The sequence below is a fragment of the Mesoplodon mirus genome (genome assembly GCF_964341445.2).
Source record: "Mesoplodon mirus genome assembly, chromosome: 5".
NCBI classification, from domain to species: domain Eukaryota; kingdom Metazoa; phylum Chordata; class Mammalia; order Artiodactyla; family Ziphiidae; genus Mesoplodon; species Mesoplodon mirus.
Genome location: NC_138980.1, coordinates 148,707,578 through 148,829,473, shown reverse-complemented (window position 1 = coordinate 148,829,473; position 121,896 = coordinate 148,707,578). Strand labels below are relative to the sequence as shown.

The 121,896-nt window shown below is 40.0% G+C and overlaps 2 protein-coding genes across 2 annotated transcripts; one reads left to right on the top strand and one right to left on the bottom strand.

The window, feature by feature from the left end:
• The first annotated feature begins 7,164 nt into the window (after nucleotides 1–7,164).
• CCDC152 (coiled-coil domain containing 152) lies at nucleotides 7,165–42,726 on the top strand. Its single transcript, XM_082622375.1, has 9 exons — nucleotides 7,165–7,185; nucleotides 10,739–10,832; nucleotides 12,567–12,672; nucleotides 19,427–19,495; nucleotides 30,998–31,062; nucleotides 34,373–34,475; nucleotides 39,371–39,498; nucleotides 41,283–41,366; nucleotides 41,965–42,726. The coding sequence occupies exons 2-9, from the start codon at nucleotides 10,746–10,748 to the stop codon at nucleotides 42,052–42,054; spliced, it is 732 nt and encodes a 243-aa protein (XP_082478501.1). The 5' UTR covers nucleotides 7,165–7,185; nucleotides 10,739–10,745; the 3' UTR covers nucleotides 42,055–42,726.
• Nucleotides 42,232–81,609, bottom strand: SELENOP (selenoprotein P). The gene is given in 7 exon segments (XM_082622371.1): nucleotides 42,232–43,292; nucleotides 43,294–43,301; nucleotides 43,304–43,640; nucleotides 45,313–45,430; nucleotides 47,058–47,270; nucleotides 48,006–48,221; nucleotides 81,519–81,609. Coding segments are annotated over 7 exon segments (1,089 nt in total). The 5' UTR covers nucleotides 81,521–81,609; the 3' UTR covers nucleotides 42,232–43,097.
• Nucleotides 81,610–121,896: the final 40,287 nt, after the last annotated feature.

Here is a 121,896-nt window from a genome sequence, read left to right as displayed (position 1 = left end):
TTCATTGGTTTTAAAAGCAATATGCACAACCATCACAATACTGGAGCTAAACTTTTTATGTTGTTTTTGGATGGAATGTCCTATAAATATCAGTTATGTCTACCTTGTTTAATGTGTCATTTAAAGCTTGTGTTTTGTATTTATTTTCATTTTGGATGATCTGTCCATTGGTGAAAGTGGGGTGTTAAAGTCCCCTACTATGATTGTGTTACTGTCAATTTCCCCTTTTATGGCTGTTAGCATTTGCCTTATGTATTGAGTTGCTCCTAGGTTGGGTGCATAAATATTTACAATTGTTATATCTTCTTCTTGGATTGATCCCTTGATCATTATGTAGTGTCCTTCTTTGTCTCTTCTAATAGTCATTATTTTAAAGTCTATTTTGTCTGATATGAGAATTGCTGCTTCAGCTTTCTTTTGATTTCCCTTTGCATGGAATATCTTTTTCCATTCCCTCACTTTCAGTCTGTATGTGTCGCTAGGTCTGAAGTGGGTCTCCTGTAGACAGCATATATATGGGTCTTGTTTCTGTATGCATTCAGCCAGTCTACGTCTTTTGGTTGGAGCATTTAATCCATTTTTATTTAAGGTAATTATCGATATGTATGTTCCTATTACCATTTTCTTAATTGTTTTAGGTTTGTTTTTGTAGATCTTTTCCTTCTCTTGCACTTCCTGCTTAGAGAAGTTCCTTTAGCATTCGTTGTAAAGCTGGTTTGGTGGTGCTGAATTCTCTTAACTTTTGCTTATCTGTAAAGGTTTTAATTTCTCCATTAAATCTGAATGAGATCCTTGCTGGGTAGAGTAATCTTGGTTGTAGGTTTTTCCCTTTCATCACTTTAAATATGTCCTGCCACTCCCTTCTGGCTTGCAGAGTTTCTGCTGAAAAATCAGCTGTTAACTTTATGCGGATTCCCTTTTATGTTATTTGTTGCTTTTCCCTTGCTGCTTTTAACATTTTTTCTTTGTATTTAATTTTTGACAGTTTGATTAATATGTGTCTTGGCATGTTTCTCCTTGGATTTATCCTGTATGGGACTCTCTGCCCTTCCTGGACTTGATTGACTATTTCCTTTCCCATGTTAGGGAAGTTTTCAACTATAATCTCTTTGAATATTTTCTCAGACCCTTTCTTTTTCTCTTCTTCTGGGACCCGTATAATTTGAATGTTGGTGCATTTATTGTTGTCCCAGAAGTCTCTGAGACTGTCCTCAATTCTTTTCATTCTTTTCTTATTCTGCTCTGTGGTAGTTATTTCCACTATTTTATCTTCCAGGTCACTTAGCCCTTCTTCTGCCTCAGTTATTCTGCTATTGATTACTTCTAGAGAATTTTTAATTTCATTTATTGTGTTGTTCATCATTGTTTGTTTGCTCTTTAATTCTCCTAGGTCCTTGTTCAATGTTTCTTGTATTTTCTCCATTCTATTTCCAAGATTTTGGATCATCTTTACTATCATTACTCTGAATTCTTTTTCAGGTATACTCCATTTTTCCTCCTCATTTGTTTGGTCTGGTGTGTTTTTACCTTGCTCCTTTATTGGCTGCATATTTCTGTCTTCTCATTTTGTTTAACTTACTGTGTTTAGGGTCTCCTCTTTGCAGCCTGCAGGTTCATAGTTCACGTTGTTTTTGGTGTCTGCCCCTAGTGGGTGAGTTTGGTTCAGTGGCTTGTGTAGGCTTCCTGGTGGAGGGGACTGATGCCTGTGTTCTGGTGAGTGGGGCTGGAAATTATCTTTCTGATGGGTAGGGCCACATCCGGTAGTGTGTTTTGGGGTGTCTGTGGACTTAGCATGATTTTAGGCAGTCTCTCTGCTAATGGGTGTGGTTGTGTTCCTGTCTTGCTAGTTGTTTGGCATGGGGCATCCAGCACTGGAGTTTGTTGGCTGTTGGGTGGAGCTGGGTCTTAACACTGAGAGGGAGATCCCTGGGAAAGCTCTCACTGATTGATATTATGTGGGGCCGGGAGGTCTCTGGTGGTCCAATGACCTGAACTCGGCTCTCCCACCTGAGGCTCAGGCCTGACACCAGGCCGGAGCACAATGACCCTGTCAGCCACACGGGTGGATCCACATCAGAAGAGCAAGGAATAGAAAGGGATTCCTCAGAGCTAAAAGCCTCACTGTTGGCCTCCTGGCTGGGTCTCTGCAACCAGTCTCTGTAATCCCTTACATCATAAGCTGATGGCAAGTCCAAAGCATTGCTCTCCTCTGACTGGCTATGCCCCTTTACATGGATGATTTAAACTAGGAGTTGCCTCAAAAGACATTTCATTCTGCTATCTAACCACTCTTAGAACTAATGACCAAATTTCAATTTTTCTTACACAAAAATCATTTGGCAGATATCTTCCAAGTTTAGATTTAAACTTGGACTTAAACTTAACTACTATGTGCATCAGGCCATGTATCTCCTTTACTTAAGTATGCATTCTACAAATATTTTATTTTGACAGGTATACCTAAAGATAGTTATTGGTAAAATTTTTTTTTTTTTTTTGCAAAATGGCTGCAATTATTGCCTTTCCTGTATCCACCCTGTTTGCAACTCCTGCCATCAAGAGGTGGAGCCTGCCCCTTCACCACTTGAATCTGGGTGGTCTTGTAATGCACTTTTCCCAACAAAACAGTGAGGAAGTAGTTGGGGGCAGTGTTGAGCCTCTCCCGCTAGAGAGCCTTGCATGCCTCTGCCTCCTCTCTTGAAATCCTGACACTCCCTGAGAACAAGCCTGGTCAAGCCTGCTTGAGGATGAGAGACCAAGTGACAGAGTGAAAAGCCATCCCAACTCACATCCCAAGATGTGAGAGCTCAATCAAGACCAGCAAAGCCACTTTCACAACTTACTGGATCCACAGTTGAACACAGGTACATAAGGGAACCCAGGCAAGACTAGAAAAATTACTCACTGAGCCCAGTCTAAATTTCTGACCAGAAATAGCATTAGCTAAATAAATGGTTGTTTCAAACCACTAAGTTTTAGAGTAGTTTATTACACTACAATAACTTATTGATTCAGGAACTAACACTGTTCATTGGTTCATTCATCCATTCAAAAAATACTTCTGGCATACTCTAAGCCTGCCCTGATAAGATATAATATCTCATTTTAGCTCTTCCACAATCTTCAGAAGTTTGTTCCCATTTGAAAATTATGCAACTAAGGGGAAGAGAGATAAACTGAGTTGCCTAGAATCACACAGCTCATAGGTGTGGAGCCAGCTAGGTATGCCTAAAAGTCTATTTATTCCCTCTACCCCCAACTGAGTTATCGCTAAGAAGGTATGTTATGAACAAGTTGATTCCTCTGGGAGCAAAGGAATATTTTAGACCCAAATCATTAAACTCATGCTACATTATGACATCAGAGTAATCATGGATCTTTTGTTTATGTACTTGTACAGACTTAAGACTGTATTTTGAGAAAAAATCTGACTTCTCCTGAGAGTACCCCATAGTCACCTCCAAGTAACTATGGAAGACCAAGCCACTAAGAGGTGGCTAGATTCCTTAATTTTCACAAAAATATGTCACCCTTACCATAAGCTCACTGTCTAAAGTATATTGATTTCTTCTTAATAAATTAAATACAATACTTGTACTTTCTGTCCTCAACTAAAAATAGAAATTCTGCTCAGTTAGCTATATGATTCTACTTTTAACAGAAGCCTGTTTAGGATGGAATATTTACATATATAAGGCTGATTGTTTCAAGAAAAGTAGTCCAAGTATTCCATGGTTTAGGATTTATCCTGGGATTGTGTCCAAATTCCTCTCTCTACATGAGGATGGATGGAGGTGAGTCCAACCAACATAGTTTCATAGGGTCATAGACCTGGTGCCCAGGGTGTCTTTTACCCAATTACTGCAGGCAATTCTGAGAACCAGGAAGCCACAGAACTGGGACCTGAAGTTGCAACTGAAGCCAGGACAATGTGGTTCAATAGCAGATACTGAAATAAGGGAATCAGATAAACACAGAGATAAGAGCAGGGAGAAGTGTGCCAAGAGAGCAAGCAGGAGGTTTAAAAAAAAAGAAAAAAGAAAAAAAAAGAAACCCTAGTATTTATCTGTTGCCCACAGCTAACTTTTTTTGTGTGTGTGGTACGCGGGCCTCTCACTGTTGTGGCCTCTCCCGTTGCAGAGCACAGGCTCCAGACACGCTGGCTCAGTGGCCATGGCTCATGGGCCCAGCCTCTCCGTGGCATGTGGGATCTTCCCGTACCGGGGCACAAACCCGTGTCCTCTTCATCGGCAGGCGGTCTCTCAACCACTGTGCCACCAGGGAAGCCAAGCCCCTCACAGCTAACATTTTGATGTACCACTGAGGTCTCGCTTTCACCTTATCTGCTCTGAGACACTTCCTGACCACTATACCTAAAGCAACTCCTGTTCACTTTTATTTGCGGTACGCGGGCCTCTCACTGTTGTGGCCTCTCCCGTTGCAGAGCACAGGCTCCGGACATGCAGGCTCAGCGGCCATGGCTCACGGGCCCAGCCGCTCCGTGGCATGTGGGATCTTCCCGGACCAGGGCACGAACCCGTGTCCCCTGAATCGGCAGGTGGACTCTCAACCACTGCGCCACCAGGGAAGCCCCCTGTTCACTTTTTAAATCAACATCATGGATTTTTGTTTCTTTCCTTGCACTTATTATAATTTTTATTTATCCTTTATTTGTTGATTATCTATCTCCGTCTCTACACTGTAGGTCCTCTGGGGTCAGGGACCATGTCTGTTTTGTTCATTTCTAGTGTTCTCACAGATCCCCAAACATGGTTGGTGCTCAACATGTATTTTTTAAATAAATAGATGGGTAAGTGCTGATGGTCTTAAAAAAGCAGTCCTGTGAGACTATAAGCTCCAAATCAGAAGGAGAATGTCTTATTTGTCTTGCTCTCCTTAGCACCTAGACCCTCAGTAGCTGGTACCTTGCATGTACTTAAATATTTAGGAATGAATTAATAAATGCTGTTGTTTGTAACCTGGAAAAACATCAATGTATCATTCATCTTAAGATACTTACATACATAAATCAGTGGCTTCTAATTTTTTTCAGTTGTGTGGGTGCATATGCATCTACTTTTCCAAATCAAGGTACTTTTTAATGGATTCTAACATTACTTTCTTTACACTCCCTTTGTCAGTATGGCATAGTAACATAAGTTATTTCTCTCTTATGGTTTTCCAGGCAGTTTCTGAGCAAATGTTCAATGAGTCCATTCTGTTTCTCAATCAGATGGTATTTGATGAATAAAACTGTGAATACAACTGTGAACACATTCCCTTGTTAAAGACGAAATCATGGGAAGCTCATATAGTTTCTCATTGACAGATATATCTCGAATTCACTAGGATTCTTTCCAAAAAATGCTAACACCTATAAATTGGAAGAGACGCTTATGACTCATTTCAAACTAGAAAAATCAAGCTAAATTTTCATGATTTATTTCTGGTATGTTGATTCATTTATTTATTCTGACTATGCTGGCACTATGGAGAAATACACACACACACACACACACACACACACACACACACACATACATACATACACTAGATTTCTTTCTCCAAGAAGCAGATAATGCAACAGGAGAGAAGGGGAGATAAGATATCAATTCAAACAGTCCTAAGAAATGCCAAAGAAGTCCAGCATGGTCCAAAGTGTAATAAAAGCATAGAGCAAGGAAAAGTAGGTCATGTTGATGACCAGTGAATGCATCATGGAGAAGGCAGCATTTTAGGTGGATCTTAAAACGGGCTTGTTTAAGTAACCTATTATGATACAAGTGACATAGAACATGATATATAGATATAGATACACTAATTGGATAAAACCAGCAATTTGAAAGGCCATTTTCAATATCCCTATGTGTTGTTACTAATGTCAAGGAAAGCATCCTTGGGTAGCCAGGAGTTTCATCTCTTGAAAGATCTTTAAAAATTAAATTATGTGTGTGTGTATGTGTGAATTTTGTGAAATTAATGAGGAATAAACATGAGAAAATGACATTTTCAAAACGTTTTGATGAGCAATATCTTATCATAAGACTAGTTTAAAAATCTTAAAATTTTATCTCTGTTATTTAGTCTACCTCTCTTATTTTTAAATGAAAAACAAAAAAAGACTTGGGAAGTCCAACCTTCCCAAATTACTAATAGATTAGCAACATAAAGAGGATTTCCCCCCTTCCCCCTGCCACATTTCCCACTTTCATCTAGTTATCTTGCCACCATGCTATAATACCTTTGAAATAATAAAGTACAAATTATCCTATTACAGTTTACATTTTTCTGCATGCCAAACTTTGGGTTTCATAGAAAAACCAAATTAAGAAAAATAAATCTCCCATCTCCTACTCAAAAAAAAAAAAAAAAACAGAAGTAGATAAGGCAAAGTTGGCAGTGGATATACTTTCAAACAGTCTTTGAAAAATATTTTTAATTATAATAATTAATATTTTTAACACTTACCTTATGCCAGGAGGTACATTATGCACTTTTAAAATGCATCATTTCATTTAAACATTGCAACAGCCCTATGAGGTAGACATTAATAAATTAATGTCTATTTTACAGGCAAAGAAGCTGAAGCAGGTATAATTTACAACTTGCCCATGATCACCCAGTTGGTAAATAAAAGAGTCGCGGGTTGGATCCACGCAGAACCCATGCCCTTAACCACTAAGCTACCAAGACAAAACTCTGTAGAAGAGAGATCATATCCATTAACTGACTCTGGACTGCACAGAATGCGTTGTATCCACGTTTTCATCTCCATCACCTAGCATAGTGTCTGGTACTTTATAAGCCTACTTTATGTTGCTAGAATAAATATGGATTATTATTTATTCAATAGTGCTGACTCATAAATCAAAACTTAACCCAATGTGATTTATTCTTTGCTCAGGAAATAATTATTGATCTGACAGTCACTAAGTGTTGAATCATATTCTAGAAACTACATGAAAATACCTAAGAAGACCAAGGAATTAAGGCTGAAGGAGGTAAGGCTGGAGGAGGGGCCCTAGGGCAGAGCACAGGTGGGACCAGGAGAAGGGCGGGACCAGGAGAAGGGCGGGCCCATTGTTGGGGGAACCCGCTTCCCGGGGAAGGGACCGCAGTCAGGGGCGGACCAGCACCAGGAGGAAGCCGCGGGGTGGAGCCTGAGGGAACTGTGGGAGACAGCAGGTACGCTCCAGACCTTTCGTGGGCGGGTTCGGAATTCCCTTTTCCGTGAATATTCTTTATTTAACACCTCCTCACAGCCTCCTGGGTCAGAACAGAGTTCTGACCCAGCCATTTCTCCCACGCCTGAGGCTGCTGGTCCTGCTATAGAGTTGGACTCCTAAGCACAGCAGGATGCGAGTGGAGGAAACTGGAATCCCCGGGCCTCACGACTGAATTCATGCAGGGTGGCAAGGAGCGGGGGTGGGGAGATAACGCAAGCCTGTCGTTGGGCTGCCGCGGGCCGGCCTGAGCAGGGTAGGGGCGAGGGCAAGGCGGCGACACAGGAGAAGGGCACGGAAGGAAATGGGGCTGCCACCCACTGTGCGGATGGTTGAATCTGGGGCTGTGGAGGTCACAAGTCAGTCCCTTGCTTCTCACCAAGAATTTGACGATCCCTGAATCACCAGCTTGTCACCTAGTTCACAGGGCAAGAAGACCATACAGGCTGAAAAGATCTTGACCTTGTCCTTCGTACATCGGAGGAGGGGCAATGAAGACACTTAGAAACAATCAGATGGCTTGGCCAGTGTGACAAAAGGAATAGCATGTGATAACAGCCAGTGGAATGTTAGTGATGATTTTATAAGGATGGTTTTATAATATTAGTGATGGTTTAAAAACACCTCAAGGGTCTCATTAGCGGGGAGGAGTTGGGAGAAAATCAAGCTCAAATTAAAATGAGTTTAGTTCAAGAGCCGCGTTCTGAGACAAAACCCTAGTAAAACCTTTTTCATTTAAAATGTTAGGAACTACAGGACTTCCCTGGTGGCGCAGTGGTTAAGAATCCGCCTGCTAATGCAGGGGACACTGATTCGAGCCCTGTTCCGGGAAGATCCCACATGCAGCGGAGCAATTAAGCCCGTGCGTCACAACTACTGAAGCCTGTGTGCCTAGAGCCCCAGCTGCGCAAGGGAAGCCCCCGCTCGCCGCAAGTGTGCAACAAAGACCCAACACAGCCAAAAATAAATAATTTAAATAAATTTAAAAATAATAATAATAGTACAATGTTAGGAACTGCACAGAGAGCGGCTAGGCCCGTGAGCCATGGCCGCTGAGCCTGCGCATCCGGAGCCTATGCTCCGCAACGGGAGAGGCCACAGCAGTGAGAGGCCCACGTACCGCAAAAAAAAAAAAAAAAAAAAAAGTCTACAAGTAACAAATGCTGAAGAGGATGTGGAGAAAAGGGAACCCTCCTACACTGTTGGAGGGGATGTAAGTTGGTGCAGCCACTATGGAAAACAGTGTGGAGGTTCCTCAGAAAACTAAAAACAGAATTACCATATGATCCAGCAATCCCACTCCTGGGCATATACCCAGACAAAACTATAATTCAAAAAGACACAGGCACCCCTATGTTCATTGCAGCACTATTTACAATAGCCAAAACATGGAAACAACCTAAATGTCCATCAACAGATGAATGGATAAAGAAGATGTGGAACATATATGCAATGGAATACTACTCAGCCATACAAAAGAACCAAATAATGCCATTTGCAGCAACATGGATGCAACTAGAGATTATCATACTAAGTGAAGGAAGTCAGAAAGAGAAAGATAAATACCATATGATATCACTTGTATGTGGAATCTAAAATATAGCATAAATGAACCTATCTAGAAAACAAAAACAGACTCACAGACATAGAGAACAGATTTGTGGTTGCCAAGGGCAGTGTCGATGGGGGGTAAAATAAAATAAAATGTTAAGAACTAAAAAAAAAAAAGTTGAGAGAGAGGATTTTGCATCATTAACTACTTCAGATTATCCTATAGATCAAAACAGTATACAGTTCAAAAAGAGTATATCAAATCATAATGATTTCTAAACTTTACCCCAAAAGGAATTTTACTGCATTTATCATGGGTTGCTATTACAGTTAGTCTCCTGTCTTAAGGATCAAGTTTTAACTATTGAAGAGTTTTACTAGTATATGTGATACAGAGGATAATAATTCAATAAACTGAAAATACACGGCTAAAATTCAGATTGAAAACCACTAATAGTTGTTAATGCAATATAAAAAGAGGAAGGAAATTGGATTTCTTTATGAAGTAGCAAATTGTCAAGCAATATCTATGTTTTGGTGTACCTCATTTTAAACACTATATCCCCAAAATTACTTTGAGTAATTACTTCAGGAATTTTACTTACCTTTACTTTGGACTACTTGTCACTGCCACTTTCACACACCAGGCATTGGCACATGCCCTTTCCTCAGTCTAGATTACCTAAATTTCAAATTTGTATTTTCTCCTTCCTCTTTGCTAGAGAAAAGTCTAAAGACAAGTATTTCATACTTTTACATTATATTAATCCTGATTCTTCTAGACACTCTCCCACCCTCAAATGTAAATGCTTACTGTTTTTCAAAAGTCAATTTCTCCATCCTAACTAAATGAGTTTACCTCTGGAATTCTGCAGAATTTCTTGTGATTGGTTCCATAGAACTAAAACTGAAACTCATTCTTCACTTCAACAGTTAGTTGGCTATACCCCAAAGTATTCTTATACAAAATAAGAGAATAGAAATACTTAGCAATTGCTTTGAGCATATTAATTTCCTTATGTCCTTTATTTACCAAACAGGTTACCATACAAAATATGAAAAATATTCAATAATTGTATTGTCTACTCAGGCTGCTATAACAAAATACTATAGGCTGAGTGGCTTAAACAAGAGAAATTTATTTTCTCATAGTTCTGGAAGCCGGGAAGTCCAAAATTAAGGTGCCAGCAGGCTTGCTATCTCACGAGGGCTCTCTCCTTGGGTTTCAGACAACCACCATCTCACTGTGTGCTTACAAGACCTATCCTCAGTGTGAACATGTGGAGAAAGAACAAGAGCACTCTCTCTCTTCCTCTTCTTATAAGGCCACTGTCCTATTAGATTAGGGCCCCACCTTTATGACTTCATTCCTTAATTATCCTTAATTAATCTTAATTATCTCCTAAAGATTCTATCTCCAAATACAGTCACACTGGAGTTTAGAGCATCAACATAAGAATTTGGAGGCGACACAGTTCAATTCCTAGCAACAGGCAGACTACCAAGAAGTGCAGCAAAAAATGTTTGTGGCATGATAATTAAATATTATAAACATCTTAAATTGAGAATACCTATATTTAAAAGTCATGCATCAGATTTAGTAATGCATCAGATTTTAAGTACAGCCATACTGATGGCAAAGAGATGAGTGTTGAACAGTGGCATAATTTGATTTTTGTGTAATAGGGACAAATAATTTCTACATATGCACATATCATTGCACTAATTTTAGATTGGTTTAGAGAAAACTTGGCTGGTGTGGGTGTGGAGAGGAGTGAAGAAGCCTTAATTCATTTGACCATGGTTAATACTGGGGGTATAATAAAAATTCTCTGAGTGCAATGGAGCTCAAGTAGGTACTCCATGAGTGGAGTACAGAAACTTTAGTATTTGAGCTATTACCACTATTATATGCTTTGTATATTGTTTGTTTGTTTGTTTTAACACTATCTACTCTTCATTAGTTTAGATATGAATCAAAGCAGTGAAGGATGTATGAAAAAGATTAGCAATGTGAATATTGACAAACTTATAAATGACTTCTCACAGATAGAAAAGGTACGTAATGATATCAAACAGTTGTAGAATATAAGGAAAAGTGGAACAGATTTTGCCAATGGAGGGAGTTGGGAAGAAAAAAAAAAGTACAAAAAAATAAGCAAGGTAAAAATAATGGAAATGCATTTTGCTAAGCCCCTCTCTCTCATTTTTAAAATCTGTATTTAAAACATGTGGTTTTGGCTCGTTTATACTAATACATCAAAATGTTTTGGGGGCAAGGGAATGAATAATTGATACACTTTTGCTAAACTTAAAGGGGAAATACATGTGTAAGTACCCAGGATGTCCATAAATTCGAGAATGGTTTAGTAAGAATTGAAGTAGACTCAATCCTCAATCTCTTGCCATTATGACTAACTCTTAATTTTTTAGTCTTTCCTATTTTATTTGTTCCCTTTTTCTTCTCTTTTGCCTAAAAGCAGACTTGTTTAAAGTCTCCCTCCCCAACTCTGGACAAATTACATGGTAGACCACACCCACAAGTATATATTAGGGTTTTTCTCTCCTCCTCTGTCTGGGAGAAGAGTAGGAATAGCTGTTGAGAAATGTAGATGGATAAATTAAAGACTTGGGAGGTGGATTTGTGAAACAGGAATAGGAGCGGGAATAATACCTACTTCTATTTTCTCTCCTTTTCTTATCATCCTTCTCTATTCCTTCTTTTCCTCTGTACAATGTAGTATTGCCATAATGAAAGAATTTTCGTGACGATGGGTATTTTGAGATAACATGAGCTTTTTTTTTTCAACGATGAACTTTGGTTTTCTTAACCAAGTGATTCTGACCAAAGTAAAAGAGAAAGAGAAGGAAATAAGCACTTTGGTGGGAGAGGAATTTGTACAAAGTATTTGAAGATTAATTTGGAATTAGCTCTTATATTCTTAGACATTTTAAATAAGAAATATTGTTCATTTTTTGATGTTATAATGGTATTGTGATGGTATTTTTGAGTCATCTCTTAGAGATGCATATAAATGATAATATTTATGGATGGAATAATATAATGTCAAGGAGTTGCTTTGAGATAAATTCAAAAGTGGTGAGACTAGGGATTGGGTAGAGGTATAGATGATACAGGACAGGTCATGAATTGATGATTTTTGAAGGTGCTTGAAGGATACATGGCAGCTATTACACTATTCACAAAGATATCAAAGAGATATGTTCAAGAATATTTATTCATTGTCTATAATAGCAAAATAGTGGGAACAGCACAAGGTTTCCTCAATAGGGAACTATTTAAATAAATTATATTCATAAACGAAACAATGCAGCTGTTAAAAAGAATGAGGTAGACCTTTATGTGCTTATGTGACATCATCTCCAAGAAAATAGTACTAAGTGGAACATCCAAGGTACAGAACAGAGTAAATATGACCCTTTCCTATAGTTGTATAGTCATAAAACATTTTGGAAATATTTATAAGGAATTGTTAATCGAAGGACTGGAGGTTGAATAGTTGGAAAGAAGGAGGTTCAAATTAGATCATATTTTTACTTTTTATAACTTTTCATAAGTGTTCATCTGTTTTAACTTTTTACCATGTTACTCTTTAAACTAAAGATAAATTAGAAAGTTGGCTTATTTAAAAATATATGCCAGGCTTAATTATTAGACTCTCAGGTATTAAATGGTTTGTATTTTCATTAGTCTTCATATCCTTAGGTAAAAAAAAAAATCAAAATAGCAGCATTGATTTAGTGATAATATGTATTCTGTTTCTTCTATAGAGGATGATAGAAAACAGTGGAAAGAACAATATACTGGATATGCAGTTGGAAAAAGCTAACTCTTTATTGAAAGTAATGCAAACAAAGGAGGTTGCAATTAAAGAAGGTTAGTTTTTTGCTGCCTACAGAAATAGTAATTCTAATGAGTGTGCTTTTTGCTGTAACAGTGATTTTACATTTGTAAAATATTTTAAATTCACATAGAACTTTCCAGACTATCATTTCATTTTATCCTTAATATAAACCTGAAAGACAGATAGGACTGGTATTACTATTCCACCTCGGTAATGAAGAAATATGAACAAAAGAAGGTAATCTGTCTGAGTCCAGTTAGCTAAGAAATGTCGAATCCAGCGACTTCCCTGGATTTGGCGGTCCAGTGGTTAAGACTTCACCTTCCAACACAGGGGATGCAGGTTCAATCCCCGGTCGGGGAGCTAAGATCCCACATGCCTCGCAGCCAAAAAACCAAAAATATAAAACAGAAGCAATATTGTAACAAATTCAATAGACTTTTTAAAAAATGGTCTACATCAAAAAAATCTTAAAAAAAAAAAAGAAATGGCAAATCCAAGGCTCAGTCCAGGCCTTCAAACACATGGAAAAAGTACAGTTGAATCCCTGCCTTATAATTACACCAGAAGAAATGTCAGATGGGTCAAAAATTTTAGTGTTAAAAATGGGCTGTCCTAGTCTGAAGCTCTCCCCTCGCTTCTTGGACATCCACGCCATGCGCTCAGCTCAGCTCCCAGCAGCCGCCATCCCCACTGCCTCTCCTTGCTCTACACCTTCTCTGTGCACCTGTTAGCCCTCAGGGAGCCTGGGAGCCTGGGCACCCAGCCTGGCACGGTGCTACTCATTGAGAAAGCGACATTGCTCTGTGGCACAAAGGTCTGAGACTGCACTCAGATGAACCAGCTGCAGTGGCAACTTTGCCCCAGGCCTGGTAGTGCTGGGCTTTCCATGCAACCAGTTCCAGGCATCAGGAGAACACCAAGTACCAAGAGAGCCTGAATTCCCTCAAGCCCATCAGAGATGGTCACGCTTTTCCAGAAGTGTGTGATGAATGGCACGCAGATGCACCTGCTCTGCGCCTTCCTGTGGAAGGCCTTGCCCTAGCCCACGACAACCGCTATTTTCAACAGATTCCAAGCTCATCACCTGGGCTCTGTGTGCTGCAATGATGTTGCCTGGAAGTTAGAGAAGTTCCCCAAAGGTGCATCTGTGCCCAGCATGGAAGCCCTGCTGTCCCAGGCTGTCCCCTCCTACCTCTGCTGCTTGCCAGTCACAGTGCTGCCCTCTGTGGGGGTCTCATCCATAAGGTATTTCCTCTACACCTGAGTGCAGAAGCCACCTGATAACCAGCAAGATCCCCCTAGACAGATGCTAGTCCTGTCCATCCCAGCCTTCCCTTTGCCAGACCGAGGGTCCTTACTAATAAAGAGTTGGGCATCAGAAAAAGAAAAAAAGAAGAAGAAGCTGTATACATATAATTCCTCACTACGTCAACTGAGAGGGCATAAAATCAGTAGGAACAAACAAACCTAGCACCAAGATCTTGGTTTCTAATACCGTCTTATAATAAAAGGAACCAGGGCTCCTTGAAGAAATGGTTGATTCTAAGACTGGCACAAGAAATATATAAGATGAGCCCAAAGCATCTTGTAGTACCAGAAAATAAGAAAATGCTCAAAAAGAAAAAAAACTCCACAATGATAGGGGTATGTTAAAGGGATAAAGAACCCAAGCGAAAAAGTTCTCAATGACCAAAGCTGGAACAATTTGAGCAACAAAATAGATAAAGTAGTATTGGATTATAACCCAAAGTATATAATAAATATCCATGAGTACATACTGATAAAAATAAATGATTAAATAAATAAATAAATGGGGGTGAAGAGATAAATCTCTGCAGAATTCCAAATAACTTATGTAAGTGACTTGGCCTCAAGGAAGTATATCATAACACCCCACTCATCAGGTGTGGGCTGTGTATAGTGACTTTCTTCACTATAGGGAAACATACAGAATGGAAGAGGAGGCGGTGGAGAGTAACTATATAGTGGAAAAATCTGACATACACGACCTAAGGCAAGTAATCAAGGTCAACTTGGTGTAATGTTGATAGTATGTACCTTTGCTATGATGTGATGAAAATGGCACTTTACCTCTATGTTCTTCCCCCCAATAACCTCATCTAATCATGAGATAAGCATCAGACAGATTCACATAGAGGAACATGCTACAAAATACCTGGCCAGTGCTGTGCAAAACTGTTAAGGTCATCAAAAACAAGAAAACTCTGAGAAACTATCACAGCAAAGAGGACCCAAGGAAGACATGACATCTAAATGTAATGTAGTATTGTGGATGGAATCGTAGAACAGAAAAAGGACATTAGGTAAAAATTAAGAAAATCAGAATAAAGCATAGATTTTAGTTAATAATAGTATATCAACATTGGTTCATTAATTATAGCAAACATACTGTACTAAAGTAAGATGTTAATAATAGGGGAAACCAGGTATAGAATATTTGGCAACTCTCTGTAATATCTTCCCAATTTTTCTGTACATCTAAAACTGTTCTAAAAAATAAAGTTAGGGCTTCCCTGGTGGCGCAGTGGTTGCGAGTCCGCCTGCCGATGCAGGGGACGCGGGTTCGTGCCCCGGTCTGGGAAGATCCCACATGCCACGGAGCGGCTGGGCCCGTGAGCCATGGCCGCTGAGCCTGCGCGTCCGGAGCCTGTGCTCCGCAACGGGAGAGGCCACAACAGTGAGAGGCCCGTGTACCGCAAAAAGAAAAAAAAATAAAAAAATAAATAAAGTTAATTAAAGGTCAAAAAAGGAAGCCACACACACAAAAAAAAAACTGGAAGAGAATATAGGGGGGTTTGTTTTTAAGAACTGAGAAAGCCTTTCCAAGAGTGACATCTATCAGTGGATATCTGGTTAAATAAATTATGGTGTGTTTATTTAATGAAATACTATGTAACTGATAAAAAATGAAGTACATTTATATGATATAACATAAACTCCCACATATAGTAAATGAAAACAACAATGTACACAACAGTATATTATAATTTTTATAAAAATATATCTTAATGCACACACAAACACCCTCTCCCCTACATATTTGTATATCTCTGGAAAGATAAACAATGTCCCAGTAAGAGTGCTTGCTTTGAGGGGAGGGAAACTGGTTAGTTTTGGGGCAGAGATTGGCGAGATAGTCACTTTTCACTAAACTTGTGTTTCATGTGTATGTATTACTTGAAAAACATAATCAAATACTTCTTTAAAATCCAGTTATACTTATTCTAAATCTAATGGCCTTTTTGCTGAATAATATGCAGTAGAAGTGAAAGAACAAGTGAGAATGATATCTTAGAAAGCAAAATGTGTACTAATTCACTTAGAGAGGAAGAACAAACTACATATAATGATTGGACTTGTTCAACAATAAAGAATGATATCTTGATATTTTATTTTCTTCACTTGATACCAGATAAACAATGTCTTTGCCAGCTCAAGATGGTATAATATTGATATTGAGGATCATATACTATTAAAAAAAAAACTTTTCATACATAATTGTATTTAATATTTACAACTGCTTTATGAAATAGATATTAATGCCCAAATTGCTTGTTAATGATAGAGCCTAAATGTGACCTCAAAATAATTACTGATTTACTAAATTATACAGTATGAGCAGTAGCTTAATATTCTGAGCTCTAGTTTTTAAGAATTGGATAGGATAGTATACTTCAAATTACACTGTAAAGTCCAACAGAAATGATAATGCAGGTAAAGATTTGCAAAGAGAATTAAAAGCTATTATTCTAAAATAATGAATGGTATTCTATTGATACCTTTTGAAGAATTCCTTATTGAGCCAGTTTCCTTTGTTTTTTTTTTTTTTTAAAAAAAGTGTGTTGAGAGAGCCACCTTGTGTTCTAAATTTGAAAATACACATTTTGGGAACATTCAGTATACTTTCAGTTTCAGGGCTCTGTTTTCAATTTGCTGATTACTGAGGTACCATATTTCATAAATGCTGGATTCATGCTTTTAAAGGCACAAAGACAAGTGATGGCAGGATCTATGCCTCCATTTTTAATTGTAGCAGCTAATACAGTACGATACATGAAGCAGGTAATGTCAGTTGTCACTTAACCATCATTCTATTACTGGGAAACTGCAAGAGAAAAAAAATGGATGATGGTGGGAACTTTGTCTGAGTTGGTTGTGGGGAAAGTAGAGGGGGAATGGGGAGGAGTAGAACCTTATACTTGCATAAAGATTTTAACTTCTACAAAATACTTTCATTTCTATTAGTGTAGTTGAAAAAAGTACATGGAGACTGAGTGCAGGACCTCTAACTGAAAGGTGAAGTTTTGAATTCTCCCCTCACAGTACTGGTTCTTTCACTTAGTTAATAAATACAAAAACTATTGAACACCTATGAAATAGTTACCACTTTAGAAGCAAGGAATATCAAAATAAATATCCTTACCTGAAAGAGTTCACTATTTAGTGGGAGAAACCACAAATAACTAAAATGTAATGTGAACAATGGAGAAAAGCAATATATACAAATTGTTGTGGGACACAGAGGAGAGAAATAGTAACAACAACAACGTTGAATATTTGTGAGTGAATTTAGAAAGTATATTTTTTCATTTGTTTGTCGGAACAGTCTAATATATAAGAATAGTAGCTTACCAGAGTGTCATAGCTACAAAGTAAAGAAAACTCTAATCTGGTTCCTCTGATTCCAAATTTCATGGTTTCATCAGCATATCCTACAATTCCTGAGGAAGTACTGAATTAAGAGCACAGGATTTGAAATGCGAAAAACCTATGTTCAAAGCTAGACCTTCCATATACTGTGGAATCTTTGTTAAGTAACCAGACCTCTATGGGTGACTTCCTCCCTTTGCAAAATCACAATAATTATACCAACTTCTCAGTATCAGATGGAATACTGATTATGATGTTTATAATGTACTTAGTGTAATGCCTGGCAGGGTAAACTTTCAATAATAGTACTTTATTATACCTAGACAATTTTTATTGTTAGACACAAATGTGGTATTTAATATTTAACCATCAAAACAGATACCCAACTAAAATGGAAACTAGTCAGTGTATCACACTAATGCATAGTGCCTGAATATTGGCCGTGGGCCTCTAAAACAAAAAGAAAGGGCTTAAGGTTCAATATTTATTAGCTGTTAAGCCAAACACATAATAATGAAATTGCCCTAATCTTTCTCTTTAAAAATATTGTTATTCTTGGGCTTCCCTGGTGGCGCAGTGGTTGAGAGTCCGCCTGCCGATGCAGGGGACGCGGGTTCGTGCCCCAGTCCGGGAAGATCCCACATGCCACAGAGCGGCTGGGCCCGTGAGCCATGGCCGCTGAGCCTGCGCGTCCGGAGCCTGTGCTCGGCAACGGGAGAGGCCACAACGGTGAGAGGCCCGCGTACCGCAAAAAATAAATAAATAAATAAATAAATAAAATAAAAATATTGTTATTCTTTATGAAGTTTTCATCATTATATATTTAGCTAGTATAATTATAAACTTAAACTAGTACAACCTGGGTTTCTCAAATTTATAGTAAAAATGTGATAGCAATAACTATCACAGAGTCTGTCTCTGGCTCTGTCCTTGGCCTCTTTCCAGGGCCTCCCACCTACTCAAATTACTCTGAAGAAGTGGTCTTGCGCTGGTCTTCTTGGTGGTAGTAAAGTAGTTAGAATCATTGACTTTGGTGCTGGACTGCTGGAGTTCATGTTGTAGTTCTACCATCTACTATTTATAACTTTAGATAATTTGCTAAACTTCTGCATATCAATTTCCTCATATGTAAAATGAGGCAAATACTAGGACCAATGTCATAGGGTTAAGAGGGTTAAATGATTTAATATTTGCAAAGCACTTTGAATATCAATACAATATTATTTTCACACCACAGTTTCTCCACTTATTCCTTTCTTACTATGATATTGCCTGTCAATCAATCAATCACTTAACAAATATTTATGGAAAGACTATTATGGACCACAACTGTTCTAAGTACTAGGGAGAAATAGTAAACAAAAAAGAAAATAGTCCCTGCTATCCTGGAGCTTACAGCCAAGTGGACTGATTTAAGTTACAGAAGTTTCCACCACTGTTGCTATCATCAGCTGTTGCTGGTGATAACCAAGGGTATACTGAAAGCTTATATGCACATGTCAGGGCACTAATGCTTGCAAAGGAGGTTCCATCTCCCATTATGCAAGAAGACATTGGCACCAAAGTTGCTGATGCCTTATAACTCAGCACATTAAGTTTTTACTCCTTTTATTGCTACTCCGTTGCTCTAGGACTCAGGCAAAGAGGACAGGTTAGAGGACAGTGAGGAAGAAAAGCATTATCTTCTCCCAAATGACACCTTCTCATCAGCTCTATTTTTGAACAGAACTTAATGTTCCTTGACTCTCTTTCCTTAGAATGTTCTTTTATGGAAAATTCACTTGGATACACAGCTCATAGTTCTCCAGACATGTCCAAATGTGCCTTACTTCTAGGGTAGATGTTGCTAAGTCACATGGTGGGGAATCCCTACATACTGGGTTTATCGTGCCTTAGAAAACTCATTACTAAATCCTGGAGTGCATTTGACTTAAAGAGTTCTTAAAGAGTGATTAAAAAGTATTTATTATATAATTTATTTTGAGATATCTGGTTGCTTTATTAGGTCTTATAATTATCAATTAAATATTATTTTAAGTATCTCAACTTTGAGATAATAATTCCAAAATGAAAGCAAATAATATTCAAATAAATTTATCTTTTATGTTTTAGAATGTGCTACTCTTCATAATATGATAAAAGGGCTACAACAGACCATTGAATATCAACATAATTTGAAAGGTAAGTTAGAAAAAAAAGTAAAATCTAAAAAAATATGATATATTTAGGCATCTTTAAGAATAGAGAGTTTTCATAAACAAAATGAAAAGACAACCCTCAGAATGGGAGGAAATATTTGCAAATGAAGCAACTGACAAAGGATTAATCTCCAAAATTTACAAGCAGCTCGTGCAGCTCAATATCAAAAAAACAAACAAACCAATCCAAAAGTGGGCAGAAGACCTAAATAGACATTTCTCCAAAGAAGATATACAGATTGCCAACAAACACATAACAGAATGCTCAACATCGTTAATCATTAGAGAAATGCAAATCAAAACTACAATGAGATATCACCTCACACCAGTCAGAATGGCCATCATCAAAAAATCTAGAAACAATAAATGCTGGAGAGGGTGTGGAGAAAAGGGAACACTCTTGCACTGTTGGTGGGAATGTAAATTGATACAGCCACTATGGAGAACAGTATGGAGCTTCCTCAAAAAACTAAAAACAGAACTACCATATGACCCAGCAATCCCACTACTGGGCATATACCCTGAGAAAACCATAATTCAAAAAGAGTCATGTACCAAAATGTTCATTGCAGCTCTATTTACAATTGCCAGGACATGGAAGCAATCTAAGTGTCCATCATCGGATGAATGGATAAAGAAGATGTGGCACATATATACAATGGAATATTACTCAGCCATAAAAGGCAATGAAATTGAGCTATTTGTAATGAGGTGGATAGTCCTAGAGTCTGTCATACAGAGTGAAGTAAGTCAGAAAGAGAAAGACAAATATAGTATGCTAACACGTATATATGGAATTTAAGAAAAAAAATGTCATGAAGAACCTAGGGGTAAGACAGGAATAAAGACACAGACCTACTAGAGAATGGACTTGAGGATATGGGGAGGGGGAAAGGTAAGCTGTGACAAAGTGAGAGAGTGGCATGGACATATATACACTACCAAACGTAAAATAGATAGCTAGTGGGAAGCAGCCGCATGGCACAGGGAGATGAGCTTGGTGCTTTGTGACCACCTAGAGGGGTGGGATAGGGAGGGTGGAGGGAGACACAAGAGGGAGGAGATATGGGGATATATGTATATGTATAGCTGATTCACTTTGTTATGAAGCAGAAACTAACACACCATTGTGAAGCAATTATACTCCAATAAAGATGTTAAAAAAAAAAGAAAATAGAGAGTTATTACATCTCTGACCGTAAATTTCTCTTAATCTGGTCTAGTTAAGTTCGTCATCTAAGGGCAGCACTCCTTACTACGTGATAATACTTCCTAAATTATTGTGAAATAAGAAATATCATGCTGAACAGAACAATTCAGTCATATCGTGACAAGGACATCAGGGTTTTATAATTGATTATAATAATTCTATTACTTTTGAAAGGTTAGATGTATATTTATTCTCAGTAGTATTCTTGGTCTAATAACCCTGTGTTCAGTTTTGAAGGATGGGTATTACTAGTAATCACATGATGAGTATTCTATTCAAACTTCAGTGATAGTTTAGTTTACATTTTAATTTTTGTCATAAACTAAGGCTATGTTTGTGTAAATGAAGCCAACACATTCAGCTTATCTTATTTTTGTTAGTCATGCTAACCCAATCAATAGGCCTACCATTTACAAAATGAAGCAACCTAGTGTTTTGTCCTGTTCTGATTTAGCTACAATGCAGTGTTAGTGGGATTTTCCTCTTCTATATTGGAGTTTAGACTAAATTGCCTCCAACGTCCCTTCCAACATAAAACTCACATCAAACAGGCGTTTTTCATCTTAGTCCTCTGCTTTTATCACAAAGAAACAACTTTACATATGTAGGTGAGATACAGTGGTGATCTTATATGCTATTTATTTGATTTGACGTGTTATTCCTTATAGTCTTTATAATATTCTAATTGAGATGTATCTTTTCTTAAGAATTATTATTAGTTCTTACTTTTTCCCCATTGCTTTCCCTTAAAATATTTCCTCAAGTGTTGATGAAACAAATATAGAAATTGTATAAGAAGACTTCCCACTTACATTGTCAAACAGCATCTGCAGTACATAAAGGACTCATTTCCATATTAATACATCACTAAAGCTGTTCTGGAGATCAAGAAGGGTGATAGATAGGGGACCATACCATCTCCACTATCTTTTCTTTTGGTTAATTCCTGCAGACGTCTGATCGCCATTTGTCCATTAGATTTTCACTTCACTTGGTTCTAGCATTCGGCTCATTTTTTCCCAGCATTCGATCCCCATCCCACACCTGGTTTGGGCTTTCATTTGCCCATCTCAATGCTGATGGCTCAGAACAAGTTTTCCCTTCTCTGACTAAATACAACGCCCACCTGCACTTTTTAAAAACTGTGTATGTTCAAAATCCTTTACAGGATTCAAATGGTATTTAACGCTTTCCAGTATTTTGTTCAAATAAAACATCTACCAGAAATTAATGTTAAATACTTTGAAGTCCCAGAAAGTCAATTATAATTCAATAATGAATATGTTAAATGTTATTTCTTTGTAAGAGGAAATCAAATATCAACCAACGGTCAAGAGCACCATCTTTTCACAGATATGGTAGTACAAATTTTTTAATAACCCATTTCTGAAAATAGATATCCTATGGTGTCTCTCAGGAAGAAACAGCAATTCATTGATTTCATTTTTCCAGTGTTTCTACAGGCCTTGGTTTGGGCAAAGTGATAGATGTGAACTACCTGTCTTTCTTCTCTTTCATCCATTTGATTGTCAAGATGTATGGTTAATTTGCTTACCTAGGCTACAGTGGTTACAAACGTCTGCCTCCCCCGAAAGTATTTCCTCTTCTTAATAAAAACGTGATTTTTTTTTTCTGACATCCATTCTTCATCCACACAATCATATGCCTCAGTGGAAGCTAATTACACCCCAACTCCAACAGAGGGCTTCTGGAGTAATTTTCCTCTCTTCCAAAAAAATGTTTTCTTCTAGTTGTTGATAAGTCTGCATATAATGCCTGAAATTGTTGCAGACTCTTTGCTTTCAGCTTGAAAATTATGACAGCTTGAGGATAGCAGGAAGAAAAGACTAAAAAGACATGGTTTCTTGACAGCATTATTGAACTAGTGAATCAATTACCCTCTAGGCTTAAGAGTTTCTTCTACCACTGTAAGAGAAATGATACCTCCCTTTACTCTCATCCATCAATCTTTTCAGTAGGGGCTTATGGGCTGTGTAAAAGATGATCCATTGAGATGCAGAAAGAAAACAATGAAATTCCTATTTACATTTATTTTTATCTAAAAATCAAGGCAAATAATTTGATGAAAATTTAATAGTGGAATGTTATTCCTTACTCTTTCTGTATGTCAGTTATGCATCATTTATAATGCACAAGATTGCTCTTCTCCCAAGGAGAGTGGGAGTTCTAAAACTAAACAGTTGCATCTTTATTTTTTCTCCAGTCTCAGTGTATTGACATGTAGTACGGTTTACATGTACCTGGTTAAGAGGGTTTATATATTATATTAGCTACTTACGATCAAACTAATCCTTTCAAAATAGACAGTAGCTTTAAGAAATAAAACACATTTGACAATAATACTAATAACACAAACACAAGTCAAGAATAAGAAAGTATCAGAGCTGTTACTTGCTACCCTTGTACAAGTTCATCAGACATATTAAAAAGTTAAAAATTATGAAAATCTATCATACCTGATGAAATGTCAGCCAATGGTGGCCAAGTAACTGCCTTTGGGAGAAAATTAATCTATAGCAAGACTGTTTTCAAATGAATATTTGGAAATGGTTCTATCATTAAGTGATTTGGGAGCTGAAAGTGTGTCAACTTTAAGTATTCTCACCTGCATATTAAATTTGGCATAGAAATGCTAAATTCAATAAAAATTTTTCAATGATTCTCAGTGATTTTGAACCCTTTCGTTAAATGTTTGTTTGTTTGTTTTAAAAAATCTTTAGAGAGGCTTATAAAAACAACACCAAAGATGGATTTTGACAAAATTTCAAAAACAATCACTTTTGCATAATTGGTGTTTGGGATTGAAAAATGAATACAGTAGGTCCTCCGTATCTGCAGGCCCTGCATCCATACGTTCAACAAACCTAGGTAGAAAATACTTGAAAAAAAATTCAGAAAGTTCCAAAAAAGCAAAACTTGAATTTGCCAAGGGCTAGTAGCTATTTACATAGCATTTACATTGTATTTATAATTATTTACATAGCATTTACATTGTATTAGGCATTATAAGTAATCTAGAGATAAAAAATATACAGAAGGATATGCATAGGTTATATGCAAATATTATGCCATTTTATATAAGAGATTTGAATATCCATGAATTTTGGTACCCACAGGGAGTCCTGGAACCAATCCCCCAAGGATACTCAGGGATGACTGTATTGTGATTTAGTAAGTGCAGCCAGTGATGAGTTTGTTCCATTAAAACCAAGTATCAAAACAATCTGCATATGGCTTCCCTGTTGGCGCAGTGGTTGAGAGTCCGCCTGCCGATGCAGGGGACACGGGTTCGTGCCCCGGTCCGGGAAGATCCCACATGCCGCAGAGCGGCTAGGCCTGTGAGCCATGGCCGCTGAGCCTGCACATCCGGAGCCTGTGCTCCGCAACGGGGAGAGGCCACAACAGTGAGAGGCCTGCTTACCGCAAAAAAAAAAAAAAAAAAAATCTGAATAAGAAAACCAGACTTTGAAGAGTTAAATCAACATTGTAAAAACTATTGATGCATTTTCATTTCCATTGTTTCACTAAAATGTAAACAATAATAATGATTCAATAATTTTAAAGTTTTATAACAGTACTTTAAATAATATTAGAACAAATTAACATTTCCTCTTTAGCTCACCTTTTTTACTATTTTATCTGTTTTAAGAATTATATACAATTAGAAAATAGTATATATATATATATATATATATATATATGTACACATATATATAAGTTATAAATAACTAAACATGAATTGGGATGTACACGCTCATCTTTTTTTTTATAAATTTATTTATTTGTTTTTGGCTGCATTGGGTCTTTGTTGCTGCATGTGGGCTTTCTCTAGTTGTGGCAAGCGGGGCTACTCTTTGTTGCAGTGCACGAGCTTTTCATTGTGGTGGCTTCTCTTGCTGCAGAGCACAGGCTCTAGGTGAGTGGGCTTCGGTAGTTGTGGCACACGGGCTCAGTAGTTGTGGCTTGCGGGCTCTAGAGCACAGGCTCAGTAGTTGTGGTGCACGGGCTTAGTTGCTCCATGGTATGTGGGATCTTCCTGGACCAGGGCTCGAACCTGTGTCCCCTGCATTGGCAGGCGGATTCTTAACCACTGCACCACCAAGGAAGCCCATGCTCGTTATTTTTATTAAAAGGGCATACAATTATAAGAGTTTGGAGACTATTAGTTTAGAACATTTCATCTGTTTGTCACTACTTTTTAGATTTTGTTATTTATGTTGGCCGGTCTATTCCCTCCTAACATCCTACCAGTTATATATGACATAGTGGCTGGTCCCTCTTATCAAGGTATTAAACCTTTATGGCAATACCATTGGAATTTCATAGCTTAAGGGAAAACGTGAGCCTCTCATTCTCATGAGTGATTGGATGATCATGTTAAATATATTGTCTGAGATGTTCTCATTGTCAAGGACCAAAGAAGCTCTTCCTTTTATTACTGCTAACCTGACACCAAGAAGGAAAGTCATGAAACAATATTTAGTGAAGTGCATCTGATATGCTGTCTATCAGAGTGGAGAGAGGCAAGAGCCCATCATGCAGGTTATGCACGCGTGTTGGCAGCCCTTTATACTATGGACTTTTTTTTCTTGTTACTTGATTACCCTATCCTCTACTCTTCAACTTTAGTCTTTATACCTCAAAGAATAAATTCATCCTATCTTTGAAGTAATACGTGTTTGGAGTTCAGGATATTAACATAGAAATAGAGTATGATTCATCACAATATATCAAATGATAGGAATATTTCTTGTATTATTGTATATTATTCTATATACTGGTTTAGGAAAGAAACTTCAGTAACTCATTATATGAAAGATGGTGACATTATGCCTTTTTTTTTTTTTTTTTTTTTTTTTTCTTTTTGCGGTATGCGGGCCTCTCACTGTTGTGGCCTCTCCCGTTGCGGAGCACAGGCTCCGGATGCGCAGGCCCAGCGGCCATGGCTCACGGGCCCAGCCGCTCCGCGGCATATGGGATCCTCCCAGACCGGGGCACGAACCCGTATCCCCTGCATCGGCAGGCGGACTCTCAACCACTGCGCCACCAGGGAGGCCCTGACATTATGCCTTTTGATTTATGACCAGTGACTACTAATACCAGGGCAAAAAAAAAAAAAAAGACTTGGAGTTTTTTCTCCATTAGAGGAGAATTATCACCATATAACTAGTCCCAGATCAATTGAATTTCAAGAATTTAAACACATAGGCAGTAAAAAAAAAAAGAGAAAAGAGAGAGACACATGAAATCAACTGCAAATATGGAGCACCTCCAAATTCAGTAGAATTTAAACTTATTTTTGCCAGTTATCTCTAGATAATTTCTTATAACTTAATATTGCTTTTTTCCTATCTAAACTGAGTCTGAATAACTTGAATTTATTTAGGACCTTATACTCTAACAGGGTAAGTTTTAAGGAACACATTGTTATGTACAGTGCAACTTTACCATACAAAATTGTACTAAACAAAATGATTTAGTCAAAACTGATCATTGATCAGAATGTTTAAAAAGGGGCAGTAGCACATATTTAGTGCTATTCTATAAGAGAATTATCTGAGAAAGTAGGCTAATCCATGATCAGCTACTTCTTAAGAAAAAAGTATTGCTTAAATTAAAAGTAGTTTGAAAAGTGTAGAAATACTTCTTTCAACATAATTGTGAAAGAATGAAATAGATTCTAGAAATAGACTCCAATATTTGCTAGTGTAATGTATGACACAAGGAATATTTCAATTTATTGGAAAAAGAATGGCATTTTAAAGTACAGTACGGGCCTAACTAGCTTACCATCTGGAAAGCTTTCCCACCACATCAAAAATAAATTCCAGATGGATTAAAAAAAAACTTTAGTGTAAAAACAACAATAAAAACTTAAAAGAAAATCCAGGAAAAATGTACAACCTGGAGCTGAGGGATATCATCTTAACCAATCTGGGAACCTCAGATACTATATAAAGAAAAAAAAGACCTAACAGACTTTCTTAACATCAATGCAACAAAAGCACAGACAACAATGTAAAAAGAACTTTGCATGTTATTTGTCACACAAAAGCCAAAAAGCCAATAATTTATTTGAAAAAGTGTTTTCAAATACCAATGTAGTTTATATCTGCAATACAGAGAGCTCTACAAATTGATCAGCAGAGATAAAGAGAATTTTTAAATGGGCAAAAGATATGAATAAAAATATGGAAATGTGTATGTGTGTGCATATGTATGATCCAGAAGTTAAGAACATGGAGAAAAACACAGAAGGTTACACAATTACAGCAAGGGTGTGGAGGCAATGGGAAAAAAAGAGGGAGAAGAAGAAGGCAGAAAGAAAGAGAATGGAAGAGTTCCCTAAAAGTATCTCAGCATGTATGATACGACCCTATTTACATAAAATTATTAAAATGTATGTACAAAAATGCAAAGAAAAATTATAGACGACGGAATGTCCATTTTTAAGAAATAAGGTTTTTTTGCAAAGTAATATATATGGTACAATTTTATACTGTTAAAAACAAATAAAACCAGTACAAATGTGTGGTATGTTTATATATAATTGTATAAACTGGGAGAAAAATAGAGAAGGAATACAGACCAGGCTGTTAACATTGATAGCTTCAGTGAGGTGAGTGGATAGGGGAGGTATATAGAGATGATTAGCTTCCCTTTACAGTTGCTTCACTTACTAAAAGAAGCAAGTATGCTTTTATAAATTGGAAAACATCGAATACCTTTTCTTTCATTTTTCAGTGATGGATACTTCAGCAATTCCAATAGATACAAGAGATATTTGTTGCCTAGTTAGCACAATCTCTTTATACTGAATGGTGAGGCACTAGAGGCTTTCCCACTAAGATTAGGAACAAGGCAAGGAAATCCTCTCTTACCACTCCTTTTCACCATTGTGTTGGAAGTTCTAGCTAATACACTAAGACAAGAAAAGGAAATAAAAGACATACAGATTGGGAAGGAAGAAATAAAACTTTTTTTCAAAAATGACATCATTATCTACATGGAAAATCTAAAATATTCAACAAAACAGAACTAAGTGATTATAGCAAGGTTGAGCTATACAAGATTAATATACAAAAGTCAATTGTTTTCCTGTATACTAACAATGAACAAGTGGAATTTGAAATTTAAAACAATATTTGGAGCTTCTCTGGTGGTGCAGTGGTTAAGAATCCGCCTGTCAGTGAAGGGGACATGGGTTCAAGCCCTGGTCTGGAAAGATCCCACATACCATGGAGCAACTAAGCCCGTGCACTGCAACTACTGAGCCTGCGCTCTAGAGGCTCTGAGCCACAACTACTGAAGCCTGAGCTCCTAGAGCCCATGCTCTGCAACAAGAGAAGCCACCACAATGAGAAGCCCGCACACCACAACGAAGAGCAGCCCCCACTTGCCACAACTAGAGAAAGCCCATGCACAGCAACGAAGACCCAACACAGCCAAAAATAAATAAAATAAAGAAATTTTTTTAAAAATTAAAAAATAAAAATAAAACATGATACTATTTACATTAGCACCTCCCAAAATGAAATACTTAGGTATAAATCTAACAAAATATGTATAAGATATATATAAGAAAAACTACAAAACTTTGATACAGTAAGTCAAAGAAGAACTAAATAAATAAAGAGATAGTCCATGTTCATGGATAGGAAGATTCAATATTGTCAAGAGGTCAGTTCTTTCCAACTTGTTCTATAGATTCAAAGTGATCCCAATCAATATCCCAGCAAGTTACTTTGTGAATATGACAAACAGAGTATGGATAATATAGAACTTGGAATTGTTGTTATCCAGGTCTAATGTCTCATTCAGTCCTGTCACTGATCCCAGTTGGGCACTGAACTCAAGTCCTGACCTCTATCTCACACTGATTCCCAGTTCCAGTCCTGGCTCCAATCCTACTTCTGGCCTAATTTTAGCTCTGAACACCTTTAATGTCTGGCTCAGGTAGAGATCCTGACTCTATTTTGAACTCTCACCACGCACTATACCAGGATTGGCTCTTTCCTGATCTATCTGATTTTCCTAAAAACACCTAGAGGTTAACAAGAGTGAATACAGAAAACTGTGAAGCACCACTCCTTCTCTATCATCCTTCATCAAGAGAAACATTTTGGTTATATACAAAAAATGTCAGTTATGATAGGTGTGAAACAGTAGGACAAATTAAAGATGCAAAACTACATTTTAATTAATTTCATTTTTCTTATTTAAGTTTTACATGGAAAGGCATTATATAAATACAACTGTGGTTCTTAATAATGTTGTTGAAAACTAAAACCTCCCTTTCTTTCTAGCTTAGGATATCACTCATCTTCTCTTTTGACAGTAGTTTTGTTTCCCTCACCCATTCTGCAATACAAACTATACTAATCCTCAAATACAGATCAATCCAACCATACACTGTTTTACTTGCATTGCTACAGCTACTGAAGGCTACTGGTGAAAAATCATACACTGCAGACTCCTTTTAATTTTTGAGTCCCAGTATCACTTATACCCTTAATTTATCTTAGCTTTTTAAATTTTCATCCTTTAAGCCCCCAACTTTAAATGTTTCTTTCTCTTTCAACCTACTTTACTTTCTATATCACAGAAAAAATGAAAGCTGTCAGGTATAAACTACCTCATTTCCTGTCATCTACCACCCCTTCTTCCCACTGCACTTCCTCCAATGTATTCATACACAGGCATATCCTTACTTCCTTCCTCATTGGCTTAGAAAAAAGAAAATCCTTCTTCTTATCCAAAGTTTAATTCTCCACATGGGTTTAACTCTCATCTCTCTTCACCTCTCTCTTCTGGGATGTTGTATCTTCAGTTGTCTCTTCTTTTCTCTCTTTCACTTCCCTCTTTCTATTGGCCATTCTTCTCAGCACTTAAACAACTCAGATCTCTCCCATCTTTTCAACAAACAAGACAAAGTTTTCTTGACTTTGGGTTTATTCCCTCAAATTACCCTCACTCTTTCCTTTTACAATCGAATCTCAAGGGAATAGTCTGCACTCACTATCTCCATTTCCTTGCCTTCACCTAGTCTTCAACTTAGAACAATTGAACATCTCCCAAAGTTTTCAGAATCAAAATTCGTTCATTTTATCTTTTTACTGCATTTATCGCCATTGATTATAACCCCCTTAAACTCTCTTTTCTTAGTAACACCCTCACGTGCATCTCTGGACACTTCTTCTTAGTCTTCTTTATAGGATAGTCTTCCTTTGGCCACCTCTAAATGTTTCTCAGCCTATGAGAAATATTCTCCTGGATACCTCAAGCATTTCAAATTTGGTGTGGTAAAGATCTAGATTCATCATTTCACTCCTAAAAATCTTCCACTTTTAATTTTTCCCAAACCAATGAACAGTTTTCAACCACTCAAATCAGAAACCTAGAAGGCAAACGTTCCCTTTTCTCTTTTGCCTCTGCTATCCAATCAGTCACTAAGTCTCCTGTTAATTCTATCATCTAAATAGTTATCTTTATTTTCCTTTTGTCTCCTACTGCCAGTGACCTAATTTAGGCTCCTGTTGTTTCTTACTTGATCTATTGTTACTGATATCCATTCCTCTGGGGTCAACCCCCACCTCCATTCACCCTCTGCACTGCCAGATAATCTTTTTAACATGTAACTAATCATTTCATTTCACTGTTCAAAATTCTTTGATGATTCTTTAACTTATAAAATAAAATTCAAAGCTATTCATATAGAATATGTCTACCTCCTATTAGGCTACATCTCCAACCTATTTAACACATTCTCCTTACAATTTACACTCCAACAATACTGTATTTGAACTGTAATTTTCCCAAATGTGCTATATTCACTCAAGCCCAAAGTCTTCTGTGCAGTTTTCTGTATCTGGAACACATTCCTCCAACTTATCATTTAAGTCTCAGCTCAAGTGGTTCCTCTTCTACAAATCCTTTCCTGACTTCAAGCTGACATAAGCTTTTCTTCCACAGCTCCCCACCATATTTCAGACACACTGCCATTACAGAGCAATTATCATAGCATATCATAACTATTTACACATCTGTCTCACCACTAGGCTGTAAGTTCTTTGAGGAGAAATAATTTTTTTTGGTTTCAACATTCCCAGCGTCATGCACAGAGCCTAGTGTGTAGTTGATGCTGTATGCATGTGTTGAATACATACATGAATGGAAACTTGAAATGTTAAACATATTCCCATATTAATTTAAAAGTTCTATATATTAGGATATTCATTGATGTTTTTTACACAGGTGAAAATGAACAGCTAAAAAGAAATGCTGATCTTATGAAAGAAAAGTTAAAAACTCATGAACAGGTGAGTTTGTGTGTCTTCATATTCAATCAGATCCCTGTGGAGAATTGTCTTCCCAAATTAGAAAAAAAAAAGTAGTTTTTTTCATTAATAAAGACAGCCAAAATTTTTGAGTAAATATATATGGGAGTGCCAGAATTTTTAATAAATAAAATTTTTTTTAGAAAATACAAGTTTTGAGGACTCGGCTTTTTACAGACTATAATGCACTAACATATCACTTGCATTACTTTTTCTTTCTAACAAAAAGGGATGCAATAATTTTGCCATATATTTTAAAATTATTTTAATAGACTTTTTACTATAGAATATACTCAATTAGCACTTTAAAACTTTTTTATAATAAAGTGAATGAGTCTTCAATATTTATGATTTGAGTAATTTATTGCAATTTTATTGTACCATCTAAATGAAAACAGAGTTTTATGTGGATCACCAATTAATTTTCTCCCAAAGGCCAACATACCCTCTGCTACGTTTTCTTCTCTCCTATAAGAACAGTGCCATGATGGCAATTATAGAACATAAAACACAGTACCTAGAACATAAAATGTCCTCAGTAAATGTAAGTTCCCCCCCCTGCCCTTTGGGAAGTTTATTATGCTAATTTTTTCTCATCTCCTGAGAGCCAATATGTCAAACTCTGGCAGACCTAAGATTTCCAAAACTCAACTTGGATCTGTATCCAGCTTAGAACTTCAACTTGAAGGATCATCTCTATTTCAATCTGGTTCTTCACTTGAGGAGCCTTTGAAGAAATACAGGCTAATTCTGTAACCCTTCCAGGGCTTCTGGGTAATACTCAGGAGTAATGAATAGCATCTGACTGTGCTCTGGAAAATTTAGCTTCTCATCACCAATTTTGAAATAATTTAAATATCTCTGGATTATATCCCATCCTTTATTTTTCCTTTCCTCTGTTTCCTTTATTTTTCCATCATTTTCATATCTTGCCTCTAGAATTCAACAATAAATGTGAAGTCAGGGTGTAACAGGGTGTAAGAGCGAAAGGGGGAAAATTTTTGCCTCTTTTCTCTTTTAAAATGTCAAGTCATAGAATACTGCTTTATCTAGAATACTATGAATTTTCAGAGGGATGGGAATTACAGAGAAAAGGCCGTGATCCAAGATTCTGAACTTACTAATTGCTGTCCAAAGCAAACTAAAGATTACCTCAGGGCTTCCCTGGTGGCACAGTGGTTGAGAGTCCGCCTGCCGATGCAGGGGACGCGGGTTCGTGCCCTGGTCCGGGAGGATCCCACATGCCGTGGAGTGGCTGGGCCCGTGGGCCATGGCCGCTGGGCCTGCGCGTCCGGAGCCTGTGCTCCGCAACGGGAGAGGCCACAGCAGTGAGAGGCCCGCGTACCGCAAAAAAAAAAAAAAAAAAAAAAAAAAAGATTACCTCAATCCAATAAAAGTTCTCTAGTACAAAACCTCCAGGCACATCCAAAACGTATGGAGAACCACTCCCTAAAAACAAACTTAGGAGTTACTTAACGGCCATATTTATGGAATATGTTAAGAATTATTAAGTTTTATAAGAACAAAAATATAATCAGAAGCTGTCCCTTGGAATTTAAAGTTCCCAGAAAGCAAATGAAAAGAAGGCAACCAAGAATAACTTGTTGGAACTTTGTCCTCTTAAAAAGAAGAAAGGACTAGACTCCTTGGGGCTGGCACAGGCTAAACTAGGGGAGAAGAACCTAATGAGATACAGCCTGGCCCCAGCCCAGACATTTAGGATAGCCTTATGCCTCGAGGCTGCAGTGAAAATCCTGGGTCTTACCAAATTAATGGCAACATTTCAGGTGACAAAGTCAATGGGGAAAAGATACATAGATTTGTCTCTTGTGGTTTCCCAGGGCAGCAACTGTTTAATGCAACCATCTGAGTCAGGAGTAGTTTATGAAAGGCACTCTATAGTTGTCCATCTAGAAATCTAGATACAAACATAGGAAAGATAGCAGTTTATGAGATTCACCCCTTTAGTCACCTGCCCAGCTTTAATCAAAGGCAATGGTTGGATATGTTCAGCCATTCATGCAAGTTGCCTGGCAAAAAAAGTAGCCCAAGTAGGACTCCTGACTATATCCTCTTGAATTTTTGATAATCTAGAGGAGCTATTCACTGGGTCTAGGCTAAGAACCTCTGACTTAATTCTTATTTGCACTCTCATTCATTCAAAATATATGTATCAAGGGATATACACTAGGAGTTAGGAATACAACAGTGAGTAAAAACAAAGTCCCTGCTTTTATGGTATTTAGAGATTTTTCTGGGCCTCTTGCCTTGATCGTTGTCTCTTTCTTACTATCCCACCTCACTTTTATTCTCCCTGCTTTCCTTTTCTCCTGCCTGTGAGTGGTTTCTCTATGTGGAAACATACCTCTGGAAAAATTGTAAATTTTGTCTTTGGAGGATTTCTCTCTCAACACCTCTCTTAATGCCACTCCCCGTATTAGCATAATAAATCACTTCTGTGCTTCAACAACCTAAGACACTAACCTCAGGAGGCTGTTGAGCACTTCTCAAACCCCAAATTCGTCCTTCTTTAGTCTCCCCATAAAACTAACCCTTACCATAGGTAATGCTTAACCTCCTTCTGGGAATTAGGAATGTTTATATAATTTTCAGAAACAGAAATTCAGCCCACATTCAAAGGGATTCATCCTACATTAGGGTAAGCTCACAGGCCATTAAACAGTGCCTAAAGTTGGCTTTAAAATATAGCTTTGGGGCTTCCCTGGTGGCGCAGTGGTTGAGAGTCCGCCTGCCAATGCAGGGGACGTGGGTTCATGCCCTGGTCCGGGAGGATCCCACATGCCGCGGAGCGGCTGGGCCCGTGAGCCATGGCCACTGAGCCTGCGCGTCCGGAGCCTGTGCTCCGCAACGGGAGAGGCCACAACAGTGAGAGGCCCGCGTACCGCAAAAAAAAAAAATATATAGATATAGATATATAGATATATAGATATATAGCTTTGGCGCTTTTTTGACATATTTTAATGCTGTCACAGCATTTATTCATACAATTAAACAAAGTATTTTGAGCATCTATGATATGCTGTGAATATAGTGATGAGAATTCAGAGACAAAGATAAAAAATCATTGTCTCTAGATGGTCTCTATCTACTTGGACCAGAAATTGGTCCTTCTCAAAGCTGATCATTCAAACAATGAACAATATCTTTCCCCTCTAGATATGATTATATACCAAAAAATTAATATAAACTTTGAAAATTTCATCTTTCTAATTAATCAAAAGTTGTCTACACATACTCAAATTGAAGGATGAATGTATATTTTAATCTTTAGGAATATAAGAATAGTATTGCCAAACTTATGAGTGAAATGAAAATCAAGGAGGAGGGACATAAGGCAGAAATAACAAAACTTTATCAAGATATGCAGAAAAAAGGTAAGTTATTTATTTTTAATTTACTGAATTCTAAGATACCATAAAACAATTTACACAGATATATAAACTTTTTTTCAGTAATTGCCAGTATTCTGAATAAACATTGCCTTGACACATTTGAATTTAGTTTTTGTTCCTTTCTATATATTTATGTGATATAAATTATAACATTTAGAAATTGGACTCATGGAGTTTGCACTTAACATTATTTAATGTGAAATAGTTAATATCATTGTAAAATTAATATAAAATGTATAGTTAACTTTGATATTTATATACTCAGCATATTGAATATAATTTCACTAATGAAATATTCTTCCTTCAGCAAAGTCTCATGAAATTATGTTGAGAGTTAACTGGTTTCATAAAGGTATTAAAAACTTTCTTAATGAGCCTAGATGCACACCATATGCAAAAATTAACTTGAAAAAGGGCTTCCCTGGTGGCGCAGTGGTTGAGAGTCCACCTGCCGATGCAGGGGACACGAGTTCGTGCCCCTGTCAGGGAAGATCCCATATGCCACAGAGCAGCTAGGCCCGTGAGCCATGGCCACTGAGCCTGCACATCTGGAGCCTGTGCTCCGAACGGGAGAGGCCACAACAGTGAGAGGCCCGCGTATCGCAAAAAAAAAAAAAAAAAATTAACTTGAAATGGATTATAAGTCTGAATGTAAACCTACATCTATAAGACAAGTAGAAGAAAGCATAGAAGATAACCTTTGTGACCCTGAGTTAGTCACAATTTCTTAGAAAGAAACAAAAAGTACAAAAAATAAAGGGAAAAAGTTCTAAATTGAACTTCTTCAAAACTATTAACTTCTGTCCTTCAACACTGTTAAGAAAATGAAAAGACAGGCCACAGACAGGGAGATAATACTTACAAATGCATAGCTGATAAAGGACTTATGTCCAAAATCTATGAAGAACTCTTATAACTCAATAAGAAGTCAAACAACCCAGTAAGGAAATGGGCAAAATATTTGGACACTTCCCCAGAGAAATACGGATGGAAAGTAAGCACATGAAAACACGTTCAACATAATTGGTTAGTAGGGAAATGCAAATTAACACCACAATGAGATACCACATTGCACCTTTTAGAACTGCTAAAATATTCTATAAAACTATCAATACCAAGTGTTGGTGAGGATGTGGAGCTATTGGAACCCTCATACATTACTAGTGGGACTACAAAATTATACAGTCATTTTAGAAAAGAGTTTTGCAGTTTCTTTGGGTTCTCTGAGAAGCAGATGCCTAGACAGAATTAGACATTCAAGAGGTTTGTTAAGGCAAACATTTGTGAGGGTAGATAGGGAGGGAACTGGGGGAGACGGGGTTAGCCGTGGGTTTATGATATAGGTTTAACCTCTGTGAAGAAGAGAAGAAAGGAAGGTGTGTTGGGCAGGAGAAGTCTTAGACTGTGACACACTTATAAGAAAGTTTCAGCAAAGTTGGGCCAAATTTGCCCATCAACCAAGTTCTACAACTCTCAGGAACAAGTCTGCCTTAGTGTCCCTGCCAAGTTCAGTCACTGGCTAGGAGCAGCTCTTGGGAATCATGACCTCAGCATAAACATGGTCATGAAGACAACGAGCCAATTACGTTCCCTGAAGTTGAAGATCTGAAAGATGCATTTTCATGGCCACAACTGTCCCCTTCTTATACTACACATACCTACTTCTCCACAGGAGTTCAGGTAGCAGGTTCTCCATGGTTCTTGTGGATGTTTCTTCCTCAGGAGCAACCTAGAAGAGGGATTGTTGAAATGTTCTTCCTCCTAGGGACCTAACCGTGTCTTTTCAGCCAGCAGGTTCTAGACCAAAAACGTGGTTCAGACTGGGGAACCGAGCAAAGGATAATAATTTTTAACTGGGGCATGTACCCTCAGCCTCCTGTTCCTCCATTTGGATTCTTTTGTACTAGGTGTTCAGCAGCTTGGCTGCTCATCTATTAACTAACTCTTCAACTCTCGAAAATCAAGCCCCTTTGGCCGCTCTCTGACCTTCCTGCTCATTATGATAATTGTGGCCTCCTGGTTTTTGGCAGTTAAGCACCATCATCTGGCTTCTACAACTTGGTGGGGGAGGGGGGACACCATCCCCATAGATATTAATGAGCTCAACTTTATACCCACCTCTTCTGTCAGCCCGAGCTTGCAGATGAGAGCGACCATTGATCTTGGTGGTGCTGGTTTTTCTCTCACCAGCACATTCCTTGTGGTCTTGGTTAATAGTGTGTCTTCTGGGCCCTCCTAAGGAACATGATCTTTTGCTGAGTTATCTTGCCTCACATAACATATCCACTCAAGCACGCCAACTTTCGAGAGCCTCCTTATGCCTTTCTCTACTATCTGCCAAGGCATGTCAGGTGTTCCCACTTCACTCAGCTTTAGCCAGTGCTTTCTCTAGAGGTCTAAGGCTGCTCTAACAGAGTTTGTCCCATATCCTAGGTCCTTGCTAGGGTATTATGTCCCCTGTTCCTAAAAAGTATCTTCAAGTCAATGAATTCTTGCTTACCTAGTCTTACTTTTAGTCTTCTTCTATCCAGCACCCTCAAAGTGCATTCTCAAGGGTATTCACATGGCTCTTTCCAATACAACCTAGCTAATTCTTGCCGCTCTCTGGGGTATAATCACTTTCTCCCCTTATCAGCCCCAGCACTCCCCCAACCAGGTTATACTGCACTTTAACCCTAGTTATTGGCCTAGCAGCCAAAAGAGGAGGGAAGGGCATCTTCTGAGAGGAGCTTCTGCAGCATCTTTCATCAGCTAGGTTAGTGCTAGTTCTTAATAGGAAAAAGTAGGTCTGCAATTTCCAAGGATTTAGGGGAGTTGTCATAGCCAGCATCCTCACAGGTGTTTATCCAGATGTTCCTGTCCTATTTTTCAGGATCTTAGGTGTTCCCAACTAGGACCCTAATTTAGCATAGCAGACCTGTTTTGGCTGAACATTTCAACATCTCTGGAGTTCTGCAACTTTAATGATTAGATTTTCTGTTGCTCAGCTCTACCTGCTCTTCCACTAGAGTTGGTGAGAGCCTGTTTGTAAGCTACCAAAGAGTCCCTCTGGCTCTCACACCTATTCTTTTTGTTTTGTTTTGTTTTCCTTTTCTTTTTTTTTCTTTTTTGAATTTAATTTTTTTTATACAGCAGGTTCTTATTAGTTACCTATTTTATACATATTAGTGTATATATGTCAATCCCAATCTCCCAATTCATCCCACCACCACCATCCCCCCCACCCTTGGTGTCCATACGTTTGTTCTCTACATATGTGTCTCTATTTCTGCCTTACAAACCCATTCATTTGTACCATTTTTCTAGATTCCACATATATGCATTAGTATACGACATTTGTTTTTCTCTTTCTGACTTACTTCACTCTGTATGACAGACTCTAGGTCCATCCACATCTCTGCAAATGCCCCAATTTCATTCCTTTTTATGGCTGAGTAATATACCATTGTATATATGTACCACATCTTCTTTATCCATTCGTCTGTCAGTGGGCATTTAGGTTGTTTCCATGACCTGGCTGTTGTAAGTAGTGCTGCAATGAACACTGGGGTGCATGTGTCTTTTTGAATTATGGTTTTCTCAGGGTATATGCCCAGTAGTGGGATTGCTGGGTCACATGAGAATTCTATTTTTAGTTTTTTAAGGAACCTCCATACTGTTCTCCATAGTGGCTGTATCAGTTTACATTCCCACCAACAGTGCAAGAGGGTTCCCTTTTCTCCACACCCTCTCCAGCATTTGTTGTTTGTAGATTTTCTGATGATGCTCATTCTAACCAGTGTGAGGTGATACCTCATTGTAGTTATGATTTGCATTTCTCTAATAATTAGCCACACCTATTCTTTAAATCTTTAAATTCTTGTTAACAGCTGTTTCTCATTATCCCTCAGTAGAATGTCAATTTAATTTAGCAGTAACTCTCCAACTCTACTGTCTTTGTGGGCATCGTTTCCCTCTATCTTTCAAATGCCTGAACAATTACACCTGCAAGGCATTCACCTCCACCAGGACATTTCCCCCAGATTACTTCTGGTAAAATCTTCAGCAATCAGACCCCCGTTGTGTACTAGGAACTACCAGTACTCCATATACCACTAATGATGGCTTCCTCATTTCTTACAAAGCAGTAAGTGCCCCATCGCACCTGTTTTCTTGTGCTAACTCAGGTCCTCCAAGGAGCCGACAAGATGGGAGTAGAAAGTCAAAGAAATTTATTGGACAAAATGCTTATGAAGGGAAATGGTAAGGGAGCCAGAAAAAGCTGATGTAGTTCTAGAGTCATCCTGTAATTTGAGGCCTTCTATAACTAGGAACCCAGGATTTTTGTCCCTCTTTAACCATTAAATCTCCTATTTATTCTCTAGGCATTTACAGAATATTATTCTCTAGATATTTGAGTACAAATTAGTTTATTCATTCAAAAGCATTCAATGAGCAACCTTTGCGTTGCAAGCATTTTTCAGGAGCTTGTTAAAAATATATAAAAGCGGGCTTCCCTGGTGGCGCAGTGGTTGAGTCCACCTGCTGATGCAGCGGACACGGGTTCATGCCCTGATCCACCCCGATCCGGGAGGATCCCACATGCTGCGGAGTGGCTGGGCCCGTGAGCCATGGCCGCTGGGCCTGCGCGTCCGGAGCCTGTGCTCCGCAACGGGAGAGGCCACAGCAGTGGGAGGCCCGCATACCGCAAAAAAAAAAAAAAAAAAAAAAAAAAAATATATATATATATATATATATATATATAAGCTACCCTGCATGTAGTTTCTAAAATACATGTTTTTATTAATAAATTCCACTTTCCTGTAGATTGTTTAAAATTCAAAAAAAAATCTTTTAAGATTTTTGAAATGTTAAGATGAATTTATGTTTTTATGCAGTTGAATTAAGTGAAGAAAAGAATAAAGAACTGATAGAGAAAAAGGAGGTGGAAATTTCAGAGTTAAATGCAAAGTTAAGAACTCAAGAAAAGGAAAAACAAAGTGAAATAATCAAACTACAGCTAGAGGTAAGTATTTAATGCTCTGCTATATTTGAGGATGCAACCCTTAGTCTAGGCCATACTTTGGTTATTTGTCATCAGAGTGAGATAAATTTCAGGATTAGAAACAACCCTGTGAGAGGGCTTCACACATGTTCATTCTTCATCTATCACATGCAATGCTTAAACCTTGTACAGTACAACTGTTAGCTACACTGCCTTTCAGCACTTGGCCTCAAGGTGGGACTCTTCAGTCATTCAAAAGGTCCTGGTTTCCAGAGGGTATTTTCCTCTGACAGCAGAGACAGATAACTCCTATCACCTGCATTTTACAGCTGAGTCTATGCAGCCTTTTTAGGACTACCATTCCAGCTGTGGGAAGAGTGTTTCTAATCCTTAACATTACTCTCTCCTCAGCAGAAATTGTGGAACCCTGGTGAACTAACTGGAAATTTCTTCTTCTTTATTTAAAATAAAAAGAGACTAATTTGTTCCCAATAAATATGTAGAAATATAGAGGCAGACAAACCAGATTTTTTAAAAGGGACTTTAAATAGGGCATCTCAAAGGCTGAGGTTCCGGTTCTTGGGTCAAAAGCCTTCTCAGTTGGTTGTTTAATCAGATGTCAGAATCTCAAAGACATTGATATTTTGACAATATATTTGCCCTTTACATTTTTGTCTAGATCCTTCTAATCTCCCTTTCCATCATTCTTCCCTCAGCTTGACTCCCACTTTACCTTACATTGTTAGAATTCACCTACTTATAGTTAAGATAACCTAATTTTCATGTTCTTTAAAGTTTGGTATCCTGAGGTGCTTGGTGAGATACAGTGTTGAAGATTCTATAATTATTGAGCAAAATGGGACTGATGTTGACTTTCGAGGCTCTTTGATGCTGTTCCTGCCTTCTGGTCAAGTGTACCCACAAACCACAGTGAGGGATGGATGGCCAACTGAGATACAATAGACTGTGTTTCAAGATTGGCCATCAACTTCTAATCCACTGATTGGGAATGTGCATTTTGTTTGCCATCCTGGCCCTGTCACTGGCCTAGCCCAAGTTTGTTGTTTGATATACAGAACTCTTTGCTATTTATCTTCATTATAACTATCCATTTCTCTCCCCAAACCAGAACACAATCTCACAGAGTTTATTCTTAGTTCACAGTGAGGCTACATTAAATTCAACCTGAAGGAAAAATTATAATGGAAGATTTTGCAAAAAATATGACTGTAACAACGGCCCATGAGAATTTTTTTAACCCAATTCACTTTAATGCCAAACCAGCAAGAGTTCAAACTAAATCAATAAAATCATATCCAAATTCTACTATTTAGCTTAAAAGTTTCTGCAGAAGGGTATATGTTTTTCTCCCATGACTGTTGATTATACTACATACTCTTTACAAAGAACACTCATAGTAACATGAAAATATTTTTACCTATCTTTAAGTTAACTAGATTCTCAACCCTAATTAACTAGATTCTTAATCCTCCATGATAGAATCAACTGATGTCTTGAGAAAAAAATATTGCTGACCCCACCCCAGAATTTCTAAGGTAGTGTCCAGGTATTTGGTTCTTTAAAAAATCTCCCCAGGTAATTTTAAAATGCAGCCAGAGTTAATCTTCTTTGGGTATTCCTTGTTCTTTCTTAAAGACTTTTCTATCTTCTGTTATACAGTGAATACACTTGAATTACAGATTATATGTCTAAGGATACAATGGATTATACTTATATTTATAGAAACATTTGTTTCTAATTGTTTAACTAGAATGTTCTCAACTTTCTTTTTAAACTTGATTCAGTTTGATGCCAAACTAGCAAGAGTTCAAACTAAATCAAAATCATATCCAGATTCTACTGTTTCGCCACACAGTATCTACAGAAGGGTATGTGAGTTTTTCTCCCACAGCTGTTGCTTAAAAAAATTAATTCTCTTAGTGTGTTTCCATAAAGGTTATGTTTACTAACAACATACTTAACAGTTTTCCTTAAAATATATCACACAATCAGAAAGATATTAGATTTTTAATAATCTTTATAAGTCTCTTTCAATTTAAACTAGTAAATCTTAGTAGTAAATTAAAACATTAGAGAAGTCCTCTGACTCTTTGGACCATCTAAGGAATTCTATAATGTACTTTGAACTAAGACTGACTTACTATTCTGAAGTTATTTAGGTATACTCAGATAGCAGATTACTTCTTGTTCAACTCCTTTATTTATGGTTTATAATTTCAAGCTATATAGGGAGAAGGGAACAAACTAAAACAAATGGTGCTAATGTGTGTTTTTGTATCCTTGTACCAGTTTTACCCCATTAAATCCCACAAAAGCAAAATTATAGACCTTTCAAAATATGGTATCTTTTTAAATACCTACTTCTACTTAAACCAGAAGCATAGTTTTTGCTGTTGTTTTGTTGTTCCTTGTACTTAATCTTATTATTTATGAACTGCAATAACAAAATTTTTCTGCTCTATTTAGAAGCTTCAGCATCTTCAAGAAGAAAAAAACAAGGAGATTGCAGTTCTTCGTAATACCATTCACGATTTAGAGCAACGCCTCTCTTGTTAGCAAAGATTCTCAATTTAAACTTGCTGGCAAAGATTCTTATTTTAAGCGTAGACGGTTTTGAGTATGGAAGTAAATTCATTAGTTGCTATTTAATTTCTTTAAAAGCAATTGAAAATTCACTTCTATTGTCAATATAACATACTACCTAAGTAATTACAATGAAAACAAAAAGACAGCTTTAAACTTCATTGAGTTTATTTAAACATATGCACACTTTTGCCAATCGTGTTCTGCATTTTTGCTTAATAGTATTAACCATAAAAAAGTTCAGGTTTATAGGACTTAGTTTACCTATTGAACCATCATTGACTATGGAAATACTTTCTAAGCAATCAAGACATAGACAACATTCTTTTATCGTTTCCCATCTATCTTTCAAGACTGGCAATCTTAAATTTTAAAGAGTATGATACAATGCTAGACAAAGAAAGCAAGATATAAAGACTTCATTCATATGTGATAGTAAAAATCAAGATATGAGTCTAAATGGATATCTAAAATGTAATCATAGCAAAATATTCATGTATGAGTATTTCTGGATCTGAAAAGACAGAAATCACTTCTTTCTTTAAAGGTTTAATTTGTTAAAAACGTAAGATTAAAAAGACAAAGATAATATTGTTTGAGAAATAAGTAAAGAAAAAAATGGAAAACATGTCTTTGTTGTTCTTCCTCCATTCTAAGTTGCCGACTATCAAACAGAAACCCCTAGGTCATAGTTTATGTTTCTGTTCTCATTAATGCAAGTAGAATGCTGGAGAAAGAAAAAGAAAAACATATTAACCAAATGCTGCAACCACCTTTCAGTTGCCCTGTAATAAAAATATGGTTGGGGGTAAAAAATTTTTGACTTAAATTTTAAAATGTGGAAGCCAATTTCTCCATGTTTACACAAATCCAATTCCTATTTTTGGATCACTATTAATTAGGTAGCTTATAAAAATGCTGGAAATGTAATTGTCTAGACTGACTTAGGCAGTATATCCGATTTTAAATATTTAATTTGAAGGTCATTTTCACATTTCTGCCTTCTTTTTTCAGCTTCATTTGGTGCTGGCTTCTGTAGGGTTGAGCTGCTGACTTGCCCAGCAGGCAGCTGGAGGCAAACGTCACTGTCAAGATTCAGTGACGTGCTCCTCTGCCAGAAGGCCCTGTCAGCTACATAAAGAGGGGAGGTTTTCTTTACACTGTCAGGTGACTGCAGACCCTGTTTTTTCAAATATCAGATGTCGGCAGTGTCATCATCAGCTACTCAGAGCTGATTCTGAATCTTTGGGAAATTTTCAGAGTAACTGATTTATGCATCCACTTCGTCAGAGCTTCTTTTGTGGAACAGAAAGTTGTAATGTATCTCAGTTCTCTGAGTGACCCTGTCTTTGGTGACCCCTGTGCCTATGGTGGTGATGAAGACCTGAAGGAGGGGGATGCTCAGGGTTATCTGGTGCTTCCGGTTTTGGATACTCTGAAAGATGACCGTTCTCAAGATGGTGATGATGATGGTGATGGTGATGAGGCTGTGGAGCCTCGGTTGTTTTTTCCTCAGTAGCCGAAGATACATTCTTACAGAAGCCTTCATCTTCCAGTGTCTGGAATAAATTTATAAATCACTTACCAACAAATTTATAGATTTAGCAGGAATGCATGAAAAAATGATTTGTAAAGGTAACATATATGAAATTCAAACACTCACTAAGTGATATGATTTGGTATTTTGAAGGTTTTGAAAACTTATAAATTCCACTGGATTTTAGCATACAACTAATAAATGGTACATTGTTTGGTTGTTTCTGAATTACTTTTGAGAACTTAATAGTGTTTAATTAAAAACATAAACAATTTGATATACGTATTGGTTCCAAAAAACCAATTACTATATTTCATTGATTGTACAATGTATTTTTTTCACATTTTAATATCTTTAAATTGGAATGCATCCTACTACTGATAGTGTTATAGTATTGTATCCTACTCTGACAGCAGTTTTTAATAACACATAAATAATGTGTCATATAATTGGTGGCATCTAGGATGCAATGAAATAGAAAAACTCCAATTTGATTTGACATATCAGGTAATACGATATATTATTTCTATTTACAGATGTTTGTAAACTTTACACATGTTATGAGAATTGTTTCTACCTTTGTTTCAAAATACCTAGGTATATTTACAACTATTAGGCATTTGTGAAAATGCAAAATACTGAAAAAAAGTCCCAAAATATGAGGAATCAATATTGCTAACATTCATTAAGCACTTAGTATAAGTTAGACATTGAGTTAATACTTTATTTGCATTACTTCAGTCTCCTCATCTGTAAAAGCAGTAAAATAACCCTCACGGTATTATTATGAAGATTAAAATGTGAAAAATGACATAACTAGAGTAATTAAACTGTTGAGCTTCTTAACAACTTAAGTGATTCATTAAAATCTGAATGGCTTTCTTTAGAGTTGGGAAAAATATAAAGGAAGCAGAGCTTCCTTTATTTTAGAAATAAAAATTCAAAATTATTTTTAAACCTGAGTTCGAATTTTGCCCACTTGCTCTGTCAAGGAAACACTGTTTGGAATGATTTTCCTTCTCAATTTGAGAGGAAAAGAAGTTTAGTTAATATAAGTTAAAACCAATTCCTTGAGTATCTTTTTTATAAACCACTTGTAAATATAGTGTCTCTCATGACAAGGAATAAATATTCTCATGGTTGTTAACAGAGAAATATCAGTAATGAGTAAAAAAGTTATTCCATTGTGAAATAAATGCAGTAATTCCAAGTGCACTGTGTAAGGGCTTCACAGAAAAGCTGACAGTTTTACATTCTTGGTAAATTAAGTAGTTATCTGGGCCCCAATTCCACTTCAGGTAATGCCATGGATAATCTTTGCTATCACTATGCTCTTATATGAGCACATTCAGAATATTGCAATAATGTATTTTATGTTGACTGAATTCTTTAAGCACTTATATTCATGCAATATCATTCAGTGGTAATAGAAATATGTAATCTATGTTGATTTTTTGTTTTCTAAACTTCTTCTAGATAAAAGCAGCAATACGGATCTTGAAAAGATGTTTTAAAGTATATGTTATATAAAAGGAAGCATATGTAATTATATTAATAAAAATTACTGTTGTAGTTTATTTTTAGTACACCAACAGAAACATTGACTAGCTAATTAGTCATGAAACACTAACTTATTTAAATAGTTCTTGAAAGATTTCCTCTTTTCTCCAAGTAAAAATAATTGAGAAAAATACCTTGAGAGAGCAGTTTCCACATTTACTTTCACAGTAAACAGTCTTAATGGAGTCTTCTACATATGAGAAAGTTAGGAAGGAATAAGGCAAACCAAGATGATATACAAGGCGGCCACATCTGAAAAAAATAACAAAGTCATTACAATATTTTCTGTATCATGATCCTACTCATGCACCATCTGGGATAGGTATTGTAGGTTCAATGATCTTATAACTAAGACCTTTTCATAACTTCAGTAAATTTCCTTGAATGGGGTCTCAAACGACCTCCCTGGCACTGCATACCAGGTCAGGTCATGACAAGACTATAGTGAGTCTGATTTTGAAATGTGAAATCGATATGTCACAACAAATAATGTCAAAACTATGCAGTCTAGTTATTGTGACTTGGTCAAATACAATTTTGTAATTGACTTGTAAATTCTATCAATGCTCAAACCACTGACATCATAAACTGGGCTCTGCAAATCACACGAGCCTTTCATAACTGCTAAAGCAGCACAAATTCCACACAATAAGAATTCACAGCATAACAAAAAGATCCTCAAGTCTTGGCCAGTAGCCCACTGATTTAAAAAAATATCTGATGCAACAAAAATTTCAGTAGAGTGAAAGAAATGGAAATACAACACTTGGCATTTTCAGAAATAGTGGAGTTGAAATGTCCTTCTTACCCCTATTTTACCCTGTATATACAATTTTATATGACTATCAAAGGGTTACACTTTGCAACAGAATAAGAAGTTTGCAATCCTAAAAGAATGACATGTAATATTAAAAATATTTAGAGTAAGACCATGTAGGTCTTAGGCCTTGGCAGAGTCTGGCTTACCATTCCTGAAGAGCCAAAAAAAAAAAAAAAAATCCAGCACCAACTAGAAATGTTGGTGATGTCAAATTTATTTATTTATTTATGTATTTTTGGGCTGTATTGGGTCTTTGTTGCTGAGCACGGGCTTTCTCTAGTTGCGACCAGTGGGGGCTACTCTTCCTTATGGTGCTCAGGCTTCTCATTGCAGTGGCTTCTCTTGTTGCAGAGCACAGGCTCAAGGCACGCAGGCTCAGTAGTTGTGGGTTGTGGGCTCTAGAGCGCAGGCTCAGTAGTTGTGGCACGCGGGCTTAGTTGCTCCACGGCATGTGGGATCTTCCCGGACCAGGGCTCGAACCCATGTCCCCTGCACTGGCAGGCGGATTCTTAACCACTGCACCACCAAGGAAGTCCCAGTGATATCAAATAATGTATGCGTTGAGGTTCCTTGAAAATACAAACGTTTTACTCATTCATGGAATCAAAAGCAGATTCATGCCGATTATACCTAAATAATTAACATATTTTATAGTTCAGAAATGCAGGCATGTAAACTTAAAATTTAGTAATTAGATTAGAGATAAGCAAGTGGCCTGCAAAGTATGGTTATTCATCTGCAAAATTTTTAAGTTAGAATTGTATGTGAGGTACGAATTGATCCTTCTTTTTATTTAATCAGAATGCTAGTTTACAGGGGAAAAAAGTATAGTCAATTTTCTTTATTTCCCTACTGGAGTGGTGAATTCCCTTGTGTGAAAAGAAGTCATTTCAAAAATACTAAAACCAAACATTTGAATGGGCTCACTTTGAAACTGAGTATTTGGTAATAAAAGCAGACGTGTTATTTTAAATTACTTATTAAATTAAATACAAAGCAGATATCTTTTAATTTGGGGGGTGGGTGTGTATGCATATATGTATACATGTGCGTACACACCTGTCATATATGAGGAAGTCATCTTTCGTTCCATTTAAGAGAGTCCAGACATCTGTTTGGTTTTCTTCTTGTTGGTAAACAGGAATATGCTCTGAAACCTTATTTTTAAGATGCACATATTTTAATCGAGAAGAGATTCCTTGATGATTAACAACAACATAAGAGATGTTCGAATATCCTTCTTCCTCCAGTTTTACTCGCAGGTTTTCCAATCTAAAATATTTGGAAAAAATACAAAAAAAGGAATAATTTCATTTAATTTTATTTTAGTGACTTCTCCCTTTTTCCTCACTCTGTTTTCCTAAATGAAACTCTTCTGTTATTTTTTACTTAACTCATACCTCTTTTTTGCATTGTTTTAAAAGACTAAAACTTTTGTTTTTCTAATTATCTATTGAGCACTTATGCTCAGTTAAAACAATATGCCAAGTGCTTGCACAAACATCAGCTCATTTAGTCCTCAAATTAATCTTATGAAGTGTATATTTTTAATCCATCTCGCAGTTACAGAGAATTGTACCCAATAAATATTTGGCAAATAACCCAACAAATATATATTTATAAATTTGTTAAATGACTCAAGACCTTTGGTGGCAAGTCTAGTGTTCATTCTACTCTAGCAAAGCTCTCGTCTCTGCTTCCTATATTGAAACAACTAATCCTTTTCCAACAGTACAATTTAGAACATTTTCATTACACAAGTAATACATATTTAGTAGGGTACTATAAAATACAGGTACACAAAAAGAAGAAAAAGCTTCCATAGCCCCAGGAAAACAACTGTAAACACCCTCCTAGTTGTCTTTCCTCTAACATGTTCTAGGCAAACTTTTATAGTTTTTCAAAAATGCAATTTAATAAAAATATCTTTTTTATTTTATTTTATGTATGTATGTATTTAATAGCTATCCCCTTAAGAAATGCTAGACCACAGAAAGACTACCTTACCTAGATGCCTGCAGTATGCACAGGTATCAGCTGGCTTGAAGAAGAGCAACCACCGTCACTGAACCATAGGAGTTCAGCATGGGGTCTTGATCCTTTATGCTCCAGGCTGGAGGTTGCTTACAAAAGGAGCTTTGCCCCTGGCCCTCTGTTCCTCCTGTGGGGAGGAGACAAAGAGCCAGGGCCAGCCCCAGGCCTTTCCACATTGCTGGGGCTGTCCTGTAAAAGAGAAAACCTTTCTGTCATCTTCACAGTCATAACAAGGAATTTCTATAAACCCAGCAGGTACAATTCTACTTTGTACAAATATCTAGCCAGTGGATTCTGTCACCATGTTGTTGGACTCACTGTGTTGGGCCTCTTAGCCCCAAATCTCCCTGTAAAGGGGAAAAGATCAGCCAGAGTCAGGGAAGCTGTCAAAGGACCTCTTAACTATCTGGCTTAGCAAGATACTTTAGTAAGCATGCAATGGAGATCTGCCTGAACAGGCAGCCAAGTACTTCTCTAGTAGAAGATATATGTCTAGGAGAAAATACATGTCTAGGGAAATTTTGAGAATGTGGCCTCTACAACCAAGTAACATTCTGCAAACATGATTTGATTTTTATTTGAGACACACCAAGTTCTGCCTGCTTCTCTCTATCCTCTACCAATCTAAGAAAGGAAAGGGTAAGTAGGGGATTCTCCACAGAAATGAAAAGACAGCATGGAAGGAGAACCCAGGAAGAAAGAAGGTGGCAGTGAGGGCAGTCTACCAACGTGAAGAGATTCAGATGTTACTGCCTGCCAAAATGTTGCTATCACATCCAAGACAAACACCAACCAATGAAAAAGCACCAGACCAGGAAGAAATACTACAAGTCACTGGCCCCTGTACCATTTAAGATTCACTGGAATCTACACTCCATTAGTCTACTTATTGGCTACCACTGCATTCAGGAAGTTCCTGTGACTAGATGGCACATTCTTGGGTAAAAAAGATGACCCCTCTGAGTAGGAAATACTCAGACAAGAAATGTACAAGTATTAAATACATGACAAGAAATATTCCCAAAACAAGGGCTAGCGCTCTCTGCAGAGAGGTACAAATAAAACACATGATTTGTAGACAGGTGGTGGAAAAAAGAGCAGAGATGAGCAGAGAAAGAAAAATCCACACATTTATGCAAACATGATTTAATTTTTATTTAAGACACACTAAGTGAATCAGATAAAGTAATCAGGCTCATTTTGATATAAGAGTCTGAGGAAGAGAGATTAGGACAAAATTCCAGAACTAGGAAGCTGGCACATTTTCAGGTACTGATCTGGGATTAAAAAAGTAAAAGTACTTGGGCAGTGGGGAGGGTGGGCAGCTAACGGTAAGTTACCTAGAGTGAGCCCAGGGTTAAGAGGGGAGTAGAAAGGCTAAAATCAGATTGGTTTGGGCTCTAATGCACTGGTAGCTATAGATAGAACTTTAAAAAACCTGCTTATCTTTCACGTTATTTGACACCAAAAATTCCTAGCTATAGAGAATATCTTGATAAGAGCCTAACTAAAGGAAGAGAAATAAAGGGGGGGGGGTGTTAAGACAGGATAAATTAAATAATTTATTAAGGCCATCCCAACTATTCTAATATCTTTAAAATTCCAATACTTAAAAAAAGGAGAGGATATATCTGGACTAAATCTAGGGAATTTCTTTAGGATAGTATTTATACTGATGATACAATTATCCTTCTTATAGCTACCATCTATCGAGCATTTATACAACTATTTGTAGGTGGCATAAAGCACTTTTTTAATATCATGTCAGTTAATCCTTACAACTATGTGACCATTATCTCCTTTTGCAGTTGAGAAAACTATGGCTAAGTGACAGTTTAGGCATCTTGCCCAAGTCCACACAGGTACTAAGTCACAGGGAAACTGGATTCAAACTGGTTCTCCTAATTCCAACACATGACCTCTTAGCTACTGCAATATATTGACCGTTTTTAGCTGGGTCACCTTTAGTGACTATAGTAGCCAGGATCTGGGTTTTTTTAATGCCCTAAGATGACAAAGAAAGCATCAAAATTATTCGAGCTATTTTGTTTCTTACTAGAATGGCTAGATCTTCCCTACTTTCTAGAATATAAATTCAGTAGTTATAGACCCCAGCATAAACTCAGCGCTTGGCGCCCTTACTTTGCATACCATTCCAATTGGCTGAAGAGTGAATACAAATGAAAAGGTTATCTCACCCATTGCTCTCATTTAGTTTTTTGATGAAAAAATAACAGAAGCCATTGGCAGAGTGGATTACAGAGTTCACACTTTCAGATTTTCCTCTGTTACTATAATCAATAGCCTGTTCAACTTTGTTTCCTTAAAATCACTTTTTACATAATAAACTTTTGATTAATTACAGCTGTCGGACAACTATATAAAATAATGTAGATAAATAACAAAACTAGATTTACTGGAAGTTGATGCAATAACCGTTAAAATGTAGTTATGAATTTCACTAATCTCACCACTTTCAATCACAAACCTAGAGTCATTGGCCACATACAGAGCTACATTTGTTTAAAATTTCCCATCAAAAGGCAAAACATGCAGAAACTTTTCCCACCCTCTTCCCCTGACCTTCAGACCTGCATCTGAGCGTCCCCCCTCATTCTCCTGAAAGCACCCATCACCACGTAAACTGTAAAGCATTGCGTTTAATCGCAGACCACCCGATTCTGACATGGGTTTTAACTCTTTCAAGGATGATCATTTCCGCACAGTGGACCAAACCTGCTCTTTCTTCTTTTTTTTTTTTTTTTTAACCTTGAAACTGCTCACAATATCCCTGGCCATTTCTACAGCACTGTAGAAAGGCCATATCTCAGTCTCTGCTCTTCAAACCCACAGGCTGTTTTGCCCCTAGAGCTCTCACTCTGCATTTCGGTAGGAAATATTTAAGCTTGAACATATAATATTGCCTATGTAACATCACAACTTTTTGCAGAGGAAAAGAATTCAATTTCTCCAGCCTCCTCTGCCCCCATCTTCATCCTCAGCTGTGCAGAAAGCAGGGCAAAAATCAGCAAGAATTGTTAGTGTCCCCACTGCACCCGGCGTTTAGACTCTTTTGTTCTTTCTTTTGTATTACTTTTCTTTACCCATCTCTTTTCTTCAAGTCTATTCTAAGGACAGAAACATTTTATCAAGACTCGAAAATCAAATCATTTACCAAACTGTCAAGGAATCAAGTTTGGAAAACACGAAGTTTCTACTTACACAACCCCTTCCGACTAGCTTGCTTCCTTTCTCTTGCTCAGCTGGGGCAGCTCCACAAAGCCACAGCCAGAAACTCGGATATTTATAGTCCCTGTTGTCTACCTCACCCCTCAGCTATAGTCCAAAGTTCAATGCCCACTCAGGCTGTGACCTGGCTAGCAGAGACAACCTCTGATTATTACAACCAACTTTTAAAAAGTAGCAAGTGCTGGCATGCACAAAATGGGGGCGGGGGGAGTTTTTGCAATTACTGATTTATTCCCTATCCTTTTTAGTCACCCCAGTAGCTAGGATTTAATGGTACAGTCGGGGGCGGGAGGAAGGGCTAAGGGTAAAGAAGGCCTCCAAGTTATGCTCTTTTCCAAACTATAATAGGGAAAAACATTTGCTGAGCCAGCGAGGTAAGCTGTCTTTTTAAAAAGAGAAAAAAAAATTTTTTTCTTTTACTTTGTAGCGGTCAGGTGCTAGCCTAACCCAAATTGCGTGAACTTTGTTAGAAAAGTCACCTGGTGTTCAAATCTTTCCCGTCTCCTGCTGTTACAGACCTGCTTAGATTATTTTGCAGTGGTTAAAACTTGAAACTCTGTGGGATCTCACAGGACTTCTGCTCTTTTCTTTTTCATTTAAGGAAAGGAATAAGGAAAGAGACCGCCTATCTGAGAGATGCCAGGCCTCATTTTTCTCATCACAGAAGTCCCACTCCCTGGAAGACCTAGGTATCCCACAGAAACTTTTAACAATCTATTGTAAATTCTTTACAAATTTAAGTACCATACAAATAAGTTAGCTGTGAAAGTAGCTGAACATGGAAAAGGATATGGAAATTTCAAAATGTACAAATAAAATGGAAAATTCCTACCCTTTCAGAAAGGGATACATTCTCTCCACTAACTGCTACAAATGAGCACACGCATGATGGGTAAGGCAAGCAGCAATTTCAAGTGACATCAGCCCTGGATGGTGATGGTTTTCAAGTAAGCCTCGCTTTCACTACCGATGCATTTTGTCCAAACAAACCCCTATTGATTGCTGTGGGCTGAGTACTGCTGTACAAGGTGCAGAAAGTACAAAGAGGCTCGGATGTTATCTTTCCTGTAAAGAAATTATCAAAGTAGAAACTTAGACTTCCCTGGTGGTCCAGTGGTTAAGATTCCACGCTCCCAATGCAGGGGATACGGGTTCATCCCTGGTTGGGGAACTAAGATTCCACATGCCGTGTGGCGCTGACAAAAAAAAAAAAAAAAGAATCCTTCCACACTTGCCTCCATAAAGTGGGTTGGTTCTAAATTCCTCTGCCACTTAAAGCACTATTGAATAAAGCAGCGACTTTCTTTAAAAAAACAAAAAAGGAAAAGCTTGACATTTGAAAGCCAAATTCTATTTACTCACACCAAGCAGTAGGTATTAACATTTTGGGGTCCCAGATCTCTTTGAGAATCTAGTAAAATGCTTAGTTTTTCTGCAGGAAAAGAAAAATGCATATATACATACTTGTTTTTAAAAGAACCGTGTGAAAAAATTTTGTATGAAGCAGATAATCCCCCTATAGTTCATTTTCTTCACAAATGTAAATAGTCATGTTGGGTCTGTCTGCAGCAGGAAACTGAGTATTTCACCGTCACCACCTTCCTTTACATGTGGCTTAGCAGCTGCCTCCTGTGCCAGAGAATTCCCTCCAAGTGTGCAGCTAGCTCCAAAGCAAAGTGCCTGGGAGTGTTTGTGTCTGGGCCAGTGTATATCTAAAACCCTCAGCTGGCAAAAAGAGACGATGGGGAGCTTGCAATATTTGAAGGGAATCCATGGGTTTCTTTTAATTGAAGCATAGTGGATTTACAACATTGTGTTAGTTTCAGATGTACAGCAAAATGATTCAGATATATATTTTTTAGATTATTTTCCATTATAGGTTATTACAAGGTATTGAATACAGTTCCCAATTTTTTTTTAATTTTACCTATTTATTTTGTGTCTGCATTGGGTCTTTGTTGCTGCACACGAGCTTTCTCTAGCTGCGGTGAGCGGGGGCTACTCTTCGTTGCGGTACACGGGCTCTAGGCACATGGCCTTCGGTAGTTGCAGCATATGGGGTCAATAGTTGTAGCGAGTAGGCTCAGTAGTTGTGGCGCATTGGCTTAGTTGCTCCCCGGCATGTGGGATCTTCCCGGACAAGGGATCAAACTGGTGTCTCCTGCACTGGCAGGCAGATTCTTAACCACTGCGTCACCAGGGAGTCCTACAGTTCCCAGTGTTACACAGTAAATCCTTGTTGCTTATCTACTTATGTACAGTTGTTTGTATCTGTTAATCCCATACTCCTAATTTATCCCTCCCCTTCTTTACCCTTTGGTAAACATGTTTGTTTTCTATGTCTGTGAGTCTGTTTCTGTTTTGTATGTAGATTTATTTGTATTATTTTTTATATTCCACATATAAGTGATATCCTATAATATTTGTCTTTCTCTGTCTGACTTACTTCACTTAGTATGACAAATGGCAGTATTTCATTCTTTTTTATAGTCAAGTAATATTCCATTGTAAATATACACCACATCTTCTTAAACCAATCATCTGCTGATGGACACTTAGGTTGCTTCCATGTCTTGGCTATTATAAATAGTGCTGCTATGAACATTGGGGTGCGTGTATATTTTCAAATTAGTTATATTTTCAATATTTGCAAATTTGCCTTTTCTGGATATATGCCCAGTAGTGGGATTGCTGGATCATATGGTAACTCTATTTTTAGTTTTTTAAGAAACCTCCATACTGTTTTGCATAGTGGCTGCACCAATCTACATTCCCACCAACAGTGGAGGAGGGTTTGAAGGGAATCCATTCTTAACAGCCTCTTCTGTGCTGGACAATCTGGGTCTAGCCAGCCTACTTAAGAAAGCAGAGTTTTCAAACAAACCTGTATTGACTATTAAATCAAATTACATTAAATTGAACAAAATCAAATATTTATTAGGTGCTTATGCTAGGCACAGTGCTGAGTTCCCTGTTCTTAAGAACCTCAAAATCTAATAGAAGAGACAGACACGTAAGCAGTGAAAACACATTGGAAAGTGAGACAATGTCTAGGATGGCTGTAAGCCAAGGTTCTGTTGGAACCTTGGAAATGAAAAGAGGAGCGTTTTAACCCAGCCTGGAGATAGGGCCAGCAGGATAGGTTAGCACAAGTTCAACAGGCACTTTATCTTAGGTTTCACACTCTACCTCCAAAGCCCCCAGCAAATCTGATCATAGCGTTATCTAGAAAAAATATTTTGTTTCAATTTTTATGAATGATTAAAATCTCCTGATAGGCTGTTCCAGGCACCACCATACAATAAACCTTAAGATTACTGACTGTAGGGGGCTTCCCTAGGGGGCTTCCCTGGTGGCGCAGTGGTTGAGAGTCTGCCTGCCGATGCAGGGGACACGGGTTCATGCCCCGGTCCGGGAAGATCCCACATGCCGCGGAGCGGCTGGGCCCGTGAGCCATGGCCGCTGAGCCTGCGCGTCCGGAGCCTGTGCTCCACAACAGGAGAGGCCACAACAGTGAGAGGCCCGCGTACCGCCAAAAAAAAAAAAAAAAAAAAGATTACTGACTATATCCTATCAAACTGAACTTTATCCTAATGATCTCATCTCCCACAGCTTCCAACTCTGGAGTAAAGAATCTCTCTTTCTTCGTACTGTCCCATTCTTCCACATCCTTATCATTTTTCCCCAGAAGGTTTATGCATCTATTTAATCCATGTTTTTAATAAGCATTCTCAGGTTCTTAGGGGTCATGGGTGACTTCCATGGAGAATAGGGCCCTAAGAATCTGTGAGTTCATTATATACTTAAAAGAGAAAAAGACTATGAACTGTGATTTTAGAAATCAGTCTATTAGCTACAGCAGGTGATAATATGACATTGATCCATTAACATTTGTAGAACATTGATGTCTCAAATTATTAAAAAGTGTCATTACCATATGAAGGGCCTATATAAAATATTAACCCCCTTAACTTGGTTGTTAGGTGGTGTTTTACATACAAAGGGAAATGAAGACTTTTCCAATATTTTGGGAAATGGACCCTTTGATCTAAATTATTCTTCCTCCCCTTTCATGTCCAAGAAGGTGCCCTAGACCTCACCTTATACATTGTACCCAGTATAAGATTGTTTGAGCATCCATGTTTAAAGGTAAGCCGTTGAGTATGCAAGGGGTACCCAGGAAAAAAATAAGATGTTTTCAAAGTAAGCAAGCAAACTAAGAACAATGGCCAGAGGAAGGCATGGACCAGCAGTTTGGATCAGGTAAGGAGTAATGTGAGCCTCTGAGATTCATATGAAATATGCTCTGAAGGGAGCTCTTCTTCAAGCTCTCAAGTTTACAGATCTGAGAACTGTCTGATATATCAAACAGGAATGCAATTAAGGGGGTAACTACATAGAGTGCCAAATTTCATGCGGGACTGAGCACATTCAGAGAGTAACAGACATCAGAAGAATTTTTCTTTGAATTAGGATGTTATTAATTTTTTTTTAATTTAAAAAAAAAAACGTCTAAACCAGAGCCAGCACCTGCAGCTCCTCACAGGACAGAATTGGCACCAACATACAAGAAGCAAGGGGGCATCAAATAGCCTCTAGACAACATGTAAGGGAGGAAAAATAATTTCCCTCTGCCCTTCTAGGTTCTTGGCTGAGACACCCCCTGTAGTACAAGATAGAGCAACAAGAGGAAAACAAACAGAGGTTTAATAACATGTGTACCTCCTGTATACACAGGAGATACTCAGAAAAACTGAGTAACTCCCAGAAATGGCTCAAGTCTCCACCTTAAATACCACCTCCAGCTAAAGGCAAAAGAAGGTGCTGGGAGCTGGTTATGGGAGCCTACTGGGGAAAGCACAGTAAATGAGGGTAAGGTTATTACACAGATTTAGGTCATTGTCTTCTCCACTGATAAGTTTCTAGAGATTCAGTTATCCTCCTCCTCCTGTTACAGAGAGGGAGATACCCTTACAGAAGGAGTTTTCCCTTATAAATGTAAATATCCCTTACAAAAGAATAACTTCTACTCAGTTTTCAGAGCTTCTCCTGTGTCTGCAGTTTCTCCAGAATACAGCCCAAAGTAATTCTTATTGCCAATGCAGCTCAAGTGATTATTCATTTCCTCACATATCCTAGACATCGAAAACACAGGTCAGTCTGATGAATTCCTTCTCAACACTAATAATGCCTTAGACTAGCTGCTAAAAACCTTTTATGCCCATTTTCCTTAAAACTTAGAGCGTTTTCTGTTGTGCGTCTACCATGCTATCCATTTTGCAAAGAGGCCAGTTTTGTAGAGTTGAAACATTTCAACTATACAAAAAGATAATAAATAAAATATTTCAACTATACAAAAACTGAAATATCTCAGTTAGATGGATATTTCAAGACAACCAATGTTAATTTTCTGGTGGTCTTAATTCGCCACTTCACTTTACATATTACCAAAAAGTCTTCCAGGACTTGTGTTGATGATTTCTCAAATATTAAGAGTTTTATCATAGAATCTTAAAGCAAATATTTTGAATTTTCTGTAAGAACAGTCAAGTAAGTGTAATAATTTCAGACCAGGTAGTTTTGTATAATGCTCATTAAAAATAATTCAACTTTTCAAAGAAGGAAACATGGTCTTAATTTGTATCCCATACTGGTAGAAAAGTATGTATGTGCTGGGTATAAATAATTATCGTCATTCTCTACATACTGTTTCACAACTATTTTTAATTTAATAATATATCATGGACATCTTTCCAAGCCATAGACATCTTTCCATGTCAACGCGTACAAAGTTACCACATTCTTTTTAAAAATGGCACATTATTTCATTCTATGAATGGTCCATAATATGTACTCCCTTTTAATGTAGGTTTTGTTTCCAGTTTTCAAAATTTAATTGACCATATTTTTATATGTCTCTTTGTGAATGACATATAATTTCTGCTTGAAGTAAAATTGCTGGTGAAAGGGAATGCATATTTCAAATTTTGAATGCTATTACCAAATTGCCCTTCCAAGTATACCAAATTATACTCCCACCCAAAAGTACATGGCAGTACTTATTTCCACTGTCAAATTATTGTTTCATTTGAGTTTATTTCATTATTTGTAAGTTTATTGATTGTGTTAGCTTGCTAGGGCTGCCATCACAAAGTACCACACATTGGGCAGCTTAAATAACAGAAATTTATTTCCTCACAGTTCTAGAGGCTAGAAGTCCAAGATCAAGGTGTCAGCAGGGCTGGTTTCATTTGAAGCCTCCCTCCTTGGCTTGTAGATGGCCATTTTCTCTCTGTGTCTTCATGTGGCCTTCCTCTATATGTGCCTCTTTCCTAATCTCCACTTCTTATGAGGACACCAGTCATATCGCACTAGAACCATCCATATGACCTCATTTGACCTTAACTACCTCTTTCAAGGCCCCATCTCCAAATACAGTCACATTCTGAGGTACTGGGGTTAGGACGTCAACATACAAATTTGGGAGAACACAATTCAGCCCCTAGCATTGACCATTTGTACTCTCTTATCTGTGAAATGCCAGTTCATGCCATTTGTCTATTTTACTATTAATCTTTTTCAATTTATTACAAACATTATTTGTATATTAAGGAATGTATTCCTTCTGTTTTTCTTTGCTGTTTTATGTATCAACATACATGAATGCATCTTTTAAATTCTGGTTTGTTAGCAATATAAGGCTAAGTGCAGAAGGGATTTTACTTTTCTCACGTCTTTAAATCACCACCTAGAAGCATGACACCTCAGTTTCCCTTGGAATTTTCAGACTAGGTTTTGCTACAACTTATTTTCAATGTAATGCTGATAGCGTGGAACCATCCTAGCTGTTAAAGGCCAGCACTCATATTTAGCGCTAAATTCTCCTCCATTATTGCCCCATTATTAACCCTCTAGTGCTGGTACAAGCAGTCATGCCATTCTAAAAAAAATTTTTTATAAAGCAGTTGTTTTCGGAACCAGCTATCTTTGTAGACAGGTAAATAATTATCTATATGGTTTAGTTTGAAGGGCACAAAAATCACTTCCTCTGTGCCTTAAGTCCTCCCAATAAAATCTTCCTTGTCTCCAGAAAGGCCTGGGATAAAGCAAATGGCTATCGGAGAGGGAAGGGGGCCATTCCCAGTTACTCAGTGCTGCAGCAAGGTCGGCGCCTAAGGAAATGAGGCCCAGAGGGTCAGATGATGAAACTTAGCACTGAGAACTGTGGAGAACATAAATAGCCAAGTTGTCATCATCACACATTATTTACCATGTACTTATGGGGTGACGTTTTTCACTGATGAGACATATGGTCCCTGGGCCTGTGGGAATCATCATGTGATGAAGTGAAGAAATTGGGTAGAGAATGTTCCTTCTGGAGGACAGGGAGCAAACAGGAGACAAACCCACTCCTAGTTCTCCCTGGAAACTGGGACTTTATCACCCTCTGTTCCAGCTTTCTGATCTGTATAACAGTATCTATGGTTCTTTACCGCATTCTAGGAGCCTAGAATCACAAACTGTCAGAGAAGGGAGAGATCACCCCTCTCAAAGATAAACAAGTAAGCAGAGGCCCACCTGACTTCTCTACATGGAGAAGGAAGGTGAGGAAGGCAGAAGCCGAACAAGGTGGGAAAAGGGACGTGTTAGCTCCTTGAAACGCTATTGGCAATTCATCGGGAATTCACAATTACCGCTGGTGATACACTCACTTTCTTTCCCTTTTGAAATGAAACACGGGTTGTATAAATGAGGCATGTTTCAGTTCTAAGGTCTTTCATGTTTATGTAACTCAAATATATACTCAACAAAGCAGCCAATAGTAGGACACACGCTTTCCTCAATTTGAGGATTAATGGAAAAATGGCAAAATATTTGTTCTTTTTGAAAAATGACTCCATAATAACTTTTAAAGTCAGTTTTGATCTTTCAGTGCATAGCTTAATCCTGAATGCATACTTGTGCAGGGTTATTTAACCATTAAAGCACAGTCTAATCTTTGTAAGAAGCATAAAAAGGTGTGAGTGTGCGTATATGCCTGTGTGTGCACACGTCTGTGTGTGCATGCCCACATGCACCGGAACCCTGGACACTGGAGTGTGACTCCAGAGTGACAGTAAACAGAAGGCGAGCACGTGAAAGAAGCCTGGGAACATAGAATGAACAGTGGTTCTCCTTTAGTATAAGGGTGTTTTAGTTCTTCTTGTGCTTATGTGCTTTTTTCTAAGAAGTCTATAGTAATGATGGCTAAGAAGTCTATAGTAGTGGTGGCTAAAAAGTCTACAGTAATGATGGCTAAGAAGTCTATAGTAGTGGTGGCTAAAAAGTCTACAGTAATGATGGCTAAGAAGTCTACAATAATAGAATGGCTATCATTTATTATGTGCCTGTCACTATCCTAAGTCTTTTCTAGGTAATAGCTCATGTAATCCTCTCAACAGCCTATTACCCTTGCTTTAGAGTTGAGAAAACTGAAGCAAATGGAGGTTAAGTAACTCTCCCCAGATTCAGATCTGGAAAGCAGAGGAGCTGGGACTCAAGCTCAACAGTTCCAGTGTTCAAGGGCTTAACTGCTACAATAAACATGAATTTACTTTTCTCCATAAATGTGTATGGATGTATATATGTGTATACATATACGATTTTTTTCTTAAGTTTTTTTTTTTTTTTTTTGCGGTACGCGGGCCTCTCACCGTTGTGGCCTCTCCCATTGCGGAGCACAGGCTCCGGACGCGCAGGCCCAGCGGCCATGGCTCATGGGCCCAGCCGCTCCGCGGCATGTGGGATCCTCCCGGACCAGGGCACGAACCCGTGTCCCCTGCATCGGCAGGCGGACTCTCAACCACTGCGCCACCAGGGAAGCCCCATATACGTTTTTTTAAGGCTAGGCACATACATGCTGAGGCTTGGTACATTTAAATAAATGCATAGCACCTGTAGCTGAATTCCATTCTCTTGTTTGCTGGAGAATAGTCATCATAACTATTTTCCAAAATACTTTAACTGCTAGGTTTTTCAATTGGAGGAAGAAGAATCTTGTACTAGGCAGAAGCTGGCTCTGCAACCCCTCCTTACCGTTTGGTTGCCACCTGACTCAGGACAGAAGCGCTCTCAGATTACTACGTGGAGCCTAAAAATCAGATTAGTTTCAGAGGAGCACGCTGTGCAGTGATACAAATGCAGATTTGAAATCCTCAAACTCCATCCTCACACTCCATACAAGGAACAATTCTGAAACCTCTCCCCTCAGCAGTCTTCTAGCCTTTTCTCAAACATTCCTAGAATGAAGAGCTCACCCCTCAGAGAGCTCGCCCCTCCCCATTCTCTCATGGAGCCTCCCACATTGTAAGTGAAGTCTCCCCACGTGAACCTGAACTCTCGCGGTACAAGCTCTGCACTCAGGAACTGCACAGAAAAGTACACAGTCTAAAGCTGATGAGGTTACCATTTTGCCCAGCTCCCTCCTTCTGAATTCTACCTTTCTCTTTGGGTTCCCACTCCAGTTACCCTGGGAGATAACACAGGTGAAGCTAATATTTGAAAGTAATAAGTTCCAATGGAAAACACTTTCCTCTGTGGCGCTCTGGTGCTGTAATAGTCTGGGGTCATCACACCCTCTTGAATGTTGTGTTTAACTAGAGCTGCTGAAAGCTACTGCTGAGTAACGTGCCAACAATGTTGCAAAGGTGCAGGAATGGACAAATACCGCCATAAAATGAATCAGGACTTAGGTATGTAATATACCAGGGTTCCAGTTCTTCAACCCTCTGACCCCAAACCATCAGACCCAGACCCTGGCCTCCAGCTCCTATATCTTTAAGACCGTTGAGGCATCTGAACCTTCAGAACATGGCTGGACCTAACCTTGGCTGCAGCTTCTCGGCGTGTTCCAGCTTCAACCTTGGATTTGCCACAAACTGTGGGTTCTGGCTCTGCTCACATTTGGCCTCTCCCAATGTACTGACCCTGGTCATATTCACTGACCTGGATTTTGCCTTCAGGACAAGGTTTTCACTTCTTGCCAACACTTGCCTATTTATGTCATCATTATTTCAATCTCAGGACTGACGAGGCTCATGACCCTGAAGGCTTAACCAGGCAGACGGGATGAAGCCACACCACTTCTCTCACCTTATTTGCCACCACTCCTGGGCGCGGCTCCCCTATCCAGCCTTCCGGCTTCACCTGGTCCTGGTCCTCCCCACTTTGTCAGCACCGTCCCCCTGCCCCACAGGCCCTTTCCCTCTACTCCCCAGTTCAAATCCTAGCACAGGGTTAAAAATTCAGGCTCTGGAATCAGATTGCCTGGGTTTGGGTCCAGTTTCTCTACTTATTAACTAGGTGGCCTTGGGCAACTATGACTTAACTCTCAATACTTAGGGTTTTTCCATGTGTAAAATGAGAATTGTAGCAGCACTAGCTATGGGGGCACCACTGGCTGCCGACCCGACATCCAGGTCCTTCCTCCTCCTTCAGGTCTGTCCTTAGGCTACTCTGTGCTCAGACTGACAGACAGAAACCAAAGAAAGCCTCCATTTCTCTGCCAATCCTGCCACTGGGGTGTCTGTATGACACAGTTCTAACCAATGAGATGGAGGGGAAGCCTGAAGTCAGCTGGGGATCCCTAGGGAAGTTTTTCTTTCCATTTATTAGCATTCATTGTTTTCATTATCTTTCTGCTGGGATGCCAACGATCAGCCTGCAGTGGATCCGCCCTTTTGTACCATGGGGATAACCACACCCAGAGCCTGGAGCAAGAAGCTAGCAGGAGCGGGGAAGCCTGATGATTTCTCAAACACCCGTATCAGCCCAGACTGCCTACTCCTGGACTTCTTATATGTGAGGAAAAATAGGTCTCCACTTGATTATGCCACTATGGCCAGTTTTCTGTTGCCTAACAACTTTGTAAAAAGAACTAATGACACATAGCCTTCTGTCTTTCTTATCAAATGACACAATATTTTAACAAGCTACCCTCACCTCAGGAATTGGACGATGAATGACCTAAGGCTGGGAGAGAAAATGCACTGTCCACAGTGACCTCTTCATGTCTTGCCTCTTCTTCACGTGCCTAGGCTGGCCTGCGTGACCCCTCCATCCTGGGATAGATGCAGGAATTGGCAGACCAGGAAATCCTTCCCTCCTCAGATCCTTCACAGCACTATTGTGACACCTTCCGCTCCTGGTGTTAAAACCATATTCTGCCTCTGTTCCAGCTATTTGTTTATTTTTTGTGTCACCCTTCCAGATTATGAACTCCTAAGGGCCAAAAGTGTGTCTTACTCAGTTTGTATCCTCTGCAGCCACCATGCCAATACCTGGCACATAAAAGTTCCTCAGGAAGTATCTACTACATTTCATTAAGCTAAATTGCTTTGAAACTGACCAGTAAAAAAGACCAGAAATAATTAGCCAGATACCTGGTTTCCTGTCACTTGTTCGTTGGGTGCAATTTGCTTTCTTTATAGCTCTGTTCACCTAAATAAGATTTGTTTCCCTCTACTATCCAGAAATGGCATTTTTTTTAAAGTATGTCAAAAATTCCAGGGAATCCCAAGAAGGGAAGACACCATGTTTGTAGTAACTTGGTCACTGTCCTTACAATGTGTTTTTTGTTCATTCAACAAACAGTTATTGAGCATCCAAGTGCTGACATTGTTCCTATGCACTGGATATACAAGCAAGCAAAAAAGAAAAAAGCAGAAGAAAACCCATTCCTACCCTTATAGAGCTTATAGTCGGATGGCAGAACCAATGTCATGTGCTCAGTAGCAGAGAGTAGAAAACAGGGAAAGGAGCTGGTCCGTAGGGCTGGCGAAGGCTTCCCTGAGGAGGCAGCAACTGAGCTGCAGTCCAAACGAGGCACAGGAGTGGAACAGAGGCAGCTGGAGGAAGACAGAAGAGCAGTGCAAAGACCGTCAATGGGAGGGAGCACGGCGGACGGAAGGAACTGAGTCTGGATAGCCGGAGCGGAGGGTAAGTGATGAAACAGGAGACGCGCACGGGGGCCAGGCCATGCCAGGCTGAGTAGACCTGTGGGAGTTTGTGTGTAACATGATCAGATTTGGATTTTCAAAGATCACTTTAGGGCACAGTGATTGGAAGGCAGCAAGAGGGGCAGTGTGCAGCCTAGACAGCGCAGAAAAGCTTCTCTAAAGGCCAATCTCTGCCTTTTCAACCATCAGCCCTCTTCTTGCAGGAGCCCAAGGGCTCAACAAGGACCTGGGACGGGCCACTGATCCACGTGGCCAGAAAAGTTTGGAAGTGGAAGATGGGTCAAACTCAACTGAAAATGTTGTAAGGCTGTTGCCAGACTCACAGTTACCCTCCTAGCTTTCAAGTGAGACTTAAAACTCACGCCTTGCCATCTTGGTGACCATAATTACTTACTATGTGTGGTTTGTTGTCTTGAGAAAAGGGAGAGTTGTTTTTCCTAAAGTAATGCAATTTAGGGTCACTATGAAAAGTAAAGAAGTGACTGATAAAAGGAGTCAAGAGTCTTAGCAAGATTCTGTGTTTGTGTCAGGGAAAGGTATTTAAATTAAGGAATTTGTGCGTTGGCGACAGCCTGGGGGAAAACAGATATAAAACTGACTTTCTGGCAGGTTCTCAGCAGGCTCCTATCTTTCTGGGTTTCCACTGGCAGAGCCCAGCCCCTCAGGCCCTGAGGCCAGGTAATCGTGTGTTTTGATAAAAGTCAACAGAGCATTCCTTAGAGTTGAACAGTTCAGTCAAAATCTTACTTGCATTTACTCCAAGAAAAGCCTGGAGTTTTCTTTTCTTGATCTTAGTCCAAGGACGAGGTTTTCCGGAAAGTCTGAGAAGAAATTTATGCCTAGCAGTTAGAGGCCAATAGGGAAAGAAAACAATACGTTCCTTTTTTTCTGAAGAAAAGTAGAGCAAACAGCCTTGCAATCAATTTCTCTGGCATTCCTAAGCGCTTGGAGGATGCATATTGGCCATTTTGTACCTACACACAAAGTATCATTTAGTCCAATACTGATACCACAAGAGCTGGGTCTATATACAATGGTAAACGTTGCTTAGCAAAAAAGCTGGCTGTATTCCTGCATTCACTTATGTGTTTCTAAATAATTGAGCATCAATTAAGTAGCCACACACTGCTACATAGTGGGATTTGCAGTGGTATATCCAGCATCTTTGATTTCACTAGGGTGCCACTAGGGCAAATGTCTCATGAGTTCTGAGATATGAGTCCCCACGAGTGAAGGCCTTGTTGTGAGCAATCAGGTTAGAATTCCCATCCTGCAAACTCCTGCAAAATATGTGTTGTGGGTCACAACAATGTGAATATACTTAACAATACTGAACTGTACATTTAAACGTGGTTAAAATGGTAAATTTTATATTATATCCAGACAAACCTGTAACTCAAAAAGATACATGCGCCCCTATATTCACAGCAGCATTATTTACAATAGCCAAGACATGGGAACAACCTAAATATCCATTGACAGATGAATGGATAAAGAAGTGGTACATATATACAATGGAATAGTACTCAGCCACAAAAAAGAACAAAATAATGCCATTTGAAGCAACATGGATAGACCTAGAGATTATCATACTAAGTGAAGGAAGTCAGACAGAGAAGGACAAATACCATAGGATATCACTTAAATGTGGAATCTAAAATATGACACAAATGAACTTATCTATGAAACAGAAACACACTCAGACATAGAGAACAGACTTGTGGTTGCCAAAGGCAGGGGTGTTGGAGTGGGAGTTTAGGGTTAGCAGATGTAAGATTTTATATACAGAATGGATAAACAACAAGGTCCTACTGTATAGCACATAGGGAACTATATTCAATATTCTGTGATAAACCATAATGGAAAAAATATAAAAAGGATATATATATATACACACATATATATCTGAATATATGTGTGCGGATATATATATATACACACATATATATCTGAATATATGTGTGTGTATATATATATATGTGAATCACTTTGCTGTACAGCAGAAAATTAACACAACATTGTAAATCAACTATACTTCAATAAAATAAATTTTAAAAATAAACTTAAATATATACAAAAAATAAATAAATAAAATAGCTGTCCAGTTACCCATCACGCCATCTTATTTTAATCCATGGGACAGCTCATACTATATTTGGATTTTTCTAGGTATTTATTTGTGTTTGTTTATTATCTGTCTCCCCACTAAAATCAGGGATCATGGCTGTCTTGTTTACATCTGTAGCCTCAGTATCTAGGAAAGTGGCTGGCACATAGCAAACACTCAATAAAAATTTGTTCATTAATATTACTAAATTGCATCATTATACAAGGCAATATAGCAAATACATTAAAAGCACATATTTTGAGTCCAAACCAATGTTTGGGTTCCATCCCTTCTACACTGCTATTGTCAAAATGACAATTTAACCTCTTTGTCTGTTTCTACACCCTGAAAATGGGAATAGTAACTACTTCACAAGATTGACATGAGAATTAGATAATGTCTTACCTTTACATGTGTATAATATGTGTTAGCTATTAATATTACAGAAAATTAAAAAGCACAAATGACATATAGCCTAACTATAGCCCCTCCAAATTTACTTCTATTGTTTGCCTAAAGGCTTGCACTCACATATTGTTGTAATTCATATGCACATAAGAAAACTAATTTTGATTGAGAACTTACCATGTACCAGTTACCATTTTACGCACTTTATATCTGACTTATTTAACCTCTATTGATCATATGAGAAAGCTACTATTACTATACCCATTTTACAGGTGAGAAAAATTGAAGCCTAGAGGGGTTGAGTAATTTGCCCAAAGTTATACAACTAGAAAGTTGGCTCAAACTTGAAAGTTGTGCTCTGTAGACTCTGTTCTTAACCATTATTAGCATGGGCCTCTCCATATTTTGATTAACTTTTTCAAAAACTTAACATTATAAACAGCAAGGTCCTACTCTACAGCACAGGGAACTATATATATGTGTGTGTGTGTATAACTGAATCACTTTGCTGTACAGAAGAAATTAACACGTAAATCAGCTATAGTTTAATAAAATAAATTTTAAAAATAAAAAACATTAGTTCATGCCACTATTTTCATATATCAAAAAAGTCAACATGATTGTCATCTTTTAAAAATAGACTATCCAATTGTGATGACGGAAAGCAGTTTTTTAAACTGCTGGTGGATATAAATTATTTTAGTTGATCTTAAAAAAAATACTGTAAGGTCACTATTATTAGCTTCACTTTATATAGGGACTCCAAGGCAGAAGTTTCAATGATTCTGCTAACATCACACAGCAAGTTTACGAGCCAAGTCTTCAACGTCCAGTTCTAGTACTTTTGGCCCTTTTTGTAACTGTCTACATTAATGGAATATTACATGTTTAATATGGCATACCCTGTTCAGTTTTGAATTAACAACTGGTGGTTGGAATTTGATATTTGGAGCATAAGTATTTCTTACCCCAACTCTATAAATCCTCTCAACCTAAATTCAAGATTAAGCAATGGCATTCTACAAAATCAAAGTTTTCTCCTTTTGGTTTCTGGATGGACTTTAAAAGTTTGGTCAATTTGAAACCATAATGGCCTTCATAGTGACATGGTGGGAGAAATCCTACAAGGGTAATGTATCAACAAGAAACCCAGAATTATAGTTCGGCCTATAATTCTGTAAAGAGTAAAGAAAACGAAAAATCCAGGCCAATCACTCAAAATAAAGCCCAGTCAATGCCATGAAAATAAAAGAGGAGCAGGAGCAAACATCTGGATCTTTCTGAGGCCTTCTTAAATTAAAGGAACAACTGTCATTCAGACTTTGCATTTATAAACCTAGCCCGGAGTTGGGTTCCCCAGAAGCCTGTTTTATGGGGTTAAAACTCACTGCCTAGAGGGAAAAGTACCAAGTGCAGCAAGTAAAAATGCCTGTTGAGAGTGCAACTGGGACAGGCAGCTGCTAAGCAGGCCCCAGTGATCCCTTCCTCCTGGATCTCATGTCCTTGTGTAATTACCTTCCCTTGAGTGCTGGTGGGACAGGGATAAAATATGGCAAAAGTAATGGGATGTTACTTCCAATGTTAGGTTACAAAAAGACTCTGGTTTCCATCTTTCTTCCCTCTCTCACTGGCTCGCTGGCTCTGAGGGAAGCCAGCTGATACGCTGCGAGCTTTCCTATGGAAAAGTCCATGTAGCAAGAAACTGGGGGAGACCCTCAGTGCAATGGCCAGCAAAGAAATGAATCCTGCCAACAACTGCATGAGCCAGCTTGGAACCAGATCCTCCCCCCATTGAACTTTCAGATGAGGCTGCAGCCCCAGCTGTCACTTTGACTGCAACCTTGAGAGAGACCTTGAGGGACAGGTATTCACATAAGCTGTTCCCAGATTCCTAACTCCAGAAACTGAGAAAAAATAAATGTTTGTTATGTTAAGTGACCAAGTTTTGGGGTCATTTGTTATATAGCAATATATTTCTAATACAGAAACTTTGCCAAAAGCAAAGTCCCCATTATCTGAGACTCACTCATTTATTCATTCTCTTAGTACCTATTTATTGAGCATTACTAAGATAAAGTCATATTAGGGACAAGAAGAGTTCCTTGTCTTCAAGGAGCTACGTTCTAGACAAGTCTACAAATATCTAAGAAAGGCAGCAATATTGAAGGTCCAGTCCAGGAAGGCATTCCCAAAGAAGTGAATTCCCAAAGAGGTTCTTGGCCAGACCTTGCTGGATAGACAGTACTCAACTGGCAGGCAGAGATGGCGATAGGAAAAGCCAGAGAGTGAAGTGGATGGTGGAAGGTAGGAAGCAGGTCTAGACCTCCGAGAGTCTACAAGCTAATGGAAAAGGCATGAGGAAAAGCCACAGGGGAGAAAGAACAAGGTTCATTCAGGGTTTCCTTTCTGGCCAGTCACCACCAGCATCAGGGACTCTGGAGAAAGAGCCCATCCTCTGCCTGGTCCTAATACTGTATACACAATTTGTTGATCTTGTCAAAGATGGGGACAGGGAGTGGAATTTCTTCCCTTCAGTTTGTACCATCTCTGAGGTCATTGCTATACTGTTCCATTGTTCCTAAGCTTGAACGAACCATTCATCACTGCAAACGACTAGGGGAAAACAAAATGCACAAAAGGCATTTTCAGATACAGCAGCCTGAGGATTTATGTCTCATCACTTGGAGGCTAGAAACTTAGCTAAAATGATGCATATGTCTCATGAAATGTGGAAGAGAGAAATTTCGGAGTCACAAATTCAGACCCCTAATAAAGATGACTTAATGATGACTGTTGTAGGAGTTTGAATTCCTATCGTATGACAATTGCACATCTGTATTATCATCATTAGACCTTTCTTTGGCTCTTCTTGGAGTCTTTGGAAAAGTCTTATAAGGTTTACTCTAAAAATATTATTTCACAAATGAAGTATTTGAGTAGAAGACATAGGATACCCTCAAACTTCGGCTAATGTTGTTTTCATCACTGATGTTAATTTAATTTCTTGAGTTATTTAGGTCAAACATTTCCATCATGGAAGTTATTACAAGCTGAACTGTGTAACCCCAAAATTCATATGTTGAAGTCCTAACCTCCAGCACCACAGAATGTGGCTGTGTTGGAAGAAAGGGCTTTTAAAGGGATAGTTAAAGTAAAATGAGGTGATGTGGGTGACGGGTACTAATTCAGTATGACTGGTGTCCTTATAAGAAGAGGAGATTATGACACACGCACACAGGGGAAAGACTGTGTGAAGACACAGGAAGAAGACTGCCATCTGTTAGCCAAAGACAATGACCCTCAGAAGAAACCAACCCTGCCAATACCCTGATCTCAGACTTCTAGCTTCCAGAACTGTGGGAAAATAAATTTCTATTGTTTAAGGCACCCAGCCTGTGTGGTACGTTGTTATGGAAGCCTTAGCAAACTAATAACTAGAAGTCTTTATAGTTTCATGAAAGGAATAAAGAGAATTCTCCCAAAACTTTTTAATCATCCTTTCACAGTAAATATATTTAACTCATCTATAAACTATTCGGTATTTGGTATAAGTTATTCATTAAAAAAAATTTCTGTTAAGAAAAGATGTTTATTGGAGATAAATTAGAAAATATACATAAGCAAAATGAAGAAAATAAAAAGCATTCATCCTTTATCAACCAATATTATGATTTATCACCAATGATTTATCCTTGCAGATATATATAGTAATGGTTCAAAATATTCTGATGGAGCGTGGACTTTTCCCACAGGACTTTGGTCAAGTTTGGGCAAGCTGGAACCTTCATGAGCTTCCATTTTCTCATCTATAAAATGGGGATAATACGAACTGCCTTCCTGGGTTTTTGTCAGTTGTACAATATATAATCAAGTACAGTATATAAGCACTTAACAAAGTGCCTGGCACATAGTAAACAAACAATAAATGGTCTGTATATTTTATATAGCCTGTATTTTACTATAACAAATCATTCTGCACATGCTATTTTTACAGTCTGCTTTTTTTTTTTTTCATGCTTGGTATAGTTTCATTACTAGCTGTTTATGAAGTTCTGTTTCTGGGTATTTAAGCACCCCACATATAAGAATATCGTTTTCTGGTTTCATGGTGTTTTCACTTGAATAGCCTTTCTTCAGGCCTCTTGGTGTAGAATTTCATGCCGCTTTAAGACTCTTGGTCTTTTAGCAGCCTCCTTGCGTTTAGGAAGACTTCCAAAAGCACAGTTGGGGATTGAGAACTCGTTCAAATTTGAGACGGTGCCAGTGGCAAAGAGAAAACAGAACTGTTCCTGCTGACTCCGCACTGCAGCTGCCAGATGCCTTGGTTAACTTGCAGAAAGGGAAACAAAATGGAATGGCGAAACGAAATGCTTTGGAGACGACATGGTGGTGGCAGAATAGGGGTTTCCTCCGCCGGTGCTCTTAGCAGTGGTGCTAAGGGTCAGGATGTCCCAGGCCCACATGTCTTGAGTCCGAGCCAGGCCACCCCATGATGCAGTCAGCCTACAGCCTACAGGAGGGGACTCCAGCCGGACTGCCAAGGGTACTGGAAGTCACCGCCTCAGTGCCCCTGTACCACCCCTACCCCCAAAAGCGACCTCCTCCACCTGAATCTTTCCTCACTGAGGTTCTTAAAGGGCAAAAACTCAGGACAGTATTTAAACCCAAAGTTCTTAGAATGAATGAGTTTCAAGCCCCTTCCTAAAGCAGGGGAAAGGTAAACAGCCTGAGAGAATACACAGCATGTGTGGGTAAGAAAGATATCAATTCCAAAGCGGAGGCTGGAGGCTGAAGTTAAGTCCTGTTTATCTCCAACTGTGCAAGGGTCATCGGAAGCTGCGCAGGGGGATGGGATGGCGCCATAGGTACCCAAGGTCTCTTACAAATACTCTACAGCCATCACGAAGAAAAGACTACATCCTAACCTGGCATCAGGGTATTTCCTAAGGACATGCAGGCCAAGGCTGCTTCCATATAGAAAAGAACTGCTTTTATCCATAAAGTGGCACTTTATGGAACAGCCTTGGGCTCTACGGAAAACAGGGATGGGGGGCGGCGAGCTCCCACCTGTCAGCAGCAGTTCTTTCTTCCAGTAGTTCCATTATCACCTCAGGGCAACTCAACAAATATTTGCCAGGCGTCCAGCATGAGCAGGACATTGCATTAAGGCGGATGTACAGAATGAAGGCTGCTCCAGGGAGCTGGAGCTTGTTCATGCAGCAGCTTTGGCGCTGGAGGCTGTGAGGAACCCACCCCGCCGTAATCCAAGGTCAGCTGCTGGGCTCCCTGCACTGGAAGGGAAGGATCACTATAACACCACCCACTGGGGCTTTCCTGACAACCAGCTTTTCTAAAGACAAAGTGAGAATCTCTCTAATCAAGATAAACAATTTAACATGGATCTTGGAATCACCCTGAGAAACACATGTGACTGTTTATTTCATAAGAGAGTGATTTTGTGGAAGACAAGATTCAGGACTGTGTGTCAATGGCAATATATTGCTGCAGCTGGCTATATATATATTTTAATGTCTTTTTTTCTGCTGGTTTTTCTACCAGAGTTTGGAAGCACAGAAGGTCACCAGCATAAACTTTATGCTATAAAGATGCCTCAGTAGAACCCCTAAAATGACACAATTCCCAGAGTCTTGTTTACAACTAAGCAATTCCACCCCTTTTTTTGGGATGTCTGAAGACACGGGGTCTTCATTTCTTCATGTGAAAAATGAGCACTGTGCTGGCCAGATGAATCACAATGCCTCCCAAGCCTACAGTTACCTTCCAAAGGAAACTGCCACTTGGAGCCCTGTGGAGGAAAATTGCTCCAGGCCATCAGTCCCAGCTCTGGCTGCACATCAGAATCACTGGAGAGCTTTTAAAACATGCCACTATCCAGGCTCACCCCATAGATTCTAATTTCAGGGTTCCGATTAATCCTGGATGGGGTCTAATTTCTAGGTCATCACAGAAGATTCTGTTTTGCAGCCTGGGTTGAGAACCACTGCTTCAGACCATTCCATAAGCTGGAGAGACCAAGCACGATTCCACCCTCCCTCCCCCATATGCAAGTAATGGGACCAATGTCGAACTCTTAACTCAAGGACAGCCAAGACCTAAGTTGGCCTGGGTCCTCTGAGGTGGCCTGTGTTGGGATCCCCAAGGCAATCCCCATATTCAGAGATTTGCTACGGGGACTCATGGGACTCAACACATAGTTGGACTCATGGTTAAGATTTATTACAGTGACGGAGTAAGGATACACAGTCAGATCCTAATGGAAAAAGACAGGCAGAATCTAGAGAAATCCAGGCACAGGCTTTCTATGCTCTCTTTTTATGAAGGGACACACTTGAACACATTACTTTCTCCAGCAATGAAGAATGTAGTAATACGTGTGCAATGTTTCTTCCAGGAAAGCCCAGTACAGACAGAGCATTCAACATGTTTATTGGGGGTTGGTCACATCTGCACTCTCTGCCTAGCATGCATCAAAATTCCAGACTCCCAGAAGGAAAGCAGGTGCTCAGCATAAATATCCTTGATTGCACAAACAGTCTAGGCACAGAGAACCACCCTTATCAGTTTTGAGAATGGTGAAAACACCCACATACCAGCCAAAGGCCAATCTTGCAAGCAGGCCTTTCCAAAGAGAGCAGTCTCAGGCCTGCTGTGTTAACTCTTTTCTGCACACGGCCCAAAACAAAGATGCTGATTATCAGTTAGATGGGTAAATTCTGTCTCAGGAATTTGACTTGGGAAATAAGAACAGCCTCAGGAAGTTGTTTTGAGAGGAGAAGCGACCACACACAAAGAGAAGCAAAGATAAGAACATGACCGAGTCACATGATGGCAAGGCTCCAGCGAAGAGCACAAACTCCAGGGCTGAGGGTTCAGCAAGGTAGCTCAGCTGTTAGATCTCTGTTGGCTCTTCTGCCTCCCAAATCCTGTTGTTCTTCTTTCCCTGAAACCTGTCACCCCAGCCGTTCCTGGTTTTCCATGAATACTCTGTGGAGCCACTTTATAAGTTTGTCCTTCCTATATGTAGCTTATCCTTGCTCTAAACCTCCATCTCTCAGCCAGAGTATGTCTTAATATCTTTTAACTAAAAGAGCTCACAAGCTCGCTCATCACATGATACTGACCCAGGACCACCTCAGAGGTAGGCAGAGAAAGAGCAACCAACCACAACCTCAAAAAAAGGAAAAAAAGTCTTGTGAGTCATCATCCAGACTAGGCTTCACAAAGCCACAGTTATTCTTAGCCACACACTGCCCTCCACATCAAGTGGACTTTTTTGGCTGAATTGGGTGACACCTTTGCAGAAATGATTACAAAGTTTTGGTGATGGAGACCATGAAGATTTGGTCTTTGTGGCCCCGGAATACAAAACAACTAATGGAGGATTGTGGAAAAGTTCCCAGCTCTATGAAACTCATCGAGTTATAACTTGGTCTCACTCATTTAATGTTTAGCTGGACGTGTCTATGGACTTCAAAATCATTTTAAACAGTGAAATAACCACATAAATATTCAGTTCAGATGCTATGAAATTCAAACTTTTAGGTTGAAGGATTAAGACCTGCTTCTATCAAAAGAGCACGAGTTTATTCCTCTCCATTCCACAGCCCATCTTTCCAGTGTTAACACTGTCACCATTACATGCTCTTCCTATCACAATGGTTGTTGATTCAAATAAATCAGAGAATGTTAGAACTGGAAGAGACATTACCAATCACCTGAAATTCAAGCCTCTGGTTTCAGAGATGAGAAGCTATAGGCCCAGCAAGATTTATAGGCTTATCCAAGGTCTCACAGCTGGCTTGAACCAGAGCAGAACTAGAACTCTTAATCTCCTGACTCCCAGGCTAATTTATTGCCACTCTGGGCTCTTCGTGTTGGTCTTTTCCTGTGCAACAGAATTCAGGCTCCAAAACTGTGGATAACTTCTGACTATTTTTGCAGCTGTTATCTTTCCAAAGTCTATTATCATTCCCAGAAAATATTAACATTCACAAGGCTGTGGATTTGTGATTGTGCAATAAGTAAATAATACATCGTTCTCAAATGTGCTAATCTTTGCAAACCAAGATCACGTGTTTGTAAATACCAGGAAGCTACACCCAAAATATGTATTTTTGAGTCTCTAAGAACAAGTCAGCACGATGTGTTTTCTGCTACAGTTACACTTAAAAGAGAATTTAACCTTCACTCACTCATTTACTTTTAAAACTCTGTCACATGACAGTATTCAATTCAAAAAAGGTAAATGTTACCTGTATAACAACTTTACTCAGACGTTAGGCATCAGTTAATCTATCAGTGATGAATGAAAAATAACTTAGTTAACCATTATTAGAATACCAGCTGTTCCAGGATTGGGCATGGTGAAGGGAGACAAAGCAATACAAAGTAAGATACTCTCAGAGCATTTAATGTGCAGAAGACAAAATGCAGAAAGATATTAAAAATGTGCAGAAAAATATTAAAAACAATAAGCACTAGATCATACAGTATATCTTACAATAATACCCCAAGAACTCAAGGACGAAAGAGAATAGCAGAGACAGGAGGGTCCAATTAATAGTTTTCTGACTGGGCATTTGTGATTGGATGTGATTAAAATAGAGCATTTTTGCTCCAAGGCATAGTAGAAAAGCAGGACAACTTTGATGTCAATCTGATTTTTATTTCTAATTTTTCCATCCACATAATGAGTATTTATTGAGCACATTTTTATGTGCCTAACACTTTGCTGGCCATTGCAAAGGATCCAACTATGGGAGCATTGCTTAAATTCTCAAGGCCTCAGATTCCTTACCACTGAAATATGAAAAGCGTATCAGATAATATTAGGTCCCTTCTAGTTCTTACTTTCTATGAGTCTAACCTCTCCCAGATGAAGAAGGAATTCCTGATAAACTCTTACAATCTGTTTGAAACAACAAAATTTGTGTGCATGGAAACAGGAATACACAATACCCGATTTTCAGGGGTTCTAAAGTTTTTTGTCCTCCTAACACACAGGAGAGTTATAACACATTTCTTTCAGTGGCTCGGTCAGTACACTTGGAGAACATGCCCCATAGAGGGGAGAATCAAAATGGCAGTGGAAAACTAAATAGGTTTGAAAAGTTCTCCCAGGTGATCCAGACATGAGCCCCTCTTCTCAGAAGGGCTCTGCCACCTCTTTGCTCAAGTAAGAATCACTGGATTAAATGTTCAAATGAATGGAATAGTTCTGATGAAATGTGCTGAAATGGTAAAGAATAAAAACTTTCTTCTTTCATTCAAGATAAATTCAAATACCTACTGTGTTCCAGTCATTGTGCTAGGTACTACAAATTAAAAATAAAGAAGCAAACCAGAGACCCGGCCCTTAAGGGACTTAGAGCATGGTAGCCTAGGTCAACTACAGGACACTACAGGCTACAAATATCAGAAAACCTGACAGGCTTAAACACTAAGGAATGTGATTGGATGATGTAGCTGGAATCCCAAAAGTAGGGCAGGCATCACAGTTGGCTTCATCTAGTGATTCAAATTAGTTGGTTTCAAGGAACCTTGGCTTCAAGTCCCAGCTCCTCACTTACTAGCAACATGACTCCGGCGAGTTGTTCAGTTTCCCTAAATCTCAAGTTCAACATCTGTAGAATAGGAATAATAATTGTTCCTGCCTCAAAGTGTTGTTATGAGGATTAAATGGGACAATGGTAATGAAGCACTTAGCCTGATGCCTAGAAAAAAGCAAAGGCTCAAAACAGTTATTATCACTATCATCATAATTAAAGTGGCTGACCATGTGCAAAAGTGAGACTTAAAAAAATATATACAGAATTTTACAACCCACAGCTAAGCTTGTGAAAAAAGACAAAAAGTTGGTTGAAAAGTGATTTGGGAAGGATAATTTGCAGAATGTAGCAGAAGTCCTTTTGGAGAAAGGAAGATAAAAGGGTGGTTACTGGAGGGAGATCTCAGGATGGAGACAGAACTCGTTATTTTGGAAGTAAAGAAACCTGGGTATTTTTATAGTCTGAGAGGTGGGATCTAGTAGAGGTGAAGAAGCTGAAAATACTAGAGAAAAAGAGAATATTGCAAATTTCAGAGGAGATGGACACCAAACACAGGTGTAGGCATTTGCCTTGAGCAGATGATATGATGACAATTTTTTAATTATTCCATTTTATTAAACGCTTACTACGCCAGGCACCAGCCTAAGTACTATGCATGTTCTCTTATTTTAGCCTCACAACAACGTTAAGAAGTAGGTACTTTTTATCTCCATTGAGCACCTCTGTTCAAATCTAAAACTGAGGTTTGAAAATTGTTAAATAACACCTAGTAAAAATGGAACACAAATATGAACTTGACTTTCACACCAAAACCTGTGTCTTGATACCTAAGTTAAACTGAGGTAAAGAAATGAGAAGAGGTGCATATATTACATATACTAAAACATCCGTAGCTTGGGGATAGCAATTAGTGGGAGTCTGTACTGGATAGAATCCATATTCTCCAGGAAGTATACAAAATTAACTACTGAGATAGAGGAGTTCAGACAATGTCTAGAAGTCACAAAGGAAGGAAAAGAATTACTGGGGGAGAGGCAATCGTCAATAAGAATTTTCCAGAATCAATGAAAGACTTAAATGTTCAGATTTAAGAATCACAATGAATACTAAGCTAAACAAGTAAAAAATAAGCCACACTTAGATTCACCCGGGTAAGACAGCAGAACACCATTGATAATAAGAAAATTTTAGTATTCAGAACAAAAAAAAACCTAGATTACCTACAAAGTAACAATTAGACTAAAGCAGACTTCTCAACAGGAAAAAACAAAGACCACAAAATAATAGAAAGTGCTGAGGAAAAATATCTGCTAATGTCATTCAAGAGGAGAGATAAAGTTTGAGTGTGTGTGTTTTCAAACAGTCCCTGAAAGAACTACTAAAGAATGTACTTTAGAAAGAGGAAATTTAACAGAAAAGGAATGACTGGAGAGCAAAAACCAGTATGGATCAAAGAACCTGGTAAATATTGATACTTTGGTAAATATTCATTCACTATTTGAAATAACAACAATAATAATGACTACTGAAGACAGGAATTTAAATCAAGTAAAACTAAGATACTTAAAAAATGGAAGAAGGGGAAGGTGATTTAAATTAAAGAATTCTAAAGTCATTATTTTGTTCAGAAATAATGTAGACATCAATTTTTGACTTTTTAGAGTGTGCTTCTTTTTAATGTAAGAGTAACCATTATCAAATTACAATCTCTAATTTTAAAGGGAGAGAACTTCAAAATCATGGTTTTAGAGTGAACATAGGAATGGGTGTGACTAACTGTAGGTGTAATTAATTTCTATAGAGAAAAGGATCTAAAGGAAATAGAACAAAATGTTAGTATTTGTTAGTATCTATTATTTTCTGTATTTTTGAAATCTTTTGCAATTAATTTTTTTTTTTAAAAGAAGCAGCTCCTGGGCTTCCCTGGTGGCGCAGTGGTTGAGAGTCTGCCTGACGATGCGGGGGACATGGGTTCGTGCCCCGGTCTGGGAAAATCCAACATGCCGCGGAGCGGCTGGGCCCGTGAGCCATGGCCGCTGAGCCTGTGCTCTGCAACGGGAGAGGCCACAACAGTGAGAGGCCCGTGTACAGAAAAACAAAACAAACAGAAAAAAAAAGCAAAAACAAAGAAGAAGCTTCTGGTGCTTTTAATTGACAGGTTTTGCTTGATCACATATCAAGCCACAACCGCTGAACCTTCACTAAATGAAGAAGCTGAACCAGGAAGCTCATATTTGTCTAGCTAGGGCCTCACCACCTGCAGAAGCAGAAGTAGATGATACGTTCCTTTCTGTTTCTGTAAGCAAAGTGTCCCTGTGAGGCATCTGGACTTTGAGCACGTGAGTCAGGTTCACAGTTACAGCCTGTCTCACCAGGTCACAGTGCCCTTTGTGATTATCACTTAGATGCTTCTGGAAGGATAATCTTAGTAGTCTTTCAAAGTCCTTTCCAAGTCTCTGTCGGTCTATGTTTATCATTTTCATGGTCTAATTGGGCAGTTTTCATAAATTGATACAAAGTGTCTTCTGCATGAGCACAGTCAAGCTTTACAGCTGTTGTAAAGAGAGTATCACTCTAACTCTGCCTGGCTAGAGTTGGTTGGTTGGTTTGTTTTAATGGGATATGAGTCCTTTAATAGCAGTCTAATCCCTTCAATTTACAAAAAAGTTAGGGCAAGAGAAATCAGTCTTCTTGCCCAATATCTTACAACTAATAAATGAGAAAGCTGAAAATCAAATTTTGGACCCATCACTATCATCATTCTCTAAGATAATGCCTATATTCCTAAGCTGTCACAGGAAGAAGTATGTTATCTGTGAAGACCCTGAAAGTATCGATCACGAAGACATCATGATTTATAGCCACCTGATTTAACCCCAGTGGAACAGCAAAGTGCAATGCCTCTGGCATTCGAGGCCACACCGCCGGGCTATTCATGTCCAGCCTGTGCCTGTCCAACGCAGCCAGGCTCCTGGGATCTTCAGAGGTAAGTCCTCCTGCATGACCCCAAGTTGTGAATCCAAGTTGTGAAGAGTTTGAGGAAGACACATTTGCTGACAACACAACCTTAACAACAGCCATAATGTTGCTAACATGGTTAGACACACCTCACTGGAATGATCAAAACTGCCCAGGTCACCTGCTGTTGGGTTAAAGAACCACTACCCTGGAGAGGACTCTGAGAAGTCACAAAGGACACTGAGATCTAACCACAGCACTTTTCAAACTTTCATGTGCACATGAATCATGCAGGTATCTTATGAAAATACAGATTCTGATTGAGTGGGCTGGGGTAGGGCCTGATATTCTGCATTTCTAGCAAACTTCCAGGTGGTACCCATACTGCTGGTCCCACAGGTACCCTTCAAGTAGCCAAGGTTTTCCCCATGCACAAAATTCTCACAGGGTCTGTGATGAGGAGACTGTGCTTCTCTAAGGCAGGACTTGGGCAGCCAGGGAGGGTTGGAAGCAGGTGGACTGTGTGAGCAGTATGCACAGAATTAGTCATGTGCCGCAAGAGTTATGGGGGTGAACACATGACCATGAATGATTAATGAACCTGAAGGAGACGTTTCCTGAAGGCTTCTGGGAGAGAAAGGTTTCCTTTTTTTGAGAGAGGTTTTGAAAGTGGCTCTTGATGGTTCATTCACCTTCCAGCCAAGATGGAGTAGCCAGCACCAGTACCCTCCTGCCGGAAACTACTAAAACACAGGGTAAAAATATATAAAACAATGATTTTCAGACATTGGACATCAGGTTGTGCAGGACAGGAATCCCTGGGAAAGGGGAAAAACTGAAAAAATAAAAGAGTGTCAGTGAGCTGTGGAACAACTTCAAGCAACCTAATTTTATGTTATTGGATTAACTGGGGTGGCGTGGTGATAGAAGAAAATATTGGAATAGATAATGGTTGAAATTTTTCCAAATTTGATTTAAAAAAACAGAAACTCAAGACTTAAGAATCTCAATGAGCCCCAAGCACAAGAAAAAAGAAGAAAAGAAAGGAGAGAAAGAAAGGGAGAACGACCAGATCATTATAGTAAAGATAATTTGTCAGTGGTGGAAATCTGTAAAATATTTTCCCTTAAAAGAAGTCTGTATGTTAACCAGTTTTGAAGAACCTGTTTTAAATGAATTGCTGTTCTCCTTTAAGTCAGTACTGCAATGATGATAGTTTGATTTCTGTTTCTGCAGAACTCAAAACTAGCTTGGATATGTGAACAGATCTCATTGTTCTGCTAATGTATTATTCATCTTGGTCACATGTTCAGGCCAGACCAGGCTCAAAAGGCAGCCACAAATTCTGTGCCCATGAAATTATCTGTTTCACCACAGCTACAAATCCTATATTCCTCTCATGTGTGTATTTAGGGGCTTGATTTCCATCCCATTCTTCATTTAGATATACTGAAGGCCAACATGGTCTATATGACCTCCTGCAAACTACTGTGAGTGAAAATATGATGATGATTTTTTCTTACTTAATTGTTCCAAGTTTCACATACCCTTCATGTCTGGAATGGCCTCTCGAGCACTGCTTGCTCCCCCCTCACAATTTCACAATACACACCGCTTACTGTCCAAGAGCACAAGGAGTGTCCAAGAATCCAATGATAAAAGAGGGAGAGAGGGAACTGGGCGTTGTCATCAGCCGCCTAGCACCACTGTCACTCTTGGCCCTGCTCCAGCTAATGATTGCTTGTCCCTGCTCTGGGTTTAGTTCCAAGGTTTTAGCTCTTCCACCCTTTGATGCTTAGGCATTTTTTCTGAAAAGGCTTGAAATCATGCCAGAGTGAATGTGTCATCTAGGAGGGGCTCCTGCCTTCAACACACTCTGCCCTGAAACCAGCCTTGACCCAAAATCCTTAGACCCCTGCACTGAGTCTTGAATCCCTTGTCCTCCTGGTTAGGTCTGCTTGAGGGTCCATGCTGTCCTTCCCAGTCAGCAGACACCAGTTCAGCCTAAAGGTTTCTCTAATCTACCTTAAGCAGGTCCAGGGCATTCCCATTTCTTCCTCACAGGAAGGCCTGATCTCTTTATGTAATTGGTCTCCCCTTCTCCGGAACTCTGCATACCAAGCGAAGGGCTTGTATAAGGGCTTGTATCGTCCGATACAAAAGGTTCTGTCCCCTTTCTCAGGATATCAGCTCATTCGAGTCTCATCTTTGATAATTAAGAGGAGGCTACTCATCCTTCTCTTAAGGAGGACTTCATGCATAAAAGTGAAACAAATGTCAATGCTTAGGTGATTTTGTTATCTCTTTCTATAAATATGGAATTTGCTCACACGATATTTTAGAATTCTGCTTCAGCCCCTCACCCCATTATTCAGAATCTCCACCATACTAAGAAAGCTGAAAGAATTCCAAAGGACATGTATCTATAGGTGGAAAAGAATCGCACTGCTTTTGTTTGCTTATTTTAATACCAATGATCATTTTTAGACATAAAGACCTTCTAACAGAGTCTAATTCCAAGGAATCCCAAGCTCCCTATAAGTCCTCCCGGCTCCTATCTTGCCTATGTCAACATAAATGAGCCCTCTCCTACTGACCTGGATGCACAAGAATTTCCTTCCCTCCCTGCTCCCAGGCCAGGGCCTCTCTACCAGGGAGTTGTCTCCACTTGTGCCACAAAGGGTAAGCTCAGATGCTCATAGTTTGGAACTCTTCCCTTGCCCTTTCTGGGTGTGACTGAGGAACAAAAACTAGGAAGGAGACCTCCCAGAGAGTGGATGTTTCTCATTTAGATCTAAACAATCTCTATCCCAATAAACAAGCCCTTCGCAAACGACCCATCAGAAAGACTGTTAGTACCTCTAGCATCTAGCCATTGCCTAGCACATAGTAGGCACCTGTTCAATACTGAATAAATAAATGAACAAATCTATGCCTTTCCACATGTCTCTGACTGCAGCAGATATCATGAATTTCAATCCCTTAATATAGTATACTTCTATATTTGCACTTTAACAGGAACCTCCCAAAATCTTAAGGCAAAAGAAATTATTATTGCTCCGAAACACCATGGTTACTCTAATAATAGGATTCCAATATTGGTTATTTTTGCTGTCTGAGGATCATTAACACGAGCTTCTACAACAACCAACCCTAAAATTTCATCAAGCCACAGCTGTTTTATTTCTAGTCCACTCACATTCTGATGTTGATTGGGCGGCTCTCCCAGGTGGATTCCTTCTAAGCTTTAACTCAGGGATCCAGGCTCCTTCCATCTGTGGCTCTGCCTCCTGGAAAGGAAAAAGAAGCGTAGAAGATCTAGGAAACGTTCGTGGCTGTATCACTTCTACTGATATTCTATTGTCCAGAACTAGTCTTCTGGTCCCAGCTAGATGCAAGAGCATCTGGTGGGAAAGGTGATCTTCTTGTTTGCTCAGGAATTGAATGCACACAGTTTGGTGAACACGTTGCACTATCTTTGCCATAAGGGCTAAAGGAGAATTTCATGTTGTGGGGCCAGGACCTCACTAACATTGTAACCTTTACCCTATTTCTCCTATGCCTTTCTCTTCGGTGCGGATTCATCATGCACATCCCCTCAGTCAGTCACTTAGAATATAAAAGCTTTCACTATGATCTGAAAAATTATAGTAAACACACTATACAAGTAGGGTTGTTCCATGTAAACAGTTTGGTTTCAAAGTCCATGAGTGTGTTGCTTATGAGACAAAAATTGTCTAGGGATTCAGCAAATATTTGCTATTGATGGTGAAAGTGACAGCAATGATTTCCTCTGCCTGATCTCTGGCCTTAACCCTTTCCATCTCAAAACTCTCCCTACAAAGTCCTACTGCTCTTCCCAGTTTCACTCTGTTCAATTCCCAGTTCTACTGGGGGAAGTAAAGTCATTTCTACAGCCTCAGGTCAAGCCAAAACGTGTCTTCTCAAGTCACAATTTTTGGTGCTAATCCTAACCGTCTATAGCTACTCCCTCACTGTCTACTGCTATTCATTATATGTACTCCTCTCTGCATCTAGGTAACTTCTTTCTTACCTATCATCCTCTACAGATCTGTGGGCCTAAGTACCACCTCTGTGTGGCACGGTCAACAGCATACATTGAAGCAAGGGTCCCTTATCACTACATCCTCAATGCTTACTATGGTCTCCTAATCAGCTGTTGTCACTGACCTTCTCACCAGCTTCCAGAAAGGAGAGGATTCTACTGACAAATTCTTCTTCTCCACTTCCCAGTTAGCTGTTTGTACCCAGGATCGCCTCACCCCCAAGCCAGTGATCAAAGGGTCTCGGGGAAATCAGAAGGGCTTAGCAGCAGCAGGAGCCCTGATTTCTATCGGCATTTGCTGAGAACCTACGGTTTTCTACACAGTTCTAAGAGCTTTCAATGGATTGTCTCAAGGAATCCTCAGAATGCCTCAAGACTATTATGACTTCACTTTTACAGAAAGTTACGTAACTTGCCCAAGGCACACACTGATGATGGAGCAGCATCCAGGCATCATGGATCATGAAGCAGCATTGTGGTGTGGATGTGTGTGGAGGGAAACAGGAAGACGAGGAGGGTATTCCCTCCTCTGTGCGAACGGTGGGACTACCATGTGAAGAAAATCTGGGCAGGAAGATGCTAGGGCCCTGCTTCTCCCCCTCCCCCTCCCCCAGCTGCTGCACCCAGAGCCAGAGGCTCCCAGCCTTCCTCCCTCTCTGGCAGGCCCAGCTGCAGTTTCAAATGGCTCATTTTTCAACCTTCAGTACCTAAATGGGTCAACTCCATTCAAAGGGGAAAAGAGAAGGAAGCTGTGTTTTGGCATTTAACCCCAAAAGCATTCTTCCAGCCAGTTTTTCCATTAATAAAACCGGCCCTTGAAACCTCCAGTTTTCAGAAAACTTGCACCATTTACACAGTCACGGAAAGACAATCAGCAAGCCTCATACTCTCAGCATGCCGCCTCTGACTACTTGATAAGGAACCTCAGAAGACAAACTGCAGATGGGTTCATTGAACTCCTTCCTTGGAAACAGAGCACCTCGTTCCTGTCACGTCCCTGGTGACAAGGAGCCACAGCTCTCCTCACACGGGGCAGCCGGGACGGAAGCTGAGCAGAGCCTTCATCTGCCCCGAGAACCCACGCTGTCACCTTCATGCTCCTGGCCGTGCCGGCTCAGCTGCTGAACCGTGTACACTGTTGCCACCTCCTGGGGTTCCTTTCCCCTCCCCGCTCCCAGCCGGATCACTTTTCTCTTGTGCACATTTAAAAACCACAGTAAGGGGCTTCCCTGGTGGCGCAGTGGTTGAGAGTCCGCCTGCCGATGCAGGGGACACGGGTTCGTTCCCCGGTCCGGGAAGATCCCACATGCCATGGAGCGGCTGGGCCCGTGAGCCATGGCCGCTGAGCCTGCATGTCCGGAGCCTGTGCTCTGCAACGGGAGAGGCCACAACAGTGAGAGGCCCGCGTACCGCAAAAAAATAAATAAATAAATAACAGTCAGGTGAACAGAAACACAGCAGCTTCTGAGAACAAAGTCAGATTAGCACAGTCTATGTTCCAAACTGAACTTTCTGATCTTTTTGTCTTACTTGCTGTTCAGAAAGGAACTTGCAAACGCCATCCCTGTCTGGTTTTGCTTTGCAAAGGGAGCCAACAAAGTTCATTGAAAACTCCCCACCTTCCCAGGGTCTCAGGCACGGAGGGATGTTGCCAAAATAGGTGTCAGCTCCCTTTTCCTTAAAGAACAGACACTTAGAGAGGGTCAGTTAACCACCTTCCTATCGCAACGAAATGGCTTAGTTTCAAATTCTTACAAAAATCACATCAGAATCATGGACTCTTGGAGTCTTTTTTGGATACTTTGACCACATGTTTGCTGGCATTTAAAAAAATCAACAAATCTTTTCTGATCAAAAACAATTCTTTTCATCCCTCTATTTGAGAATTTATTTCAATTTTTCCTAACAATCCCAGTGGAGTTTTTTTTTTAACTTTTTATCTTCTATTGGACTATATCCGATTAACAATGTTGTGATAGTTTCAGGTGCACAGCAAAGGGACTCAGCCATACATATCCATGTATCCATTCTCCCCCAGACTCCCCTCCCATCCAGGCTGCCACATAACATTGAGCAGAGTTCTCTGTGCTGTACAGTAGGTCCTTGTTGGTTATCCTTTTTAAATATAGCAATTGAAACCAGTGGAGTTTCAATTTGAGAATGAGCAACAATATTTAGGATGAAACTTCTTGTCCACTCTTGCTAGGCAGGTGCTCCCACAGGGGGTCAGGGAACTGGCAGATCCCCTGGGCTTCTTGGGATCTGCCTTCTGACAGTCGCTGCAGGACAGGGGCAACCAATGCTTGGGTGGGGTGACAGGAGCCCCACCTCACCCACCTCCACATCTACTCCCATCATGATGGAGACGCACTGAGATGAGAAGGGAATCATCTAACGCAGGAGGGAATCCATACAACCACATAGTTTATCTTCGTTTTCAGTGTTCAAAATCTCATACCACACCACACACACACACACACACACACGCCCACCCCACGTGTGCCAAACCCACTGAGCTGCGGCTTAGGTTCCACAATTTAAGTAGCAGATGTCACGTACTATCTTGCTTCGTGGTTTATCACGTGTTGCACAGTTGCAGCTGCATGCCCCCTCTGAGCCAACAGGACGTCATGAGCTGCTGTGGCACAGGGGTGGGGTGCAGTGGGGGGACGCCCCTCCTCCTTACTACTACGTTATTGAGGACACCTTTTAATGCTATTAGTACAACAGTTTTTACTGACAAGGAGACCAGGTTGCTGAGTATCTAAGGATCACTGTCTGCATCTCCCTGAGAGGACCCTGTCAGAAAAAAAAAAAAAGACAAGAACGGTATCGCATATCAATATCAGGTTTTTGGTTCAGAGGCTACTGTTGCGTAGAAGCCATATTATGTGCAAGGATTCCCACTTCTAGACTCTTTTTGAGCTGTCATTTGATCTTCATCTAGACCGTGATTCTAAGCCAGCACCAGTCTTCATCACGCTCCCCTGGAGTTACTGACTTGCATTCTAGAACGGGGCTGCGGCTCGCCTGTTTCGTATCTGCAGCACCTCGCACACGCAGGGCACACCACAGGGCACTGTCACAGGTGTTGTCCGCTTGCCCCGCCCTGCTCTGTGCCTGCATCAGGAGGGGTTCCTTGCCTCCAGCTTCTGGATGGATTCCACCCGTGGAGCGCACTGGCAGGAGACTGGACGGAGGGAGGATGCAGCGACAGAGCCCCTTCCGACCAGGCTTCAGTCTGGCAGCAGCTACATCCCTCTGCTGAAGCCACAATGGCCACGGGCAGCCTTTCCTTTGGCTGCGGCTCTCTCTAGCTCTCACTGATGATTACTCCCTCCCTTTGCCCTGCAGGCCGAGGGTAAAGGCTCCCTCTGCTGCTCATCTTAGCCCATAGGGGGTCTGGGTGGACCTACCCACCAGTATTTGCCAAATCAGGAGTCACTGCGTTCTCACATGCTAAGTGTGTGTGAAGAAATTTCTAGAAGTAGTTCTCAAACAGTGCTCCCAAAGTTCACTGGAAACTGGGACTGGAGGAAGTCCCTGCTCTTAATTCCTTTTTATTTATTTTACATAGTGGACTTCCAGGTATGATTATAATTGCACCTAACTTTAAAATTTTTTAAAAAAAATATTGAAAACCACAGACGCATTATGGAATGTAAGTGGTTTGACATCAGAGTCCTCATCTATCTTGTTCACTGAGAACCCCCAAACTCTGGAGGAGGGTGGGCACAGAGTGGGCTTTTGATAAATATCTGTTGAAAAAAACCATAAATGAACAATCTGTTAACCCACTGAATCCTCACAAGAGCTGTATGTGAAAGATGAGGCGGGGATTTTCTCCCACACTTTCCTAGGAGGAAACTCAGCTTCAGAGACTTGACCAAAGGCAAAGTCGCCTGTGCCCATGAGTTTGGTCTCAGTGGTTTATTAAGAATAAATATGCCTGTGCATGGGGGCTGTGATGTGTTCACACCCTTTCTCCCAACCATGTTAAAAGGTGCCCAGAAATGAACAAACAGCAAAGATGACAGAAAATTCGAGCATTTTGTGCAGTGGAAGATTAACAAATCTAAAGTTAGTAACTTGGTATAAAATAAAAAGTCTTTCATCTGACGTGAGGGCACCCTCGTCGTCACCCTCCTCACCCCCTTCACTAGGTCTGGGACACTGGTCCCCTAATTGCACTGCTGGGACCTCTTCTACCAGATCCTATTGGTCTGATGGATTTCTTCTTTTCTCCCGTACCCTTTCTTCTACCCTCTGATTCCCAAATATTTAAGATGCAGAATCTACCCTCAGAATGTCCACTCCCTACCTCAGTGAGAACTGCTGAGCCAATCACCTAAGCCCCTAGACTCTGCAGAGCTTCTGTTTCCTCCAGGGCATCACCCTTCCTTTTCTCACGCTTCCTCTTCCTCAGGCCGCAGAGCAGAGGCAGGAGGAGCCCAGGGGTCAGAGCTGAACATGGGAAGTGGAGGGGCACAGGTCTCAGACTGCAGCAGTAAGGGACGGCAGTCTTGGTGAGCAGACCATCAGGCTATTACTTTAAGACGCCTCAGGGCCTGGGCCACCTGCCTCAGGTATAAACCAAAAGATAACTGAGTGGGGGTGGAGAGGTCTCAGCATCCCTGGGTCTATCATCTCCTCCCCATCTGGGAAGCTCACCGGCTCTCCTTAAGCCCAAGACTCACTCTACTCACTCCTGGAGCAGGTGTATGCCCACCTGGTGTGTGATTTCAGAGGAATCAGAAAACCCTCCCTACCAGAAACCCCACCAACTCGAGGTTCCTTTCGGGTTAATCACCTTCCTTTACAGAGTCTATTATTAAAGAGGAGAAAGAAGTTAACAGGCAACCACATGGTGCTGTACTAACAAGAGTGCAGACAGGGCTTCCTTGGTGGTGCAGTGGTTGAGAGTCCCCCTGCCGATGCAGTGGACACGGGTTCGTGCCCCGGTCCGGGAAGATCCCACATGCCGTGGAGCGGCTGGGCCCGTGAGCCATGGCCGCTGAGCCTGCGCGTCCGAAGCCTGTGCTCCGCAACGGGAGAGGCCACAACAGTGAGAGGCCTGCGTACCGCGAAAAAAAAAAAAAAAAAAAAGAGTGCAGACAGAGGTAGGCTTTGAATCTGCTGGAAAGTTGGGCCTTTGGGTCCTTGCTCAGGAAGAAAGAGGAAAAGAAAGAGTGTCTGTCAAATTAGCAATCACATATGCTGACATTCCACCTAAAAACAGTAACAGGAAAACCAAAAAAATTCTCGAGCTACTCCATGATTTGAGACCCTCCCCTGTTCACCCCACAGAGGAAAACAAAACACAACCAACAAAGCAGCCTGACTGGGATGACTTATTTCATCATGTTTCCTTCCTAATGACTGGCTGATACCCACCCACTGAACTGGGGCATGTGGGAGATGGAACAAGAGGTCAGTGTGAAATATGAGTATGAATATGATCATCTCCTAGTTCATTTGGGACAATAATGACCTCAGACATTCTATGAGAGGGTCCCGTTGTACACTATATCTAATCAGAATGTGTGTTTTAACTTTTAGCTAAGAAAGCAAGGTCATGATAAATAGCCTTGGGAAGGCAATGTTTTTCTTTCAATCAGGAAAACCGATTTGCCTTTTACTAGCTGGGTAACTGGGCAACTCAAACGCTGAGCAACAGTTTTCTCATAAGCAAATGGGGTAATGCTAGTTGACTCACAGGGTGGTGAGGAATAAATCAAGTTAGATAACATACCTAAGGTTGCTATTAAAATGCCTGGGACTTAGACCTTCAACAAATGGTAGCTTTGAAATGGAGGGTAATTATCAGTTAGAATCCATTTAACCTGTAACCTGCCTTCACTGACCAAACTCGCTTTAATTGTCGCTACAAAAAACTTGCAAAAAACTCCAAGGGTCACATAGCGTAAACAATAAGATGTTTGTTTGCCCAAATTGTTTTTCAGGAACTTGGAATCAACTGTGTCCAATCTGAGCTCGAGCCAGTTAGGACTGGTTAAGACCACCAACCCTCCAACTGGGCATTCACGAGCCTCCGTTCCATGACCTTTTGACATCAGAGGGCCCAAAACTCACCCTCAGAAGGTGCTAACACCATCGTTTTCTGAACATGTAGCCCATGAGAAAAGCCTGTGGCTTAGTTGCACCTGCAGAGGACAATGATTACCTCACCTTTTCTAATTTCCAATCACCTTCCCTCACACTCCCCACACCTCAGCTTTATCCCCTAAATATCCCAAGCTCCTCTCTTCGGGGAGGCAGATTTGAGATTTGTTTTGCCGTTTTCCCACTTGGCTGTCTCATGAATAAACCCTTTCTCTGCTGCAAACCTCAGCATCTCAGTGTTTGGCTTGTTGCACATCGGGCAGATGAACCTAGTTTGGTAACAGTTTTATTGTTACTTGGGTGTTCAGAGAGTAACCTGTAGGCATGGGACACAGGCTTTGGGAAAAAGTTCTTCTTGGTGAGTTATATGGGTGGATGCAGAAAGCTTAGGTACAGGACTTCCTGGTGGCGCAGTGGCTAAGAATCTGCCTGCCAATGCAGGGGACATGGGTTCGAGCCCTGGGCCGGGAAGATCCCACATGCCGCGGAGCAACTAAGCCTGTGCGCCACAACTACTGAGCCTGCGCTCTAGAGCCCGTGCTCCGCAACAAGAGAAGCCACTGCAATGAGAAGCCCATGCACCGCAACAAAGAGTATCTCCCACTCGTTGCAACTAGAGAAAGCCCACGCCCAGCAACAAAGACCCAGCGCAGCCAAAAATAAAAATAAATTAATTTAAAAAAAAGAAAGCTCAGGTACAGCTAAGTCCCTTGCACTGCCAGGAGCGCTGGGAAGAATGGGAAGAGGACCTTGTTAGCACAGAACATGAGTTTCCAGGTAGCAGAAGGCTCTGGCTCCCAATGGCAAGTAGGGGAATCCATCTGGGTGGAGCCCAGATCCCAATCAGTTCCTTCCTTCCCCACCTACACCCTGCCCCTGGCATCGTCGACTCCCACATGAGGGGTACAGAGGCCTCTGGGGACCTCAGGTGAAGGCCAGATGCACTAAAGGGGAGGAGAAGGACATGGGGAGGGAGTGCCCTGAGGGCTCAGAACAGGGCCTCCAGCTCTCACTCCACCAACTAGAGCCCAAAGGACAACGATCCCTGGAGATTCGCTCAGACTTGTGCCCAGGCTGCGTCAGGCACACACCATTCATCTACACGAGCAGGTTATCCGAGTCCAGCCTGCATCCAAGCCTTCAAGAATGCAGGAAAACCTGGTCAGCCTTCCCTCCACTACTTAATCCTCTCCCTGCCCAGGAGATTACTGATGCAATGCCTCCTTCCTTCCTGTGTCTAGACTTGGGGGACACCAGAACCTTGGCACAGCAGGGGCCTGAGATGTGGCTGGACCCCTCACCTTGTAGAGGAGGACGCTGGTGTTCTAAGAGTTAGAAGACTTGCCCAGTCACACACCTAAGTGACGGCACAGCCTGGATCGAAGGCAGTATCTCGGTCGACTCTTAATTATGCTGCGTGCGGGTACTTGTCCTGCAGCCCCCGAGAAATGTCGTAATTCTCACAGGGTCCTGCAGGGAACACACTTCAAAGTCTGGAGTCAAATCCAGGCTCTAATCGCTGAACGATCTCAGACAAGCCACTGAACCTCACAGAACTTAAGCCTCATCATCCGTAAATCAACATAATCATCTGCACTGGTTTCCTTAAGGATTAAATGAGACAGTATCTAACATAGCAAGTGCATGCGCGCAACACCAGAGATACTCAGTGCTGCTTACTACTCATTAATTAAGCTGTGATCAGTCACTGAACTTCAGATTCCTGGAGAAAGCTAGAGGGTCAGGAATCTGGGGAGAGAAGACTCTTCTGAGAAGGAGAAAGCAAAGGCCGGTTAGTTTCACCGTCTTTGGTAATTCTGAGGCCCGCTAAACTCAAGATCCTACAGGGGAACTGGGTCCAAGGCCAGAGAACAGAGAGCTCAAAACTTTGTTTCTCTTGGCTGTTTTATCACGTTCTTTCTCAAGCATTTGACCTTGTAACATAGGGGACTCAGGGTCAGTAGGAAGAGCACTGAAAGCGACAGGCACAGTGCAGCAGAGCTGTCCTTGGGATGGAAGCAGAATCCCTGGGACGGCGGCGTCCTCCCTGGGATGATGTGTCTAATAATCCTCCTACAATGATTTCAAACTTTAAAAAAAAAAAAATGAGAGACAAGAGGAAGAAAATTAACCCTGAAAATTATTCAATATCAAATTACAGCAACTGATTCTTTGTCAACAGCCATAGAGCTAACAAAACAAAACAAAAGCTGCTGAAACAAGATGGTGTCTGCCCCACTGACGAGTTTTATGCTGGAATTCCAGCTGCTGCCCTATTGACCAAGATACATTCACACGTTTTTTGAATTATTACTGTCCTAAACTTAACTACCCAAAATGCAAAAAAAAATCTTTCTTATGGATATTTTTTGAAGGGAGGATTGGAAGGAAAAAAAACTCAAATTTTAAGGACTGAGGCTAACTACTTAAAAATCTGAGTGTTTGATCTAGAGAAAGATAACCTGGCTTCACTCTAAAAATTGTGTTTCCCACTTAGAGTTTCTTTAGGGTTTGTTGTAAAGCTGGTTTGGTGGTGCTGAATTCTCTTAGCTTTTGCTTGTCTGAAAAGCTTTTGATTTCTCCATCGAATCTGAGTGAGATCCTTGCTGGCTAGAGTAATCTTGGTTGTAGGTTTTTCTCTTTCATCACTTTAAGTATACCCTGCCACTCCCTTCTGGCCTGCAGAGTTTGTGCTTTGCGATGACCTAGAAGGGTGGGATAGGGAGGATGGGAGGGAGGCTCAAGAGGGAGGGGATATGAGGACATGTGTATGCATATGGCTGAATCGCTTTGTTGTGCAACAGAAACTAACACAGTATTGTGACGCAATTATACTCCAATAAATATCTATTAAAAATAATAATAATAATAAAAATTGTGAATTCAACATTTAGCCCTTTCAATGAGAAAGAAAAGATCAGAAAAGGAAGGGAGCATGTTTTTTCTAGTATTTAGCTCCTCTCAAGGTATAACCCACATCTGGAATCATCAGATGTCAAAAATGAGAAAGCGCTTTGTAGACATGGGCTTAGCAAACCATGTCCTCGGTCCATTCCTGCTCCTAAGTACAAACAGCGTGAGTGTGTGTGTGTTGAGAGAGAGAAGCTGAGGACTGCATTCAGGGCTCTTCTGATGTCTTACTTCCCTCTACTGGAGAGAGGCACGAATATGTGTGTGGTGTGTACATGGCGGGGCTGGAGGTGTGGGTGGGAGCATGGGAAGATGGGGGAAGGGAGAGTGTAAAAGCAGAAAGACTAAAACTTATCTGTCTCAGGCTTGAAGTAAAGCTCCCTTATGATCTACTGCCGGCTTATGATCAGGCCCCAGCATAGGCAGGAGCAGCAGACAGGCCAACTCTGACCTCACAAAGGGGAACTTCAGTCTAAAAATGCTAATCAAACATTTCCTCTGCAGAATCCGCTGGTAAAGAGTTACCTCCAGCATGGACTCAACTATGAACTCATCTCCCAATGGTCAAGGCCCTCTCTCTGAGACTATTTTATGATCTTAGGTTACAAGATAGGCAGGCATTGGAAGGGTGATAATTTTGAATTACCAGGGCCCTAGCCTTGATTGGCACCAAATGACCCAGAGAGACTTCCAAGAAATAGAAAAGTGATCTAAACCAGTGAGCCTTAATCTGGGGTCTTCAGATACTAAAGACTCCTTGAAAGTAGTAAAAAAAAAGTCTGAGAAATTTCTTTAAGACTGTACTTCAAAAAAAATGTATCTTTGGATTCCATATATATGTGTTGGCATACAGTATTTGTTTTTCTCTTTCAGACTTACTTTACTCTGTATGACAGACTCTAGGGGCAGGGCAGGAATAAAGATGCAGACATAGAGAATGGACTTGAGGACACGGGGAGGAGGAAGGGGAAGCTGGGACAAAGTGAGAGAGTGGCATGGACTTATATATACTACCAAATGTAAAATAGATAGCTAGTGGGAAGCAGCCACTTAGCACAGTGAGATCAGCTCAGTGCTTTGTGGCCACCTAGAGGGGTGGGATAGGGAGGGTGGGAGGGAGGCTCAAGAGGGAGGGGATATGGGGATATATGTGTACGTATAGCTGATTCACTCTGTTATACAGCAGGAACTGACACAACATTATAAAACAATTATACTCCAATGAAGATGTTAAAAAAACACACACACACAAAAAAATAAATTTTGATCACCCGTGCAAAAAAAAAAAAAAAACGTATCTTTGGGACTTCCCTGGTGGTCCAGCGGTACGACTCCACACTCCTAATGCAGGGGGTGTAGGTTCGACCCCTAGTCAAGGATCTAGATCCCGCATGCTGCAACTGAAAGATCCTGCACACCACAACAAAGATCCTGCGTGTGGCAACGAAGATCCCTTGTGCAGCAACTAAGACCCGGCACAGTCAAATAAATAAATAAATATATATTTTTACAAAACTGTATCTTCCCTTGCCTACTGTAATGCTACACGTACTAGACTCCCAAGGTTTTTTTGCTTTTAGCTAAAATTATGTGAATTCATTTCAGTAATAGAGGTACTAACAGTGACTGACCATGTAATCCAATATTTTAAAAATCCAAGCAGAAATTAGAGGGCTTCCTTACATGATAGATTTCTCACTTCACCAAAATATTCAGCACTTAAAAATTAGCGTTTGTATATGCATTTCACCTTAACCTTTCAACATACATTGAGTCACAGTAAATTTCTAATTACAGGTCTACCAAGTCCCTTGGGAATTGTATTTTCAGTTTAGTTCTGCCACAAATATTTTAACTGACAGCTGTTCTGGGAGACTGGCTAGCATCCTTTCCGAATGCTGAGAATTTTAATGAGGATAAAATCTAAATCTGAAACTATCCCATCTCTGCATGAGTAAATGGACATCCTCCTCCTCCTCCATTTTTATAGGGATTTAAAAAAAATTTTTACATACAAAAACCTGTGCATAATTAATGTGTACAATTTGCGTTTAGAGATAAGCATTGTGACTTTAAACAATGATAACATGTTGATGAACTCAGAATTTTTTCATGTAGATTTCTATTGCATAAAGTAAGGTACAGCCATAATTTGTAAAGACACACACAAAGAGGACAAAGGGCATTGATGGAACAGATGTCTTCCCTCCCCTTCTCCCATATGCCCAGGGTAACTGAGATTTGTTTTAAAGTCACTCCTCAAGCAATTGGATTCTACATAAAGTTGTAAGGGTTGGTACATGGTCAGCCCAGGAGACGTCAGATTGTTCTTTGTACTTTGTTGACACATCAGCAAGCTGGAAATTGTCCTGAGTAGTAGCTTTGGCATGCTCTAGGTCTGGGCCAGTGAGGACCACAACCAGGGTAAACCCTTCTTGTTTAAATGGCGGTATCTCATTCCCTAATGACCTTGCCTGCCAAAGGAGCTAGAGGCCTTGATTTCTCAAGAGAGAAGATGCTACATATGGCTGATCTAAGCTACTTTCTTTTTCTTGGAGGAAAACCCTTGTGAATTTTGAAACATATAGCTTAGAAAAGTCCTATCTGGGAAGTAATGTTTTCTATTAGCATCTATTACGTAGCCTGTTGTAATGTGTTAAGTAAAGGAAATAAGGAAATGATGGTTCTTAATCCAAAAGCATAATAAGACAAAGAATGTATACAATGTCCCACATATTTCATAGCATAGCAAAGCATCCTTGGTCTTTTCTGGGACTTCACAGTTAATTCAACAGGATGATTGCTATATAATTACAAAACCCTGCTGATGTATTTAGTATTCTCTTGAAATCAGACCTTGAGTTAAGCACTTGGTGCAAGGAGTTCATCTGAGAGGTGATGCCAGAAAGCAGGAACCAGAGATCTGGGAGAGTGAGATAGAGAAGGAGGGAGAGTTCAGGTAAGGGTGCGTTATCTGTCTCCCTGTCTCTGTCTCTCTGTCTCTCTCCCCTCCCCTCTTTTCTCTCTCCTCTTTTAGACCACTCTACAACCGATGGCCATGTGAGTGAGCTTGGAAGAGGAGTCTCCGATCCCAGTCAAGGTTTCAAGAGCTGCAGCTCCAGCTGACAGCTTGACTGCGGCCTCATGACAGACCCTGGGCCAGAACTACCCAGCTAAGCCACTCAAAGGTTCCTGAGATTCAGACACTGTGTGAGACAATAAATTTGTTGTTTTAAGCTGCTAAATCCTGAGGTAATTTGTATTGCGGCAATAGATAACTAATACAGTGTTAATGTTAAGTAGAATATTAAGTGGTAATCAAATATCAGATTTTCAAAGAATACTTGGTGACATGAAAAAGTGACGAGTATATATGAGGTGCAAGCAGCAGGAAGCAGAACCTGTGTAGTGTAGTGTGCGGTGTGCTGCACAAATGTTGTTCTTGTCTGATTAGCCCATGTCCATCCCCTCCTTCTTCCACTAACAGAATTTCCCTTTCTCATAGGAAAACAACTCCATGTGTTTCAAGTGGTGCTGACTCCAAACCACGTAGGCCAAACAAGTGAATCAGACCAAATTTAAGTTCCTCATTCCCTTGACACCTGGACTTTTTCTTCCTAGAGTCGTTAAGGGAGAGAAGGGCCTTAACTTCCAAAAAATTAAAGATGGCAAAGGTAGCAGATGCCCTGGATTGAGTAGTTCTCCAAGTCAGAACCAACCTTAGAATTTTCAGTTAGGAGCCAGTAAACTCTTTTTGCTTAACTGGGATTGGGGTTCTGTTGTAATATACAATATTAGCCCAAATTTTTATAAAATAAATAAAATTACTTGCAAACAGAGAAAGTGGTAGAATCTACAAAATCAATGAACTTGCTGTACCAGAATTTCTAAAACACAGATTCTCAGGCTTCACACTTGGGAACTTCGACTCAGTAGTTCTGGATTAGAGACCAGAAGTGTGGATTCTTAACAAGCTCTCCATATAATAATGATCAACAAACAGCAGTGGAAACAACTGAGCCTACAGGACTAGATTGTAAGTGAATATTTCTTTTCCTCTACACGTATTTTCCAGTTTTATAATGAACAAGTATTATTTGTGTAATGAGTACATTTCTTAAAAGGACAACTGTAACTTAATAATGTTTAATTTTTGACCTGAGACTTTTATTGTGAGGAATCAAATACCCCATTGGTTAGTAGATCAGCAGACATAAAATACTCAGACATGTATTCATTGTGATAGTAAACATTTCCTTGTCTCTGATAAAGAGTATGGTCCAGCTATTGGGGCAAAGTATACAGTAGAAGGGAGAGAGAACCCAGCTCCCCAGGGCCCTTCTTATCTCTCAAAACGTGAATGAGGGTCACACCAGATCAGAGGAGTCTTGAATCTCCTCCCACTCAGGCTTCTATTTCCTGCTAATGCCAGAAGCACATCATTAATATCCTAACTCCACCCCTTCCCTACAAGACAAAGAAACTTCCCCATGACTGTCACACAGACTTACTATCCGTCCTGGTCAGATTTCTTCTTTTTAAGAACCCACAAGAGTTCTGCTGCTGCCCAAGGAACTTCTTGCTAAGGGCTGACCAAGGCAGCAGACCTAACCAACGCCCATCTCCACGATGTTTAAATCTGTGTTTTGTCTACATGTTGATTTTAAAAATTGAAAACAAATAAGGAACACTTATATTGTTATGTCTAAGTAATATTGATCACTACAGGGCCAAGCAATGTCCTGGGATTGCAATTCCTTCTCTCATGTCCAAATGATCCCGAAGTTTAGATCTAATGGCTTCTCCCTTCTTACAGGCTATTCATTCCTCAAAAATCATCAGCATTTTTGTTTGTTTGTTTGCTTCAAATTTGGACCTTGGCTTTAGGATGTAGATCTTTTTTTTCCCCACAGAGTTTCTAAATACTCTCTTGGTTGATCCAGAGTTCCAGTCTCCCTTATATCCCACATATTCTGCCTACATGCTTCTCATATCCATTTCCTTCTAGGACATTCTCAAGTAACTTCTCCAGAAATAGTGCATAAGAAAAATCTCTGAGCCACTGAATGTATGAAAAGTCTTCGTTTCTGTTGACAATGATTCATATTTTGTCTGGCTATAAGAGTATAACTTCAAAATAATTTTACCACTAATTTTCTCTTGAATAGGAGGACTGAGTAAAAGTTCTGTGTGTATATATAGCAGAGTTTATCCATTAAGATTTTAGAAGGAAGGATGAAAAACATAACTGATTACTCAGCCATAAAAAGGAACGAAATTGGGTCATTTGTAGAGATGTGGATGGACCTAGAGACTGTCATGCAATGTGAAGTTAAGTCAGAGAAAGACAAATATCGTGTATTAACGCATATATGAGGAATCTAGAAAAATGGTACAGATGAACCGGTTTGCAAGGCAGAAATAAAGACACAGAGGTAGAGGACAAATGTATTGACACCAAGGGGGGAAAGCGGGGCAGGGGGATGAATTGGGAGATGGGATTGACATATATACATTACTGATACTATGTATAAAATAGATAACTCATGAGAACCTACAGTATAGCACAAGGAACTCTACTCAATGCTCTGTGGTGACCTAAATGAGAATGAAACCCAAAAACGAGGGGATATATGTATACATATAGCTGATTCACTTTGCTGTACAGTAGGAACTAACACAATATTGTAAAGCAACTATACTCCAATAAAAATTTTTAAAAAAGAAAAAGAAGAAGAAAAACATAACTGAAAAGCGTTGACACACATGTTAGTAGCCCCCCAGTTTTCCTTGCATGCTCAAATTCTTTAGGGAAAAAACCTCCCAGTTTTTATTCAGGACGTAAATTACAGCTACATGCTCTCAAATGGAGACATGAGAGAGGGAATGGGAAGCCAGTGGGCACAGGCTTTTATAGGCAGACTTTTAAGTAAACACTGTGCTTCAGCACCCCCTTCTCTACCTGCTAACAAGGTCACAACTTTTGGGGGTTTGCCATGGCAGAAAACTCCCTCTTTCACGGCATTTTCCCACCTTGGGTTGCAAATTCCTCCTCTCTTATCTTTCCCAACTTGCAATAGTAATTGAAATATCTCATCTATTGATACCTCCATCCCATTATCTTTACTTTTTTTTTTAACATATGCTTGTTGCTTATCTATTTATTATTATTAATTATTTATTTATGGCTGCGTTGGGTCTTCATTGCTGGGCACGGGCTTTCTCTAGTTGCGGCGAGCGGGGGCTACTCTTCGTTGTGGTGCACGGGTTTCTCATTGCAGCGGCTTCTCTTGTTGCGGAGCACGGGCTCTAGACATGTGGGCTTCACTAGTTGTGGCACGTGGGCTCAGTAGTTGTGACTCACGGGCTCTAGAGTGCAGACTCAGTAGTTGTGGTGCACGGGCTTAGTTGCTCCACAGCACGTGGGATCTTCCCGGACCAGGGCTTGAACCCGTCTCCCCTGCATTGGCAGGTGGATTCTTAACCACTGCATCACCAGGGAAGTCCCTTTACTTTTATTTATTTGATTTTTTAAATTATTTGTTGGCTATTAGTTTAATGAAGCAATGAAAAGAGACCAACATATATCCTCAGTTTGCCATCTTGAATAAGAATCTGCCTTCTTTAGGAAGAGCTTTTAAGGTTGGCAAGAAATGGAGCGACTACTGTATAGACTAGTGACACATCTTTTTTTTTTTTTTTTTTTTATAAATGTAATTATCAATTTATTTCACAAACACCTATTTTTTTTTTTAACCCCACATTTGTTTATTTATTTATTTTTTTGGCTGTGGTGGGTCTTTGTTTCTGTGCGAGGGCTTTCTCTAGTTGTGGCAAGCGGGGACCACTCTCTTCATCGCGGTGCGCGGGCCTCTCACTGTCGCGGCCTCTCTTGTTGCGGAGCACAGGCTCCAGACGCACAGGCTCAGTAGTTGTGGCTCACGGGCCTAGTTGCTCCGCGGCATGTGGGATCTTCCCAGACCAGGGCTCGAACCCGTGTCCCCTGCATTAGCAGGCAGATTCTCAACCACTGCGCCACCAGGGAAGCCCTAGTGACACATCTTTTAATCAAGGGCAAAACTCACATGATTTGGAGCAAAGATGAGACATCCTTTTTAAGATGAAGATGGAGATGAAGACCAGCGATTAGCTAATATCTAGGCTCATACATATCTACTCAAGAGATATTAGACAGTTCCAGCTATCCTGGTCTATCTGAGAGCCTGGGGCCTCCCAATTCCAGCTTGGATGACCAACCAGCCATCACACAGACCTCTTTGACTCCTTTAAGAAGGAAGAGGGGGAGTTTAAGATATTTGAGGATTTTCTCTACAGTTGATAAATTATTTCTATTAGAAAATAAACATTATCAGCTTAAAAAAGACTGTTATAACTATAAGATGTTTTAGATAAGCTTCATGGAAATCACAAAGGGAAAACCTGTAGTATTTGAAAAAGATAGAGAAAGGAATAAAAGCATACCACCAGAAAAAAAAATCATCAAATCACAAAGGAAGACAGCAAGAGAGGAAGAAAGGAACAAAAGAACTATCAAATAGTCAGAAAATAATTAATAAAATGACAATAGTAAGTCTTACCTATCAACAATTACTTTAAATGCAAATGAATTAAATTCTCCAACCAAAAGAATAGAATGGCTGAATGGATTTTAAAAACAAGATCCAACTATATGTGCCTATAAGGGACTGACTTTAGCTTTAAGGACACACATAGGCTGAAAGCAAAGAAATGGATAAAGATATTCTACACAAACGGTAACCAGAAGAGAGGAGGGGTAGCTATACTTATAGCAGACAAAATAGACTTTAAGTCAAAAACTGTCACAGGAGACAAAGAAGGTCATTATATAATGATAAAGGGGTCAATTCATCAAGAGGGCATAACAATCGTAACTGTATATGTACCCAACATAGGAGCACCTAAATATATGAAGCAAATATTAACAGAAATGAAGAGAGAAATACACAGCAATACAATAATAGTAAGGAACTTCAATACCCCACTTTCAACAATGGATAGATCATCCGGACAGAGAATCAATAAGGCAACAGTGGACTTGAACAACACTACAGACCGAATGGACCTGACAGACACATAAAGAACATTTTACCCAACAGCAGCAGAATACACATTCTTCTCAAGTGCAACACAGTACATTCTCTAAGCTAGATCATATGTGTTAGGCCACAAAACAAGTCTTAACAAATTTAAGATTGAAATCATATCAAGTATCTTCCCTCAACACCATGCTGAGAAGCTAGAAATCAATCACAGGAGGAAAATTGGAAAATTCACAAATTTGTGAAAATTAAACAACATATTCCTGAACAACATATGGATCAAAGAAGACATCAAAAGAAAAGGAAAAAATATCTTGAGACAAACAAAAATGGAAGCACAACACATGAAAACTCATGGAATGCAGCAAAAGCAGTTCTAAAAGACAAGTTTATAGCAATGGAAAACAGAATGAAGGTTCCACAAAAAATGAAAAATAGAAGTATTATATGACCCAGCAATCCCACTTCTAGGTATTTATGTAAAGAAATTCAGATTAGGATATTGAAGAGACACATACACTCCCATGTTCATTGCAGCATTATTCCAAATAACCAAGATATGGATATAACCTAAATGTCCATCAACAGACGAATAAAGAAAATGTGGTATATATTATACATATGTGGAACATTATTCAGCCTTAAAAAAAAAAAAGAAATCCTGCCATCTGTGACAACATGGATGGACATGCAGGATGTTATGTTAAGTGAAACAAGCCAGACACAGAAAGACAAATGCTCTATGATCTCACTTACTTGTGGAATCCAAAATAGTCAAGTTCATAGAAGCAGAAGTAAAATGGTGGTTGCCGGGGGGGGGGGTGGGGAGGGGAAATGAGGTGATGGTCAAAGGGTACAGAGTTCCAGTTATATGAGATAAATAAGTTCTTGAGACCCACTAAACAGCATAGTACCTACAGCTAACAATACTATATGGTATGCTTAAAATTTGCTAAGAAGGTAAATCTTAAATTATTCTCACACCCCAAAATAATGATGATGATGATAATAATAATAATAATAATAAACAGGGCAAGAGAAAACTTTGGGAAGTGATACATATGTTTATAGACTTGATGGTGATGGTTCCACAAATGTACACTTATCCCCAAACACATCAAGTTGTATATATTAAATGTTTGGATTTTTACATGTTTATCATACCTTAATAAAAAATGTTAATACATAAATAGGTAATAAACAAGAGTTTTTTGGGGATTCATCTGTTATGGTTACTGGATTGTCTAAAACAAAGGGGATAACTCTAACCCTGAGGAAGGCGGGTGCAGGGGGTTACATTCCTAAATGAAGTTTTAAAGAGACGTCTGTCTTCAAAAGTCCACCCACTGTTCCCTACTTCTGTGAGCATGTCCAGATTTTAATAATTCTTAACTCGGCATTCTATTCAGTTAAATCACTCTGGATAAAACCAAATGAAGTCCTACTGACTTTGTTTTAGAAAGAAAACTATAACCCAACAAACTGATCTGGGAATAATTCTAGAACTCTAGATGGGAAGCATTTAAGTGTAATTTGTCCTGATGAGATTATCACATCTTAGAGTTGAATTTCCCTCTCATTTTGATGCCTAAGTTTAATCTTCTTTGGCTGTAATACTGAGTGGTAAACATTAAACACTGTTTACTCATTCAGTATTTTTAGATCACAAACCGAGTGATAATTGCTGATTTTATGCATATGTATTTTATATTCACAAATCAGAGGAAGCTACTTCATGGCTCCATTGTTAGGCAAATTAGTGAAGTATTAGAAGAACATTCCCTTTTTCTAAAATTTTCTTTAATATTTTAATTTGAAAGTAAAGTTTAAAGTTATATATGGAAAATAAAACAAAAAATTCTAAAATACGACAACTGAACTATAAATGGATGCTGCAGATTTTATAGAAAATGAGGATTATAACATTTACATTGTAGGGTTGTTGTAACCTTTAGAATAATTATAGACGTAAACATGCTTCTTCAATCGTAAAATGTGACACAAATGGAAAACATTGTTAACTGCACAGTGATTGGGCTTCTATGGAAGGAAAATTTTGGTAACTGACTGCAGTGTACCAAGAATCCCTGGGTTCAGATGGAGGTAAGAAAGCTAGGGAGAGGCTGAGCAGAGAGGCAGCACCCTAGTTTTGGAGATGAAACCCATTTACCCCTCACTTTTCCCTGGTCTACTCACCTTTGCAAGTAAAACTCATCAAACTCAAAGCCAATGGGATGGGAAACCACAATCAGGTATCAGAAGGGCTTCCACTGGTTTAATCCATTTCTTGGAGGGGTCAGTCAGGTGGAGGGGTGAAGCACAGGCTACCTATCAATATACAGTAAGAGCCTTCAACAGACTGTTCTCACAAAGGCCAGTTAAGGCTGTGGGCAATGTAAGGACAAAAGCAAATTAAAAATAAGAGGCTTACAATGAGGTATCTCCTCACACCAGTCAGAATGGCCATCATCAAAAAATCTACAAACAGTAAATGCTGGAGAGGGTGTGGAGAAAAGGGAACCCTCCTTCACTGTTGGTGGGAATGTAAATTGATACAGCCACTATGGAGAACAGTATGGAGGTTCCTTAAAAAACTAAAACTGGAACTACCATATGACCCAGCAATCCCACTACTGGGCATATACCCTGAGAAAACCATAATTCAAAAAGAGACATGTACCACAATGTTCACTGCAGCACTATTTACAATAGCCAGGTCATGGAAGCAACCTAAGTGGCCATCAACAGATGAATGGATAAAGAAGACGTGGCACATATATATACAATGGAATATTACTCAGTCATAAAAAAAGAATGAAAATGCCATTTGCAGCAATATGGATGGACCTAAGTGAAGTAAGTCAGACAAAGACAGACAAATATATGATATCACTTACAGGTGAAATCTTAAAAAGTGATACAAATTAACTTATTTACAAAACAGAAATAGACTCACAGATATAGAAAACAAACCTACGGTTACCAAAGGGGGTGGAGAGGAGATAAATTAGGAGACTGGGATAAACATATACACACTACTGTATATAAAAATAGGTAAATGACAAGGACCTACTGTATAGCACAGGGAACTACACTCAATATCTTGTAATAACCTATAATGGAAAAGAATCTAAATAAGAATATATATGTGTGCATATATATATATATATATATATATATATAAACTGAATCACTTTGCCGTATACTTGAAACCAACACGACATTGTAAATTAACTATACTTCAATAAAAAAAATAACAAGAAGCTTAATTTTCCCAGTTGAAAAGAAGGGAAGAGACATCTTCTCCTTCCCTTCTCTTAGAACATTTACCTTAGAAAACTTATCATTGTAAGTTATTTCTCTGTCTCTTTGTAATGTGTACAAATTTTTAAAAGCTAAATAAGCCTCTTGTCAGTTTTCCGACCCAGGAATGTCTTTCTCAAGGACCTCTTGGAAATGGAAACATCAAGGAAGATAGGGCCCCAGTCCCTGTAAGAGGCTAGGAGCCCAACTTGAGTGGGTGCCTTGCTTTAAATTATAAAACTTCATGTCATAAAGTTTGTTTCTCCTTTAGGTAAAGCCAGTTAGCTAACACAGATGGTCATCCCAATTACCAGGTAAATTTAGGATGAACTGTGTGTGGCAAATGGTGTTAATTCCTCTTTCTGAGGACTAGTGTTATTTTTTTTTAATTTAACATCTTTATTGGAGTATAATTGCTTTACAATGTTGGGTTAGTTTCTGCTGTATAACAAAGTGAATCAGGACTAGTTATTGTTTAGCTAGAAAACATTTATGTAACAGGTTGTATCCACTTGACTATGTAAGAGGGTAAGATTTCCTTCTGTCTTTGCAATCTCTTAGTGGATTGCCTGGGATGCTCACTGAATTCTGGTTTAATGCTTATTCAATAATAAAACTGTTTTCTTTCTCTTCTACCTTGGTGGAGAGGTTTTCTAGATTGAGAGAAGATTTTGTTTTTAATTACATTTCCTCAACAGCAATTACGTCTGTACACGTGAGCAGTAATTACTTAGCCTGCCTCAGAGAATCACATAACACAAGATAGCCATTACTATGAACTGCTGAGGCAGAAATTGATCTGGAGAGAATTCAAATGGTGGCATGAGTCTCACAGAGCCACATAAACAAGCTGTAAATATTATAATGTAGCCATCATGTTATATGATTGTGTTTTCCTCTATCAGATTTCCATGAAATTTAAGGATAAGGGGCAGGAGATTAAAATGTTTCAGGTAAGTGTGCTGTGGACAATTCATGAAGACCAGAGGGCAGGAGGTTTTCTTTTAAATTTACAAATTCTGGGTTGTTCAAGGGGGTGGGTTAAATTATAAAAGAACGTATTTATTTTAGAAACATTTTGAAAATAGAAAAGTGTCTACTACTCATGGAAAACTGTTGTTAACATTTGGATGCGTATCTTTTCAGTCTTTTCTCCTTGCATAGTTTTGAGCTTGTTTTTGTTTTTGTTGTATAGTTGTCATCAGACTGTGTATACAAGTATATACCTTGCTCTTCATTTTTCTTAACTAAACATTGACATGGGTCTTCTTTCATGTTTCCAAAACTTCATTGTACCTGCTTGAAAATCAACTGAGTGAATGTACTAATAATTTATTTAACCACTCCCCCATTGGGAACACTCGAGTTATTTTTAATTCTGGTATTTTTCAATACCAGAAATTAAACTGGAAAGAAAATCTGCACGCAGAATGCTAAATCTTAGAATATATTTACAGAAGTCAGGTGCTTTCACCAGTAATTTTCATTCTTTTCTAGTAAAAGGAATGCGTTTAGTATGTTTCTTATAGTCACGATTTACTCATAAGGGAATGATCATGCATTTCTTGGGTATTGTTCTCTGGGTTCACAAAGCTGGTTCTTCACAAACTTGACTTACTAAAGTGACATCTGGCATTTTGATTTGATTTAACAATTCATTCCAGGGAAATCTTAAAATTTGCTGTCTCTAGTGGATGTCAGCAAAACCCTAAAGCAGCCTCTCCAACCCTCCAGTGCATGCAAATCACGTGGGAATCCTGATAAAATGCAAATTCTAATTCAGTAGGTCCAAGTGTCTAACCAGCTGCCCAGTGATGCCTGTGTTGGTGATCCTGGCTCTAAAGTGGTCCTGCTACTTTGCCTGCTGCATACTGGGATCACCGGGGAGGCTTAGGAATTTTTAAAGCTCCCCTGGATGATTCTAATGTGCAGCCAAGGTTGAGAACCACAGGTCTACTCACACCGCAACCGCAAAATATATACATCACAGAGCTCCAGCCTGATAAGCAAGCGTGACTTTAGATACTGTCTTGTCCTCCCCAAAATGTCATTTGGTAGGTGAAGAAACTTAGCCCAAAGATGATAACACACTTACTTGATCAAGGTCATACCATGGTTTTAGTTTAGTACAATTTCCACTAAAACAAGATAACTGGGATATTCTATTCTCATCCGTATGCTTAAATCACACTCTCTAATGGGATTCTTACGGCTAGTACCTCAGCTGAGGTTAGTCCATGTTAATTTACTTTTCTTGTGGAATGCAGATGCAGAGGGTGTGCTTGAGACTCTCCTTCACAAACAGGGCAGAGAAGGTAAAGAGAGAGAGAGAATAACTCCAGTAGATCCTCCCTTGTTAACCCCATCTTGAGAAGGAAGCACGTGGATGTGTCCTTTGCCCTTGAACTCTGACCCCGAACACAGCCCCACTACCTGAAATAGTCCATAGATCTCAAAAACGACACATCAGCTGCTTAGATTCAGTTTCACCAATAACTGGTGAACACATGTGGAGCTCCTGAAGGCTGCATGATCAGGCCACCCAATTAGAAGTTCACAGTGAAACTTCAGGACAAAATGGGGATCTGAAGACCAGCCCAATCTGCCCAGCAGAGTTGTTATGCTGGACCCAGTCAATGGGCTCCATTGCTTCTATCCAAGCGAAGTTCTCAGGCAAAAGTCAGTCCCTTCTGAGTGCCCCTGCTGGGAGCAGGGAGCAAGCTCTGTCCTCCAAGCCCTGTATCTTTGCTCTTAAAAATGAATTCTGGGGCTTCCCTGGTGGCGCAGTGGTTGAGAGTCTGCCTGCCGATGCAGTGGACACAGGTTCGTGCCCCGGTCCGGGAAGATCCCACATGCCGCGGAGCGGCTGGGCCCGTGAGCCATGGCCGCTGAGCCTGCGCGTCCGGAGCCTGTGCTCCGCAATGGGAGAGGCCGCAACAGTGAGAGGCCCGTGTACCACACACAAAAAAAAAAAAAAAAAAAAGAATTCTGAAAGCAGAACCATTCTGCAATATCTCTCAACGTTAGCAAGCGAAGATGCCTCCTTAGGCCCTTCATCCCCCTCCAAGGGCTGCTTCATTTCTCAGCTCAATAGAGTTGTCTACACTTGTATCTTCATTTCTTTACTTCTCATTGTGGTTTCAACCCACACTGATTGTTCACCCCTACCACTTCCCTGAACTTGATCTTGTCCAGAAACCAGTGGTCTTGGTCTTAATTGACCTATTGAAGCACTGCTGAAGCAGATAATCACCCCCCTTCTCTTGAAAACTCTTCATATATGACCCCTCCTCCTTCTTCCAACATCTCAGGGCTCAGCCTTCAGCTCTCTTATGTATATACTTTTCTCCCCTTGGATGGTCTCACTCACATCCAGGACTTTAAATACATCTAGACACTCAAGAATCTCAAATCCACACCTTTATCCCGGGTCTTTCCCCTAAATTCCCAGGCCATATCTCTAGCTGTCTATGTTTGGTGAGCGCCTCACCCTCATCAGCCCTCCCTCCAGCCTTCCTCATTTCAATAAACATTCCCCGGCTTTGTCAGACTCAAAATGTAGGAGACTCTTTTTCTCTTTCCGCCCACATCCAATTCATCAAATTGGATTCAAACTTTCAAACCCACCACCTTTCACCACTTCCACTGCCACCATCTAGACCAAAGCAACCACCACTGTCCACCTACGTCACTGCAATAGTCCTACACCTGGACTCCCTGATTACTTTTTCACTCCTCAGTGGTCAGGTCTCCAGAAAGCAGCCAGAATGCTCTTCCTAAAACATATATCAGATCTGTCTCACCCCTGCTTCGATGGCCTCTCATAATACTTTGAATAAACCCCAAACACCTTATCACATCCCATAAGGTCTAAAACATCTGGCTCTTGCCTATTTCTCCAGCTGCAACTCCTTTCATTCTCCGCCTCATTCCCTTCAGTTTGGCCAAACTATCCTGCTTGCTTTTCCTAGAACGAGCCAAGGGACTTCCCTGGTGGCGCAGTGGTTAAGAATCCACCTGTCAGTGCAGGGGACACAGGTTCGAGCCCTGGTCCAGGAAGATCCCACATGCCGCGGAGCAACTAAGCCCATGTGCCACAACTACTGAAGCCCGCATGCCACAACTACTGAAGCCCGTGTGCCTAGAGCCCATGCTCCGCAACAAGAGAAGCCACTGCAATGAGAAGCCTGTGCACCACAACAAAGAGTAGCCCCCGTTCACTGCAACTAGAAAAAGCCCGTGTGCAGCAATGAAGACCCAAAGCAGCCAAAAATAAATAATAAAATTTTTTTTAAAAGGCCAAAAAAAAAAAAAAAAAAGAAAAGAACGAGCCAAGCTGACTCTTGTGTTGGTTGGCCTTTCTGTCTGGAATATCCTTCTCCCTAGACATTCACAGGTTTCATAGTCTCCCACGGTCCCAATCTGCTCAAATGTCACCTTCCCAAAGAGACTGTCCCTAACTCCTCTCTTAAATCACCACCCACTCTGTCTCCTTACTCTCCATCCCACTTACATGTTTTTATATTCCTTCTTACATATATAATATGTCAGGAAAAGTATTTATTTATTGCTCTTTCTCCATTACTAGAATGCAAGCTCCATGAGAGCACAGAGATATTGAATTATGAAATTCTATATGCCCAGCACCTAGAACTGGGCCTGGCACCTAGTATGTGCTCAGTAAGTGTGAGGTGAATGAATATATGGAGGGCAGGTGACTGACTGGAAGACTGTCAGCAGGTGAAGGTGGGGACTTGGAAGGTAGGTCCCACGAGAAATGAACTCCCAGGCGAAAAGTCTCCATCTCAGGAACTGACCTCCCCCTCTGATTTTCAGACATATTAAGTCCTTTTCCTGAAATTTCACTCGGGGATTTCCAGTAACATGTGCATTAAACCAGTCTCTGAATAACAGCCGAAAGCCAAGATTTCACATACCGTTTTCAGAGAAAAACAGGAAGTAGAAGAAGCAGTCAGGCAACCAGCTCAGTAGCAAGGGGCATGCAGGAAAGGGGACCTGGTATGTTTCAACTTGAGTTCATCCACGCTCTTAACAAAGCAAAGCAATCTGCACTGGAAACTAGCAACAGATCACAAAGAGAAAACAAAAGCCCACTCAACATGGAGGGACTGTCCCAGAGAGTAATAAATAAAAACAAACCCAAGTCTAACTTTTTTAAATTTTGGTTTAAGTTTTTAAACTTACATTAATATTTTAAGTAGTAAGGCTGCCGACTTTGGGCATCCACGTTATATGCTGTTGTATGTTATCCACGTGGGGGCTAAGTCAGATTGTTACTGAGCAAAATATGAGGGCACAGAATGGTGTCTCTGCTGAACAGTCACAGGTGACATGCTGGCTGCTGTCAATGAGGATGCAAGAGACAGGCCTGCCGTCAGAGTGTCTCTGCACAGCCAAGGTGTGAACTAACCCGAATGGAGACCAGACCGTTATGAGGCACTGACGTGACTCCCGATGCTGGATCGGATGCCTCACCTCCAGCTCCAGTGACCCCTCCTCACCACGTCCCCTGCCTCTCCCTGCCAGGAACCTCTGCCTTCTGATGTAATATCTAGCCCATATCTTGCTTCCAATTACCCTGACTTCTTCAATGCCCTGATTCCCCATACAAAGGCACAAAAGTCTCTTTGCTGATTTTTCTAATAAGGTATCTTTTCCATAAAGTAATGAATACCTCCTGGTCTAGATCTGGGCTGCCCAATATAGTAACCACTAGCCACATGTGGCTATTTAAATCTGACTTAAATAGAATTTAAAGCGTAGTTCCTCTCAGGGAGTTCCCTGGCAGTCCAGTGGTTAGGACTCAGCACTTTCACTGAGGTGGCCCAGGTTCAATCCCTCGTTGGGGAACTAAGATCTCGCTAGCTGCATGGCATGGCCAAAAAATAATATAAAAAAATTTTTTTAATATATAGTTCCTCTGTCACACTACCCACATTTCAAGTGCTCACTCTCCATGTATGGCTGGTGGCTACTGTCCTGCACAGACACAGAATACCTCCACCATCTCAGAAAATTCCATTAGACAGCCCTGGTCTGGATTAAATGGCAGTAAATGTATGGAGTAAAAAGGAGAAAAAAATAATGTTATTAAAAAAATGTTATTCTGCTACAGTGAGGGATTAAAAAGAACTGAAGGCATTATCCTGAAGAATGCCAGAATTTAAGGAGTAGACCAGAAACCCGACATGAGTGAATGACAAAGGATAGCTAGTGGGGCAGAAAGAAAAGCATGACAATGTGATATTACAGACACTAGGGAAAGAAGACATTTCCAGAAAGAGAGAGAGTGCTCAATAGTTCCAATGCTGTTGAGAAGTCAAGCAAGATAATGACTGAAAAGTAGACGCTGGATACAGTGACTAGGAAAGGATTTTGGTGGCACTGGAAATAGAACTTTCTGAGAAGTTTGGGGGAGTGTAAGCCAGACTGCAATGGGTAGAAATGTGACTAGGAAAGGGAGAAAAAAGATGAGGGCAAATATAGACAACTATTTTAAAAAACTGGTTATGAATTACAGGAGAAATGGGAAAGTTAGAGGGTGATATGCAGTCCAGGGTAATTTTTTAAGGAAAGAATGTGAGTATGTTACAAGTTAATGGGAGAACTCTGCTTCTAAGCAGAGCATGGTAAATCTTGCAGGCCAATGTTTCCACCGTAAGAATTGGAAAAAGCTGGAAATATAAAAATATTTGCAGGGGATTCACAGAGCTGGAGAACCGAAGAAAACTACATGAGCTAAATTTCCAGGGAAAAAAGAAGTGTTCTGAGATGAGCTTACAAGTGTCAGCCACAACCCTCAAAACACACACACACTCACACCCCACAGGGAAATTTATCAATTCCAGGTGGAGCAAACAGACTCAATCTTGGCTCAGGCCAAGGGCCTCTGCAGGGAAAATAGGAGGACTAAAATGACAAATGGAAAATTTGATGTGCCTCAAATACATAAGCTTTCCTTTCGAGGTGACAGTTGCCAAGTTCTGGGGCTGAACGAGAGGCTGGGGAGTCAGCCAGAAAGCTTCTAAAGGGCAGAATGACTTATGCCATTTAGGCAACGAGACCCGTGAGCAGGGAAGCCCATTCTCAAGCCCACGGCTACTCTCTCCCTCAGGACATCTGACAGGAGCTGCACAGAGCAGGGGGCACTGGAGCAGTGGTGGGAACTTCTGAAGAACAGACCTGGGGTCTCCCTCAGTCTTTAGGGCTGCAAATGGAGACGAGCATGGCTCTTAATGTAAAGGACAGAATGGCCTCTTCTGAGAACACGGAGCACAGACAGACTGCAGCCCAGCTTCAGTTTTCCTCAAACCCTGATAAGCCCTCATTCCCTCTGCCTGAGAGAGGAGAAGGGGAACCCTCTCTGGTGGAGGCTCTACGTACCTTTTTTTTTTTTCCCGTGCTATTTGGTACACAATCAACTGATATGTAATAAGGCAAGAAAATATCTATAATTAAGTGGAAAAAAACAGATAATAGAACTAAACCCACAGATGACCTAGATATTGATGGTAATAGAAAAAAGCAAAACAGTAAAATCAATATATACCATATTAAATAAATAAGTCCAGTTTGTTTTCATCCCTAGTGTAATCACTAAAAATATATAAATAATGTATGTAATAACCAATATACAATATAATATATAACCAATAATCTGTAATAACCAAAATATAATATAATATATAGCCAATAAGTCAATAAAGAAAATAATGGAAAAATTAAAATATTTGGATATTCCAAAGGAATATAAGAAATGAAGAGATATGGAACATAAAACCTATGGGCCAGGGCTTCCCTGGCACAGTGGTTGGGAGTCTGCCTGCCAATGCGGGGGACACGGGTTCAAGCCCTGGGGGGGATCCCACATGCTGCGAAGCAGCTGGGCCCGTGCACCAAAACTGCTGAACCTGTGCTCTGGAGCCCGCAAGCCACAACTGCTGAGCCCATGCACCACATCTGCTAAGGCCTGCGCACCTGGAGCCCGTGCTCTGCAATGGGGGAGGCCACCACTGTGACAGGACGGCGCGCTGCGGCAAGGAGTGGCCCCTGCTCACAGCAACTGGAGGGGGCCCACGTGCAGCAACGAAGACCCAACACAGCCAAAACTAATAAATAAATAAAAATAATAAATAAGATAAATAAATTAATTTTTAAAAAAAACCTATGGGCCAAATAAAAAACAATCAGTAAGCTGGTAGATATAAACCCAATTATATCAAATTACATCAGTTCATCACCAAGGCCTGAATATTTTATGTGCTATATACGCCTGTGGCTTCTTCTCTACTCTCACCACTATTGCCCAAATTCCAATCTGCATAACCAGTCCCCTAGACTATTTCGATAAGCCCCTAACAATTGTCCATGCTTCTCCTATGGCCTCTTCCAATACACCCTCCTTAGAAACACCACCATAACTTTTCTGATGTGAACATGACCATGTCCCCCTTCTGCTTAAAATGTTTCCGTGGTTCCCATCAACTAAAGCAAGACATCACAAACTGAAGAGTCCCTGACTATCCTGCCTTTCTGGAAAAAATAAAAGGGTCCAAGAATACTTGTGTTAAATTATTCTGTGATGACAATTTCCCAAAGAACTGTGCTTTTAGGGCAGGGGGTTTCCACTTTGCCCTTCCCCATTAGTCCCCGTTTCCTGCCTGGCTCCAGAGCCAGATATCAGTTGCTTTTTAGCATCACCCTCATACAGCTTTTTAGGGCCTATGAATGAGGGGAGAAATATTGCTCTGGATTTCTGTTCCTAATAAAAGTGATAAAAAGAGAGACAGGGCAGTATGTTTTGAGAACAAAGGGAAGAGAACCTATTCCTTCAAAGACCCCTTTCCTGCAGGTGTAATGTGTAAACTGTTAGCCTGCTTTCCTCCTTGGAAACATTGTCTGCCTGCCCCTATGGGCACGGCTCCTTAATAGAGCACACAAGGCTCTTAGCAACTGGACTTCCACCTCAGTCCCCATCTTTGTCCTCTGCCACTCCCAGCCTGGGTCCTTATGCTCCCTAAAATGATGAACTTATCATAGGAGGTCACCTACCCATCCACGTTGCTCTGTTACTTTGTGCCTTTCCCACACTGTTCTCCTTAATTAAATGATAATCAGTTCAGATGTCATCTGCTCCGAGAAGCTTCCTTGAGTGTTCTCCCTGAAGCTGGGTCCTTCTCCATCTTCCCCAACATCTATTTAACATCTTTGTCTTTATATTTAGCAGAATATACTGTAATCGCCTTTGTGTTTTCTTCCCTGCTGGTTTATGAGTGCCTTGATATCTGTCTTGTCTTTGTAGCTCCAAGGCCCAGCACAAGGAAGGGCACTTAATCTTCTAATAAATGTTGTTGAAATGACATGAAATCATTTGTACTCAAAATGTTTTGTCCCTGTCTCACCCCACCACAAAACCTAAAGATTTTGAAAGTAGATACTGTCTTAATAACACTTTACTAATTAGTATACTTTTTTTTTTTTTTTTTTTTTTTTTTTGCGGTACACGGGCCTCTCACTGTTGTGGCCTCTCCCGTTGCGGAGCACAGGCTCCGGACGCGCAGGCTCAGCGGCCATGGCTCACGGGCCCAGCCGTTCCGCGGCACGTAGGATCTTCCCGGACCGGGGAACGAACTCATGTGCCCTGCATCGGCAGGCGGACTCTCAACCACTGCGCCACCGGGGAAGCCCTAATTAGTATACTTTTAATTGGAAACATTTTCCAAAGTTTTCTTATACCAGTTATCTCGTAACGTACACTTGCTATGTATCCACCATCCTCAGGGCATTAGGAATCCGGCCTGGTCCAATGACCCCACCTGGTGGCAACATCGAGGAACTGTTCAACTGCCTTGAAAGCAGTCACAGATCTGGGGAATAGTTACTTGATTTCCTTCCTCTTCTAGGAAACCATGATCAGCTGCCTTGAAGAAGAATCTGTGGCAAGTTGGACCCCAACCTCTCCTTACAGGCAAAGAGTGAGGACATCTTTGTTCCCAAGGAAGAAAAGGGAATCCCCATATTGTGGTTTGGGAGCTGGATATATTGGGAAGGTGTGAGTGGATCTTAAGTGGGAAAAATTTGAAGACAAACTTAAGCATTTTCTTAGATGCCCTCAACTACCCTCCTTTCTCCTTCTTGGTTGGCATGCCACTTTGGGTCTTGGGTGAAACACAAGACCACCAAGTATGGAATCTAACATCCTAAAAAGCCTGGAAGACTGGGAAGAAACAACCCCAGTGCAAGAGAGTTAGCTTCCTGAAAGGGAAAATTTGACCAATAAGAAATGGAGACATCATTCTTTCTTCGGCAGACCATCCAAAGTGTTCGTCTACAGTCAGCCCCACAGTCCAGCCAGAGAAGTCCTAAGCCAAGTCCCCCAACCTGCTGGGTCATCTGCTGTGTGTCTTCCCCACTCCTGGTGAAGGCAGAGGCAGCAATGATAACGTCCCATCACCTTGCTTACTGTCTTCCCTTTCCTCTCTTTCTTTCTTCCCTCATAATCACCAGAGCTTGCACAACCCAAATGAACTGTTGGCATCTTAATTCTTGCTTCAGCCTCTACTTTCTAGGGAACCCAGGTTAAGACAGTCAGTGTGTTTCTTAACTCTCTGTATCCCTCGCCTTAAATCTGTAACAGCTTTTTTCTCTTTTACGTTGATATTTACTAAAGAAATTCCATTATAATTTCCTGTGAAATACTCCACATTCTTCATTTGACTAATTGCATTCCCAGGGTGCCACTTTCTAAATCAGTAGTTAGATCTGAAGTTGGATTCGACTCAGGTTTGAGTTTGAGTTTTTTGGCAAGACTGCCTAATAAATGGTCCTGCATACACCTACTGTATTATTTCAAGAGGTACATGTTGTCCGGTTGTCCCCTTTGGGTAAAGTTAAAATTGATTAGCGGTTTCAGGCCAACCCATTTATTCCAAAGTTCCCCATTAGACTTTCACCTAATGGCTTTAGGAGCTGTTGATTGATATTGTCTAGATCCGTTATTGAAAATTACAAAATGGCAATATTGTAATTTTAACATTCCACCTTTACTAGTTGGACTTCTTATAAAAGAAGGAACACTTCCTTATCACCTATATGTTTACCCTGAAATTTGGCTTGTGAAGAAAAATCAGGATAAACATTTATTTACCGGTTTCCTAATAATTATTTAGTGTGTTTAAAAACTTCCAATTTTGTGCAATGAGTTATTTTGTAATATCATTATGAATTTTCACATATTTGATATGTTTCAACCCATTGGCAGGTAGATAAAGAGGAATCAGCGGAGGATATTGAATTGAAGAGCCATCAGAAAGGTCAGGGAAAGCTGGTATACAAATGTTCAGCCAACTGAAAATATTTCAAGGAGGAAAAAGTAAACAGCTGGGTCAAATGCTACAGAGAGGCCAAGTAATATGAGAACTTGAAGTTGGTAATCATGAATTTAAAGGTTGGTAATCATGAATTTAAAGTTAGGTCAGTGAGCATGGTGGTGTGTTTTTCTTTAGGCATTTTTGGCATGATACAGGCATGATTAGAGAGATGAACTTAACCAGGGTTATAGTTTCACAAAGTACAAGATGGTAAAGGGGCAAAGATGTTGAGGGTTTACACAAGAGTGCAGATATAATAATTAAACATGGAATTTAAGTTGGGTAAAGAGAAGACATGAGGGGAGAAAGTAAAAAGGTGTAGAATTAAGAATTTAAAGGCCCTTGTGGGGTCGAAACTGTAGGAGTTCAGGTACTTGAGAAAAACGAGCTGGAAAAACATTAGGAGATGGCCAGAGGGTGAGATGCTAAAAGTGAGAGTATGGAAGCGTTGAAGTTATCGAGAGTCTTAGAAACAGCCAAAGGTACGACTGATACACAATTATGAGAGAAGAGGACGTCAAGGAACAGACCAGGTAGATTAGTTTCCAGTTGCTGCTGTGACAAAAAAATACCACAAACTTCGTGGCTTAAAACAACACAAATTTATCACCTTACGGTTCTAGAGATCAGAAGTCTTAAATCCAGGTGTCAATAGGGCTGCATTTCTCCTGGAGGCTCTAGGGGAGAATCCGTTTATTTGTTTTTTCCAGTTTCTAGAGGTCACCTGCATTCCTTCCTTACCTCATGACCACTTCCCCCATTGTCAAGGCCAACAGCAAGAATCTTCAGATCTCTCTGATCCTTTCAACTTCCTCTTATAAGGACTCTTGTGATTACATTGAGCCTACCAGATAATCCAGGATGTTCTATTCTCAAGATCCTTAATATAATCATATGTACAAAGTCCCTTTTTGCCATGTAAGGTAACATTCACAGGCCCTGAGGATCAGGACATGGACATCTTTGTAGGCCATTATTCTGTCTACCACACGGGGTGTCACAGCTCATGACACATTAATACAGATAAGACTGCTACCCTAGTACTTGTGGAGATAATTCTCTCTCCTGCCCTCCTCCCAAAAGATGCTGCCTGGGTCTAGAATTCTAAATGAAATAAGTTTTATTAATATGGTCTCTGAAATTTCATTTCTGTCCATACAATTATATACATTTTAAACTACTGATAAGGAAAGTTTTTAGACTAGTGAATGTAACTTTTTTTAAAACCATTTAATTGAGGTATGATTGACACACAAAAACCAACACATATTTAATATATGCAACTTGATCAGTTTGGAGATAAGTGTACATTGGTAAAACCACAATCTATGCCACAAATATATCACCTCCAAAAGTTTCCTCTCACTCCCTTATTTTTTGCATGTGACAAGGACACAAAGTAAGATCTTGCTTAGCAAAATTTTAAGTATAAACCAGTATTGTTAACTACAAGCACGAGGGAGGGTCGGAAGCAGGGATGAGAGAGAAAGGAAAGCGGAAGACACGGGGGTTTCTCAGGGTCACCCTGAGCTTTGCGTTTTAGTCTAAAACCACTCCCTTCCCCATCAGGGCATTCTAGTTCCTTGTCTCTTTCTCTCTCCCCAGCACCTCTTTTTCAGCCGCATCTTTTGAAATCCTCCTTCATATACACTCTTAGCTCCAAAGACTCCAGCCAAAGGCGCATCAAAATTTTGTGGAGCAGAAAGCTTATATAACGGTGGGGGGGAGGGGTCCTTTAAGAAAGGGGGGAAAAAATCTCAATTTTGCAAATTTTACACTCCCTGAAAGTTAAAGTCTCATTAGCTTCAAGGTGAAACTCCCTCACACTCCAACCTATGAATGTTAAAGGATCTGAATGTTCCTTTCCCGCGGCATCCTTTTCGGGGAAGGATGGAAAACGCCAAGGAGGGCGATCCGAGAAAGGAACATGCACTGGAAGAGAATAAAGGAGACGGTGGGGCAGGAAGAAGGTGAATATTCCAACCTCTCGCAGAGCTTAATTTCTGCCGAACGCCGCCCCCACGAGGAGCTACCCATTTCTAGAGAAGCTTCTGCCCTCCGGCTTCACCCGCTCACCCTAGCTCAAGCCCGCCGGTGCTCCGACGCTCGCTGTCCACTAGGTGGCCGCTCGTGGCCGCCAATCCCCGGCGAGTTTCGGTAATAGCGCGGAGCCCACCCCGTGCCCACCCTCGCCCCCCGCACCCTGAGCCAGCGCAGCCCCCGGGCGGCCCCAAAGCGACAGGAACCCTCGCTCTCTTCCTGCGACACTGCTAATGCTTCCGTGGGCCCCTGGAGGAGAGAGGCCAGCGGCTCCAGCCATCTGGGTGGGTGGTAAACGGAAGCCGAGGGAGCGGGGACGGACGAAGCGCGGGAGAAACCAGGAGATGCGCTGCGCTGGGGCGCCGAGTGCGCAGGGGCCAGAGCGGCGGAGACCCAGCCCGCTCCGTGACCCGCGCGCCCTGGGCGTGCCCAATCCTGAGCGTGGCCCGGCCACCTCCAGGTTCCAGCTGCTCGTGGCTAGAGCCCTCTGAGAGAAGGAACTTTTCCGGCCCTTATAGGCCTCTTAGCGTCGGGACCCGCCACCGACCCCGAGGTTTCCTGCTCCAGTTCCGGACAGCCCACCCCGCGCCCCCAGCCCCCACCCTGCATGCCTTCCCCGCCTCCCCGGGAGCGTGGAGGGCGCCATCCGCCTCCCAGTTACCCGCTGCGGATCCCGGTTTCCCCCCTGTACCCACCGAGAACTCGTGGAGCCTGGGGAAGAGACTGCACCTCATCCTTCCGAGGCCGGCGGGGAGAAAGCATCACCCCAACAACCAAGGTGCAGAAGCGAAAGGAGGCAGCGGCACAGGCCGGCGCAGGAGCAGCCGCCGGGGCCCCACGCCCGCCCCCTCTCCAGCGCGGAAGGCGCGGTTACAGCAACACAGCCTTAGATTAAGGGTTGGACTCCTAGGTCGGTTCGCTAACGAAAGAAAGAATCATTATTGAATGTGCCTGAGTCCCTACAGGTGGTATCATTTAATCCTCACTAGGAAGAAATTTATTATCCATGTGTATCAAGTAAGAAAACCTGCTAGGAGAGGTTAGATTATTTTAATTTACCCAAAGTCCTACAGCTGGTGAGAGGAAGAGTTGGAATTTGCAGGTCTATTTCCAGAAGTTATTTGTTATATTTAATGCATATTAATCCCTGTGGTAACCCTTTTTAGTATTACAAAAATAATACGTACTCATTGTGAAAAACATGGAAAATGAAAACAGACTAAAGAAAAAAGTAAATGACCTATCATTTCAACAGGTACTAACACCACTGTTGGTTGACATTTTCATATATTTGTCTCATATATATGAATATTTGTGGAAATGCGTGTAATACATACATATTTAAAACAAGCTCATTATATTTTGTACCATTAGCACTTAACATTAAAGGGTCAGTTTTGATATTTTTCAAGGAATTTTTTATTTCAAATCTACTGACAGTAAATTTATTTCAAATTTAAAAACAGTTGAGACAGACACAAATTCAGTATTCTTTAAAATGTTGATAAGAATAGTCAATGAAAACTGCTCAGTAAGCTAAAGGATTAAAAGAAGCAAGTAAATATGGTAAATTGGCTTCCAGCAAGCTATTTAGCAGATTCATTATTTAATGATTTGCCTTTCATTATGCAAATTGAGCTAGAGGAAAAGAATAAGTAGAAGATGGATAGTTTTAAATGAGTGTTTTTCAGCTATATAAAGGGGTACTGGAGACAAATCTTGGACAGTGTAACCCACATTTTGATTTTTAATTTTCTACTTGTGGTTTTCCCTATGAAAGCAACTCCAGGAATTGCAACTAGTAAGGATGATTCCATAATGGAATGGCCCAATTACCCCCTCAAGTCCATCAATTCTGGCATATTTAAATCAATGTCACCAAAGGACAATGTCAACACCCACCATGACAGCCCACAAAAACAGTGGAGTACGTCCAAGAAGAATTCGGGGCTGTGGCTGAAGGGGATCACCCAGCTTGGGGTAATAAGGCAGTGCCCACTGGCCCAGAAGATTCCTGGGATAGGGCTAATGACGCCTGAGCCTCTGCCTCCTCAACTGCAGAATTCCAAGCCTGGTTTCCACAGGAAAAGCACAGCTGTGCCATAGCTTTGTCTCCAGGCCTAAAGAAGCAGTGTGTCTGCGCTAAGAGATAAAATGAAGTTTGTTCCAGGCCTCTTAAAGTGTCAGAAATCAAAAAAGGGCAGAATGGTGGGAAATTGGACCATCCTAGATGATATTTTTCAAAGTTGAATTGACTGTAGTATGGGCTGGAACAGAAGCAGAGTTGGAAAAAAAACTTCAGTAGAGGGCCTGGTAAAAAGAAAGGTCATTTGGGGGCAGTTATTCACAGCTTCTAATCATGCTGTAAAGTCTGCGCCAGACTATTCAAGGTGTCTACTTCTCATGGCATCTCTTCCAGGTAGCACTTGTCTGATTTTTTTGCACGAAGTTCAGTTCACAGTACTAGTTAATGCCGGGGCAAGAGTGGAATTCACGTCTCCAAGCAGCCTTATTCTAGGAAGAGGGAGCAGCCTGGTACTTTGGTTGGGCAGTGGGGAGAGGTAAGAGAAAGGAGGGTGGTAAAACACTAACCCCTCTCTCTCTAAGATGGACTTACATCTACCTATTTTCATTTTCTACTTTTGAACATCCCAGTAAAAGGGCACAGATTTTTTTTTAAAGTGCAAGTGAGCAAAATTACAAGATCCTGAGCTCTGGGATTCAAACTATCCAAGTGCAAGTATGGATCCCACATCTTCCTCAACTTATGATGGGATTCCATTCTGAGAAACCCATTGCAAATTGAAAATACTGTAAGTCAAAAATACACTTAATACATCTCACCTACCAAACATTGTAGCCGAGCCCAGCCTACTTTAAATGTGCTCAAAACACTTACATTGACCTACAGTTGAGCAAACTCATATAACACAAAGCCTATTTTATAATAAAGTGTTGAACAGCTGGTGCAATCTATTGAATGCTGTACTGAAAGTGAAAAACAGAATGGTCGTAAGGGTACAGGATGGTTGTAAGTGCATTGGTTGTTCACCCACGTGATCGCATGACTTGGAGCTGTGCTGCCACTGCCCAGCATTATGAGGGTATCGTGTGGCATATTGCTGTCCCAGGAAAAGATCAAAATTTGAAATGTGGTTTCTAAAGCATGTGTATCGCTTTTGCACCTTTATAAAGTCAAAAAATTGTGTCATACCATGGTAAGTCTGAACCTGCCTCAGAGAGTTAACAGGTAAATTGCTTTCCAAAATGCCAGCTACAAAGAAAGTGCCCAATAAGTATCTCTTGTTATTTCTTAAGGTAGAAACTTAGCATCAATGAAGAATAAATGCCCCCCCAAAAAGAGTAGCTGTTAAAGAGTTTTAGTGTGTTCCTGCTGTGAAAGGATAATTTTGACTTTTTAAATCAAATATACCGTGAAATTACTTTATAATTCTTATGTTGATCATTTCTAATCCTCTGCTTTCAGAAACATTGATGGAAACAAATACAGTTTTCCTCCATTTTGCGTATAGATTGATCAAGCCTTTTTTCTAATGGACTAATTCTATCCATTAAACATAGTCAAATTCAATTAACAGACATAGAGATTAACAGACATACAGTATCTACTTTATCCAAGAAATGAGTGCAGCCTGGTCCCCATCCTCCTTACACTCCCAGTCTAGTTGGAGAGCCAGACAAGAAACACCAGGACCCCATGGGGTTGGCTTAAAGACCAAAAAGACCATACTGAATGCTCATGAAATCTTCTATAATGGCTCATTTTTTATGATGTGTACTGAGGATGAAATAAGAAAAGATGTTTTTTAACCTAAGAATTTAGAAGAAGGAATCCAAGAAGGCAGTTTAGACCCCCACAAAGTGGCAGCAATTAGAAGCTTAGGCAACAGGAGAGAGAGGTGGCCCAAGATGGTGCAGTAGGAAGACCCTGAACTCACCTCCTCCCATGGACACACCAACATATCTACTTACAGAGCTGCTATCTATGAGAACAACCTGAAGGCTAATAGAAAAAACTTTTCCAACTAAAGATATAAAGAAGGAACCACAATGAGATGGATAGGAGGCACAGAGACGAGGTATAGTCAGGACCCACAACCCTGGGTCAGCAACCCACAAATAGGAGGATAATTACAATCATAAAGTTCTTCCCCAAGGAGTGAGGGGACCAAGCCCCACATCAGGCTCCCCAGCCCAGGGGTTCTGCACTAACAAATCCCCCAGAAGGTCTAGCTTTGAAAACCAGTGGGGCTTACATTCAGGAGAACCGGATGGCTAAGGAAGCAGATTCTGCTCTTAAAGGGCACACACAAAATCTCACATGTTCCAAGTCCCCATGCAGAGGCAGTAATTTGAAAGGTGCCTGGGTCAGACCCACTTGCTGATCTTGAAGAGCCTCCCGGAGAGCCAGGAGGCAACAGGGACTACCCCTGTGGATGGAGATGCTGGTGGCAACCATTCTGGGGAGCTCCACCAGTGCTGGCAAGCACCATTTGGAATCCTCCCTCTAGCCTATTAGCAATATATTCTTTGACATCAGTCTTAGCAATATGTTTTTGGATCTACTCAGGCAAGGGAAATAAAAGCAAGATTAAACAAATGGAACTATATTAAACCAAAAAGCTTCTGCAAAGTGAAGGAAACTATCAACAAAATGAAAAGGCCACCTATGAATGGGAGAAGTTATTTGCAAATGATATATCTGACGAGGGGTTAATATCCAAAAATAGACAAAGAACTCATACCACTCAACATCCAAACAACAATCCAATTTAAAAATGGGCAGAGGGCCTGAACAGACTTTCTTCCAAAGATATATAAATGGCCAACAGACACAGGAAAAAATGCTCAACATCACTAATCACCAAGGAAATGCAAATCAAAACCACAGTGAGATTCCACTCACACCTGTCAGAATGTCAATCATCAAAAAGACAAGAAATAAGTGTTGACAAGGGTGTGGAAAAAAGGGAACCCTTGTGCACTGTTGGTGAGATTGTATATTAGTGCAACCACTGTAGAGAACAGTATGGAGGTTCCACAAAAAAATTAAAAATAGTTACCATCTGATCCAGCAATTTCAATTCTGGGCATTTACCTGAAGAAAACAAAAGATATAAGCAAAAAAAACCCAAAAGATATAAGCAAACCAATGTTCTTTGCAGTATTATTTAAAATAGCCAAGATATGGAAGCAACCTAAGTGTTCACTGATAAACAGATAAAGATGATGTGATATATATATACATATGGAATATTACTCGGTGATTAAAAAATTAAATCTTGCCATTTTCAACAACACGGATGGATCCAGAGGGTGTTATGCTAAGTCAGAGAGAGAGAAACAAATACTGCATGATCTCACTTATATGTGGAATTTAAAAAAACAAAACATATAAACGAAACAAAACCAGACTCAGCTGCGTAGATGCAGAGAACAAACAGGTGTTTGCCAGAGGGGAGATGGGGGAGCAAAATAGGTGAAGGAGATTAAGAGGTACAAACCTCCAGTTATAAAATAAATAAACCATGGATATGTGATATAAGCATAAGGAATATGGTAAGTAATGTTGCAATAACTTTGTATGGGGTCAGATGGTTACTAGACTTATTGTGATGATCATTTCAAAATATATGCAAATGT

What these genes read in the sequence shown, in the direction of transcription:
- CCDC152 (XM_082622375.1), top strand. Translation starts at nt 10,746, where the DNA reads ATGAATCAAAGCAGTGAAGGATGTATGAAAAAGATTAGCAATGTGAAT. An exon ending in ATATCAACATAATTTGAAAG is followed by an intron (nt 19,496 to 30,997) that starts GTAAGTTAGAAA and finishes TTTTTTACACAG; the next exon opens with GTGAAAATGAACAGCTAAAA. An exon ending in TCAAGATATGCAGAAAAAAG is followed by an intron (nt 34,476 to 39,370) that starts GTAAGTTATTTA and finishes GTTTTTATGCAG; the next exon opens with TTGAATTAAGTGAAGAAAAG.